The 144,179-nt window shown below is 41.9% G+C and overlaps 1 protein-coding gene across 1 annotated transcript; it reads left to right on the forward strand.

Moving 5' to 3' along the window:
* Positions 1–1,090: 1,090 nt before the first annotated feature.
* Positions 1,091–114,237, forward strand: LOC310636653 (heparan sulfate glucosamine 3-O-sulfotransferase 3A1-like; the record flags this gene model as incomplete). Its single annotated transcript, XM_083356642.1, has 2 exons — positions 1,091–1,488; positions 113,619–114,237. The coding sequence occupies 2 exons, from the start codon at positions 1,091–1,093 to the stop codon at positions 114,235–114,237; spliced, it is 1,017 nt and encodes a 338-aa protein (XP_083212768.1).
* Between the last annotated feature and the right edge of the window lie 29,942 nt (positions 114,238–144,179).

The raw sequence follows: 144,179 nt of genomic DNA on the forward strand, positions 1-144,179 counted from the left end.
ATCCGCCTCTCTCTCTTTTCTCAAGCTCTTATTGGTTTCTGGGCACGTCGTTAACAACCCGGTGTGTGGTGGGTGGGGGGGGGGGGAGACCGAGTTTGCCATTCGGAGAAGTTTGAGCTCCAATCGAGAGCTCCACGTGTGGCAGCCGCCGGAGCAGCCGGGAAGAGAGGATCCCACCGGGAAGGTGACAGGCGAGCGCTTGGCGAAGAAGGACTTCCCGTCCGCCTGTCCAGCCGTTCGCGCAAGGTGAGGACATCCTCCCGCCGCACTCCTTTGCAGAAGAGCCTCTTTTGGGAGAGCCGGCAGCTTCTGCCGGCTTCCTGGAACCGACCGGCCGTCGAGTCTTTCCATCTGTCTTCCGTCTTTTCCCTTCCACCGAAATCCAGAAAGTCCCGCCAGCCTTGGGGGGACCTTGGTGACGGAGTACCAAGCCTGTGCTCGGTCCCATCCCACCCTGGACTGGCGTTTCAAGAATGCAGAGATCAGCCCGGCAGCCCGGATCTCCGCCTGGCTGGTCCGGAGAAAGGGGGAGATGTGTCAGCTGAAGATCCTCGGCCAGGTACTGAAGTTCCGCGATCCGCCGGCTTCTCCGGATCCAGCAGCTTCTTAACTTCCCAGGATCTCCTCCGCCTGGCTGCGAATTCAGCTAGAGCAGGAGAGCCGCTCGGAAGGCGGCCGCCAATTTTCCCCCCCGCTGAGTTGCGTTAAGCTTCTGGCTAGCTTGGCTTAGTATCCAGGCGGCCAACTCGACCCTGCCGAGACCCTCCTCCCGGGCCCCCGCAGCTGGAGCGCGATGCTCCCGTCGCTGCCAGGCCCTGGCTTAATCCCCGCAAGGCAGCCTTCCCCTCCCCTTTCCCTTCGGCCCTTTTCGCCGTCGGAGCAGAAGCCCGCGGCTTGCCGCCGGAGCGCCGGAATGAGGCGCCCGTGAACTCCCCCGGTTGGGAGGAAGGGGCCACCCCTGCTCTCCTCGCCATCCTCACGGCGGCGGCTCCGGCTCCAGATCGCCCGTCCATGGGGCTGTCCGCTCCCCGCCGAGCGCAAAGCGGCTGAGAGGAGGGGGCGATGGCCCCGGCGCGGGGGCCCGCCTAGCATGGCCCGGGGAGGGACGCCCCCCGTCTCTTCCTCTGGCCCCGAGCCCCTGCCCCGCCGCGCCTTGCGGAAGCTGCTGCTGGTGCTGGGCTCCGTGCTCATGTCTCTCTACGCCAGCTATTGCCTAGCCGGGGCAGCGCGCGTCCTCACCCGGGATCCGGCCCCGATTGCCGTCGCTCAAGGCGAAGAGGCGGCTGGCACGCCCCGGGATCCCTTACTGCAAGCCCAGCCGGGGGGAGAAGGCGACAAGCGGCTGCCGCAAGCGGTGATCATCGGCGTGAAGAAGGGCGGCACCCGAGCGCTGCTCGAGTTTCTGCGGGTGCATCCGGACGTGAGGGCGGCCGGCGCCGAGCCCCACTTCTTCGATCGCAACTACGGCCGGGGACTCGCCTGGTACCGGTACGTACGTGGCTCCGGCTGCTCGCGAATGGCGCCAGCAGGGCAGGGCTCCCGGCCTCCTTGGGTGTGCCGGGCGCGGCACGAAGGGCGCCCGGGCTTCCCTTCCTCTCCTTCCCTGGGTGGTTGGGATAGCTTGGAAAACTCGCTGGGAAACCAGCGGCGGCCTCCCTTTTGCTTTTCCCAGTTGCCCAGCTCTAAATTTAGAGCTTCGTTGACAGCCAGCCTCACACATCCATCCAGTAGAGAGAAGAAGCCAGGATACGCATCTGGGAGGGATTCTCTTCAGCTCTGTCCGATGAATATCCACACTAAACTTGTGCATCCCGGGCATTGTTGGCTTCTTGGTAGGCGAAACCGAGCAGGCTGAGAGGGAACCAAGGGGTGAAGTGATGGGAAGTGCGATCGTTTCTGAGCACGTGCAAAGTTTATCTTTGGTCTCGTTCGGAAATGTAGGTATGTGTTCCTGCGTTGAAATAAGCTTGGTATTCAGGGAGAAATGGGCATCTGGATCTCTAAATATCTTGGGTTTGGGTATATGTCTTTGGGATTCTTACAGGGTGTATTCTCAAGTAATCCAGTAGAAAACTACCTTTTACAACTCGGTCCTAGCAAATTCCACTCCCTCGTATTTTACATACTCACCACCTCCTTTTTCCTTCTAGGGTTATTAAGTCTGTAATCCTTTCTTTCCTATAGTGCCAGGGCAGCCTCTGCATTGGGATGATCTCTTATCTCTTATTCTTATCAAGTGGATAAGAAATCATCCCAATCATTAAGGTCCACCTTGATTTCTAACCCCTCCCCACAAAAAAACCCCACACATATAACTTCATTACTTCTTCCCTTAAATTCAACTCCCTCAGTTCTCTTTGTCCTCTTGTCCTCTGCCCCCCCCCTTAAGCAGTAGCCCTCCCCCTAGCGCTGTAATGTCCTGGGACCCATTCTTAAACTCACCTTCATCTTCCTATCTAGCAACCTCCTTTATAAAATATTAGAAGAGGAAATTCTCTGCAACATTTATCCCAAACCCTCATGTCAAGCCTGCTATTTGGTCCATGATATTCTACAGGAAGAGAAAGAAGCTGTAGGCAGAGTTTATTTATTTTATTCTGTTGAATGAATTAAGAGGTAAGAGCATGTTTAGAACTTGCTTTCTCCAACCCCAACTACCACCCTCATCCCTGTCTGTGAACTCTTCAACCCATGGCTCTTAGTTCATTCTTGTGCCCAGTATGGCATTCCCTGCACACACAAACACACACATGCCACTCCAAATATCTTCCAAAACTAGTTCTTGATATTAGGGCTACCAAACCTGGGCTATAATAATCTAATCATGAGATGGTATATATACAGTATATATACAGTATATATATATATATATATATATATATCTATATATATATATATATATATATATATATATATATATATATATATATATATATATATATATATATATATATATATATATACAGTATATATATATATATATATATATATATATATATATATATATATATATATATATATATATATATATATAGTATATGTATATAAATCTACCTATGTATCTGTCTGTCTGTCTGTCTATCTATCTATCTATCTATCTATCTATCTATCTATCTATCATCTATCTATCTATCTATATCTTGCCCTTTACTGGAGATTTGGACTTTGGGGCACAGAGCTGGTAGCACTAATAAAAAAAGCCCGTGGCTCCACAAACTCCTTGAACAAACTGTATAGATTCCAATATATAAGTTTTACCAGCTGAAGTGGTCCAACTGGTTTCAGATTGTCAGCTTGGCTCTTTCACCTACTCTGATCATCTTGTATAAATACTGCAGACAAATTAAATTGACCTGCAGACTTGTCCATTCCAGTAAATAAATCCTTAAGTAAACTACATTCCTTCCATGAATCTACTTTCCCTGCCCCCACAAGCCATCAACCCTGTTCATATCTGACTTTTTTCAGCATCAGCATTGGAAGTAACCTTGCACTGTATCTGTCCCAAAGTGCCTTCATCCTTATCTTCAGAGGTAAAGAAGAGGTGTGTGAGCATGAACAACAAAAAGAATTAATCAAGGTCTCCATTGGGATGAGAAGGGAACAGGCAGAAAAAGAGATAGGTACTAAACAAATATTTCAGTGCAGGAAGTTTTCACCAACAATTTAGTGAGTGCCTGTATGAAATGACTTAGTACTTGGGAGGAGATTGAAGAGAGATGCTTTTAATTTGGATGTGTATTCTAATGAACCAATATTTGTCCATATATGTTTACATTTTGAGAGGCAGGCAATATAGAAATCTGATTTTACATCATCAGCACCTAGATTCACATCGCTCAAATTACCCATAGTTTGCTCAATTAGACCAATTTCTGAATCATGCAGTCAGCTAAAATGTGCATTGCATTTCATGAGCTATGTGACTTTTCAACCTTTTCGCCCATTGTACCACTTTTAGGATATGGCAATATCCAAGTACCACCAGCCGCCTAGCAAGGTGTCAAAAACCTGATGACAAAAAAAAAAAAGGAAAAAAGTGATGAAGTACAGGTAGTCCTCAACTTACAACAGTTTGCTTAGTGACTGTTCAAAATTACAATGGCACTGAAAAAAGTGCCCCCCAAGCCACAGCTGAGCAAGACACCTGCCTGCCCGCCTGGCAGCGCTCTTCCTCCTGTCCGAGGTTTTCATTGTTGTGAGCATTTCTGTTGAGGATTGGCAGCGGGGGTGGGGTGGGGGGGGTGTTTGGTTATTATCTCCCCGTCTGCTGGGTGGCTGCAGCAGGTTTTGGTCACTTCAAATGACCCTGGGACACTGTAACCATCATAAATATGAATCAGTTGCCAAGCATCTGAATGTAAATCACAAGACCCTGGAGATGCTGCAACATTCCAGCTGATCGGTGCTTCTTCTGGGCTCAGCAGAAGCGCCAGGATCAGCGCCGAGCTCCAGCTGGAGCCTGGCGCTGATCCTGGCACTTCCACTGAGCCCTGACAGCTCCGAAGAAGCGCTGATCTTGGGGCTTTCGGTGAGCCCTGACAGCCCTGCAGCTCCAGCCATCTCTCGCTCAGGCTTGTGCAGTGCTGCCACCAGTTCAGCTCATCCCCCGCTGCTACCACTTTTTTAGGATGGTCATGTACCACCTGCCAGGTGCCAATGTACCACAGGTGGTGCCCGTACCACTTTGAAAAGCCCTGCTCTGCAAGAAAGATACTGTTGTTAGTGACTCCTTCCTTCCTTCCTTCCTTCCTTCCTTCCTTCCTTCCTTCCTTCCTTCCTTCCTTCCTTCCTTCCTATTAGTGGAATAGAAAAGTTTTATATGATTTGACTTTTACTCCTAGATTTAAAAATCCTAAGTAAGGCTTGCTGATTTTTAAAAACCGTAAGTGTAAAAATTAATTTATCATTTCAAGTATATGTGCCTGATCTCCCTCACCCCCTCCCCTGCTTTGGACAACATTTGGACAGATGGTAAGAAATTAGTGCAATTAAACGCCTTTCTTCTCTTGTAAATATTTCAGCAGTGCTATTTGCTCTCTTAAGATACTCAGAGTAACAGTAAAATAAACATTTGCAGAAAATTTCTGCTACTTTCCAAACTATCTAAGGATTGTAAAGTCCAGTTTAGAGAATTTAATTGAAATCAGTAAAATTTAAATTAATCAATTGTCTCAGTAAAAACCAAACACTATTAACTTTCCTTGGGTTGGGACATATGGTTTTCAATCAATAATTGATACTGGAGTCAGATGTTCATTTTACGAAGAGCCAGATGTCTTTAAGAGCCTAGGAAATTGTTTATAAAGAGTCTGTCTATTGGTCTAGTTAACTCAGTCCTGGCTCCTCTTCTTTAACTAAAAAGAGTCCAGCTAACAATTTTCCCAGTCTTCTATGGAAAGCTCTCTCTCTCTCTCTCTCTCTCTCTCTCTCTCTCTCTCTCTCTCTCTCTCTCTCTCTCTCTCTCTCTCTCTCTCTCTCTCTCTCTCTCTCTCTCACACACACACACACACACACACAAAATTATATCTGAACAAATGTATGTGTGTGAAACTTGGGAATTCCTGTGTGTAAAAGACTTGCTTTATCACTCTCCAGTAGTTCTTCCTTATTTCAATTTCTATTCACTCAAGTGTCAATATTTTGTGTCTGAATAAAAGTATTATAATTGGGAATGGGTGTTTGTAGGGTACAATTGCAGAAGTGTTGCAATCCCACTGGGGGGAAAAAATGATGGATAGCCCTGTCTCCATTTCCTATTTCTCATTAAGATTGTTCAGACAGAACTTCGCTCTGCAAGCTGAAGCAGCAACTTATGAGCACTCCATTCCACTTTACTCCACAGGTTGTCCTCGTAGGCATCCACATTGTGTTCCTGTGTACCCACAGTGGTGTTAGTTTTCAGCAGCTTTCCTGCAGCTGAGCTGATCAATGTCTGGCTCCAACTCCTGAGCTGCAAAGACTAATGTTAATTCCTAAAGTGGCAGCAGGTGCTTTCTCATTTGCTACATCCTTACTCCTTAACTCTTCCTGTTCTGGGCCAAAGTCAGAGCACCTTGCTGTTTGCAATCACTATGCTAGGGCTGGCTTTGTGTTCAAGAAAATAGGATACAGGGAAAAGGCTGCAATCCACCTTTTACACTGCCCTGTTAGTCGACTCGCAAAAGCCAGGACTGCACTTGGGAAGTACAATCATAGAATCATGGGGCTAGAAGGGACAATTATGGGGCTGTAAGGGACAACAAAGCTAGGTAATCCAACCCCTTGCAATTTGCAGAAAAGAATGACCTAGGATTGGTAGACAGTCCCAGTGTTTTGCTAATGTTCCTGCCAATGTTTTTCCTTGTATTAAAATCTGGATAACTATAACTTAAGGCCATTATCTATATGCATTGTCTAGTATAGACACTGACAAGGTAAATTTTGATAGGAATGATCTGGTGGTGATCTGTAGTTACCCTAAACTTGCTATTGTGGTGTGTGTGTATGTGTGTTGAAAAGATTCTTGTCCTAAATGTCAATTGCCTTGTACTTCCTAGTAATTACATGTTAGGAAAGCTGGCATAATATAGTACAGAAGAGTTAACAGCCTTGCTGACAGAGAGTTGTATTCTCAAATTCTGGGAGTTCTAGTTTCAACATCTGGAACCACATCTAGATGGTCCTGGGCTAGAACAGACTGGCATAGTATCTAGGTTGCTAGACTTGCCTGGGAACGGACACACACATTTTCCATCCCTATTCTGAGGGCAGAGAGTAGTGTAAACTAGGCACATGTTTATGCTGAGCCAAAAGAGAATGCTTTGAATCAATATTTTGATAGTAGTAGAAAATGTTTTCCCCCCGGGGTTTTTTTTAAATAGGCACAAGTGATTTGAATACTACTTTAAAAAAATTACTAACAGCGTGAGAGCTTGATTAATTTGCCTTGTCCTTAGGAACATCACCATGCAGCTTAAACATATTACCTGCAAATTATTAGACTGCTTTCCTGGTCCCTGATAATTGATTCAAAACACTGTGATTAAATGAAATCTTACACACAAAGAACTCTGACTTACCATGACTAAGCAACTGGTTTTTCACTCAGGGGCTCCTCCTATAAGGGGGAGTGGCTAAACAAACTGTGTTAGAAGTACTTTCCAAGGTTTGCTTAACATCTTCTGGCTTGTTCTTCTCCTAACAAGCTTGTTAGGAAGTAACACTGCAGTCTTTCTTCTTTTGATGGCATGCTAAACAAACCACAAAAGGAGCTTCTTGGGAGAAGCCAAGTGGAAACAATGGAGGTGTTCACAGCAGGCGGAAATGTTGGCTTAGTAACATACGTGAATACAGCCAATAATGAATAATGCCAAGTAGTCTGGATGTACTCATTCTCCCATCACCTGCACAGCATTATCCTTTGTAGTGTTTTATAGAATTGTATGAACATAATAGCTCAAAATGTTTTCTTGATTTTGTTTTTGAACATTTTGGGGGAAAGATTTGGATAACAGTCTCCCTCTCTGACGGCTGATATTTTTGTTGTGCTCTGATCTGGCTCACATATCATGGTAAGACATAAGGTAGTTGATTTGATATTGGCTTAGTGTAGTGTATGAATACAACTAATACAAATGTGTTCAGTAAACCATGGTTAACCAATTCACAATTCATTTTGAGCCAGCCACAGTGAGCAAACCCTAGTTTACCATTTGGCATGTAATATAAACTCAGACAATTGTGTTTATTAATGCAGTAATCCTTTAATTAAAGAAATCACTGTGTCACAGTGTAATGCAATCTCAGCAAATGCATTCTTTCTGATATAGCTTATTTTGACAAAATACTTAAAGCTACTTTGATTCACAGGTTCACAATGATGGGTTTACCAGAGCAGATCGAGGATTACTTTAGAGCTGAAGTGTTAATGCTGGCTGCCAATTTAAATCCATACTCTGCTTGGGAGGAAAAGTGATGACTTCTAGGAAAAACATATTCATGCTTTCAGTGTTTCTGGAGATATTAACCACATCTCCATCACTGTCTACACTGGAGCTGCCAGCAAACTGATTACAGGGTGTATGTCCCAGTTTTCTGCTTTGCTTCCACTCTACACCCAGGTACATAACCAACAACAACCTTAGTACTCCCACTCCGAGAGCACAGAAGCCTCTCTTAAAACATTCATACCTCTTATTTGTTCTGTTTTTAGCAAAACATTAATACTGGAAAGGCTGGCCAATAAGTTTTGAGATCCATGTAACTCAGCAGGGAGGATACTTGGACAGGATACCCCATAGCCCATTGATGAAAATGTTGTTTTGACAAGAAACCATGGTGGGATGGACTAGCAAATCTGCCATAAATGTCCCTGATAAAAGCAATCCCTGGTGGTTCTCTGGACTCAGAACGGAAGATGTAGAACTCTGACTCCACCCAGGAAGAACATCCCCATGTTCTCTTTAAAAATCACACTGGAGAATAAAGAGAGACGGTTCCCAAATCTTCAGCACACCTTGCAAAGTCCAAAGAGCAGGAGCCTAATTACTGTACCACGTTAGATATCCTAGGACATGGGTGTCAAACTCGCCGCATTACGTGATGTGTCGCAACGTATTGTGACTTTTTTTTTTGCATTGCCGGAGCTGGGGTGGGCATGGTCTCTGTATGATGCAACCAGCCCGTGGGCCAGCAGTTTGACACCCCTGTCCTAGGACTTTCATCTGTCTTCCCCAATACATAGCCATAGAATCCAGGAGCATAGCAAAGGAGCACTAATTGGAAGGGATTGCTCATGTTTTATATGCATGGACCTGACTCTTTGAGGAAAGGAGTCAATACTCAACTTCCTGGGTATACAAAAATATAAATATTCTCTCATTGAGACCAAGTGATATCCAAATAGTTCTCTTGGGAACAACACAGAAACAGTAGCCATTGCTGTTTTCAGGGATTTTTTTTTCAATTGCCTAATCTATTCTACACTTCTGGGATTAAATCTGATGGTTTTGCTTGTTTTTGAGATAAGTCATGACCATCTAAATGCTTCCACCTGCTGCAACTTGCTCCCATACTGACCCCACTTAGGTCTACTTACACATGCCAAATGTGCCCTGCCCAGCAGCGCATGTGCCCATTCCCAGATCCATTTTGTGACACTGAAAACCTGGAATATATGTGCCATGGACCTGTTGTATAGGTCAGCTGCATTCTTCCTAGGAACACTGGAAAAGAAAGTGATACAGTACGTCATTCTACTTCAGCCCTTCCTCCCCCCATCAGATTATTCCATCATGGTCATGAGATGGGCCTCCGTCCTGGCTTACATAGAAAATATACAACATGGGACCGAACTCAGTAGAAGAATTTCCCAGAAGTTGTGAATGCTCCAACATTGGAAATTTTTAAGAGACTGGACAACCATTTATCTGAAATGGTATAGGGTTTCCTGCCTGAGCAGGGGTTAGACTAGAAGATCTCCAAGCTCCCTTCCAACTGCATTATTATTATTATTATTATTATTATTATTATTATTATTATTATTATTATTATTATTATTATTATTATTATTATTATTATTAAAAAGTCTGTGAATGGAATTTACAACAAAAATAAAAGATCATGAGGTAACAGCTAGATTGCACATGTGCAATTGGTTATCATGGAATGGAAGACCAAAAGAATTGAGCCAATGTTCAGGCCTCAATCCCCATTACAAGACACTGAGAAAGCATGGCTGCAGAAATAAAGAGATGGAAAATACTTCTTTTGGAAAGATCTTTCTCTCGTTCCACCTCTGAGAGATTTCCTAGCTCTTGAAACAATAAAAAAAAATCTGAGCCCTCTTTCTGCCATTCCACTGGCATAGTGTTCCTCTACTGACTCCTCACTTAGTAGTTCTCCTGAAAAGGACTGTTCTTTCCATTTTCTGCAGCTGGGGTTCCAGCAAGTCTTCAGTCATGACCAATCCGGTCATTGATTTAAACAAACCAATTTCAGAATGGGAGAGTTTTTTTTAAAAAAAATAATAATATTAAGGCTTTTGGGTATAGACGTTACCTGAGAAGATAACTTTAATCAAGTCCAATCAAATATTTTTAATGGGCTCCATTTTTCATTCCTCAGGAAAAAAAAAAGAAAAAGCCACAGTGAGGAAATAAACAAGAAAGCCATAGGGTAATTGCCTTATTTGCAATTTGCAGATGCTTCTCCCACGTGCTTCTGTCATTTGAAGTTAATAAAGTTGTATCCTCTGGCAAGTTAATATGAAAATAGCTTGTTGGCTCAGCAAGCAATTTGTCTTTGTTGCATGGCAAAAATGTTTTGTTTCCCATCAAGCAGACAGGGGTAAAACAAAAGGGCTCCCGAGCTGAAATCAGTATACATTTAGCAATGAAAGGTCCATGTTATCATCAGAAATCTTTCACATTAGAGGGTCAGGACAGGAATATTTAGGTTGCAGTTGTATGATTACCAGCTATGGGAATCAAACTTGGTGGAATGTATGTCCAAGTGAAAACGGGTGACAATTGTTTTTCCCCTTAGAAATATATCCAATTTGTATTTACCATATGATAAGTCAACCCAAAACATGTGCATGCTGAAATGTATTTTTCAGAATTCTTCGTGTTTCATAAATATATAGAATAATGCGAGTATTGAAAAAGGTCCTTAGTGAACTTGAGTAATTATATTAAAGTATGCACACGAACACATTTCATTAGATGGAAAACTCAGAAAAAGTGCACACAGTGAAGTGTGGATTAAGAAAAAAATGTGTGCAAAAATGTATATAAATGTCCTTCTCCAATACCAATGTAAACAAATGTAGCCCAAACTGGATTTTAGAAATTGGGCAATATTTGGGAAACAAGAGAATGATAGTGAGCATACTGAGAAATAATCACTATTAGTTTTCTTTTTTTCATATTCAGTTTTCTCTAAACTTTTGTTATAGAATGTACAATGATGGAGGCAAGAATAAAGTAAATTATGGGGAGCAGTGTATCTTCTTTCTCTGAAGTTGGTATCTTGGGTCCAATGGGACTTCACAATTGGACTATTAAATTCAATCTGATTGCCAGGGCTTTTTTTTCTCATAGAACGCTCAAAACGGAGTTCCGGCACCTTTTTGGGATGGAACCTTGTAGGGTAGGCAAGGCGGGTTTCAGATATATAAGCCCTGGTGATTTCAGATATAATCACCTAGCTAAAAGAAGGTTCCTGCAGTGAAAAATGGGAGAATGGCATATGACTGGATGTCAATTTAAGTCCTTTTAATCCTACAGAGGCTGTGATATATAGATGGTTTTTAGAGAATAAAACCTTTTTACTCCTGAAACCTGAGACTGTCTGTGGAAGGATATTTTCTTAACTGTGCAGTTATCCTATTTTACACGCTTTGAAAGAGGATCAAAAAATGAAACATTTAAAGGTCTGAGGTTTTTCACGTGTATTTTTAAGTATTTTTTCTAGACTTGGAAAATTAACACCTGAATCTGGAGACCCTGCATGGACATAATTTTTGGCGGCTATCCAGTGAAATCGCTTATCTTGTGATCCTAAAGAAACATAGCATATAGAGTATTTCATTGCCATCAGAGGAAATACTTTTGTACAGTGTGCAGCCTCAGAAATGTGCCAGCGGAGAATGCAGAAGCAAATACACATTTAGTAAATAATAATTTTTGAAGTTTTCACAATTTTTTGATAAATGTATTTATCTTGAAAAAAACATTTCAATGTGTGGGCAGTTTCACTGTACCCATCGTACAATAAAAGGAAACTCAGACAATAAGCCTGCTGTTAAGAGTACATACCTCCATTCTTTTTTTAACATAGGCTATAAGAGCTTATCTTGAGAGAAGATGTTTTGTGACAATGTGATATAATTCATTACACATCAGGAATGTACATACTTCATATGGCTCCTTTTCAGGTTGTAGTACAAGAGGAACAAAATGTGAAGGCTGGCTTTTGGCTGTATTTGAAAGTGCATTGGGAATTGTGTTTTTCAAGAGCATTGATTTCTTGATTAAACATTCGTTTATTCATCATTCAGGTTTCTTTTTTAAGTTCTGCTTTTGATCATGATCTTGTTGGTTGGTTGTTGGTACAAATATAGTGAGAGCCAATTAGTTGAAGTAGTTAAGATATAGGCTAGAAAGCATGAGACTGTGAGTTCAGAGTTCCACGAAAGCCAGCTGGGTGACTATCTCTCTCTCTCTCAGCCCTAGGAAGAAGACAGGGCAAACTACTTCTATAAATCTTGCCATGAAAACTGCAATAACTCATCCATGAAGTCACCAGAGTCAGGAATGGGTCATAGAAAAAAACTGCCCATGGTAGGTTCTCTGACACCTGAGACCTAGCTAAAAGATTGGCAAAATTTGGCTTGATTATTTCAACGATGTTGTAACCTGCCCCTAGCTTAGCTTGTCTACAGATTGGATATTGATCTCAGTGGGGACGGTATTTGTTACATGTAAACAGGTGTCTCTATGGAATAAGCACCTATCATGTCCGATGGGGTATGGATCACTGTGATGCCACTTGTCTTCTAAAATGCTGTTCCTGAAACCTCGGTATGAGAACATACATCTGCTAATGTTTTATCAATTAGATTCCTGGGAATTGGAGAGTCAGCTATTTTTTTATAGGATTATTTTTCAGGGACCTAGTGTGCAAGAACGTACCTCTCTTCAGCAACACAATGACTGGAATGTGAAGAAATATATGAAAAAAAACTATTATGATTTGAGCTTCATGATTTCTTCTTGGGTTTTTTTTTTTTGAATAAGTAGATAAGTTGGGAGACTACCATTTCAGCGGGTGTGAATCTGAGATGGACATGTCCTTAGTAAATTCTGGATTGACCTTGATGGGATTATAAAGAGGTTGAATGAAATAAGCAGTTCTACTCTACATTTAGCAAAATTAGCTAATCTATTTGACAAAAAAAAAATAACAATCAGAACCAGCCACGCATCAAAGCCTTTGCTTAGCAGAATTCATGAAAGAACTCAGAATTCTGATGCTGGGAAATTCTAGACACACAGGTGTATCCAGAGTTAAACTGCAAGCTTTGTTGAATGCCCATACACAAAATGTAGTGTTTGCTAATCAACCTGGATCAGTTTGAAAGGATTTAAACAAATCCAGAGTGGACACACATATCGGTGGCCATCAGTCATGTTGATTATGTATTCTTCAGTATCAGAGGCAGCGTCCTCCACCGTGTTAGTCTGTAGACATTATTTATTTATTTAATTAGTTTTCTATACCGCCCTATTCCCAAAGGACTCAGGGCAGTTTACAGGGCAGGAAAACAGTTCTGAAATTCTGTCCTGTGTATGAGCTTCTTGCAGGGTTCATTCTGACCATCTGGAGAACCGTTCATTCTTTTTTCTTTTTTCTTTTGCTTAGTGCTGAAATATCAGCTTTAGACATGGAGCACTTCATCATCAACTATCAACCTATTTTTTAAAAGACTTTTTTCTCTCTCAAAATACAATTCTTTCCTTTTTTTTTTAGAAAAATATATCTTGTGGATAATTGAGTTTCTGCATGCTCTTGAGTTGTGTGTACAGTATATATATGCCTTCTATCCATTTTCCTTATAGATAGGCCTTTAATAATTGAGCCCAAAACTTCTGTGGCTAAGTGAGACATTTGTTAAATGAATTTTGCCCCATTTTATGACCTTTCTTGCCACAGTTAAATGAATCAGTACAGCTGTTAAATTAATGACATGGTTTGTTAAGTGAATCTGGTTTCACATGACTCTGGGACACTGCAACTGTCGTAAATATGAGTCGCCAAGTTCTGAATTTTGATCACATGACCATGGGGATGCTGCAATGTTGTAAGTGTGAAAAACGGTCATAAGTTACTTTTTTTCAGTGCCATTGTAACTTTTGATGGTCACTAAATGAACTGTTGTAAGTCAAGGATTACCTGTATTTGCCTTCATCTGTTCCTGGAGCTTGTACCTTTTGGTAGATGATCAGAGTTTGTCTTCCAGTTCCCCAGTGTAGCTGCTATAGTAACATCTATTTATAGTAACAACTACTATGGTGCTGGAGAAGACTCCTGCGAGTCCCTTGGACTGCAAGGCGATCAAACCGGTCAGTCCTAGAGGAGATCAACCCTGACTGCTCTTTAGAAGGCCAGATCCTGAAGCTAAAACTCAAATACTTTGGCCACCTAATGAGAAGGAAGGACTCACTGGAGAAGAGCCTAATGCTGGGAAAGATTGAGGGCAATAGAAGAAGGGGACAATGAGGTGGCTAGATGGAGTCACTGAAGCAGTAGGTGTGAGCTTAAATGGACTCCAGAAGATGGTAGAGGACAGGAAGGCCTGGAGGAACGTTGTCCATAGGGTCGCGATGGGTCGGACACGACTTCGCAACTAACAACAACAACTGGGAAGAACATCTGCTTACAAGGTTGCCAGTATGTTACAATGTTACTTCCACAACTTAGAGGGGCTTTTAAATTCAAAGAGGCATAGCAGCTTAGCGACTAGGAAGTGACTGGAAATTTCAGTGCACTTCTTACATTGGTTACACAGTACTCAATCTTCCTTTGTATAACACTCAAAGTTTTATCTTTGGTTTCTGCAAATCTGCACACTCACAAATACATAGTTTGGAAACATGGAGGAAGCAATTAGCAATTTGTTGCATGCCCCTTAGTTATGGGGTAGGATTTCTGTTACTTAACCATTGATGATATCTCCCAAGGTTACATCCCAAGCTAGGATGACTATTTTTTTTGCTGTTGATTAGATGAAAGAGAAAGATAATGAATACCAGGAGAACTTGAGTGTTGACTACATTTTGAGGTTCACGAGATGACTGTAGATCAATTTCAAACTTCTTTTTGAAGGTTTTAGGGAATGGAAATTCAGGTTTTCTGGAGGAAATCTTAATTTATCAATATTTTTCAAGTGTCTTCTGCAATACATTTTGAGGATTGGAATTACAAAATGTGGGGTTTTCCCCCCTTCTTCAAAATATAAACACTGTTATGTTTGGAGTAATTTGATATTTTTAACAGTACAAAGGAAAGAAAATATCAGAATTATAACTTCCATGATAAAAGCTAGAAATACCTCTTAAACAAAAATGTTAAATGTGGAGGAGATCAACCCCATTTTCTTTGGTATACTTTTTGGAATGATGATGATAATAATGATGAATTAAATGTATTATGGCTGCTCCCTCCAATAGACTCTTGGCAGCAAATTCAATTACATAATTCAAACAGTTAAAAACATAATAGAAAATGTGACAGTCCGCATGAACAACAACAGTGACAATAAAACATAACAGGAGCCTCACAAACATACTAACTGCAGGCTTGTGAAGAGAGACAGCTTTTAAGGACTTTCTGGAATACCAGGAAATTAGGGCCCTTATGTATCTCGTGGGACAGGATGCTGTTCCAGAGGTTGAGGGGGGGGGGCAGCAACAGAGAAGGCCCATTTCCTCTGTCCTGCAAGATGACAATGTTTAATTGAAGGAACCTGAAGCACACCCACTCTGCCCCAACATACTCTAGCTAGCCGACCTAAACTTCTGGCTTATTGTCTGTGTGTCTTTCCAAACTCTCTGATAGTCAGCACAAAAGACCCATTTGTAATGAGGCTCAGCACAATTAAACTATACTGATGTAGTCTGTGCATATTTATGTTAAAATATATTAGCAGAACCCCGTGTTAGGAATATGCAGTTAGAAGACAGCAGAGTCTTTAACATCAGCCTCTAGTTCGCTTTTCCGTTTAATTAACAGAAGAAGACAACAGCGACCCCTACAGTTTTAAGCAGATTAGGAACGATAGCTAGTACAATAAGGAAAGATGAAGTAAGTTTTCTTTTAAGAAAAGGAAAAAGAAAAGGAAAAAAAAGCCCAGGAAGATCTCCATGTTGCTTTTTCAATGGAAGATTATAGTAACACCGGGGCAAAGACTAAGTCAATATGATTAAACTCTTTTCAGCAGCAACAACTGTAGTAAAATTGCTGCCATTCCAGCAACTCTGCCTATGAGTCAATTAAAGCCTCTTTATTTGCTTACGGATCAGGATAAGAAATGTAACATGTTGACTCAAGGGGGAAAAAAAGTCTCTGGTCCCTCTTAAAATAAGGCAGATCACTTACAAATACACTTCTTTAAATCCCTGACTTGTGATTTAGGAGCTGCAGCACCTCTAAGGACAGTTCCACGTGGACTGAATATTAGAGGGAATGTGAAGGCCTGCAGCAGCTTTCTTGGTTTCATGGCTGTGAGTTCCCAGATTCACAAGGGAGTTGGCCAGAGGGAAAGGGGGAGGGAGGCCATTCACAATGGCCTCATTGATTAAAAAAAATTGAGGAACCGCTTAAGGAGTCTGTTGAGCAGACAGAGTTCAGTAGCAGGTGAAGCCTTCCCCAACCCTTTCTGTACATGTAGTGTGACTTGGTATAAAACCTGGAGGGGGAAAGAATGAGAAAATCTTACTCAGGTTGTGTTAAAGTGCATGAGAACAACACAGTACTCTGGTGCTGGTGGGTAGAGGAATTGTCTCAAGAAAGCACATTAGAGCAAAAGGAATTGCTTTGTTTCTGTTCCTTTGTTGAACCAGCCATGGACTGGCTTGCTTACTAGAATTCCACGATCCTGTCAGTCAAACCATAATGTCTATTTTGCATACAGGTATGTACATTTTGCCTTTCTTTTTTTAAAGCTGCCACTATTTACTAAAGCAACAAATGCCTCCAGCTTAAAGGCAATGTGAACAGTTGAAAAATGGTTGGGTGCACTGCTTTCATCTGAAACTCTGTGTGGGATTAATGATTGCATTTCTTGAGGTGTTGAACCTGGGAATTTTGCGCTATAAATACCAATTTGTCCACTCATAAAACTGGGATGGAAAGAATATGAAGAAAATATGAAAAATGGTTGCAGGAATTGTATGTGTGTCTAGTCTAATGAAGAGGACTAGGGGTGACATGATAGCAGGGCTCCAATATTTGAGGGGCTCCTACCAAGAAGAGAGGGTCAACCTATTTTCCAAAGCACGAGAAAGGAAGAAAAGAAGCAATGGTTGGAAACTAACTAAGGTAGGGGTCTTCAAACTTGGCCCTTTTATGACTTGTGGACTTCAACTACCAGAATTCTCCAGCCAGGAGAGGAGGCTGAACTAAGGAGAGGAGCAACCTAGAACTAAAGAGAAATTTCCCGACAGTGAAAATAATAAATGAGTGGAAGAGCTTGCTCCTCAGAAGTTGTGGGTGTTCCATTACTGGAAGCTTTGAAAAAGAGACTGGACAGCCATTTGAAATGGCATAGGTCTCCTGTTTGAGCAAGGGATTGGTCTAGAGCAGACATATCAAACACAAGGCCCGGGGGCCAGATCCGGCCCGTGAAGTGGTTTCATGTGGCCCGTGAAGCTATCCTGGAAACAGTAAGGGAACGGCCCCCACTGCCTTGGCCCTGGCCCAGAGACCCTCCTTCTGCCAGAGACCCTTAGATCTGTCCCACTCCTGCCCAGGCCCCCATAGGCACCCTTGATGCGAATGAGGTAGAGCTGGCCACGCCCACCCAGTAGGCCGTACACACTCTAGCCACGCCCACCCAGTAGGCCACACCCACCCTGGCCGTACCCACCCGGCCCTCTGAGGGCAACCGCAATGCTGATGCGGCCCTCAATGAAATTGAGTTTGACACCCCTGGTCTAGAAGATTTCCAAGGTCTCTTCCAACTCTGTCATTGTATTTTGTTGTTATTCTGAATCTAAGCCAAAGTAAAGTTCTTGGTTTCTTAAAAGGACTGGGAGGGAAGCCTATTCCAGCAGCTGGAGGCAGCTGTGGAATATTGTTTCCTGTGTGTGCGCCCCCCATCCATGATACTTCAAGCTCTTACTTAGGTGGAAAATTGAGATGGGACTTAAAATTTTGGACATTGTTATTGGTCATACATACTGTATGTATGTATGTATGTATTTATTTATTTATTTATTTATTTATTTATTTATTTATTTATTTATTTGGATTTATATACCGCCCTTTCCCGCAGGACTCAGGGCGGTTTACAGGGTATTTAAAACAGGAAATACAAAAGTTAAAAACAATTAAAAATAATTACAATAGTCCCTGAAAAAGTAAAAAAAAAACCAGTTAAAATTAAAATTAAAATTCTCAGCCTGTAGCTGGCAGGATTTGGCAGGAATCATATCCTGAAGACCACAATTATAGGCATTACTGCTTTGGGTGAAACAATAGTAATGTGAGATAGTATTTGATGTGCCTCAGAAGGAAATGATAATGTGCGTTGCATTATTAAGAAAGGGATGTGGTTGGTTCATTTGCACATGGATTGCATTGAGTGGAAGGGAGACTAAGTGGTCCACATTGTAATCTTAATACTTGAGAAAGTTAATATGATGCTCTCAGGATGCTTTGGATCAATTTCCATGAATTCTGGGTAGTAAGGCTTATGACATTCAATCTGGTGAGACCAGACTGGTGTGACTGCCTTAAGGAATCTTTGAATGTTTATCATCATCTAATTATTCTCCTTATCCTCTTGATACAAATCAGAAACTGGTTTTGAACTTGTGTACTTACTATCCTAATAGTCTTATCATACTTTTTATGCTCCAGATTCAGTTGAAATTCTGCATTCAGTCAAATCTTGGATTTTCCACTCAGACTGACTTTTTAAAAAAATCCATTTGCTTGGATAGATGATTTTTTTTATCCACTCATTTTTCCTCCAGGGAGTATAATTAGCTTCCCTTAAATTAATTTATTTAAAATATGCTCAATAAATATTTTAAACAATTGGTTTAATCCAAGAGGACTTTTTATGTTTTTCCCATTTGTATTATTTTCCCCCCCAATTTGCTCTGTTTGTGTGTGTGCGTGTGTGTGTGTAAAATACAAACAGAAAATCTGTGTGCAAAGCTTCTTGTGCTTGATCTAAATATCTTTACATCCAAATATCCCTGCACAGAATTTGTGCAGATGCAGTAGCTGAATTCTGGGAAATGGTATTAGAAATGCTGCTTTCTCCCAACTGAGTTTATGCTAGTATCTTCCAGAAGAGGATCTGCTTATGCACCTGAGATGCCTTCCTTCAGCCAGATGGTGAACTCTTTGCCAATAGCCCTGATTTCAAACCACAGCATCCTTTAAAAGCAGCTGTCGGCTCCTTGATGAGCTTTTGAACTGTGACCTGTGTTTGCAGGGGTCGGGCTTTTCACAGACCGGCGGCTGAGATGGTAGTATCCTTCAAATCAGACTGTAACCAGGACTTGCTGCAGCTGCAAGGTAACTGTGAGGGAATAATTCTGAGACTGCTACATAATACATCTTTAGAAGTCACTTAATTAGTTTATGGCAGGAATGAAAGGAGGTCCCAGCTCAGATGAATGTGACATCTGGGAATAAAATGGAGAAGGTAACAGGAGGTCAGATTCCAGTACAAAACATTAGTGTTCAGTCTTTGGGGGCCTTTGAATATCTGGGTGTCTTATCATGTATTTACACATATAATTTATTTATAGTATAATAGTGGTTTTTGTTACAGCACAGAATAGGGTGAATTATTTTTCTATCATGACGTCAGAAATCTGGTAATTGTTCCAATTTCAGATGAAAGTAAAAAAAATCAGCTTTTTACAGTAGGAAACCTCAAGATATTTTAAACTGACTCTCACATCACTGTTGGTTCTCAGTATCAACAAGACTAGTGTAAAAGAAGACCGGATCGAAATCCTAAGGTGCTTTTTCAAGAGGCAACTGGCCTTTCTTGTTTTTCTTCGAAGACATTTCGCTTCACTCTCCAAGAAGCTTCTTCAGCTCTGACTGGATGGCAGGGAATGGAAGGATTTATATTCTTTGTAGACAGCTTGTCACTTGCATTCTTTTAGAGAGTCGTTGAGGCCAGTTGGAGGTTTATATGTGTCCCCAAGGTCACCTGAGCAGTGCAAATGGGTGTGGAGCCTTCCTGGAACTGCTGAAAGGACTGTGTTATGGAGCTGTGCTTTCTGCAGGACATTTTCTGCCCTGTGTCCCTTCACTGTTGAACACAGGCACAGGCTGTTTGGGATGTGTCTGTGTTGTCTGCATCTCAAACTGAAGTTCCTGTAATCTGCAATTTTTCTGGAAATCTGTTCATTCTCCTGCACCATTTGAAGGGTGTTCATCCCAAAGTGCATGGCTAAATTCCTCAACAACCAGTCATCAGCCGTTCAAAGTTACAATGGTACTGAACAAGGATACTTATGAGCAGTCTTCATATTTATGACAGTTGCAGTATTCCTGCAGTCACATGTTTGCCTTTTGTGACCTTGAGTGCTAACTTCCAACAAGCAAAGGGAAGCTGACAGGAGATTGTAAATAATGGCCACGTGATGTCTTTGCTCAATGACTACATTAATTTGCTCAACAACCATAATCAGGAGTCCCAGAACTGCTGTCATTAAGTAGCATGGTCATGTGTAGTTAGAGTAGTATTGCATTGCTTGAAATTCCAGTCCCAGTTACCAATGTTAAGTGAGGACTTCCTTTATTGCTAATTCCATATTGACTAACCAATTAGATAGTCAATATTGCATAAGCTACTGAGTCTTAACATATTGTTAGTGCACCCATCACTCACTTTTTTGTTCTATGTGGAATAAACATTCCTTGGCCAATAAAGGGAAGCTTTCTAGTTTGCTGATGGGTTTAGAGCTCCATAATCAAGATATTATCTGGCATCTCCTTCTTCATTTCACATTAGTTAACCTAGAATTTCCATGGCTGTCATCTCTTCTTTTCCTTTGCCCGTTTGTTTATTTCCATATCATTTCTGACTCATAAGAAGGGGTTCCCCTGAGGCCATTAGTATTTTTACAACTTGAAAAACCATATATGAACTTCTACATTTGAGAGGTGGCTGCCTTGCAGACATGGATCAATGTTAAAAGCCATGAGCTTGGCTGGAAAATCCTGTCCTTATCATGTGAGAACAGGACTTGGTTGACTGGGACCTTAGTGACCCTTGGTGCTGCCATCTCCACAGTAATCCCTACTCCGAAGATAGGTTTTTGGGACTTGTCATTCTGCCCGGTGAAGTTCAGTGCCATCTAGTGCACATGCTTGGGGGGCTGGGGGGAGAGATAAAAATAAAAAATCCAGCACACTGTAAATCCTGCTAGAGTTTACAAGTCAATCTGAGATAAAAAAGCAAAAACAAAACCCACTTCTGAATAAATAAATGCTGGTGCTCTTCAATTATGAAGGTGCTATTTAGAGATAAATAAACCTTGGGGTAGTTGCTTTATGTATTCAAAATCTGTTTGGAATTGACTCACTAAGCATTTGAATATTTTGGAAAACTGTGCAATTGTATGGGGTTGTGCTGTTCAAAATAAGGAAGTTTCAGTTTCTTCTCTTCAGTTGGTCTCTTATCCAGAAACCTACATGTCATCATTACAACACACATACTGTATAAAAAATCAGAATACGATATGCTTTGCAATCTGACCTGAAATAAACAATGTTAAAAGTCTTCTAACTAATGTATCACCAATCTGAAAAATTCTGACCTGCGTGAATTGTTATTCTGTACCATTTTGTTTTATTTCAAGTAAAATAAAATAAAATGTACACTTGGGCCATTCAAATGAACATTGTACAAGTAAACCATAGTTGGGGGAAAGCACTTCATTAAAAAAAAACCCCTCCTCTTTTGGCATTGTTGTAAATCAGGGGGAGAGCGTTCTCTGTGGGTGCACCGGACTTATGGAACCATCTTCCGGTAGAGCTCCGGATGGCGCCCGACCTCCGCTCCTTCCGGCGCGACCTTAAAACCCATCTCTTTAAGGAAGCGGGCCTGGCCTGATGGGATGGGGTGGGTTTGTTATTATGACTTTAATTTTAAATTTGTACTATTTGTACTATGGGCATTGTTTAATCATGTTTTAATAATTTTAACTTTTGTATCTGTCTTTTACGTATTGCCCTGTTAACCGCCCTGAGTCTCTTGAGAGAAGGGCGGTATATAAATTAAATAAATAAATAAATAATACTGTACATTCTTATCACAAGGAATTCTGAAAGTATGTGCACATATTTCATGTTTATTGCATTTAAAGCTCTAAAATTCCCCAGAAATAGTTACAGTGGGCATCATAACAGAACAAGGGGGAAAGTGGGACCATACAAATCCACCCCATTGAATTCAGCCTTATCTATGCTGTCAATGCGTTTCCAGTATTTCTGCCATAGGAAACCTCCTAACTAGCCTACCTGAAGTTGCCAGGGATCTCATCTGGGACCTTCAATACAGAAATCATTTACACTCAGGTAGCCCTTGACTTACAATCATTTGTTTAATGACCATTCAAAGTTACAATGGCACTGAAAAAAGTGACTTATGACTGTTTTTACACACTTATGGTCATTGCAGCATCCCTGAGGTCACATGTTCAAATGTCAGACAAAACTGGCAACTGGCTCATATTTATGACACTGGCTTGCAACGTCCCAGGGTCCTATGCAGTGGTGGGATTCAGCCAGTTCGCACCACTTTGGCAGAACCGGTAGCTATTTTTTTTGTTGTCCAGGCCCAGAATGGACTTCCGGAAGCAGCATCCACACAGAAAACTTGTTCACGTATTTGAATCCCACCCCTGACCCTATGATCACCCTTTGCAACCTTCTGACAAGCAAAGGAGGTCAGATTCAGTTAACAATTGTGTTACTAACCTATCCACTGCAGTGATTCACAACTATGGCAAGAAAAATAATAAAATGGGATAAAACTCACTTAACACATGTCTTGCTTAGCAACAGAAATGTTGGGTTCAATTGTGGTTGTAACTTGAGGGACTACCTGTATTTGCAGAGGCCTTCACATACTAAGAGGGTGTGAGCAAAAGGACGTTTATATGTTTTTAGGAGTATAGCTGTCAGAGAACCATCAAGCAATAAGGAACAATAAACTAATCTCTTCCCAGTGTTCCCTTCCTCGTAACCATGGGAGGGAAAAGAGCCTCCAGGCCTGTGTGCATCCCATACTTGCATAAAAGAAAAAGAAGTTGAACCTGTAGAGTTTGTGGAGTTTAACTACTCTAGTTGAATGACTGAATTATAGTCCATTATTTCACAAATTGCACCAGCAGGTAGCAACATCGAAATCTTGAGAGGCATTAGAGTAATTGAAATACCCTTATCTCTTTGCCACACACTGTAAAAGCTCGGTTCTTAAGATTCAGCCACTTTAATAACAGTTTTACAAAGTGGTATCATTCTCTTGTGAAATGCTCACTCTGGAAGTCCCAGAGTCAGTTGGCAATTGCAACATAATTGGGACAAGGGAAACTATGATACCACCGATGGAACGCGTCATAGACCTTCCAGCAATCAAGGAACTGCTCCTTCCTTCACCTTTTTTATATCAGAGACATTTTTTTATTGTGACCATTAGTATCAAATTTATCCACACACCCACACCCTGGGTCTTTTTGAAGTTTTCTGTGCTTCTACACAGCTCCCTAAGGGTGATTTGGGAGTTGCTCTTTAAATGGAACTCCCTGTGGGTAAAGATCCACAGCCCTCACAAGGTCTGGCTTGTCAAAAGTAAAATAAAATAGTGCCTGCAGGCAACATTTGCAGCAGTTGTAAGGACTGGGGTGGGTTTTTTGTTTTGTTTTGTTTTGGTTTTTTTGCTTGCATTCATCATCCCTGTGCCAGTATATCTGTTTTTGAAAATGAGCAGAGGAGGGGGATGTCATTTTGACTTTTCACTTCAGGCATGGTGCTGTTTAAGGCCAGCACTGAGTCTTTCTACTCTGATAAAGCTCCTGGGCTTTAACTACTCATTTTCACGTTTCAAGGGAAAGCCCACACGGAATCTGAAAAATTACAGTACCTCAAGCACGTTTTCGTAAAAAATAAAAGGTAGAGGGAATAGCAATAGCACTTAGCAATAGCACTTCGACTTATATACCACTTCACAGTGCTTTACAGCCCTCTCTGAGCAGTTTACAGAGTCAGTATGTTGCCCCCAACAATCTGGGTCTTCATTTTACTGACCTCGGAAAGATAGAAGGTTGAGTCAGCCTTGAGCCGGTGAGAATCGAACTTCCAAACTGCTGGCAGCCAGCAGTCAGCAGAAGTAGCCTGCAGTACTGCATTCTAACCACTGGGCCAACATGGCTCATAGTAAGTCGTTGTGACTTTGCAAACATTGTTGGCATTATTTGTAAGGCTACCAGAGCAGGCAGTCTGAAAAATCTTTGCTGACATCTAATGATTTTTCCAGCCTAGATTTTGCTAAAGAATTCTTGCTATCACTTCTTTTATCCTTCAGAATTCCTGATAATGAATATAATAATTTAAGAGAATATTTCTTCTATTTTGTGTTGCTAAGGAAAATGCTATAGATTTAAGGGTGAGACCATAGGCTTTGCAGGTAGAATCACTAAGAATTATGTTTGGCAGTGTCTGCATCTGTCCCAAATATAATCTGCACTGAAAATCTCCAGGTTTTTCAAGAATCAATAATACTGTCCTGTGGTCTTGCTCAATATAAGGGAGTTTGCTATGCACACAATGACTGTTTGTGAGTGATTTAGGTTGCACTCTAAATCCACACTTGAATAAACAGTTTAGGTATTTTGGAGTTCTGTGGAACTGTTCAGATGTTATGTATAAGAAGGATAAAGGAACATAAATTATTAGGATGCAAGCTCCTTCTCCTAACAACTCTGCCACTTCTTTCTCATGCTTTGTTGTAAGATTCAAAAGGACCTCTCACCATTCATACAGTTGGACACCGGCACAGGAACTTCACTTGTTCTCTGGTTTCCATTAGGCTTCTGAGTGCAATTCAAGTTGATGGTTTAAAATCCTATATAACGTAGGACCAGGTTACTTGTGGGACTGCCTCTCTTTAATGGTTTATGCCCATTCCATCAGATTGGGCAGTGTTGGCATGTTCCAGGTCCCCTCAGTGAAGCAGCATTGCTTAGTTGGTCCTTGTCATGTTTGTCATGTTTTGTGGAACAGTCTCAACCCTGAGATATAGATGACCCTAATCCTGATAGCCTTCCAGAAGATCATGGAAATATAGCTATTTACTTAGACTGTGGTGCTAATGGAGCTCAGATGTGAATCCCGGTGTATCTTGTTAGTGCAATTTCTTGCATAAGGGCCCTACATTTGGTACTTGTTATGCTAGGCATTGTGATTTAGTTTTTATCTTTTTGCCATCAAGCGTGACTTTTAGAGAGTGGTGGCCATAATAAATAAATAGAATAGTATAGAATAACAGAGTCAGAAGGGTCATCTAGTCCAACCCCTGACCCAAGGAGGCAACCTACACCATTTTTGACAGATGGCAGTCTAGTTTCTTCTTGAAAGCTTCCAGTGATGAAGCTCCCCCAACTTCTGAAGGTAATCTGTTCCACTGGTTGATTGTTCTCACTGTCAGAAAATGCATTCAAGTAAATCAGACAGGAGTCTTCTGCAGGTTTACAATATATGTTACGTGTATTTCTGGGGAAAAATATTCTAAAATGTGTTTGTGTATGTGTGTGTTTGTGTGTGTGATAAGTGCAAGGGTAATAGGAGTCAGACTATATAGTTCAAATACTTTCAGCATCTGAGGAACTTATGCTCCATCTTAATATGTGGAGTCAATTTGGAAAGTTTAGGAGACTCCTAGATTAATTGAGCTGAACTGCCCTCATAGGTATTGATTTTGGAAGGACACTATGGGTGAGCAGGTGGAGATTTAGTAGTGAATCCTTGGAAAGAGAGAAAGAAAGAAAAAAAAGGAGAAGAGATATAATCCCAGTATTTTGGTTACATCCCAGCTCAGATAAGGCTATCCATTTCCATGAACCGAACACTGTAATTGCCACAAGTATTCTCTTTCCCTCTCTTTCCCTTCTTTGCTTAAAGTATGTCCTTGTTCTAAGACTGCAAAAGGGCAGTTGGGATCTAGCCCAGTGCTAGCCAAATTTCAGTCCTTACCTTCTGAACTAGGGAAATTGTGAAAAGAGTGGCATGGGACAGAATACCAAAGCAGGTAGAATAACAGAATAACAAGAGTTGGAAGGGACCTTGGAAGTCTTCTAGTCCAATGCCAGCTCAGGCAGGAAACCCTGTGCCATTTCAGACAAATAGTTGACCAATCTTTTCTTTAAAACTTCCAGTGTTGAAACATTCACAACTTCTGGGAGGCAGGTTGTTCCTCTGATTAATTTTTCTAACTGTCAGGAAATTTCTCTTTAGTTCTTAGTCAGCGGTGGGATTCAGATATGTGAACAACCGGTTTTCTGTGTGGATGCTGCTTCTGGAAGTCCATTCTGGGCCTGGGCAACAAAAAATTAGCTACCGGTTCTGCCGAACTGGTACGAACCGGCTGAATCCCACCATTGTTCTTTGTTCTTAATTCCTCTTCCTCACAGAGCCGAGAGCTAGGAATTAGCCTGAGGAATGCTCGATGAACTTCAGGATGCCATCAATGACCATTTGAGAGAGTTGAAGGCTCATGGCCTTTGATGACACATGACTGCGATGGCAAGAAAATTGAACAGCCAGAGATCTTGCAGCTAAATCTGTACCCACGTAGTTCTTTTTTTTTCACAGAAGGACAGAGAACTCTTCATTAATCTGAGCTGAATTTTTAAGAAGGAATGCTTGCTTGTGTTTTTAAGATGTTTTATTTCTTTGTCCTGCTGATGTTTTTCTGTGTCTGGTTTTAGGGACTGAGGTGGAGTTCATAATTGATTTGGATTGATCAGAAATACTGATTTAGATTTCTCTAACAGAGAAATGGGTGCAGCAAGCTGCAGGTATACTGTATAACTAACTGGCTGTAGGAATGTTTGTGTGTTTACTCATGGCTTGTACTTAATTGTGAGGGCCCAGAATGTAGAAGAAGTTTACTAGAGAGAAATAAGCTTAGAAAAGAAAAACAAACAAACATCACCAAAGAAAATCCTACTTCTCAAGGGACAATATAACCGAAATATTTATAGCTCACACCATTGGATACTAATAGATATTGCAGTAATCCAGAAACTCTATTGAGCACTGGGGGAACATGTTTGGTCAAAAGAGCCATTGGCCCAAAGGAGGAGATGTGACTGGGGTCAGAGGCTGCTTGACAAAATATAGTAATATTGAGCATTGTTCACATTCCTATGGGATCAATTACATAGCAGTTGCAGGATGCAGGTCAATTTTCATCCAGGACCATTAATCTGCTTCCATTCCCACTGCCATTTAAGATGGGTGTTTTAAAAAACCCCAGCCCAGAGGATTGGCATACCCAGATCACCATTGCCATTACTGCTTGCCAGCACTGGCCAAACTGGAGCAGCCATCATTGCTGCAGTCCTTGGCAACATCAAAGACCGTCAGTTCTGCTATCTCAAAGCTGCTTTCCTAAACTCTCACTACATCCTCTCTGGCTATGTTAGCTAATATCTAATGACAAGATTTACAAGACGTGAAGGTATTTGCCTTCACAACTAATCACTGCTTTCAGGGCTTGTGCTATAAAGCTGAATGTTCAGCCTACTTACTTTATTGCAAACATCATGCCCAGTGTGATAGTTCCTGAGCCAATACCTTTGGGAAGAAGTTGACAGAGTAATTTGGGACTATGGAGAGTGGCAGTGTGCCCCTTTGTGACCTGCATCTCCAGAGATGTTTGTCATTAGGTGCCTCCCTGACTCTCCTGAGCAGTTGAGTAATGGCCCATTATCCCCTTTAATCCTTACAATAACAGAGTCAAAATGTCAATGGGGTCTCTCTTACACAGACCATTGAGCAGGGGGAGGTAGCAAACAACAATCCATATGACTTTAGTGTTTGAAAAGCCTAAGGAAAGTGAGAGCTACCAGCTGTCCTGGGACAAGTATTGGGCAGATCAAGTATGTATATTGTAACCCAGACGTAGATTTAAGGAAATCAGTGCAGCAATGAAGATGCTGGCTTGGACTTGAATGGCTCTAATCAGCCTTCTCTAAACTGGTGCACTTCCGATAGGGTGGGCCCACAGTGGACACAATTGTAGTATCAACATATCTGGAAGCTGTCATGTTAGGGAAGGCTAAATTTCAGATGCTGTTCTTTATATGAGGTACTAAAGCCATAGATGTTTTTCCACTGCCCCAAATACTCTCTGGACTTAGTCTAGTTTCACTATTGGCCCTACCATTTTTCCTTCTGGTCTGGTGGTGGAATGATTCTTGCACACTTCTGAAAACTGAACAGGTGCAGTTACATCTCAGATCTGCCTATCACAATTTATCAGGATAATTCCTTGCTGCAAGATAAATTACTAGTAAAGTAGAAATCCTGAGCATGCTGCTACAGTGGAGACTACCTTCTGTTTAGATCGATTTCAGACATTAAATTTATTTAGTTCTGATCTGATATTTACTTTGTGGAGTTGGCTGTAACTGAATTTGAATTCAGTTAGTTCTGAAGCTTGGGAAATCAAATTCTGAAAAGGGCTCAGAAATACTGCCTTCTGCTCTAGGATTAAAAGATAAATAGCAAGTAATGGATGCGTGGCTGAAATTTTCTAGTTACCCTTATGATGCAGTTTCTTGTATACACCTCACTTCAATTAGCTCCAAAATTTAGCTGTATGTTCCAAGTGACCATGCACCATATTTGTCTTGAAAGCTTCCTGTACAGGAGTTGGTGACATGCATGGGCAACCTATGGCCCCAAACAACTATTTTTTTGTGGTTGCAATCTTTTGGTTAAAAAAAAATTAGAACTGTGGTTCTGAAGTGGAAAAAACAAAGGATGCAATTTTAGATCCCCCTCTCCCCCAAATACCAACAACAGAGAAAAATCCATGCCATGTCCCCAGGTGTGATAGAGGCTTCACCAAAACCTATCAACTTGAACTTCATTCTTTATTATAGATGTCTCATTTTGTATTTGTCATTCTAGCATCTTAACCAGCCCCAAATATCTCTTGGAACCTGGGCCAAAAGGAAGAGGATGTAGCTTTACAGCAGAATTGCCCAACAATCTTTCTGAGATACAGGATGGCTGAGTTCACAAAATATTCTATGCCTTAAACCTGAATTTATATCTAAGTTCATTCAATGTAATGTAACGGCTTGATTATAAAACATACTATGGCAATTGTTGGTCCACAAAACCAAAAGGATCTCTTAGCTCGGACTATTGCAGGAGTTCTAAGATTTTGGACCATAACCCCCTAAAACGATACATGAATTTGTGCAATAGCCACCTCCCTAAATAAAACTAATTAATGCATTAGGATTAAAGCTGGCAAGAAATAAATGTGCCATTACTTAATAATTACAATTGAATGTGCATTACATGTTAAAATGATGTCTTAAATATATACACAATTTTAATTTGCATATTGCAGCGGTACTCAAATTTACAATATCACAGTCAATCACTATAGATTTGCAAGACAAAATGGGAAGCAAATTCCAGATTGAGTACTGATGGACCATTTGCTTGCAAAACAAGAGTGCTGTCAAAACTCAGTCCTGGTTTGTTTGTTTTTCCCCCTGACTAAACCTGCAGCCCAGCCTGCATAGAGTGCAAAGCAAAGTCCAGAGTGAGTTTTGCCAGTGCTTCTTTTTTATTTGTGGAAGTCCAATCAATTGTGATTTTTTTAAAAAGTGATTGCCCTCTAAGTTGACAGAATTTGAGAACCTCTGCCAATTGTTATGGGTAGACTTACCCTTATGCTATCTACAATTTTGATCAGCAAAAAAAGGAATATTGGACCAACCCCATTTGTGCAGTGTGGCCCAATCTCAGAAGATATCCTATATAGAGAGGAGTGTGAGCCAGTAACTTTCCAGTTGTTACTGAACTACAACTCCTAGCCTCCCCATCCAATAGCCCACTGGAACTTGTAGTTTGCCAATAGCTGCTGGAAGTTGTAGTTTGCCAATACAAAGAGGGGGAAAGGATCTTTCTCTCCTACTATATTAGAACTTGAGAGGACAACAATTTTTTTGGAGTTTCAATCTGAAGATTGATAGTGCACAATTTAACATAGGACAGTTGCAAAAGGCTGATTGTCAGTATACGTGTGCATGTGGTGGACTTATCTAGAACGTAAAACTCTCCTTTGAACAATTTTCATGAATGAGCTAGCTAGGCAGCTCTCCAATCAGAAAAGATTACTGGCTTGCTTTTTAAATATAGATAATGGCTTTTTTTAAACAACAACAACAACAACAACAACAGTCTAGTGATGTTTCCTGTACTCAGTCCTCTCATTAGTAACTTTGAAGCCATTGTACAGCTGAAGGAATGCAAGTGGGAAGGAGCTTTATCCTGGTATTCCTAATCTGTTAGCAGAACTTCAATCTGACAGGTTTCACAATTTCATGAGTTCAAATGCCCCAAGTTAGAAGAAGCCTTGCCAGTTGCCAAAGCAACTGATGATGAGTTCATTGAGTATTGCGGATGGGATGGCTCACAAACCTGCCTCTCCTGTGGCCCCACTTTATAAGGGCCCTTGGGATACCTGTTTTCATGTAATGTCTGCTCTGCAGCTTCTATATGGATTTCACTAGATCTTCTACCTAGGATAAAGCAGGAAGTGTGTGCCTCACATCACTCAGCTGTTACACTGTGCAGCAATTTCAGGGCTTTCTCTCTTTTTCTCTCCCTACACTGCTTGGTGGAGCAGTGGGCTAATGCCTCCTTCAGTAACACCAGCTGCCTGCAATTAGTGCAGGTTCGCATCCCACCAGGCTCAAGGTTGACTCAGCCTTCCATCCTTCCGAGGTAGGTAAAATGAGGACCCAGATTGTTGGGGGCAATAAGCTGACTTTGTAATAATGCCGCTTGAGGTGTGTGTGAAAGCCCTAACAAGCAGGAATATACATAGAATGGCTACTGCTAAGCTTGTAAGCCGCCCTGAGTCTTTGGAGAAGGGCGGGATATAAATGGAATTAAAATTAAATTAAATTAAATTACACACTGCAGCGATCTGACCATTGATGTCCTAATTGCAAACATTAGAAGCTATATGGCAGGCAAACTAATTGCCCAGTTTCTGACTCATATCCATATGGCCTTCTTCCTCTGCATCTGTGCAATATAGTAGCTTTAATCTTGGCCAGTTTGGAGGTAGAGGTGAGAACATTAACAATCCACTTATTCCTGCTTTTCTATTAAAAAAAAAATCATTGGCTTTTTCTACCTTTCAGCTCTGTGAAGGAGCTGAGCGGTTGCTAATTGTGACAAACAAACAAATAAATAAATCCAGTCAAATATGAAAAAGGAAGCGTACTGCTTTGCTTATCAAATATATCCACCTATCTAAGATCACATAGTCCTACATCTCTGTCTGTTGTAGGTAGGCAAGCCAGGATAAAACTGAGAAATGGCTTTGTGTTGATGTGTGAAAAAATTCTCCAGCTTGGTTCAGGAATGCCTTGATATGGCAGCAAGATCACAAGCAGATGTTTCATGCTGATGTTGAAAGTGAAAGCTTTGGGGCTTAATAAGAAAAGGTTCACGTTGAACACGGAGTATAGATTGCAGTCATAGTCTCATTCAAAGAAATTATTAGATGAAATAGCATGCCTATCTTAACTGTAAAGATAAATATTTATCTGAGTTGAATACAGCTAGTCTCAAGAATAAGAGTGCTGATGAGCTTAAGAACAACAACAAAAAAGAGTTATCAAGGGCTGCAGTTATTCCCTAATATAGGGAATATAAATCCTTACAAAGAACATAAGTTCATAATTATGATAAATGTGATAAATGATAAATATGATAAAATACTTTCAAAAATGGCTGCTCAAGACTTGAGGACCTATAATGAAATTTGAAGGAGTTATGTTAAATTCATCATTTGTTGATATTTTCTGTTATAAGTTAATGGTGATGATATTTAAGAAGCTTTAAAAAACCCTGTGAAATTCAGAAAAAAAAATGCATTACACTTTGGGCAAAAATCTGAGGAAAAAAAATGCAATGATTTAATTACCCATCTGGAGAAGGGAGGACCACTGACAGAAGATGAAACTTTGCAATAATACACTGTTGCCCTTACTGTTTGTGTGATTTCTCAATGTAGCACTCCTGTGATGAGAATACATTAGGAGAATTGTGTAATGTTATAAAAATGCACAACTTAGCCTAATTACTAGAATAGTTGTAAAGAATTTTAGCAAGAACTGTAAGAGAGCAGAAATTGGCCAACAGAAGGCTATGAGCAGTTCTTGTGAATTATTTATTTATTTATTTATATTTGTATTTAAATTTATATACCGCCCTATTCCCGTAGGACTCAGGGCGGTTCACAGGGAAAATTAAAAGTTAAAATACATCATATACAATTAAAAACGATTAAAACTAAGATTAAATTAATCCCTGAACTTAACTAAAACCCCATTAATTAAAAATTAAAACCCCTCAGTCTAGGCCAGACAACTCAAAAAACCAAGTTTTCAAGTCCCTACGAAATGAGCGAAGGTCGGGGGCGGTCCTAAGCTCCATGGGAAGCTGGTTCCAAAGGGCCGGCACGCCCACAGAGAACGCCCTTCCCCTGGGGATAACCTGCCGGCATTCCTTAACCGGCGGTACCCTAAGAAGGCGCTCCCTGTGGGAGTGCACAGGACAATGGGAAGTTGATGCCAGCAGCAGGTGTTCCCTTAGATAATCCAGACCCAAGCCATTTAGAGCTTTATAGGTCATTGCCAGCACCTTGAATCTCACCCGGAGGGCAACCGGAAGCCAATGCAGCTCACGGAGAAGAGGTGTTACATGGAAGTATCGGGAAACTCCCATAACAACTCATGCAGCTGCATTCTGCACCAGCTGAAGCCTCCGAGTGGTCCTCAAGGGCAGCCCCATGTAGAGAGCGTTGCAGTAGTCTAGCCGGGAGGTCACAAGCACATGGGTGACTGTGCGTAGGGCATCTTGGTCCAGATAGGGCCGCAACTGGCGCACCAGACGAAGCTGGGCAAAAGCCCCCCCCCAAGTTGCGAGCCCTATCGACGGGCGGTAACACCTAACTCCCCCATCATTAGTGGTGGAACAACCTGGTTTATCCGAGATGCCGATATGCACAGCCACTCAGTCTTGGCAGGATTGAGTCGAAGCCTGTTTCTCCCCATCCAAACCTGGACCACTTCCAGGCAACGGGACATCACATCGAGGGCATCACTGGGTTGGTTCAGGGTGGAAAGAAAAAGTTGGGTATCATCAGCATACTGATGATACCCCACCCTGAAACCACGAATGAGCTCGCCCAGCAGTTTCATGTAGATGTTGAACAGGAGGGGAGAGAGGACCGACCCCTGAGGGACTCCACAAATGAGAAACCTCGGGGCGGACCTCTGCCTTCCCATCAACACCGACTGCGAGCGGCCCAGGAGGTAGGAGGAGAACCACCGTAAAACGGTGCCTCCCACTCCCAACCCACTGAGACGCCGCAGTAGGATACCATGGTCGATGGTATCAAAAGCCGCTGAGAGATCTAAAAGGACTAGGACAGAGGAACATCCCCTGTCCCGAGCCCGCCAGAGATCATTCATCAGTGCGACCAATGCCGTCTCCGTGCTGTACCCGGTCCTGAAGCCCGATTGGTACGGGTCCAGATAATCAGTTTCCTTCCTGAATCAGTATAGGCATGGACTGAAAGCAAGATGTGAAGTAAATTCCAAAGAGGATATTAACACCTTGGAGCCAAGTCTTTCTGGTCTTGAGAATCAATTGCTCTTGGAAAAGCTAGTCATACATCTCTCATGGTGCTCAATCCTTCAGTCTGGGTAGCCACTAACATAGGGAAGCTACTAGGCCAGCAATCACCAAAGTTTCCAGCTTTGTAGACTGGGCAGGGGGAAGAGGGAGGGAGAGAGAGTGGTTACACGTGAAAGCAGGTGAGCGTGCGTGTGCATGTGCTGACCCGCTGCTTCTGTGGTCCGGTTCCAAATGGGCCAAGGCCTGGTAGTAGGCCAGGACCTGCGGGTTGGGAATCCCTATATTAGGCTATTCTTCTGGGTTTCCTTTTTCTTCTAATTGGCTTGGCTCAGCTCCATTATTTGCTGTCTCTCAGTTTGGACCAATACACACACAGATGAATTTCTGACAAAAAGCTGAGGAAACCAAAGGCAAGGTGAGGGATAGAAGGCATAATCATGCATAACAGCTCAAATAACCATATGTTTGGTCAGCTGGACACGGTACATTAGGGATTACCACCCACCTGCCCCCATCCCTGAATTGTTAATAGAAGTTAATAGCTAATTTACATTGTCCTCTGAACATGGCATATTCTTACTTTCAGCCATATTAGAAAGCTGTGGGGAAAATGGTTTGAATCAGCATCGCAGGAACACAATAATCATGCCATTTCTGTTTATTGCATTGGAAATGTACATGCATCACACTGGTTTGGTCATGTAAATCGCCCCAGAACATTTGAATATTTGTACCAATTTGTTATTACTTCTTTCTGTTTGATTCCGGCATAGACTCACAAACTGCATCTAATTTAAATGGAGGACTGCATGAAAAGATTATGTCATATAATGAAATTTATTTTCCATAGCTTTGATTGCCAATGGATACCTTATTATTCTTATTCCCATTTCAATTTTATTCTTACTGTTCTTGTTTTTTTCATTATTATTATTTTGCTATTTCTGTTGCAATATTTGTCCCTTTTAGAAAAGAAATAGTAGCAGTAGGAACTGTAAACAAGGAGAGTTGGAACTGGGGTCTTAAGTGTACCATGTTTTTTTTTCCCTCTGTGTTTGGCTCCTTTTTTCCCCCCTTAGTACTTTTCCATCAGTGCAAAAGATTTGAACTTCTGTCCATAAATCTTAAGATCGTGCCCATGGGGAGTTATGGGAGGATGAAATGAGGAGGAAGTAGAAGTCAAAGAAAGTTTTGAGTATCTTAAGGTCTCACATCAGGATTGGGTTTCTTTTCAGGCTGCCTTTCACACTGGACATTTTTATAGAGCCATTCAATCCCAGGATGTAAGAGAGATGACAGGAGGCAGGGCAGGGCTATAATGTCAGGAATTGGATCAAATTCCTCTTTTTTCCCTCCTCCTGGGTCTCTTTGCACAGCCGTGCTTGGTGACACGATACCTTGCGTCTGACCAAATACATTCCGTTGTCCTAAATGGGCAAAAGATTTTTTGAGTCCTGCTGTGTTTCTGGAGAACATTTCCTGCACCTTCTAAGGAGATAAAAATGGATGACCACTTTGGTCAGACTATGGCTAATTCTCTTCTGGTTAGGTCATGCTCATTTGGAATAGGATACTTCATTCTATCATTCTCTTTACTTAACTGTTTTCAGAGTCATTCCTGGATATATCCCTGTGCCCTTCTTCTTCAGCAAGTTTGCTGTCAGTGGCAGCTAGATCGAATTCCAAAAGAAGCCTGTGTTCCATTCTTTTTTGACTAGAGCTGGGCTTCTCCTACAAAAGAAATATGTGTCTGTGATTATGATTACCACTATGTTTATAGTGGTATAAGACAGCTCCTGGAAGGAAGAAATAATTTATCTTGATACATGAAACTTTGCTCTTCCTCTCCCTTGAGTATCTGTATGCTCTTAACCTCCTAATTACAACCATTTGAACTGAAAAATGAGTCAAACTATGCATTTAAAATTATTGAAAATTGATTACATTTGTTATTGCAATGCTATGGTATATATGTGGTGCTTCCTGCCTCAAACAAGTTTTCAGTGATGTCATTCTCTCTTTGTTCATTCTATCCTTTTTCCTCCTCTACAACTCACAATCCTTTTTAATTGGTAGAACTACAGTAGGCACGATACAGCAATGTATTGTAGTGTGATATAGTGTAAGCATCGGTTTAGCCACAAATAGCTAAAATATAAGTCATGTTTGAAATGGTTTTGGAAAGCATGGTTACCTTTTGCATTTCTATGTGGCTAATCTTGGTTAAGTGTGTTTTCTAAGATGTGAATTAATTAAAATTGTGTTGATTGATAAATTTATCAGGGTTTACTGAAAAACTTTGTATAAACAGCTAAATGGAATGTAGAGGTCAAATATAATTGGCAGAGATCTGGAAGATTAGTTAAGAGCTTGTGATTGACAGTGGGAGCCCTGATAAGGCTGTATGAGGTTCCACGTTGGCTCCAGGGACATATCAATGGCATTAAACCAAAATGCTGCTCAAATATATCACCAGCTCGACTTTAATGAGCATTTTTGTATGACTACATCTGGATCATATTTTTGTTAATACTTCCCTCACCTTATAACCAAATCTAGCTGGCCCTGAAATTATGACATCAGCCCTTTTATTACACAGCTGTCGATTAGATGGATGGTTAAAATCTAAAACCAAGGTACAAAATCACAAGAGCAGGGAACTGTATGCAATCACAGAAACACTAATGGTAGAGAATGGGAAGCAGTCATCCTTGCCATCTTGCATACCTCTCCGTTGAAAGGACATATAAGCATTGAAACAGAGGGAGAAAAATAGACATTTCGCTGGTGGTAGTAAAGTGAGCAAAGTGGTTGTGGCCTTCATTCATTAAAACATAATTGTCATTCTTGGACAGGAAAAGGGATTCTACATCATCGTATTTCTTCATCTTCAAACAACAAAGTTCAAATAACAAAAACTGAAGCCAAATGCCCAGACATTATGAAACCAGAATGCTACCAATAGGTTTTTTTTTTCAAAGCTGCCTTTAAAATAAAATTATAAAAACTATGCAATCTATGTAGAAGGCAAATTGCTGTAAAAATGTCAATTGATATCAAAAGTAAACCAAACTCTAATCCTGCAACTGCAGACACTTTTTGAAAGGCATCTAAGGAAATAGTGGGAGATAGTTTCAGCCTTAATTTGCTATTTAAGAATACTCCTTGCTCATTTGTGAGCTTCTTGATCTTTTGTGGGTTATGAAAAATGGAAGCTATATTATCCACAGACCCAATAAATTGACTGCATGGTTACTTTAAGCCTATTAACAATTCAAGGAATCATCTATGCAATCCCAGCTTGATTCTATGGGGCCCTCTTTTTGACATCTACTGTTAAGTGGCTAAGTAGCTCTGCCTGCTGTGATGTTGTGACAAATCCAGATTTCCCTTCCCTGAGACTGTACTGCTAAACAAAGAGCATGCTCAGAAGAAAACTTAGCTGAATCTCCATTCCAGGCTAATATTCCTACTGTATAGTTTAAACCACAGGTGTCAAACTCGATCGCATCACGTGATGTATCGTGACATATCACAACGTTTTTTTGCCTTTGTGGAGCTGGGATGAGTGTGGCCTGCTCATAACACATCTGGCCTGTTGGCTGCCAATTTAACATTCCTGGTTTAAACAAATAAGATAGGAAACACCAGGAAATTGCTTGATTAGATTATTTAAGATGTTAATGATCAGTCTGATATTATCTTCTTCAGATTTGCTCCTATACTTTTAAAAATCATGTTTAGTGAATTTAGCTTTGCTTTCAAGCTGTTGAAGATGAGTAAAGGCTGCTGTGAAGTCTTGGGGAAACTCTTTGTAAAAATCATGAGTTTAAGAGTTCTGGTTAGATTTAGTTATCAAGATCTTTATTCCTGTCTTATTTGAAATAGCTGCTAGCTCTTATTTATGAGTCCTCTTTTCTGGATTCTTTAATAAAGATACAAAATAGGAAATTAGACTTATGTTGTCTAACCAGAGAGTGGTTTCACCAATGTGCTGTATATACCACAGAGAGATGGTATACATGAAACTCGAGAAAAAGGACCTGGCCTTCCCTTGAAATTCAACTCTTGTGCCTGGATTCTCACATGTTTTCATTGAGATTTAGTAATTTTGGTATATGGTATAAGCAGTGGCCTCATGTATATTTTGTATATTTCTACTTTGTACAATCAGAGATGTAGATGATACTGGGTCTGGGAATGGGACTACCTACCTTCTTTATTCTGTTATTCTATTCTGTTACCTTACAAGATTGTTTTAAGATTGCTGAGTTCAGTCAAGAACATACAGTATGTACTGTATATAATGCGAAATATAAATTCCTTCCTTGTAGTGGTGAGGCAATGGCTGGGCTTCTGGATTGTACCAAAAATTTAATACTTAATTTAATATTTAATTTAAATACTAAAACTGGTAATAGGTGTGAAAAATTCAGGAAGGAATAGACGGGGTTATGAGAATAAAGGGAGTACATCCATTTGTGAAAGGGAAAAAATAGGCAGGTTTGAGAGAAAGCATAGAGGGAACAGGAAAGTCTTTGTGGAAGGATTAGCTATGTTTTGTTTTGTTTAAAAGTGGTCCTTAAAGCCAGGTGGAAGAGAGGAACACTAAGGATCTAGTTGAGAGACATGGTTTCCAAAGGTAGAAAAGGTGAAGAGACAATGGGCAGGTGGTAAAGAAATAAAAAGGCAAGGAGCCAGTTGGCTGGTAACACAATTCACACTCTGTACAACAGCCAGTCCTCAGCCAGTTTTACAGACTGTCTTTAGAAGGAGCATATATCTTTACCTGGCTTTTACTGTATTTTAGATTTACTTGAAATGTTCTCTTTTGACTGTGCTATGTTATCTGGCAGAAATAATTACTGGGGTAAACAATACCTACTTTTATTCCCCGATAGCTTTATGTCAACAAAAATGCCTCTTTGTGTTTTCCAAGTCAGGAAGTCCTTGACTTTTATCACTCCTCTTTGTCAATGCCTTTTGTGCTTCTAATGTTGGAACACTATGTTTCCAGAATCCTAGTCACCAAGACTTCGCCTTTCAACAAGATTTGTAGTTGAATATATATTAAGATAGCTTTTTTCACATTTAGCATTAAATGCTTCTTGCCTCTGTTCGACAGCAGAATGCTTGTGCAGCCATGCAGATTTGGCATGCTGGTTTCATGGCTATTTCTGGGTTACCCAGGCAATCCACCTATTATACAGAAAGCTGATTCATATTGAGCTGGTAACTTACGTATGCGCAAAACTTTTTTCATTTAAATGTATTGCAGAGATATCAGCAGGAGTCATGGGCTTGCTGCTATCAAATGCCAACCTTACTATGATTCCGTCTTTCCCAACTTGTAAATTCCTCACTCCTGTGGTGCGGGCTTTAATTTCTCATTATTATTGCTTTAGAAATACCGATATTTACTGTACGCTGCTCATTTGCTACTAAAACTAGAAGCATTAGAGCAACAACTGCCAATTACCTTCCAGGCAGGGCAGCACACAAATCCTTCCATTAGCTTCTCTGAAGTCAAGGTTCAGAGCAAAGCTCTAAATGGGCTGTAATCGAAGAATACAGCAGGGGTGGATAGCTATTCACAGCCTCCAGGTTGATGGCTGCTGTCTGAAGCCTGGGAATTAAAGTTGTCATGCTCAAAGCTTGTGTCCCAGTGATTGTGTCCTGACAGAAATGCATAACTGCCTCCTTTAGGAAGAGAGAAGAGGTTCAGATCAAAGGGTGTGCATTTCTAAACTATATTCTAATCAATATATGGCCAGATCTCTGGAACAACATCTTTGCTTAAAAAGTGTGTCCCACAGGCTCGTAAGTACCACTGACCAAAATGTCCCACCCCACCCAATCCTTCACACAACCCCTTATCTGTAGGATTTGTAAGAATAATAAATTGATTTGTAAGAATAGTAAAGGCAGAATGCAAATAAATAAATAATGAGGAATCTGATATCCGATTGTCCTTTTTTTTAAAAAAAGTCTTTTATGATTTTTTTTAAAAAAATATGTTTTCTGGCATAAACTATAGTTAGCTACACTGTCACACCTTCAGCTATAAATCATGATTTACAGAGCCCAGTGAGTAGATTCACTGAACATTGTCATCTGAAGTTAAGCCAATCATGTAAAGTATCCCTTCTCCAGACCTGATAGGAGGCAGAACAATTATTCCAATAGTAAAGGAGCAGTGTGTTGTGGTTAGGCATTTCTACAGCCTCCCACACTACCATGGTATTGAAAACAGTCGTAGATGTGGGATAAATACATGCTGTTCGTTACCTCCCAGGGCTGTGCTAGGGCTCTGTGGCTCTGCCTAGCATTATCACTGCAGAGTGCCTAATTGTTCATTAGATTGGCCTATTGAAGTAGAGCACACCTGCTGGGGATGAGTAAATCCAGCTCTATTTGTAGACACAGTACCCTAAATAAGCTAGCAAAGCTTAGGTAAATAGATGCCAAAATGGTAAATAAGCCTCTTAACTCCAGTGGCTGTTTGCTGGTGGAACAAAAACACAGGGTAATTCGAAAAACAAAGTCTGTGCCTCAAGCTCTCCTGGGGAAAAGAGCAGCGGGCTTGATAGCATCTCTGGATTGATGCTCTGGTAGAAAAGAGAGAGGCTGACTCAGAGAAGCAGATGGCTGGGCCAAAGAAGGATTCAGTAATGCAGAATGGCAAGAAAAGTCTGCTGCCTGTATCATACGTAACATTAAGCCATGCGGTAGTTTGTTTGTCTTTGTCTTGGCATTGTGTACAAATATTGTACACAATATTGTTAATAATGGGTTGTCTAGCCTGGGCTTGCTGACTTCTCTCACTTCATTTTGAGAGAAACAATATCTTACATTTATCCCCATTTCCAGCAGAATTTCCATCAACAGGCATTTTTCAGCTTCACCCAGAGGGTTTGGGACCCATACCTCGATTCCAATGCTCTGAACCACAGAGATTGCCAGTGGAAGGAGGATGTTCAAGCTAGGATACTAACATAAAACTTGGTCCTGGGAACCACTACAAAGCTAAATGCATAATATAACCTGATATATAGACCCCCAATATCTAGGATGCTCCAGTAGAGCATACTACTGCAGCTATTAAAAATTAACTTCAGACTTTCCTGTTCTCATAATATTAACTGTGTTCTGCAACTTAAGTCCTCCTGCCAGAACCAAAAGATTGGACCCAAAAGTTTAAGATCTGTCGTTTGCAGGAAGGTGAGTATGGCTTCAGGTGTTGGTTTGCCCATTGCTGTCATTGAAGGCACAAATGTGCTAATGTTGCTTCCCAACCTTTGCAAATGGTAGACTGGGTTTCCCAGTGCTTGAGGCATGGTTGCCAGGCAATTGCAGATGCTCCTGAAATAACATTGCAAATGTTCCTGAGATAACATGAGGTGCTTTGAACAAACAAAAGTGATAGGTTAGGATGCCAAGCGAATTCATTCACACAATTACATTCAATCATCTAGCAATTTCTGTGGAAGATGAATTACTACAGTGGGGGAAGGACTTGCATCATCAAAACTTCTTCAATTATCCTTTCACACTTATATTGAATATGTAGTTTGAGCTCATCTGATGTAATCCAATTTTGATGAAACATGGTGTGGTTCCTTTGCACAGGGCCCAGTGGCAAAGAACCTGATAACCTACATTCGTTGATTTTTGCTGGATAGATGAATAAGGATGAATCCTCTGCCCTATCATATAAAAATGTTTGTTGTTTCAAAGTATTTTGCTTGGTGACTAAAAAATGTTATTGTTCCAAAGTATTTTGCTTCTCTGACCTCAAGTTAACTTGAGGCTACTGGATTTAGATCTTCTTGAACAGCAGTGATGTATTCCTAAAATGAGAAAATAGTCGTGTGAAAAGAACTGGCTTCCATACTCTATTTTTTTTTTGAGAGCAGAGAGCTTTTTTTGCCTCTGTCTGAAAAACAAACTGTACTCCTTAACTGAACATTAGAAACCAACATGCAGAGTTGACTTACAAGTCATGCTTGGAGAACATGAAGGTGCTAAGGAGCCTTTTTTGTGTGCGTGTAAGAGAAATGTCCCCTTAAGGGTGAGCCTTCCCAGAAAGGCCTGGTGCTTTCATTCATTATGCACATCTCTTTCCCCTGGCCTTCATTACTCACCTGCTATCTTATGTCATTAAGATATCAAGTTCATTTAGGTACATCCACATTGGCAGTTTAATTATGTCTGAGCATCGGTCTGTATTTTATTCATGGGCTAACCCATGGTGGTTGTCAGACATCAGGCTCAGGAGATAAAGGCAGAGTGGCTGCAGAATGCTAATGCCCTGTTAGGTCCTCTCTGCCAAGTCACGTCCTAGTTATTATTGCCCACCTGATTATTTCATTCATTAACACCACATACATCAGCTCTCCTTGCCCTGGATTATTGTGTACATTCATCTTCCGATAAACAATTACATGACAAGGTTGAGACAGGAGGGACAGGGAGAAAGAATGCCCTGATGGGATTTGCCTGCTTTGGGTCAGGGATAAAGTGCTGAGCACAGAATACCCTGCCACAATTGGTTCATTAATCAAATGAGGGACTGTGCGGCATCACATGCACCATGGGTTCCTAAATAATGCACTTGGCCAGGTTTTATTGTGTTGGGCTGGTGGCTTAGTTGAGATGGAAGGGAGGATATTTGCAGTTTGTTGACACTTGGAACAGGGGAGGAGATCCCAGCAGCAAACTTTGCAAAATATTCCCCTATGGGGGAAAAAAGGACACAATTTCCTGCAATTCTATCCCCCTTCCCCCCCACATAATTGGAGAGAGAATTCTTTAAGAAAAGAGCAAATTTACTTCACATCAACCAATTTGTTTTGATTTTTGTTTTTTAAAAATCTAGGTTTTAAGGAAGTCATATTTTCTAAGTTTTAAGGAATCCATGTCTGTCTGTCTGTCTGTCTGTCTGTCATCCATCCATCCATCCATCCATCCATCCATCCATCCATCTATCTATCTATCTATCTATCTATCTATCTATCTATCTATCTATCTATCTATCTATCCTTAATGGAGGAAAATGTATGTAGCTCTTCCGTGTCACCTGTGATTTGGGATGAGTGAATCTAACCATTTCAATTCATTCACATTCTCATTTTATCAGCAACCAAGTTCTGCTTAGTCTAGTTACCACACCAGTTTAGATCATTCCAAAAATTCATATGCATTTTTGTGAATGCTTGTAACATATGCACTCAGCATCCAGCAAGTAGTCAGCAAGTAGTATCCCCAATGCATTTTTGTGTTCATGCTACTCTTAATGAGTGCATTTTTAATTCAAACATTTGTGTAATATGTGCAATTACATGTGCAGTTGAGAAATGCACTGGTGTCATTTGTGTGGCTTTGCACTGCAGCATTCTGAAAACACAGGATTCCATGAGTCTGTATATTCTAGTCCTTCTTTTCATTCAGTACTATATGTGTGCTTGTTTCAAAGCCTCTGCCCTTTTGGGTTTAAGGTGTCCCTTTGCATGGCTTAAATAAATAAATAAATAAATATACAGACACAAACATGGCATACAAAGGTGAAATAACAGGAACAGAGGTATGAAGAATGACTTCAGGAATATGAATGGGCCTGATATTTGTAGCCCAAATTCAGAAGCTGTAGTATAAATAAAGAATGTTTTCCCCTTTACAATAGTAGAATGTATAGTATACAAGAGTCTATAAAGAAGTCATATTTGAGAATAATGATATTCTCTAAGGGGGTCTCATGTGCTATAAATATGTTTGAGACTGAGGGAACCAATGACAAATATCTGGCAATAAACAGTGCAGTTAAAATTATATTTTGGAGGAGAAGGAAGAAGAGGAAGAAAACTTAGTTTTGGGTGGTCTAAACAGTCAGAGGAGCCGCAAAGCAAATGCTTTGAATCACTTTTAAAAAATAAAAATGGATGAAAGATGACTAATAATAATCTGTGGCTTCCATGCCATCTTCATAGAACCATAGAGGAAACCCAAGCCCTATCCAGAACCTCTTGGCACAGTACATAAGAGAAATATGGCAGGATCACCACACACTTTTGAAACTTTTACTTCTGTAAAAATTCATTCACTGGGAAAACATGACACTTGGCTCTATTTTTTCCTCTCCCTTTTTAAATGTGGATTTAGGTACATTGATAGAGATTCGGATTAATTTTGCATCTGGAGGTAGTCTCTTTGTCTCACCCCCTATGAAAAATAAATGAAGTTATTCAAACTTTATAGCAATAGCAATAATACTTACGGTAAACTTATTATATATCACGCCATAGTGCTTTACAGCCCTCTCTGAGTGGTTTGCAGAGTCAGCCTATTGCCCCCAACAATCTGGGTCCTCATTTTATTGACCTCAAAAGGATGGAAGGCTGAGTCAACCTTGAGCTGGGGATATTCAAACTGCCAAACTGTTAAGAGCCAGCACTCAGCAGAATTAGCCTGCAGTACTGCATTCTAACCATTGCGTCTCCAGGACTCTTTATCAGCATTATGTGTGTGAGAAAAAAAAGCCCTGCTATTACTGTTGTTATTATTATTATTGTTATTACACAGTCAGCCAGATGTTCAGACTGGCTTTGGCATTTTTGTCTACCTATTGAATACTTACCAAGGACTTGAGATAGACAGATCTGGATGTTTGATGGTGTTACAGATATCATCCACAGGATGGAAGCTGTTCCAAGTAAAGTTGCCTTTTGCAGTTGACTGCTGGTGAATTTGTCAATGCCAATGGTGTTCAAGTGGTGCTCCAGTTGTTTTGGGATTGCACTCAAGGCGCCTATTACTATTGGTACTATCCTTGCTTGTCTTTGCCACAGTCCTTCTATTTCTATTTGTAGGTCTTTGTATTTTGTTATCTTCTCCAGTTCTTTCTCGTCTCTTCTGCTGTCTCCAGGCACTGCCACGTCCACTATCCAGTCTTTTTTGTCTTTCTTATCGACAATTGTTAATTCCGGGGTGTTATGTTGCAGGTGCTTGTCTGTTTGAATTCTGAAGTCCCAGAGCAATTTAACTTTTTCATTTTCTATGACTTTCTCTATTTTATGGTCCCATCAGTTCTTGCTTGCAGGCAAATGATATTTTTTGATAATAATAATAATAATAATTAATAATAATAATAATAATAATAATAATAATAATAATAATAATAATAATTGCACAGTCAGCCAGATGTTCAGACTGGATTTTATGATCCCACCAGTTCTTGCTTACTGGCAAATGATATTTCTTGCAGATCTTCCAATGCACCATTGTTGCTACTTTGTCATGCCGCTGCTTGTAGTCAGTCTGTGTGATCTTCTTGCAGCAGCTTACCAGGTGGTCCAATGTTTCTTCAGCTTCTTGGCATAGGCGGCACTTACTGTCTGTTGCTGTCTTCTCAATTTTGACTTTGAATGTATTTGTCCTTAAGGCTTGCTCTTGTGCAGCCAGAATTAGTCCTTTGGTCTCTTTCTTCAACTTTCCTGCACTTAGCCATTGCCAGGTCTTGTTATTATCTGCTTTCCCAGCTATTTTTTTTAATGTACTAGCCATGTAGTGCTTTGTCTTCCCATGCCTCTATTCTGTTCTTCATTTGGTCTTTCTTGTAGGCCACTTTGGTCTCTCCAGTAGCCAGTAAGCCTTCCTGATATATTAATTTCAGTGCATCTTCATCATTGTCCTTCAGATATTCTTCCAAAGCCATTTTTTCTTCTTCAACCATCTAATGCACTTGCAGCATTCCACATCCACCTATTTGCCTTGGTAGATAGAGTCTATCAATGTCACTGCGTGGATGAAGGGCATGATTCATTGTCATTGTTTTTTCCTATCCATTGTTTTTAGTATTGCTTGAGTCCAGTCCACTATTCCAGCTGTGTATCTAATGACTGGAATTGCCCAGGTGTTGATAGCCTTCACGATATTTCCTCCATTGAGTTTGGACTTTAAGATCTTCTTCACTCTTTTGATGTATTCACCTCTAATCCTTTTCTTGACTTTAATGTGCTTGATGTTGTCAGCTTAAAGGATACCCAAGTATTTGTAGTAATCTTCCTTATCCAGACTTTTAATGTTATTTTTGTGGAGCATCTTTATTCCTTCAGTTTTCACTATTTTTCCTTGTTTGAGAGTAAGTGTGGCTCATTTGTCCATGCCAAACTCCATTGCAATATCTTGGCTATATATACGGACAGTGTTCAGCAGTGATTCTATTTCAGATGATGTTTTTCCATACAGCTTCAGATCATCCATGTAAAGGAAGTGGGATAGTCTGGCAGATGTTTTTGATGTTTGATAGCCATGTCCTGAGTTATTCAGTATTGTTGACAGAGGAAACAGTGCAGTAACAAATAGTGGTGGTGATAATGAATCTCCTTGAAATATTCCTCTCTTGATATTAACCTCTCCCAGTCTTTCACCATTGACATTATTATTATTGATCATCACACAGTCAGCCCAATGTTCAGATTGGATTTGGCATTTTTGTCTACCTATTGAGTCCTTACCAAGGACCTGGGCTAGGCAGATGTGGATGTTTGATGGTATTACAGATATTGTTGCAGGATGGAAGCATTTCCTAGTAAGGCGACAGTAACAAATAGTAGTAGTGATAATGAATCTCCTTGAAATATTCCTCTCTTGATATTAACCTCTCTCAGTCTTTCACCATTGACATCATCATCATCATCATCATCATCATCAATAATAATAATAATAATAATAATAATAATAATAATAATAATAATAATAATAACAATAATAACAATAATAATATTATATTGTGCTGGCATCTTTCCTCTACAATACTGCATTCTTTGAAGAATCTTATTTAAATTTCTCCAAAGCCTGGTTAGAAATCATCATTTGGATCCTTTCAGGACACATTGAAGAATTCTTTGTGAGCCACTTGGTGCTTGAGATCAGTGTTACATTTACCTCTGTGGAAGATGTCTCCAAATTCCAGGAAGGCCCCAGTTGTCTTTATCACCCGGAGGAAAAAAATCGAAGGAAAAGCTTCAATTACTTGCATGAAAAATGAGTTGCCTAAGAGGAGGCCCCTCCACCAGCCAGCGGGGCTTGTTTTTAAAACTGAATTATAGAGGCAATTCTGTCCCCTCAGCCTCCACCCAACCCCACCTCATTCCTTTGCAGAGACAAATGCATTAATTTTTCTCAAAATAGACAAGAAGAAAACAGAGGGAAAATAAGATAATAAGAGTTTCTGAAGTGATTTATATGCCTTGGTGAAAAATAATGCAGACTAGAATGGCCAACGTTTTTAGTACCTTTTGGGGGGGGCAGGGAGGGATAAAGAAAGGGAAACATGAAAAGCCTCCAGCTACCTAAATAACATTGTTGTTCTGCACATAGTTTATCTTTGTAATGCACTCCCCCTTCCCCTGTAATCTTTGGGCAAGTACACTTATTGCAGGCATGCAATAGACATGTGTGTGTGTGTTCATCAATTAGCATTCTTTGCTTTGCAGCTCAACACATTAAGCAGAAGGTGGAAGAAGACAGTGAAACAATCACTGCATGAGATAAGATCCCTTTGACACGAAGGGTGGTTAATAATAAAAGGATAAAATAACAATATATAGAAGAACTGGGCACCTTCAGGCCAACATAACATAGTTAGACATGGCTTCCCATCAGCTCAGATCAAACACCCACTGAAAAAGGAGAGGAAACCATCAGCCCTGATTTCTGGGGATTCTGGATAATGGCAGGGCAACAGCAGACAAGGGCTGTTGGTTTTGTTTTGTTTTTTTTGTTTTTAACTCATGTCCCTTTTAGGACTTGCAGTCAAGGGAACTTAAACAAGTTCTCTCTTGTTGCACTTATGGGATGCAGAATAATTTCAAGTAAGGCAGTCTCTAATCTAATCTGTGCTGCACCATATAGAACTTTATAAATAATAAGCAGTACTTGGAATTATTCTAGCAACTGGTGTAGCTGTGAGAGTGAGGTAATACAAAACAAACAGATAGCAGATTGGACTCCTTTCAGAACAAAGCAGAGATTGAGATTTTCCTTCCCATACAAAAGATAGAATCTATTATGTAGCACTAACCCTCAACCCTAACTCTTACTCGAACCTTGCTCAGGGAAGAGTAGAGTAACCATAAAATGGTGCCTATAAATCCCAGCTTCTCCAAGAGAGATACCTACTGCCTCTTTGAAACTCCACCTTCAAGAGGGATTGACTACCTTTGTAATCTACCTACATGCCCACTCCTTGATTCTAGTCACCTGAAAAAGCAAGATTGAGTATGGATCACATCAGCCTCCAGGCATTTCATTACTCTGGTTCTCCCAAAGGGGACCATAAACAAAACTGCCAACCAGTATCCGCTAGTGAAAAAAACTTCAAAGGAACTCTCTTTTCTAGCCTTTTAGTTCTATCCTTATAGAACCAGAAATTTACTATGTTCTATCCTTATAGAACCAGAAATTTACTATGTTCTATCCTTATAGAACCAGAAATTTACTATGTTCTATCCTTACAGAACCAGAAATTTACTATGTTCTATCCTTACAGAACCAGAAATTTACTATGTTCTATCCTTACAGAACCAGAAATTTACTATGTTCTATCCTTATAGAACCAGAAATTTACTATGTCCAGGTGAATGGCAACCTGTCTATCAAATCATCAACAATCCTCTGGAGCCTTAAGATGCCTAGAACAAACCATCTTAACAAGTTTACCCTTGCAGAAGTTCAAGATGCATACAATCTGCAGATTTCCTTTGGAGAGAGATAGGCAGCTATATAAATTTGATTAATAAATAAAATAAATAAATCTACAACCTGACCAAAAATGTGAACTGACAATAGGAAAGGACTGTGGTCATTGTCTTTCATTTAAATATGACTCAGAAGTGTGCTGCAGCTGCCAAAAAAGTCAACACAGTGCTAGGCTGCATTAACAGAGGGATAGAATCAAGATCACAGAAGTGTTAATACCACTTTACAATGCCTTGGTAAGGCCACACTTGAAATACTGCATCCAGTTTTGGTCACCACGATGTAAAAAAAGATGTTGAGACTCTAGAAAGAGTACAGAGAAGAGCAACAAAGATGATTAGGGGACTGGAGGCTAAAACATATAGGGAACGGTTGCTGGAATTGGGTATGTGTAGTTTAATGAAGAGAAGAACTAGGGGTGACATGATAGCAGTGTTCCAATATCTCAGGGGTTGCCACAAAGAAGAAGGAATCAAGCTATTCTCCAAAGCACCTGAAAGCAGGACAAGAAGTAACAGATGGAAACTAACCAAGGAGAGAAGCAACCTAGAACTAAGGAGAAACTTCCTGACAGTTAGAACAATTAATCAGTGGAACAATCTGCCTCCAGAAGCTGTTAATGCTCCAACACTGGAAGTTTTTAAGAAGAGACTGGACAGCCATTTGCCTGAAATGGTATAGGGTTTCCTGCCTGAGCAGGGGGTTGGACTAGATGACCTCCAAGGTCCCTTCCATTATCATCATCATCATTGTTTTCAAATTTAATCTCCTGTAAACTAAAGACCAGAGCAGCTAGATGACTGCATATGTATTGGAAGTTGGAACTGATATTACCTAAGATACATCATGGTGACTGGTAAATTCACACAAACACTTAAGACATGAAGATTGAAATTCCTCGGTACCAAAAGAATGGGAAATTCCAATAGGAGCTTTGCAATGTTTTTTCTTCCAATAGCCCAGTTGCACATATAGACGGTTGCAAACAATCATCTCTAGTGCAATGGTACTAGTCACTTTCAAAGGCTCAGAAATGAGCATAGCAATCCCCCCCTCTCCATTTTTGACATTGCAAAAATCTGGGATAACTTTCCTATCTTTGCCAAACTAGATTTCAGTAATACAGGACTGTGCATTCATCCAAAACTGGATGGATGTGGTTCTTCTGTACAGACCTGGAATTTACCAGCACAACCTGCCTGATAGGCACCCAATAATCTGTTTAGTCCATTGGTGGGAACTACTGGGTTAGAAAAAGGAATCTGCAACAAGCTACTTGTCCCCTTGTCTAATGATCTCTTCTGTTTCCCTTCCTCTATCAGCCACTGTCTCAATGAAAGCTATAATTTCTTTGCCTCCAGCACTCTTCTCCTCTCCTCTCCTCTCCTCTCCTCTCCTCTCCTCTCCTCTCCTCTCCTCTCCTCTCCTCTCCTCTCCTCTCCTCTCCTCTCTGGCATCTTGGTAAGTTTCTGTTATATCTCTTTGCTCTATTAACTCTATAGGCTGCAGTGTATCCAACCTAACCTGACACTCACACTATCCCTTCCAGCTGTGCTTTATTATGGGAGCCTTTTATGCCTCCCTTTTTGCACTTCTTCCACCTACAGTATATGATTTTTTGCTTTGTTTTTCTTTTGAAGAAGCGGGGGGGGGGGGCTTTCCGAGAGAGATATTTCAATTTACAGATGTAGCACCTGCATAGATTACCTAAAATCATAATAATAACCCCTCCACCCCAAAAATGAAAACTTGTTGAGTTTGATTTTTTCGTATTCATTTAATTTTCATTATTGAAAAATTAATGTAGCACATTCAATGTGACAATTGCTAATTGGTTTGGGTAATAAATGTTTTTAAATAGCTATGCTTAAACAATCACATTATTTTAATGAGTAAATAAAAGGGGGTTTCAAATTATTACAAATGGGAATTAAAAAAAATCTTTCCTTGAGAATTTGGCACACAAATTAGTGTGATGGGAAGAGGCTGAGATCAACCAAATGGAGGTTGAATGTGTAGGACTTTGGATTTAGACACTGGAGGAAAGAACTAGTATGTTTACAAATATACACATAAATATTCTTTATGTGCCATTGGCTGCAGTATTGTACTTCCTGCTCCCATTTTCTGGTTACCCCCCTCAGCACAAAAACACACTTGAGCCTAAACTTCTTTTATTCACAGTAGCAGAAGGCAAATAATCTGGGCCCAGTGGGTATATCTGAAATTAAACTAAATAAATCTCAAATTATGAGCACATTTCCAGGGACTGAAAGGTTTGTACAGCCGTTAATGGATGAGCTGGAATTTGAAGTTTTAAGAGGTAAATGTCAAGAGGAAAAATAGTTATATGTTTGGAAATGCTGAGTCTCAAGGATGCAGAAATGTACTGATTAGAATATAAAATAAAAAGCTTCATTTATTTTTTTTCCCCTGACGCTACTATATAGAGAACAAAAATGACACTTGAGTTTAGGAAATAAACCAAAGCTCTCCTGGGTTGAATTATGAGTTTATCACTGATTTAATTCAATTAAAAAAAACCTTAATGCTTTGGGCTTGACATGATACAGCCTCTAGAAAAGAAAATACAGAGAGATGATATGGAGATATTCAAATTAGCGGAGGGGAGGAATCATGGACATTCTGGACTGTGGTTAAGATGACCCTCATGTCATAGGAATGTACTTATGGGTTTTTCCTTGCACAAACCAGGGCTTGTCCTATACAGCTGCTCCTCGACTTTTGATCACAATCGACCCCAACATTTCTTTTAAGTGAGAGAGTTGTTAATTGAGTTTTGCTCCATTTTACGACCTGTCTTGCTACAGTTGTTTTTTATATATAAAGTTTTATTGATTTTTTAATATTTACATATACATGTATTTGTGAAGCAATACAGTGGTTGGCTAGTCAAAATAACAAAGAACAAGTTGTAAATAGTTCAGGTTGCATCAACAGGGATTCCCTCTCTGATTCCCTTAGTTATCACATAGTCAAGTTAATACATTTCTAGTTGTAACCTAGTCAATTAACAAAATTTTCAATATATTTTTACTAATACATATCAATATCCTGTTTTTAAATTTTATCTAATTGCAATAGAATATTCTAAAGTTGCCTATAATATACGAAATAAAGCTTAATTTTTGGGTAACCCACAATTCCCTATTTCAATAAAAAATAATTTTCTTGTCTACAAAGCTTACATTGTTCATTACAAAACATTCTTATGTTTTACCATTAAAGTCTTAACAAATCACCAATTATTAGAAAGATATTTTTTGTCTTAACCGTTCAACAATTATTAAAATACTATCTTTTGTATATAAAATTCTAGATTCTCTAATATAGTTCAAAAGTATCTTCTAGAACAGAGGTGTCAAACTGCTGGCCCGCGGGCTGGAGCGTCATGGAGAAACTGCACCCATCCCATTGCCAGCAATGGAAAAAAGTTCCGACACATCGCACGACGTCATGTGACATCACGAGTTTGACATGTCTGTTCTAGAAGCTTAATTTTGTTTTCCTTTAAAGATCTAGATACCGTATATACTTGAGTATAAGCCGAATTTTTCAGCCCACTTTTTGGGCTGAAAAAATCCACTTCGGCTTATACTCCAGTCAACAAAAAAAAAGAACTTACCGAGGACTTGCGCGCGGCCGAGCTACTTTGCCTGATGCTGCTGGGGTCGCCCGGGTGCCTCTGCTCGCCCTCAGCAGCACCTGGCCCGGAATCACATGCGAAACAAGCCCGGCAGAGGAGCCGGAGCGGCGAGCAGAGGCGCCCGGCCCAGATCCTGCAAGGCCCGGCCGAGACACGCCCCCAGCAGCGGAGCTGCTCCGGCTCCTCTGCCGGGCTTGTTTTGCATGTGAGCTACTTTGCCTGATGCTGAGAAGACCCGCTTGGGCACTCGGGTTGCTGTCAGTCTCCGCAGGCCCTTCTCGTTTCCAGGAACGTCAAGCGCGCTTGGCTCTCCACCCCCACGGCAGGGCAGGGCAGGGCAGAGACTTGCTCGCCCTTCTGACGGCCCTGAAGAGAAACGAAGGGCTTGCAAACTCCCCGCGAGAAGCTGGGCGAAGTGCGCGGCTGGGCGAGTGTGTGCCTGCGCGCGTATTTACGAAAGAAACGCTCCGAGAGTTCTTCTTTCTCCGCCCCCTTGGGGGGAACTCTAGCGACTGCTGTAGCCGCGCTTCTCTTCTCGGCTCCAAAAATAGGGATTTCTACTCTCTCTCTCTCTCTCTCTCTCCCCTCCCCACCCCGCATTCTCCTGCCTCTTCGATTGCGACAATAAAAGGGCGAAGGGTGTGCTGGTTTCTTCCTCCCCCCCTCCCCTCCCCTCCCCAATTGTCAGGTGAGGCAGCTGGAGGTCTGGCCGGGAGATTGTAGCAGTTTTGAAACGCCGCGGCTTGAAACGCCCGATCAGCTGATTTTCGGGTGGAAGAGCCGCGGCTTGCATCTGTTTGCATCTGCCTGAATTAGACCGAAACGGCCTGAATTTGACCAGAGTTGCTTTGTAATGGCTGGAGGAACTGCAGAGGAGGTCTTGCTGGGAGATTGTGGCCGTTTTGAAACGCCGCGGCTTGAAACGCCCGATCAGCTGATTTTCGGGGCGGAAAGAGCCACGGCTTGAATCTGCTTGTATTTGTTTGAACTTAACCAGAAACGGCTCGTAATGGCTGGAGGAACTGCGGAGGGAGTGAATGCTCTTCTTTCTCCGCCCCCTTGGGGGGAACTCTAGCGACTGCTGTAGCCACGCTTCTCTTCTCGGCTCCGAAAATAGGGATTTCTACTCTCTCTCTCTCTCTCCCCTCCCCACCCCGCATTCTCCTGCCTCTTCGATTGCGACAATAAAAGGGCGAAGGGTGCGCTGGTTTCTTCCTCCCCCCCTCCCCTCCCCTCCCCGATTGTCAGGTGAGGCAGCTGGAAGTTTGGCCGGGAGATTGTAGCCGTTTTGAAACGCCGCGGCTTGAAACGCCCGATCAGCTGATTTTCGGGGCGGAAAGAGCCACGGCTTGAATCTGCTTGTATTTGTTTGAACTTAACCAGAAACGGCTCGTAATGGCTGGAGGAACTGCGGAGGGAGTGAATGCTCCAGCCTGGAATATTTGGAAAGGCTGGGGGAACCGGATGAACTGCAGCTTAAGCGACTGTTGCCGGAGGAGCCATGGCTTGAAACGCCCCAGTTTTGGGGCAGCGTTTGCTTGTTCCCTCCCTCCCTCCCTCCCTCCCCTTTCCCTCCTCTCTAAATCCTTCCTTCCTTCCTTCCTTCCTTCCTTCCTTCCTCCCTCCCTCCCTCCCTCCCCTTTCCCTCCTCTCTAAATCCTTCCTTCCTTCCTTCCTTCCTTCCTTCCTTCCTTCCTTCCTTCCTTCCTTCCTTCCTTCCTTCTTTCCTTCCTTCCCCAGCCCTAATCCGGAAAGTGGAAGGAAAGAAGAGTAAAGGCTGGACGGAGGAGGAGGGGAAGTTTAAAAAGGGGGCGCCGTTCCCTTTAAAAAGCCGCCCGCCACGCCGCGCTCCCTCGCAGCACTCGCGGCGGCTGGCTTCTTGGCTCCCGGTCTCCCCCAGGCTTCCCGGCTGTGATTGGCGAGCGAGCCTCCCGAGCTCCGGCGGCCGTGACATCAGCAGAAGCGGAGCAAGCAAAAGCGAAGGGGGAAGGAAGTTCACCAGCAGCACCTCGAGCCCGCTCCGAGCGCTGGCGGATGCGGAGCCGAAAGAGAAGCAGCATCTCTGCGCGCCCGGGCTGCTGGGGTGAAGTTGCAGCCGCCGCACCAACCAGCCGAGGAGAAGCAAGAGAAGGAAGTTGCCGCCGCTGCCCAGGCTGGGTTTCCTTGAAGGCTGCTGTTTGCACCCGGGAAGGAAAGTGCAGGAAAAAGGGCAAAGTGGCGAGCTAGCCCGGCATTCAACGTTTCTTCGCCGCTGCCATCCCCGAGAAGGCGAAGGGCTCCTATTTACAGCCACCCATCCGAGAGAAAAGCGGATGTCGGTGCTTCGTCGGCCTTGATCCGGGACGCAGCCTGACCTCCCCTCGTCCCGGGAGACTCTCGCTTCCCCCCACCCCCCACCCCCCACCCTCCCTACATCCCGAGCCTTCCAGATCTTCGCCTGCCTACTCGCGAGCAGGCATGTTTTCCAGCCAATCCGGGCCTGGGAGCAGGGCGCCGGCGGCACGTCCACTTTCCCCGCACTCTCCGTTCAGACGGCGCCCTTTGAGCCTGGAGTGATGCGGACGTCGGAAAAGGGCGCCGGGCGAAAGCAGCGAAGCGGGATCGCCGCGTGCCCCCCACTCCTCCTCCTCCTCCTCCTCTTCTTCTTCTTCCTCCTCCTGGTCGGCTTGACACCCCCATTTCGGCTGCTTCGCAAACTGCTTCCTCCACCCCACCCCACCCCACCTCACCCCTCCCCGCAAAAGATGCCGGGGTCGACAGCGTTTTTTCTACCCGGAACAAGCAAACACGCAGGCAACCCTGCACTATTCAGCTCAGTGAAGTCACGCTTGAAACGGCTTGAAACGCCCGATCAGCTGATTTTCGGGGCGGAAAGCGTGCGGTGTTGTTGTGTTTTTTTTCCTCCCCCCGAAAGTGAACGGCAGCTTTCCGTACTAGTGTATTGGCATGTCAAGACACCAGCACAAAGACCAAGGTACAAGCAGCTCTCCTTCAGTCATTATTGAAACATTTGATCAGCCCAACTTCTTCTTCTTCTTATTATTATTATTAAATCTGTTTTTTAACCAAGCGTGACTTCACTGAGCTGAATAGTGCAGGGTTGCCTGCGTGTTTGCTTGTTCCGGGTAGAAAAAACGCTGTCGACCCCGGCATCTTTTGCGGGGAGGGGTGAGGTGGGGTGGGGTGGGGTGGAGGAAGCAGTTTGCGAAGCAGCCGAAATGGGGGTGTCAAGCCGACCAGGAGGAGGAAGAAGAAGAAGAGGAGGAGGAGGAGGAGGAGTGGGGGGCACGCGGCGATCCCGCTTCGCTGCTTTCGCCCGGCGCCCTTTTCCGACGTCCGCATCACTCCAGGCTCAAAGGGCGCCGTCTGAACGGAGAGTGCGGGGAAAGTGGACGTGCCGCCGGCGCCCTGCTCCCAGGCCCGGATTGGCTGGAAAACATGCCTGCTCGCGAGTAGGCAGGCGAAGATCTGGAAGGCTCGGGATGTAGGGAGGGTGGGGGGTGGGGGGTGGGGGGAAGCGAGAGTCTCCCGGGACGAGGGGAGGTCAGGCTGCGTCCCGGATCAAGGCCGACGAAGCACCGACATCCGCTTTTCTCTCGGATGGGTGGCTGTAAATAGGAGCCCTTCGCCTTCTCGGGGATGGCAGCGGCGAAGAAACGTTGAATGCCGGGCTAGCTCGCCACTTTGCCCTTTTTCCTGCACTTTCCTTCCCGGGTGCAAACAGCAGCCTTCAAGGAAACCCAGCCTGGGCAGCGGCGGCGACTTCCTTCTCTTGCTTCTCCTCGGCTGGTTGGTGCGGCGGCTGCAACTTCACCCCAGCAGCCCGGGCGCGCAGAGATGCTGCTTCTCTTTCGGCTCCGCGTCCGCCAGCGCTCGGAGCGGGCTCGAGGTGCTGCTGGTGAACTTCCTTCCCCCTTCGCTTTTGCTTGCTCCGCTTCTGCTGATGTCACGGCCGCCGGAGCTCGGGAGGCTCGCTCGCCAATCACAGCCGGGAAGCCTGGGGGAGACCGGGAGCCAAGAAGCCAGCCGCCGCGAGTGCTGCGAGGGAGCGCGGCGTGGCGGGCGGCTTTTTAAAGGGAACGGCGCCCCCTTTTTAAACTTCCCCTCCTCCTCCGCCCAGCCTTTACTCTTCTTTCCTTCCACTTTCCGGATTAGGGCTGGGGAAGGAAGGAAGGAAGGAAGGAAGGAAGGAAGGAAGGAAGGAAGGAAGGAAGGAAGGATTTAGAGAGGAGGGAAAGGGGAGGGAGGGAGGGAGGGAGGGAGGAAGGAAGGAAGGAAGGAAGGAAGGAAGGAAGGAAGGAAGGAAGGATTTAGAGAGGAGGGAAAGGGGAGGGAGGGAGGGAGGGAGGGAACAAGCAAATGCTGCCCCAAAACTGGGGCGTTTCAAGCCATGGCTCCTCCGGCAACAGTCGCTTAAGCTGCAGTTCATCCGGTTCTCCCAGCCTTTCCAAATATTCCAGGCTGGAGCATTCACTCCCTCCGCAGTTCCTCCAGCCATTACGAGCTGTTTCTGGTTAAGTTCAAACAAATACAAGCAGATTCAAGCCGTGGCTCTTTCCGCCCCGAAAATCAGCTGATCGGGCGTTTCAAGCCGCGGCGTTTCAAAACGGCCACAATCTCCCAGGAAGACCTCCTCTGCAGTTCCTCCAGCCATTACAAAGCAACTCTGGTCAAATTCAGGCCGTTTCGGTCTAATTCAGGCAGATGCAAACAGATGCAAGCCGCGGCTCTTCCACCCGAAAATCAGCTGATCAGGCGTTTCAAGCCGCGGCGTTTCAAAACTGCTACAATCTCCCGGCCAGACCTCCAGCTGCCTCACCTGACAATCGGGGAGGGGAGGGGAGGGGGGGAGGAAGAAACCAGCGCACCCTTCGCCCTTTTATTGTCGCAATCGAAGAGGCAGGAGAATGCGGGGTGGGGAGGGGAGAGAGAGAGAGAGAGAGAGAGTAGAAATCCCTATTTTTGGAGCCGAGAAGAGAAGCGCGGCTACAGCAGTCGCTAGAGTTCCCCCCAAGGGGGCGGAGAAAGAAGAACTCTCGGAGCGTTTCTTTCGTAAATACGCGCGCAGGCACACACTCGCCCAGCCGCGCGCTTCGCCCAGCTTCTCGCGGGGAGTTTGCAAGCCCTTCGTTTCTCTTCAGGGCCGTCAGAAGGGCGAGCAAGTCTCTGCCCTGCCCTGCCCTGCCGTGGGGGTGGAGAGCCAAGCGCGCTTGACGTTCCTGGAAACGAGAAGGGCCTGCGGAGACTGACAGCAACCCGAGTGCCCAAGCGGGTCTTCTCAGCATCAGGCAAAGTAGCTCACATGCAAAACAAGCCCGGCAGAGGAGCCGGAGCAGCTCCGCTGCTGGGGGCGTGTCTCGGCCGGGCCTTGCAGGATCTGGGCCGGGTGCCTCTGCTCGCCGCTCCGGCTCCTCTGCCGGGCTTGTTTCGCGTGCGAGCTACTTTGCCGGCCGCTGCTGAGGGAAGATCTCTGGAGAGGAGCATAAGGTGAGCTGCTGCATTTCCCAGCCTCGGCTTATACTCGAGTCACCAACTTTTTCCATTTTTTGGGGGTAAAATTGGGGGTCTCGGCTTATATTCGAGTCGGCTTATACTCAAGTATATACGGTATATATAATCCCCTTAGTCCATCAAAAGAGATATTTTAAGCTCTGTCCTTACAAATCCCAAGAGAGAGACAAATCTAATTTTTTAAATCTAACTCTCGCCTTCCTTTTGTACCAATCAGGCTTCCATCTTAGTGCCTTTAAATTCTTAAATGTGTCTCCCTTTCTTCCTCCACCTCCTATTTGGATCCGAGGAGACCATCCAAAAGACAGTTTTGCAAAACAGGTGTCCCCTTTATAGTAATTGAAATATTGCTTTAATAGCTCAGTTTTTAATGTTTGATGTAATATAATTGTCATTAATTGTCTTTTTCTTCACCCATTTCCATGTGGCTTAGGTAGAAAGTAGTAGCTGATGTTGTTATCGTTTGATTAGCTGAATCCTCAACGTACTTTATTTGAAGGCCTTTGATATCTTCGCTCTTAATATTACTTTCATCGGGTATTGTTGTTTTTTGAGTTGTAAGTTTTGTAGTTGGAATTAGAGTTTGGATTTCAAGATTCTCTGTAGGCTGCATTTGTTGCTTTTTGAAGTCTCCTATTTTGATGTTAGTTTCCAATTCTACTTTTTGATTTTGGGTTGTCAGTTCATCATTTAAGGTCAAAGTTTGATTTGGTGGCTTTGAGTTGTCAGGTTTATCATGCAGTTTGGCTTTAATTTGCTCAGTTATTGCCAAGATTGTGTTCAATATCAGTTTGTAATTAAGTGGTGGGATATAGTCATCCATTTCATTGGTGTTTACAGCTAAGTCTTCCATGGAGGCTATTTTAATAGGAGTCAATAATTTTCCACCTCCAATGTTCCTAAAAGTTGTTTTCAGTGCCAGGTGTTCCCATACTTATCTTTAAAGATAGTGCCAAGGACAGCTCTGTTATTCAGTCAGCTCTCACAATAGGCATAAGGTTTACTTACTATTCCAAGTTTAGCCAAAAAAAGTTCTTTTTCCCCCAAATTAATATAAAGCTTTTGTATAATTAGTCCATTCTTTTTTCCTCAATTCACATCTTAAACAGAAAATAGGGTAGTAGATCCCCACCAAAAATAGAAGCTTTTTAATTAGAAGGAAGATTGCATAATTTCTTTGCTTAATCAATTTTTTTTCTTCAATGCTTTAAGGCTTGAAATGTTAATCTCTAAGTATACAAATGCCATTTTTTCAAAAAACGGGGAGGAAATTTTCAGAAAAGTCCCACAGGAAGGTAAAAGGGGGTAAGAAAGGTAAGGTCTCACCTAGATCCTCCAGATTGCTTCGTTGTGCTAGATGGCCAAAGGAGCTGCTCCAGATTCAAGCGGAGGGCTGCCACCCTTCAACAATCACAGGGAGGGCCTCCTTGCGGTGGTCTCCCCTCCAGGGTGACTTTGACTGTTTTCAGGGTCCTCCAATGGAGAAGGATCGGACGGCAGGGAGAGAGCTCTTCCTGCACGTCCGAAAGCGCTGCGCGCGCAAACCAAAAACCTTCTTGCCACAGTTGTTAAGTGAATCACTGTAGGTGTTTAGTAATACAGTTGTAAAGTGAATCTGATTTCTCCATTGAACTTTGCTTGTCAAACTTGATAAAAGGTGATGACATGACCCTGGGGCATTGCAACCGTCATAAATATGAACCAGTTGCCAAGCTGGTTTTGCTCCTGCTACCACGTGCAATCGTTGTAAAGTGTGAAAAACAGTCATAAGTCACTTTTTTCATTGATGTTGTAACTTTGAATGATCACTAAACAAATGGTTGTAAGTCAAGGACTACCTGTACATAAGAAGACCATTCCACTGAGCACACTGAGAATTCAGTGAGCAAAGGAGTGGGTCTCACTCAAAAGTAAGTTCCTTTTTGTTTAGTGAAGCTTTATTCTGGAAAATAGTAGATGCACACAGTCTTATATAGAAACAAATCCCATGAAGACAGAAGAACTATTTTCCAGGAACAAAGTAGACATCCACAGTAGACATCATCCCACAGATTGTTCTCACAGATCTCACTAACAAAAGGCATTATTAACCAAAGATGTTTAGCTTGTGGGATCTGGCAGGGTGAGAGCTGTGAACCATAAACCCAAAGCTCTAGCTGTGTCCCTGCATAACAGATACAGTGCCCTTGCTGACCTTAACAGAGACATTAAGGAAACAGGTCAAGGTAATTGTGATAACTCAAAAAGGCAGGGGACCATGGTCCGAGATGAGCTTGTTTCTGACAGGGAGAAGTGTGAATCAGGTATTACACATCAGTCATGCAAGAAAAGAAAGGTACCCAAAAAGAGAAGACACCTTCTGGTTGGTGACTCAATTATAAGGGATGTTAATTTAGGAAAGGATACAGAGGTTTCAAAAAAGGTCAGGTGTCTTCCAGGTGCTACTGCCAGTAGGGACAAGAAGCGTATTTTCAAAATAGTTAACAATGCCAGCAAAGACTGTGATGTGGATGCCATTGTACATCTTGGCACTAATGATCTGTCCCAAAATGATGTACTCTCTGTGCAGAATGATTTCCAGAGCTTGGGGCAGGAACTCAGCAGAACAGGCTGTAGGCTCACATTTTCAGAGGTCTTACCAGTGTATAAGGAGCAAAATGGAAAAGGCCAGTGTATAGCAGAATTTAATATGTGGCTAAAGGAGTGGTGTAAAGGAGAAGGCTTTGGTTATATTAGTCACGATGTCTGTAGCTGGTCCAATGAAAAAATGTACAAAAGAGATGGTCTGCATCCATCCAAGAAAGGGACTGAGTTACTTGGCAATAAATTCACAGCTTTTCTAAAGGAATATTTAAACTAAACAACGGGGACAGTGAGTTAATTGATACAGAACATCCTGTCCCTGGCAATCTAAGAAAATAGGGAAACTTAGGCACCACACAAGTTATGTAGCAAGTAAACACAGGGTCAGTCATAAAGGACTCAAATGTCTGTACACCAATGCGCAGAGTATGAACAGTAAGCAGGGTGAACTAGAAATTCAGGTAAATGAGGGCGGATATGATATTGTTGCCATTACAGAAACATGGTGGGACGAAACCCACAAATGGAATACACAGCTAGAGGGATTTAAATTATTTAAAAGAAATAGACTAAACAAAAGAGGAGGTGGAGTTGCTCTATATATAAGAAATAACTTTATCTCTACAGAAATAGAGCACAACAATGACAAAAACTGTAAACTTGAATGTATTTGGGTCAATATAAAAGGGGGGAAAATGACATTGCCATAGGTGTATACTATAGGCCGCCCAACCAAACAGAGGAAATAGATGAACTTTTTGCTAGTCAGTTAACTAAGGTATGTAGGAAGCGCATCACAATAGTAATGGGGGACTTTAATTACCCTGATATCAACTGGGAGACAAATTCTGCACCAAGTGGAAGATCTAATAGATTCCTGACAAACCTAGCAGACAACTTTCTCTCCCAAAAAGTAGAGAAGGGAACTAGGGGATTAGCCATATTGGATTTAATTCTCATTAACAGAGATGAAATGATAGAAAGTGTCAAAGCCACAGGAACCTTGGGGAGAAGTGATCATGCAATATTGGAATTCAACTTTATGGAAGCACAAGCAATAGAATACAGCCAAACTAGAATCTTGGACTTTAAAAGAGCTAATTTCAATAAACCTAGAGAGAGCTTGGGAAGAATTCCATGGATGAGAATCCTAAAGGGGAAAACAACTCAAGAAGCTTGGGAAATTTTGAAAAGTGAGATAATAAAGGCCCAGTCTAGCACAATACCAACAAAGAAGAAAAATAACAGCTTTCAAAAGAAACCAACATGGCTGCATAAAGAACTCTCTGATAAACTGAAAGATAAAAAGGACAAGTATAAGAAGTGGAAAGAGGGGCACATAACTAAGACAGAATATCAGCAAATAGCCCGTGCCTGCAAAGATGAAGTGAGGGAAGCTAAGGCTCAAAATGAACTAAGGCTTGCGACCAAAGTCAAAAATAACAAAAAAAGCTTCTTTCAACATATAAGAAACAAGAAAAAAGTTAAGGAAATGATTGGTCCATTAGTGGGGGAAAGTGGCAAGAAGGTGACAAGTATCAGGGAGAAAGCAGAACTATTTAACTCGTTTTTTGCATCTGTCTTTACACAAAGGGAAAAACAGTCCAACCTACCAAAACCAGTGCCATAAAAAACAGAATAGAAACGCAAGTTAAGATAGGCAAAAAAATGGTAAGTGAGCACCTGTCCAGCCTAGACGAGTTCAAATCACCAGGACCAGATGGATTACACCCCGAGGTTCTCAAGGAACTGGCAGACGTGATCTCAGAACCACTGAACTATATTTTTCAAAGATCCTGGAGCACTGGGGAACTACCAGAGGACTGGAAGAGAGCTGATGTAGTTCCCATATTCAAAAAATGAAAAAAAAAAAATAGATACAGAAAACTACAGACCTATCAGCCTGACCTCAATACCTGGGAAGATTCTGGAAAAGATAATCAAACAACAAATCAGCAAACACCTTGATGTGAACAAAGTTATCACTAAAAGCCAACATAGGTTTGTCAAAAACAGATTGTGCCATACAAACCTTATTGCATTCTTTGACCAAGTGACAAAACTAGTGGACCAGAGGAATGCTGTAGATATAATTTACTTGGACTTCAGTAAGGCATTTGATAAAGTAGATCACAACCTACTACTTGATAAGATAGAAAAATGTGGGTTAGATAGCATCACCACCAGATGGATTCGTAGCTGGCTGACAGGCCATACTCAGCGTGTAGTCCTCAATGGAACTGCATCTACATGGAAGGAAGTGTGCAGTGGGATGCCCTAGGGCTCTGTTCTGGGCCCAGTGCTCTTCAACATCTTCATCAACAATTTGGATGAGGGGATAGATGGGGAACTCATCAAATTTGCAGATGACACCAAGCTGGCAGGAATAGCCAATACTGCAGAAGATAGGCTTAAGATACAGGAGGATCTGGACAGACTCGAACACTGGGCACTATCTAACAAAATGAAATTCAATTGTCAAAAAGGAAGATTCTGCATTTAGGCAGGAAAAATCAAATGCACAGGTATAGTATAGGTGGTACCTTGCTCGATAGTAGTAACTGTGAGAGGGATCTCAGAGTCCTAGTGGACAATCACTTAAATATGAGCCAGCAGTGTGCTGCAGCTGCCAAAAAAGCCAACACAGTGCTAGGCTGCATTAACAGAGGGATAGAATCAAGATCACGTGAAGTACTAATACCACTTTACAATGCCTTGGTAAGGCCACACCTGAAATACTGCATCCAGTTTTGGTCACCACGATGTAAAAAAGATGTTGAGACTCTAGAAAGAGTACAGAGAAGAGCAACAAAGATGATTGGGGGACTGGAGGCTAAAACATATAAGGAACAGTTGCTGGAATTGGGTATGTGTAGTTTAATGAAGAGAAGGGTGAGGGGTGACATGATAGCAGTGTTCCAATATCTCAGGGGCTGCCACAAAGAAGAGGGAGTCAAGTTATTCTCCAGAGCACCTGAGAGCAGGACAAGAAGCAATGGATGGAAACTAGTCAAGGAGAGAAGCAACCTAGAACTAAGGAGAAATTTCCTGACAGATAGAACAATTAACCAGTGGAACAATCTGCCTCCAGAAGTGGTGAATGCTCCAACACTGGAAGTTTTTAAGAAGAGACTGGACAGCCATTTGTCTGAAATGGTATAGGGTTTCCTGCCTTAGCAGGGGGTTGGACTAGATGACCTCCAAGGTTCCTTCCAACTACTTCTTCTTCTTCTTCTTCTTCTTCTTCTTCTTCTTCTTCTTCTTCTTCTTCTTCTTCTTCTTCTTCTTCTTCTTCTTATTATTATTATTATTATTATTATTATTATTATTATTATTATTATTATTATTATTATTATTATTATTATTATTATTTAGAGTGGAGCTACTGGACTACAATTCATCATTAGAGAACCAGTTTCATGTAGCAGTTAAGATACCATTTCAGAAAATCTTATCAAAAAAACTGCAGATGTTTATCTCCAGAAATCAACGTTGACTCAAAGGAACCAAAAATATAAACTAAATAAAAGAATAAAATAAAAGAATAAAATAAAATAAATAAATAATAAATAAAATAATAAAATAAAATAAAATAAATAAATAAGAAAAGAAAGGAAAAGAAAAGAAAAGAAAAGAAGAAAAGAGAGAGACAGTACCAAACTAGTTTTGTTTTAACTAAAAGAAAATAAATATGGCTGAATGCCAGTAATGTGTTTCCTAAACCAAGAGAAGTAGCAAGGCTGTATATGACTTTTATTCCAAGCTATTTTTTATTTGATCCTCCTCTCCTCTCCTCTCCCCTCCTCTGTCATCTTGGTCAGTTTCTGTAGCAAAGTAGTCCTCTTCTTATAATTAGTTTGTTTAGTGACCTTTCAAAGTTACAATGGTTTGAAAAAAGTGAGTTATGACTGGTTTTTCACACTTAGGACAGTTGCACCATCCCCACAGTCACGCAATCAAAATTCTGATGCTTGATAGCTGACTCATATTTTTGATGGTTGCGTTATCCTGCAGTCATGTCATCACCTTTTGCAACCTTCTGACAAGTAAAGTCAATGGGGTTCAAGATTCACTTAACCACCATGTTACTAACTTAACAACCACACAATTCATTTAATAACGGTGGCAAGAAAAGTCATAAAATGGGGCAAAACTCACTTAACAGCTGTCTCACTTAGCAACAGAAATTTGGGGCTCAATTGTGGTCATAAATTGAGGACATCTGTATATGACTTTTATTCCAAGTCATTTTTTTATTTGCTCCTCCTCTCCTCTCCTCTCCTCTCCTCTCCTCTCCTCTCCTCTCCTCTCCTCTCCTCTCCTCTCCTCTCCTCTCCTCTCCTCTTTCCCCCTCCCTTCCCTCCACAGCATTTACAGCAAAAACTACGTATTTGGTGACATAGTATAAATCCAGCATTTTGTCTTTTTGTCTGGAAGTCTTACCTAAAAATATAAGTTGTGGCATTTGGGTAATCAAGCCATCATGCCTTTTTCAACACTTGTCTTCCTTTCTCCTCCATAGATGCCCATCTGTCCTCTTCTTTGCAGCCCCAACTTTGTAATGCGAATGCTCCTGACACATCCGATCACAGAAACAGTTACTCAAGTGCTGATTCCTAAAGCTTGTTGAATAGGAAACTGTCTGATTGAACAGACCAACTTCCTAAATGGACATAATTAAAACCTAAGGAGATTTTTTTCACAAATTCATGGGTTTTCAGAAGCTAAAATTTGCATATTAATAAGAGCCTGTTCAAACTGATTGGTTTAATGTGTTTGGAGCAAGTATAATTAAATGTCATGGGAGATATATTATAAAGTAATGAAGCTGGAAGTAATTTATCAGAAATTGAGCCAAGACAAAGGCATTTCACATAATAAACTATATTTGAACCAATAATAATAATAATAATAATAATAATAATAATAATAATTTAATAATATTAATAATATTTGCATTTGTATACCGCCCTTTCCCTGAGGACTCAGGGCGGTTTACAGGGAATTAAAATCGAAACATACAAAAGTTAAAACCAATTAAAAAAGCATTAAATTCACCCTGTAGATTAAAACCCCAGTTAAAATTTTCTCCTCAGCCTGGGCCTGAGAGCTCAAAGAGCCAGGTCTTCAGGCCCCGGCGGAATGATCGGAGGTCGGGGGCAGTCCTCAGCTCCACCGGCAGCTGGTTCCAGAGGGCAGGCGCTCCCACCGAGAAGGCCCTATCCCTGGGTGTCACCCGCCGGCAATCTCTCACCGGCGGAACCCTGAGCAGACCCTCCCTGTGGGAGCGCACTGGGCGAAGGGCATTTGATGCCGGCAGCAGGTGTTCCCTCAAATAACCCGGACCCAGGCCATGTAATAATAATAATAATAATAATAATAATAATAATAATAATAACAACAACAACAACAACAACAACAACAACAATAACAATAATTTGAGTGTTCAGTTGACTGAATTTCATGTTTTATGAATAAAAGTTTTATAATAATAATAATAATTTGCTTAATCTATACTCGGACATGCATTTTTATTACATTGCCAAATAAACAATGGCACGATGATGTTGCTTTTATCATCTCCAGGACAGTTATTTTTTTTAAAAGTATTATTTTCTCAAGAATAAAAGTTTCAATTCATCAACCGTAGAAGGAAGATGGCACCAATCATATTTGATACCACAGTGTATTGTTCCCTTATTGCTCTCTCCTTGTGCACTTTAGAAGCAGTTCAGTCCCCAAATGTTCCTGAGGTTTAATGAAAACTTCCAAACTGAGATTTGTTGGTGTTGACAATGCTTTCCCCTTGTAATATCTGTCGGGTAGTTCAGTCTGTTCTTCCTTTGTCTTGTTCTGTTTTAGTTTTTTAAAAATAATAATACAAGGACATAGAGGAATGTTTTGACATTCTGTATTATTATTTATTAGAAGTAATTTGTGCTTTCAATTCAGCAAGTTGGATCCAGGTTTTATTTTGCCAGTGAGGGCACCAGATGTGATCTTTGCCAGTTTCTTCTACCTTTATGATCCCCAGGACCTTTTCTTCTGGAAGGATCTACAACATTGTGTTGAAGTTTCCTTAAAGACAAAGAGGATTGCACAAGAAGGAACACACACAGGCATGCATGCACAAACATGCATGCACACACACACACAGATACACACACACACTTTTCATTTTGACAGGGTTCCTTTGCTGGATCAGAAGCCTTATAGGGCAAAGTAAGGTTTTCTATTTGTAGGAAGCTTTGTGTAACCAACAAAATCTTCACAAAATCATTTACAGATAAAACATCTTAAGAACTAAGCTCCACTTTTCTTTTTAAGCTACACTAGGCATATCATTACCCCAAACTTTTTTTCTCACCAAATTTTCCAGCAGAAATCAAGGGCTAATTTTCCATAATTTCTAAAACTCTATGTTTCACTTTTTTATATAGTGTATCTTATACATTGATCCTCATATTTCTTTCCAAATAAACTGCTTTCAACTTGGAATCCAGCCATTAGCTGGCTCAATCATTGGATCTAATCCCTTGTTTTATTTATGTTTTATTTTCATTTTTAAAATGTATCTAAAAATTTAAAAAAATGGCTTATGCACGATCATCTTATTCTTAGAGAGAGGTGAGAAACATTGCAAAATGTTTGTTGGTCTAGGCGTTGTACTGATACCAGAACAGGTGCATCTGTTCACCCAAAGGAACAGATGGAGTGATTTTCTACATTGTACAAGAGGATGTTTGCTTGCATAATTGGATTTGCACTTCCTTCCCCAACAAACTCCTAAAATCCTCTCCAAAGGGGGTTTATCCAGAGCATATTTGGATAGCACAGGGGAAGACTTGAAAAAGCACAGAGAATCTCTTCCCAACACATTACTCATGGGAATATTTCTGCCAGTGGAAATATATTGCTGATCTTCCTCTTTTCCTTTAAATGCAGGCTCACCAACATACCCATCAAATAAAATGAATTTATGTGAGGAAGTGGGAAGCACCGTATCCATGCCAATCACCTCTAATTCTTCAAAAAAGTATACACAGTTAACATTTCCAAAAATCCTCATAATTAAACTTCTCCCAAGTATGGAAAGCACATCAAACAAGTAAACATGGGCATAGCCAAGAAACAAGAATAAATTAGGAAGTTAATTAGCCTTAAAATCTCTCCCCCCACCAAAAACAAACAAAGAAAATCCTAAACAGCTTCTCTAAAACCAAAATATCAGACTTGTCCAACTGCTATGTTTTGATCAGTCTCCAAAAGCATCAGGAAAAAAATGCCTAGTGTTAAGACAAACTCATGAAAGCATCTAAGTTGTTACCAATTTTTTTGTTAATATTATTTATATAGTCACATTATTTATTTATTATTTATTATTTATTAATTTAATTTGTATACCGCCCTTCTCCCGAAGGACTCAGGGCGGTGAACAGGGCAATACATAAAAACAAGATACAAAAATTAAAAATTATTAAAAAGTAATTAAACAGTGCCCATAATAAATTAATACAGATTAAAAATTGAAATCCATTTATAAAATCCCACCCCGTCCCATCAGGCCAGGCCAGCTTGTTTAAAGAGATGGGTTTTAAGATCGCGCCGGAAGGAGCGGAGATCGGGCGCCATCCGGAGCTCGACCGGAAGATGGTTCTATAAATTCGGTGCACCCACAGAGAACGCCCTCCCCCTGGGGGCCACCAGTCGGCATTCTTTGACCGGTGGCACCCTGAGGAGGCCCTCTCTGTGGGAGCGTACTGGGCGGAGGGAAGTTGACACCGGCCGCAGGTGCTCCCCAAGGTATTCCGGACCCATGCCATGTAACATAAAAGATGTTACAACAAAATAGCATTCAAGTAGCCTCATCTCTTTTTATTCTTTCCCTTTTTTCCTCTTCTTTTTTCCTCCAACCAGTAACTATTACTTAAACATTTTTATATTCTGCTTGAAACTTCTTTGATTATTGCTCATTTCTATTTGAGTAATTTTCATTATTATGTATTAAGCAATTCCTCTTTTTTTTCAAAACCCAAATTATTTTGGCTTGTCTGTGTTTCCCTTATGTTGATTTTGTACCCAGAAAAGCAACCAAAACCCTTGATTACTTTCATTAACTGAAATGAACGGTTTGTGGTGCATAATTGTTAGAGCTACATTGTCTGCATAGCATTTCAGATTGTGTTCCTCTCTTTGAATTTTGATCCTAATTATCAGCTTGATTTGTTGTTTTCATTTTGGACCTTACTGGGTCATAATATTTAAGGGAATAACAAACAATAAATAACAGAGTAGGGACCTTGTCTTTTCCCTTTGCTTATTGAATTGCAGAGAGTATTCCATACTCTTTGCTCTTTGCCCTTGGTATCTATTCTCCACCCAGGTTTTTTATTTTTCTCTAGGATTAATTTTGTTTAAGACTGGCTGTAAGAAAAGTCCATTCCAAATTATCAAAAGCTTTTTCCACTTCCAGGAAGATTTACATCTACTTTCCATTTTCTTAATAATGATGGATTCTTGTGGATTTATAATAAAACTGTGGTTTATTTATAGAATATCACCAGTCTGATTCATGTGTATAATTTAGGGCACAAACGTCCTCATTTCTTCATCTAATATTGTTGTGAATATCTTCAGTAAAGGAATTGGTCTATATGACTGTTTTCTTCAGCTCATTCACTTCCTTGTATGTTGTCATCATAGAGGACCCATCTCACATCTTTGTTATTGTTTTCATTGTAATTTCCAAGAAGGCGTTATGATTATATATATTTTTTTGCAAAACCTGTGTATAATAATGCATGTTTTTCTTGCAAGTTTTCCTGTCTTTGGAGATACCCAGCTGGGTTTCTTGGGGCCTGCTTTTCACCAGTGATTGCTGCTCATAGAATAGAATAGAATAATAGAATAGAATATCTTTATTGTTAGTTTGAATGTATACTTATCGGCATACATTAAAAATGAAATTAAAATGAAATTTCATTGCATACAGCTCTCAAAGGGTCACCACCTCCAATATACACTACATAAAGACGACAAAAATAAATAAATGCAGAGTTATGCACATACCCACATATAGTAGACAACAGTCTACTTCAGGTTATGTATAGGTGTGCATGGCAAGAAAAATAAATCATCCAGTTAGATTTAGAATGAAGGGCTCCCTTTGAATCCCTGTTCTGGCAGAAGGCAGTTCTTTAAATCCACACTTTGTCCACAAGGATGGTTCTGTGCTTTCTCTGCCCTCCCTGCTTTCAAATGGCATTCCTCTCAAACTTAGACTGTCACTACCCTATTAAGATTCAAGAAAGCCATTAAAACTTGGCTTTTCCAAGTCTTTGGCAGGCCAATATGACTTGAGTTCCCTCCTTCAGTAAGAGCCTTGGTGGAGCAGTGGGCTAATGCCTCCCTAAGTAACACCAGCTGCCTGCAATTAGTGCAGGTTCGCATCCCACCAGGCTCAAGGTTGACTCAGCCTTCCATCCTTCCGAGGTAGGTAAAATGAGGACCCAGATTGTTGGGGGCAATTAAGCTGACTTTGTAATAATGCCGCTTCGGGGTGTGTGTGTGAAAGCCCTAATAAGCAGGCATATACATAGGATGAAGGCTACTGCTAAGCTTGTAAGCCGCCCTGAGTCTTTGGAGAAGGGCGGGATATAAATGGAATTAAAAAAAATAAAAATAAAAAAAGACTATTGGTTAACATTGGCTTGGCTTTGTTACTGTAGTTGGGAGGATAAGCGGCTTAGAGTTAGTCAAGCTGGAAGCAGCATACAATCATAAATAAATAAATAAGTGCCAAAATACATTAAAAAGCTAGTGCAAACTTAAAAAGAAAATTCTCAAACTCAGTGAACTGCTTCTTATAGTTCTAGAGTCTAGACAAATAAGAAAGGCCAAAATCTCTGACCCTTCCTGTAAAAGAAACATGACCAGATGTACTTGTTAGCTACTCCCTTGCTCCTCCCTTTTACCACCCCGACCCCTGCCACACACACACACACACACACACACAAAGCATACAGCCACAATGTTGTAAGGTCAGGTAATTTGCTAGCCTGAAACAGGAGCTCATTAAAGTTGTAGGACAAACAATGAGGCAGCACTTTTGTCCCATTTTGTTTTCTTGTTGCACCTCCTCAGCACAGGAACGAAGAGAAGACTGCAGGAAAAACTGCCTAGCACAGGAGCTAATACTTCTGGCAGCGGGAAGCGCTTTCTTTGCAATCAAGTCCTGACTGAAACAAACAGAGTGGACAGTCCCTAGAGATGTTTCAGAACGAAAGGTTGTTGTGTGTCAATTTTCATTAAGAAGAGTCAGAGTTGAGGGGAGAAGAGCCCAACTTAGATTAATTTAAGTAGGGCTCACCTGGGAATTGAGAAATCTCTTCTAATTTGGGAGCTGCAAGGGCAGCACTAAGTAAGCATTCTGTGATGGCCATTGCTTTATTTACAAGAACTTTCCATCACCACCAGGGATGAGCAAGGTAATCTTGAGTACCTATCAGATTGTTGCATCTTAAGGACTGAAGTTAGTCTAAGCAGATTTTTAGTGAATGTTTAGGATTAATCTAGGCTGGGGAATTCCGTTTAATTTATTCAGTTTAGATGCTTATGACTCCAAATGATTCTGAGGGGCTCATAGTCTAACACTCCCCCCCCAAAAAAAACCAACAACCACAGTACAATTCAAAAAACAACCCCCCCAAAAAAACAAATAAGGTAAGAAACAGAATAACAAATAAGCAAAAAACACCAGATGCCAACCACTATGTTCAGACTGTCCCATCATATTTCTACATATTTTGCTACCTTATCTGACTTCTTCTTTTTGAATGAAGTATATAATGACCTATACAAATTGTGACTATTTGTAAAGTTTGCTTAGAATAGCAAAATGTTCTAGAAAGGTCCATTTGTGGTGTTGTCACCAATTCAAAATTTATCTTCCTCCTCACTGAGTATAAAGATAATCTAAAATCATTGCCAAGGAAGACAGTTCTTGCTCAATATAGAAGCATGTAGGGCATATCAGAGACTTGACCTGATTCTGGCAATTTACAGCCCAGAATGAGGTTTCACTGGAGGTTTTCAAGAAGAGGTTAGCAATCATTTGTCTGGAATTGACAAACTTGAACAATGGGCCCTATCAAACAAAATGAGTTTCAATGTGCAGAAAAGCAAAGTTTTACATTTAGGCAGGAAAAATCAAAGGTACAAGTACAGATTGGGCAAGACCTGGCTTACAAACAGCAACTGTGAGAGGGACCTTGGAGTCCTAGTGGACAATCACTTGTCTATGAACCAGCAGTGTGCAGCAGCCTCCAAAAAAGCTAATACAGTCCTGGTTTGTATAAACAGAAGCATAAAATCAAGATCACACAAAGTATTAGTACTGCTTTATAAAACCTTAGTAAGACCACGCCTGGAATACTGCAGCCAATTTTGGGCACCATATCACAAAAAAGATGTTGAAACCTTGGAAAAAATTCAGAGAAGAGCAACTAAGATGATCAAAGGCCTGGAGACTAAAACATAATGAAGAACAGCTGCGGGACTTGGGTTTGGCTAGTCTAATGAAAAGAAGAAAAAGGGGAGACATGATAGAAATATTCCAGTATTTGAGGGGCTACCACAGAGAAGAGGAGGTCAAACTATTCTCCAAAGCACCAGAGGGAAAGATGAGAAACAATGGTTGGAAACTGATCAAAGAGAGAAGCAACCTGGAATTAAGGAGAAACTTCCTGACAGTGAGGACAATTAACCAGTATAACAGCTTGCCTCCATCACTGGACATTTTTAAGAAGAGACTAGACAGTCACTTGTCTGAGATGGTATAGGTTCTGCTGCCTAAGCAGGGGGCTGGACTAGAAGACCTCCAAGGTCCCTTCCAGATTCTATTCTATTCTATTCTATTCTATTCTATTCTATTCTATTCTATTCTATTCTATTCTATTCTATTCTATTCTACTCTACTCTACTCTACTCTACTCTACTCTACTCTACTCTACTCTACTCTACTCTATTCTATTCTATTCTATTCTATTCTATTCTATTCTATTCTATTCTATTCTATTCTATTAACTTCTTAGGCAAGAAAAACCAAAAGTACACATATAGACTGGGTGAAACCAAACTTAATATCAGTAACTGTGAGAGGGATCTTAGAGTGGACAATCAATTAAATATGAGCCAACAATGTGCTGTGGCAGCCAAAAAAGCCAATTCAACCTAATTTGCATTAACAGGGATTCAAACAAGATCATGTGAGGTACTAATACCACTCTATAAAGCCTTAGTAAGACCACATCTAGAATACTGCAACCAGTTTTGGTCTGCACACTATAAAAAAGATTGAGACTCTAGAAAAAAGTGCAGAGAAGAGCAACAAAGATGATTAGGGGACTGGAGGCTAAAACATATGAAGAACTGCTAAAGAAACTGGGCATGGCTAGTGTAGTGAAGAGAAGGACCAGGGGAGACATGATAGCAGTCTTCCAATATTTGAGGGGCTGTCACAGAGAGGAGGGGATCAGCTGTTTTCCAAAGCACTTGTAGGCCAGAGAAGGATTGATGGGCAGAAACTGTTCAAGGAGAGATTCAACCTAGAAATAAGGAGAAATTTCTGACAGTGAGAACAATCAGCCAGGAACAGTTTGCCTTCAAATGTTGTAGGAGTTTCATCACTGGAAGCTTTCAAGAAGAGACTGGACTGCCATCTGTCAGAAATGGTGCAGGGTCTCCTGCTAGGGCAGGAGGTTGGACTAGATGACCTACACCCCTCTTCCAACTTTATTATATTCTGATACATAAAGGAATAGTATAAGGTCTCCTGTTTGAGCAGAAGATTGAACTAGAAGACCTCCAAGATTCCTTCTAACCCTGTTATTCTACGTTCTGTCTCCTGGATAGTTGAGATAATCTGGTGAAGTTCTTCAGTTGAGCCAGATGAGTAGTATTCTAAAGCATTTGGAGATAGGATCCAAAAGCAGTAGCTGCTTTAAAGTAACTACAAGCCGCCTTTTGGGCAACATACCTCAAATCATTAGAAGTAAAGAACCAGTATCTGCTTTGGGCCTTACAGAACTATATAGTGAAGTAAAGTTCCTAAACTGCTAATGTCTATGCAGACAAAGGGGTGGAGTTGTATGGCTTAGAGGGAGCCCAACTCCCCTCTACTTTTGAGTATGTGAAAGGCCAGTATAAAGTTATTGCAGCAACCGTCTTGCTCTTGTTAATATTTATTCCTATTAGGGATCAGCTCAGAGCAGAAAATCATTCAGGAGGAAGGTGAGTGTCTAAGCTAAGTGTACAATACTGACTGCAGAAATAGAAATTGGAAAGAGTTAAAGACTTTTGAGTATTCAGATTGTATAAACTGTAATGATTTCCTTGTGTTTTTTTTAAAAAGAAAATCAATGAGGTGCACAGCTAATAGCATCAAAGGGATCCCTCTTGTCAATAACACTTAAGAAACTGACAGCCTCCAGGAGAGTTGCAGATGTGCTTTTCGGAATCTCTTCCATCTGAGATATTCATAGGTAGGACATTCTATACAAGGATTTTGCTACTCTGCTTCTTCCCTAACCAGAGTTAATTCCCTAATTACACCCCTCCGCCCCAAAAAAGGATTAGATAAGCCCTTTTAATATAGACCTTCTTAGGCCTGGAGCTCTCATCTCACATGGTACTCTACAAATAAATGTCTTCTTGCATCGATAATTTATCAGGACAATTGGGAGAAGGCTTGCATTTTGCAATTAGCTGTGATCTGTGTTGATTTCACACTTTGCCCTATGGTCCAGCTGGTCCTTTTGACTCAACACCTCCGAAGGCCAACTGGCAGCATTTCAGAAGCTAAAAACATCACATTTATTAAACAAGAAACAGCAAAGGAAGGCCTTCTTCTTCTTCTTCTTCTTCTTCTTCTTCTTCTTCTTCTTCTTCTTCTTCTTCTTCTTCTTCTTCTTCTTCTTCTTCTTCTTCTTCTTCTCCTCCTCCTCCTCCTCCTTCTCCTTCTTCTTCTTCTCCTCCTCCTCTTCCTTCTTCTTCTTCGTCCTCCCCGTTCTTCTCCTTTTCCTTCTTCTTCTTCTTCCTCCTCCTCCTCCTTCTTCTTCTCCTCCTCCTCCTCCTCCTCCTCCTTCTCCTTCTTCTTCTTCTCCTCCTCCTCTTCCTTCTTCTTCTTCCTCCTCCCCGTTCTTCTCCTTTTCCTTCTTCCTCCTCCTCCTCCTCCTCCTCCTCCTCCTCCTCCTCCTCCTCCTCCTCCTACTCCTCCTCCTCCTCCTTCTTCTTCTTCTTCTTCTTCTTCTTCTTCTTCTTCTTCTTCTTCTTCTTCTTCTTCTTCTTCTTCTTCTTCTTCTTCTTCTTCTTCTGCTTCTGCTTCTGCTTCTGCTTCTTCTTCTTCTGCTTCTTCCCTATTCATATCATAAAGTATCAGTTGCCTTCAGCTTATATAGACAGGTGACATAATTTTGTGCAAAGAAAAGATAGGAGGAGTTCTGATTTGCTCAGAAATATATTGGAATTGATGCCAGGTTAATAGGGAAGGGAAAGCAGATAGTCATATCTAGCTTTATTTTTGATACCCTTATACACTATATCGTTAGTGATTGTAGAGCAGCAAGCTCACATTTGAACAGGGTATGTTACTGAAGTTGTCATGATTTGAAAACCAGTATGAATTTGCTCAGCTCAAGTTATTTGATTGTCTTACAAACAGAGGATCATTTCCCCCCAAAAATTCCATTCTTGTTTAGAAAGTAAAGCAGTATCCTGTACATGCCCAGTCAGTGACCAGACTGACCAAGCTATTTTATAGAAGCACATATTTAAAAGACAAACTTCATCTTTATCCCTTACTTCAGTGTCTGGTAATATATTACCAATATACTCAAATTGAACACAATAGGGAACAAACAGCTTCCATACAAAATGAGCCTACGTATGTATCTAAAGAGAAAGACCAATGAAATTGTGTCACTTTTAGAAGAAAACAACAACCGAAAGCAAAGTCCCTACTATCTACCCTAGCCCACCCCAATGAAGCCCCTCTGAAACTGAACAATCGCTTTCATAGCCTCCCCTTGGAAGACAATATGCAGACACCCACAAAAGAGTATTCATCAACAGTTTATAAAAAAGAGGCACAATCCAGCATTCCTGAAATAGGAAGAAAAATATCCCAGACTTCCCTAAGAAAAAAAAGGTGAATATTGATGATAGCAGATTCAGTTCTTAGGGGAACAGAAACTGTAGTCTGCAGACCAGGCAATCAATCTAAGGGAGGTGTATTGTCTCAATCAAAGATGTAACTGAGTACCTTACTGAAATAATCAACCCCACAGATTACTACCCCTTTCTTCTCCTACACATGGGGACCAATGACACAACAATGAATCTGAAAACAATAACAAGACATTATGAACAGCTAGGGAAGAAAGTTAAAGAATTAGGAGCACAAGTGATGTTTTCATCTATACTTCCAATATCCAATGAGGGAGCAAAGGATTTTAGAAACAAACTACTGGCTTAAAAATTGATGTCATCAACAGAACTTTATCTTCCTAGACCATGGTTTGCACTTACCTACATGAAGGGCTACTGCCAAGGGATGGACTGTACTTCACAAGAACTAGACAGAATATAGTCCAAAAACAACTGGCTCATCTTATCAAAAGGGCTTTAAACTAAAATTGAGGGGAAAGCGGGGCCAATTTTCATGACCTTTAGAATCTAATTCCAAGCAAAAATGACTATATAACCAATCAGATAAGGAGGTAGGGAGTAAAGAGAAAGAAGAAATATAAAAGAAAAACATAATGAAGTAGAGAGTGATGGGAAGGATGGAAATCCCAGTTACAAAATAGGAGATATAAGAAACATATCCCAAACCCATGAAGGATTCAAATGCCTATACGCTAATGCTCAAAGTTGAGGGAACAAACGGTGAACTTGAAGTATTAGTACATGAAGGCAGATATGATGTAGTTGCCATTACTGAAACTTGGTGGGATGAAATTCATGACCGGAATGTACTGATGGAAGGATACAAACTATTCAAAAGAAACATATCTAACAAAAGAGGAGGTAGAGTTGCATTATATATAAAAGATCACTACATCTCTACAGAAATACACAAAACCAAAGATGAAAACCTCCTAGAATCCATATGGGTTAATATAAAAGGGGAAAAAAAGAATGACCCTGCTATAGGCATATACTATAAGCCATCCAATCAAGCAGAAGAAATAAATGAACTCTTTTTCTAATCAATTAACAAATGTGTGTAGGAAACATACCACAGTAGTAATGAGAGACTTTAACTACCCTGATATCAACTGGGAGACAAACTCTGCAACAAAGGGGAAATCAAACAGATTCCTAACCAACTTAGCTGACAACTTTGTCATCCAAAAGTTACAGAAGGGAACTGGAGGAAAAGCTATACTGGACCTAATTCTTACTGATTGAGAAGTTTACGTTTTACGTTTACGTTTTATTTAATTTGTATACCGCCCTTCTCCCTAGGGACTCAGGGCGGTTCACAGGGCATATAAATAACAATACAATACAATACAAAAGTTAAAACAAAGATTAAATCAGTGCCCAATTAAAAAACAATAATGCAATTCTAAAACAACAATTTAAAACCCAGCTCCCCCGTCAGGCCAGACCGGCTAATTCAAATAAATGGGTCTTCAGGCCACGACGGAAAGTTCGGAGGTCTGATGCCATCCGGAGCTCCACCGGCAGTTGGTTCCACAAAGCCGGGGCACCCACAGAGAAGGCTCTCCCCCTGGGGGCTGCCAGTCGGCATTCCCTGACCGGAGGCACCCTGAGGAGGCCCTCTCTGTGGGAACGCACAGGGCGGAGGGGAGTTGAAGCCGGCAGCAGGTGGTCCCCGAGGTAACCCGGACCCATGCCATGTAGGGACTTAAAGATCATAACCAAGACCTTGAACCTCACCCGGAAGACAACTGGCAACCAATGCAGCTCGCGGAGCAAAGGTGTAACATGGGAGTACCGGGAAACTCCCAAGACAACTCTCGCGGCCGCATTCTGTACCAGTTGGAGCCTCCGAGTGGTCTTCAAGGGAAGCCCCATGTAGAGAGCATTACAGTAGTCAAGGCGAGAGGTCACGAGCGCATGAGTGACCGTGCACAGGGCATCCCGGTCCAGATAGGGCCGCAACTGGCGCACCAGGCGAACCTGGGCGAAAGCCCCCCTAGTCACGGCCACTACATGATCTTCCAGGGTAAGCCGTGAATCTAGGAGGACTCCCAAGTTGCGAGCCCTATCCACGGGGGGTAAGAGCTCACCCCCCATAGAAAGAGATGGAACATTTTGAATGTCCCGGGATGCCGGAATGCACAGCCACTCAGTCTTGTCAGGGTTGAGTTGAAGTCTGTTCCTCCCCATCCAGACCCGAACCGCCTCCAGGCAACGGGACATCACAGCGAGGGCATCACTGGGGTGGTTTGGGGTCGAAAAGAAAAGTTGGGTATCATCGGCATATTGATGATACCCAACTCCAAAACCACGAATGATCTCACCCAGCGGTTTCATGTAGATGTTGAACAGGAGAGGCGAGAGAACCGACCCCTGAGGAACTCCACAAACGAGAGACCTAGGGGCCGATCTCTGCCCCCCTGCCAACACCGACTGCGAACGTCCCAGGAGATAGGAGGAGAACCACCGAAGAACTGTGCCTCCCACTCCCAATCCCCTGAGACGCCGCAGCAAGATACCATGGTCGATGGTATCGAAAGCCGCCGAGAGGTCTAATAGGACTAGGACAGAGGAATATCCCCTATCCCGAGCCCTCCAGAGATCATTCACCAGAGCGACCAATGCCGTCTCCATGCTGTACCCGGGCCTGAAACCCGATTGGTAGGGGTCCAAATAATCCGCTTCATCCAGGACCAGAGGGAGCTGATGCGCCACCACACTCTCAACAACCTTCGCAAGAAAGCAAAGGTTGGAGACTGGACGAAAGTTGTTCAATACAGCTGGGTCCAAGGCAGGCTTCTTGAGGAGAGGTCTCACCACCGCCTCCTTCAAGACGGTGGGGAAATAACCCTCACTCAAAGAAGCAGATATAACCGCCTGGAGCCAGCCTCGTGTCCTCTCCCTAGCTGCATAAACCAGCCAGGAAGGGCACGGGTCCAACAAACATGTGGAGGAGCTCAGCCTCCCCATAATCCTGTCCACTTCATCAGGGGTCACAGAATCAAACTCTTCCCAGATAACATTGACAAGACCGCTTGTGTCCTGATCGCCAGACTCTGCCCAGTTGGAGTCCAAACCGGTCCGAATCCGAGCGATTTTATCCGACAGATGTTGACTAAATTCCTCGGCACGACCCTGCAAGGGATCCTCCCTCACCTCCTGATTAAGAAGTGAGCGAGTCACCCTAAACAGGGCGGCCGGGCGATTATCTGCGGACGCGATGAGGGTAGAGAAGTAGTTACACCTCGCCACCTTCATCGCTGCGAGATAAGACCTAATATAGGTTCTTAACCGCAACCGGTCGGGTTCGGATCGGCTCGACCTCCAACAGCTCTCTAGGCCCCGTTTCCGATGCTTCATCTCCCGGAGCTCCGCGGAAAACCATGGAGCTCGCTGGGATCTGCGCCGGGTCAGGGGCCGCAAGGGTACAACCCGGTCAAGTGCCTCAGTGGCTGCCCTTTCCCAGGTTTCCACTAAGGCATCCGCCGAGCTGTGAGCAATGGAGGCAGGTGGGGACCCCAGCGCCGCTTGGAATCTATCAGGATCCATTAAGCGTCTGGGGCGGTACCATCTGATTGGCTCCGTATCCCCACGGCGGGGGGTGGCAAGACGGAAGACCAGCCGCAGGAGATGATGATCGGTCCATGACAGGGGCATAATAAATGGAGAGCCCCCACCAAGATCATCCAACCACCGTCTAGATAAAAAAATCAGGTCAAGGGTGTGGCCTCCCTCATGAGTTGGTTCAGAAATTACTTGCGTCAGGTCCATGGCCGTCATGGAAGCCATGAACTCCCGAGCTAGCTCAGATGAGCCTCCCAGGGATGGTAGATTGAAGTCTCCCAAAACTATAAGTTTGGGAAACTCAACCACCAACCCTGAGAGGATATCAAGCAGCTCAGGCAGGGCTGCCGCTGTACGACTAGGCGAAATGTACACCAGCAGCAAGCCCAACTGCGCCCCAGAACCAAATCTCACAAAGAGAGACTCACACCCGACTATCTGAGAAACGGTGGTCTCCCGCGGACATAAGGTCTCCCTAATAGTAACCGCCACTCCCCCACCCCTACCTTGAACTCGTGGCCGGTGCAGCACCCGGAAGCCTGGTGGGCAGAGGTCAACCAAAGGGACCCCACACTCTGGGCCCAACCAGGTCTCCGTGATGCAGGCCAGGTCCGCATGCTCACCCTCAACTAAATCCCTAACGAGGGGAGCTTTGTTAACCACGGACCTGGCATTCAGATACACCAGCCGGAGCTCAGGAGGCTGCACATCCTCGCTCCCGGAACCTCGGGGAAGAAGCAGAGGGTCGGAGCGCCTCACCGCTTGCAAGTAGCGGAGATGGCCCTCCCGGTAGCGATACGGCCCCCTGTCTATCCGCCTGCTGCCATTCCCCGTCGTGGGAATTGGTAATCCCACGACCCGCTCGTGAGCTCCGGAGACAGCGACACCCTGTTCTCCCGCCGCGCGGTCGGACCCAAGTCTGGCCTGAACCATGGTTGATTGGCCACCCCCCAAGGCCAGACAACCCTTATCACCCACCCCTCTCCCTAACCCTATAAAAAATTTAGATAAAAAAATGATCAGAGGCCTTCTATTAACTTTATATTGACGGCCCCTGCCCCTGCCCAGCCATCTCTCAGGGTCCCAAAACTCGGGCCCGTCATCGAGGTTGAAAGTGTTTAAGGAGGCGGGTCGCACCCAGGAGAGGGGGGCTCCCCTGAGGGCATACAAATCCGTGCTAGTATATTTTCGCATAAGTCTAGCAAGTCCAGGAAAGGCGTCCCATTAGTGGGAGGATCGAAGCATAAAGACAGATATCTAGGTCCCCACCCAACTTCACTGCCACTCAGTTGGGTGCCCCCAGAGACAGGCCACCCCCGCCCTCTCACGACGGGTTGCAACTCTGCTCCTGGAGGTGGGCCAGATATCCTCTGGGTAGGCAACCCCATAGAGCTCCCACCTCCATGGGGCCGCAGATGGAAAAAGTCAAGCCACTCTCCCACCGTGGCCGATACCCAGGTGTGTCCCAAAATCCAAGGGGAGAGGGGGAGGGTAGGCAGAAAAGATGATAAATATGTATGTCCATATGTCCGAGGCAAAAAGGGCAGGCAGGCCAGGATAGTGAAGATGGTCCAAATCGCCAACATCGCTGCGAAAGCAGTCCAAAGGCGGTGCGGGAACCACGTCATCTTAGCACCATTATGATGATCCGCGGTCATCTTCTCCGCCACTGAATGGACTGAAGACGCCGTCGCCGCCAAGATGACTAACAATCGCCCTTTCCACCGTCGAAACGGCCCGAGGGCGACATTGCCGCTAAAAAACAGCCCAAGGCGAGCTAGGGCAACGTGGGAATCCCACTGCTGGCGAGAGGGCCAAAAGCCGAAAAAGCGCGAAGCCAGCCACCGGCAAACGGGCACACAGTCCAAGAAACGCCGGTGCAGCCGTAAGCAGTCCAAAAGCTGGCCCCCGAAACGTCTCATCAGCTGTTGGGCTGCTAAAGACGGCCAGAACACACCATCTTTGCCGTCGCCGCCGAACACGTATTGCCGCTGCTGCCGCCGAGCGCGGGCCGCCGTCGGCGCCAGGCGCGGCCCAGAGACCACCGCAACCAGCGCCGGAGACGCCGCCCACGCCATCGCCGCCATTGCCGCCATCACCGTCATTGCCGCCATTACCACCATCATCGTCGCCCGAAATCACCGCCGCCCGAGCAGATTCACCGGCGTCCACCCTGACAACCGGGGCCAGTCCGGGAGCGCCTAGGCGGCCCAAAACGGCCCAAAGTGCAGGAAAAAACGCCGGCGTCGGCCACGAGCAGCCGCAGACAAACCGGGAAGGAACAGCTGACAAGAAAGAAAACAGCCGGCGTCGGCCCCAAGCAGCCGCAAATGGTCCGGAAAGGCGGCAGCAGAGAAAACAGCCGGAGGACAGCAAGAAGCAGCCGAAAAACAGCAGGGCCAGCGGGCGGCCCCAAGCAGCCACAAATGGTCCGGAAAGGCGGCAGCAGAGAGAACAGCCGGCGGACAGCAGGAAGCAGCCGAAAAACAGCAGGACCAGCGGACGGGCAGCTCAGCAGATGAAGTAAGTCACTGCCAGCTTCGTTGACCTCCTAATTGTCTCGCTGCCTAATTCCCCAACCCCTCAATCCCCATACTCAAAAAGCCCAAAGGCTCATGAGGGGCTCCCAAGAGACGCCTAACAGCTGGTGCTCGCGGAGCTCAGCCGAGCACGTCTGCCATCTTGGGTGGGGTTACCTTTGTGTAAGCTAGAAGTGATAGAGGGAGTTGAAGTTGCCGGAACTTTGGGTGAGAGTGACAATGTCATATTGGAATTCAATATAATGCAAACACAAGCAATAGAATATAATCCAACCAGTGTCTTATCTTAAACTTTAAAAGAGTTGATTTTAACAATCCCGAGAGAGTCTATGAAAAATTCTCTGGATAAAAATCCAAAAGGGGAAAACAACTCAAGAAGTCCAACACAATACCACTGAAAAAGAAAAACAAGAAATCCAAGAAGAAACCAGCATGGTTGCACAAAGATCACTTTGATAAACTAAAAGACAAAAAGGATAAATACAAAAAATGGAAAGAGGGACATATAATTAAGGCTGATTATCAGCAGATAGCCAGAATCTGCAAAGATGAAGTCATGAAAGCAAAGGCTCAGAATGAAGAAAGACTTGCAACAAAAGCCAGAGATAATAATAATAAAAAGTTTCTTTCAACATATAACAACAACAACAACATCAACAAAGGTCAAGGAAACAATTGATCCACTAAAGAGAGAAGATGGCAAGGACGTAACAGGCAGTAGAGAGAAAACAGAACTGCTTTACTCAGAGCTTGTAGGTTGATTTCTCAAAGTTTCATTTCTAGGCTAGGTAATATCTTCAGGGGAGTTTAGAGGATGTCATTGTCAATGTTCTTCTGTTTATAAGGGCTTCATGTAGTCAGTAGGTCTTGTGAAGGATCAGGTGTGGGTGTCAAGTGAGGGTCTTATAATGAGTCTTGTGATGGGTGAAGTGTGAGTCATCAGTGAGAGTCTAGTGATGGGTCTTGTGATGGGAAGGTTACATCAGGTCAGGATCATTGAGAGGTGAAGTGCTGGTTGTGGGGGTTTGCGTGGGTTGGTTGAGAGTCGGGGCTATCTCTGGCTGGCTGTGTGCTTGATTTGGATTCTGAGGGGATTGTAGGCTGGTTGTAGGTAAATGTGTCTGTTGAAAGAATTGGTTGTGGAGTGCCAGGCTTCAATGAACTCACGAACGTGGCAGTGGGTAGCGTGGCCGATGATTTTAGGGTTGCTCCAATCAAACTGGTGCTGTTTGGTGTCGTTGTGTGTAGAGATTAAGGATTTGGGATTGTGGCATTTGATTACCAGCCGGTGTTTTTGGATTCTGGTTTTTAATTGGCATGTTGTTTGTTCCACATAAAATTGGTTGCAATTGTTACAGTTGATTTTGTAGATTACATTGTTTCTTTAATCCTTCAGTATCTTGGTTCTGTATAAATCCTGGTGGAGTGTGGCTGTGTGTTTGTGGGCTATTGCTATTATACTAATCCAGGCCACGTAGATAAAATAAAGTTGGGAGGTTCTAAAGAGAATCTCAACATTTGATCACCATATTTTATATTATGCATAGTATCTGTGCTGATTCTAACAACAAGGCTTGGATTTTTATGCTTTGTTCTGGCCTTATATCTTTTCATCTTGTTTTGGTATGTAACTTGCTCATTGAGGGGGGAAAAAAGGCTTGTTTTCTGGTCTTGACAGAAATCATGATTTTTAGCCAGCTAGTGGATTCTAAGAAGTGTCATCTGTTGCTTGTAATCCACATTCCTCAGTCTTTTAATGTCTCCCTTTTGAGCCATTTGTGTAGCCAAATAGAAGAATGCATATAGAAGGCACATAGAATAAAAGGATATTATACACCAAAACAATGTGTACCGAGAAAATAAGGTATAGCTATTGTATAAAAAAAATATAGGCCTAGGTTTTATATTAGCGCTAGGTTTTGTTACTCAGTTATGAAAGAGATATACTTCATGTTAATTGTGGCATACACATTTATATCGCAAGACAAGCAGTAGTGCTAGGGAAAGGACTATGTCATAGCCATTTGTTAAAGAAATTTTCAAGATTGAAGTATTTTCACAAAGCTATCGGCTCCTAAATTTGCATTAGCAACCATCACAAACTATATTCCCACTTTCCCTAATGTAGCAATCTTAATGTCCTGCCAAAAAGTTGTATATATAATTTCCCTTGGTAATTTCCTTCCTCTGCAGCTTTTTTTTTTGCAACGAATAGTAGACCACTTAGCTGTTTCTGCTCAATTCATTTACTAAATCATATACTTTTTCAGATGAGATAAAATTTGCTTTGATATATTGTGATAATATTATGATTTACATACAGTGCCAATCCTTTCCAGTGATTGAGTAGGCTGCATCTACCTAAAGGATGGGCAATTTGAGCAACTAACTTCTTTGTGGAGATGAACTTTAAAGTATACAAGGACTAATAATATTTCCAGCAGAAATGAGGCTAATGAAATCTGCAGCATTTCTCCAGCAGTGGAGGAACATTCTCCTATAACTGGAGAACTGTCCAAATCTGTAAATCACCTAAATTAAATACTGAACCATACCTAATTGTGGTATAGGTGATGATAAATTGGTCTGATGATGAATAAAATAGTGATGGCTTGATAATAATGACATAAATATTACCCCAGTTTCCTCCACCTTTTCCAGTGCAAAAATCTAAAGTTTTCAGGTTTCTTTAAGAAATTTCCTTCCCATCCTTATCATCTCTGGTAAAAGTCAGAAATTCATAAAACACAATGACCGCTAAGACATTATCATTATCTTATACTAAAGCCAGCAAACTATCCTGAACTTCATTGGAATCAAGATTTATTTATTATCTATCAAAATTTAAAGCCAGCCATCTCCCTCACAGATGGATTCTATGCAGTAAAATAGGAAAAACATAAAAACACTATATAAACTTTCAAAGAGGCAAGCAATGTTTAAAAAAAAAGTTAAAAGATGGTGGGAGGAGGATTTTTAAGGCAGTAGCCAGGCCCATGAATGTGTGCTCTTCTCTTCACCTGACACAAGGCAACTGAGCCATGTTTTTACACCTTTCCAGAAGGCCACTGAGGGTCTGCCTCACATCTGGGAGAGAGGAATCTTCCATAGGGCAGGGGCAATGGCAGAGAAGGCTCTCTTCCTACACCCCACCAGTCCGAGTTCTTTAGCTGACAAGGGTCTTCAGCATATGTTCCTTACCTGATCAGGTGGGAAGGGCTGATGTAAAGGTATGAAGACGGTTCTGTAGGTAACCTGGCCCCATGCCATGTATGGCCTTAAAGGTCATAACTAACACCTTGAACTGGACCTGGAAGCAGACTAGTACCGAGTGCAGCTGAGGTGTCACATACACCATTCTTTTAGCACCCGAATTGCCCATGTGGCCTCATTCTGTACCAGATAGTTTTCAAGGGTATCCCCATGTCAAGCCATATGGAGGCTCCATGCAGATTTATTTATTTATTTATTTATTTATTTATTTATTTATTTATTTATTTATTTATTTATTTATTTATTAAAGTTTTATTAATTTTATACTATTTACATTCAAATATTTGTGAAGCAATACGGAGGTTGGGTAATCAAAAGTGAACAATATCAAATAATAGGTTATTTGTACATAGTTCAGGTTACATCAACAAAAATTCCCTCTCCACTTCCCTTTAATTATAACAGAGTCAAATTAATCAAATTAATACGTTTCTAATTGTGACCTAGTCATTAAAAGAATTTTCAATATATTTTCACTAATACATATCAATATTCTGTTTTTTAGGTTTTACCTAAATGCAATGAAGTAATCTAAAGTAGCCTATACTAAATGAGAGAAAGCTTAGTTTTGGGTGAACCACATTTCCCTCTTTCAACAAAAAGTAATTATCCTGTCTACAAAACTTACATTATTCATTTCAAAACATTCTTATTTTTACCAATATAATCTACGGTATTTATTATCTTAGCAATTTACCACTTATATCAAAATATCATATTATATCTTTCCAAATTCTATGATATATATCAATTCTAATAACTTTCTTTTAAAAATTAAATATAAGATGAGTTTCCATCTATATCATTACAACTAATATATTCTATAAGTCGTCTTAACCATACACCAATTGTTAACATACTATCTTTTGATATATCATTCCAAATTCTATAATATAGTTCAAAATTATATTCTAAAAGCTTAATTTTGTTTTCCCTTACAGATCTAAAACCTAAATGTAAAATCACTTATATTTTTAAGAGATTTCCCTTAATCCATTAAAAGGTATTTTTATACTCTATCTTTAGGAATCAAAAAAAAGTTCAGTTTTTAAAATCTAACTTTTACCTTCCTTTTGTGCCAATCAGGCTTCCCTTTTAGCATCTTTAAATTCTCAAATGTATCTCCCTTTCTTCCTATACCCCTTATTTGAATCCAGGGAGAGTATCCAAATGTCAGTTTTGCAAAAAAAAGTGTTCCCTTTGTAACCATTGGAGTTTTGCTTTAATAATTCAGTTTTTGATGATTGAAGAAATATAGTTGTCATTAAATCAGTCGAGTCTTTTTCTTCTTCCAATTCCATCTGGATTACGTAGAAAGTAGTAGCTGGTGTTATGGTTGTCATTTGATTAGTTGAATTCTCAATATAGTATATTTGAAGGCCTTTAGTGTCTTCACTCTTAATATTGCTTTCTTCAGGTGCTATTGCTTTTTGAGTTGTAAGTTTTGTTGTTGACATTGAAATTTGGACTTTAAGGTTCTCTGTAGGTTGCATTTGTTGTTCTTTGAAATCTCCTATTTTAGTGTTAGTTTCCACTTCTTCTATTTGCTTTTGGATTGTTATTTCATCATTTAAGGTCAGAATTTGATTTGGTGGCTTTAAGTTGTCAGATTTTTCTTGTAGTTTGGCTTTAATTTGCTCTGTCATTGCCAAGATCATGTCCAGTATCAGTTTATAATCAAGTGGTGGGATATATTCATCCATTTCGTCGTTGTTTGCAGCTAAATCTTCCATGGAGGCTATTTTAATAAGAGTCAAAGATTATCCACCTCCAAAAGAGTTGTTTTCGGTGCCAGGTGTTCCCACACTTATCTTTAAAAGTAATGTCAAGTACAGCTCTGTTATTCAGTCAGCTCTCACAACAGGAAAAAGATTTACTTGCTGTACCAGGTTTTGCCACAAGATGGCAACAATAGCATATAGAATGCAATGTAAAATTTTACTTTTTTTCCAAATTAATATAAAACTTTTGTAGCATTAGTCCATTTTTTCCCCTTAATACACAGCTTAGAGAGAAAAAAGGGTAGTAGATCCCCACTAAAAATAGGAGCTTTTTAGTAAATACAGATAAAATTGCTTAATTTCTTTGCTGAATTATTTAATTTCTTTTTAAGGCTTTAAGGCTTTAAAATTTGTTCCCGAAGTAAATATTCGCCATTTTTTCAAAGAATGGGGAAGGCAATTTTCAGAAAAGTCCCACAGAAAAATGGTTAAGGGAATAAGAAAGATAAAATCTCACCCAGGTCCTCCGGATTGCTTCTTAGTGCTAGGTAGTGCTTTTGGCTTTTGGCAGGGAATGGCTTAATGATCAGCCATTTTATGGCCGGTCTCTTCTTTGGGCCAAAGGAGCTGTCCCAGATTCAAGCAGAGGGCTGCTGCCCTTCTGCTATCACAGGGAAGGCCTTATCATGGTAGTCGCCCCTTTCAGGGTCCTCCAAAAAAGAAAATGGATGGCAGGGAGTGGACCCTTCCTGCACTCTGGAAGCGCTGCACGCGCAAACCGGAAGCCCCATGCAGATTTATTTTTGGATACCCTGTGATTGAGAAATATATCTATCTTTCCAGCTCTTTATTTAGGGGTAGGGATTGGGTCATTAATCAGTTGTTATGCATACTGATAAGCTAATAACATTAAGAAGCAACAGAGCTCCTTTATTCTGCATACTAATCCATATCTCCGTTTCAAGAGAAAGTTGTAGCTTCATTGGTTTTGCAAACCGCTCCAGTTAATAAACTTGAGTGTTTTGTTTTCTTACCTATCAGATTTGTATACTACCATATTTATAAATTTTACCTGTGAAAATCATAGTGCTAGACAAATAATTTCAAATCTTAGTGAAACATTGAGTGTGTCATAGTTTTATATCTATCTGTATTTTCTCTTCCATATAAAACATAAAACTTTAGTTGACACAATCCAGCTTGTATTTGTTGGCTCATGTGGCAAAGTTGTGAGGATGACTTTGGGATGGTGGACTGGTAATAGGAAATTTGAGGAGTTTATTGGCTTTCCCCCAGATGCTTTGCAGTTTTAGTTCAATATTAAAATTCAAAACTGAGAGTGAAAGACTGCTTCCCCCAAATAAAGTAGCTGCAGAAGAGTCAGTAAGATTTCTTAAAGGGTCAGGAGTCAGGAGGTAATGGTGACAAAGAAGACCATTGTGAATGACCTGCAAATAACACTGTAGGAGCATAATCAGCCATTTATAATCACCGGTGCCAAGATGGGTGGGTGGGGAATCAATTTGCTGATGGCATAACTACAACCTAATTTGGAAGGTTTGTTAGAAAAAAGGATGTTGACTAGTGCAAGAAACTAAACAGTCGGTTATTAACAGATCAAAGCAATTGAGCTTCTAGTTCTGCCCTTGAGCAATTACTCTCTTATAGCCTTGTCGATTTTATTCTAAATAAAGTTTTCCTGTGATTGAATTACAGGAAATACATAGGCATGGGAGCTATCCTCTATATTGCATGGAATATAATCACATCTGCTGATGGGAAGGGGCAGAAATCTGGAGAGGGAATGTGGATACAATGAACTTCTGGCTCTCAGAAAAGAAACTAGTTTCCTGGAGATCATGATAGCTGACCTATATATATATATATATCTTGATGGAATTCTTTTGTGATGTTGGTGTGCTTTCCAGAGTAAGGAAGGATAGAAAGTGATTCATAAAGGCATATAGGAAAATTGATTTGTGATGGTCACTTTGACTCTCCAGTGATTTATTTGTCTGTTGAAGAGTGCTAATAATAAATAGGCTGATAGATTGTACATTGGGATAGCTAATTGTGTTGTCCTGAATTTAAAATGAAGGTTTCAGGATAAGATGCTAAACATCCAGGGATATTCAAGGTTGATTTCTCTTAAATGTTTCCATATTCGATATGCAAAAGAGAAGAGGTTTCAATTCACGAGTAGGCATCAAGAGATGAGATATAGACTTGCTAGTTCATGGAGGATGTTCACAAGAGGAATAATCTTTGCTTGAGCCCAAGTGTGACCTAAGTGCTACTGCTTAAAAATCATTAGAACATACAACAATAGTTCAAATAACTTCTAAAAAAACCTGAGTGAAGTTGGGGAGCATCTTTCAGCTCAACCCATCTCTAAGGGAGGGGGCTGTAAATATTCACAGTTCACAGAGATTATAACAAAAAAAGTGTATAGTACAATAATATTGCTTAGCCTGGTGCCTAACACTACTGCATAAGTGTTCCTATACAGTGCTAGTGGCCTCTTGGCCAGATTAAATTTACTGGAATGTCCCACAGAATACAAGTTATGATGGACAAACTATAACTAACATCTGGAGAAAAATGTATTTTAAAAGATTTAAATAAAATTTAAAAAATAAAACATTCTTGTAACTCATGATGAAAAAACTGAGAATGAGCTTTGAATGAATAAAATCACCAGGAAGGCAATAATAGGCGGTTTTAAAATAAGTGGCTCTGGTTATGTTTACAAATATTTGGTAAATGTTACAGTACATGGGTCATACCTGTTTAGAAAATATTAACATCGTAACCTTGGAAGGGAATGCTAATGTCCTAACTTTGGAAGCTATTCCCATAGTCTTCTTCCTAGTCTTCATCCACCTAATCTCCAGAGGAAAGTGGATCAGAAACATTCCTTCCAGATGAAATGTACAGGATGAGCAGACTCTGCTTGCAGAAGACAGTTCCAAAGGTGAAGTCACAAAATCCCCAACACTTTGAGTGGTATAAGAAAGCCTGCTAAGAACCAATGTAGCCCCTGCAAACAGTTGTAATTCTGCAGCAGTTCCCTTCAGCAGCCAGCTGAATTTGCACCTCCTGCAACTTTCAAATTTTCTTCAGAAGCAGCCCCAAGTAGATCTCTTTGCAGTAAACCAAATGTGTGGGCATAAGAACATGAGCAACCAATCCCAGAGCTTGCTATTCCACAAAAGGTTTCCTCTGGGGCACCAGTAAAAAAATTGTAACTGTCCATAAACTCTACTTAATCTCAATCAGGACACTCTTAATATTTTTTATGGTTTTAAGCCCTGGTGCATTCAGGCAAACACCATACACATCTGTGGAACTTCTGTTTTATATCTGCTGATTTTTTTTTAATAATGCTGTATATACTGCTCTTTATTAGGATAGATTTATGACATTTTCACATGAAAATATCAGCATTTGGAGCATCTCAACTTTCTAAAATTGACACAGTGATTCTTTGGTTTCTTTTGTTTAGAAAGTAAAGGCCAAGCTGATAGACTCTGTAATGCTAGAAGCCCAGAAATTTGTTTGCAGTTCAAAATTGTTTATTTGCTGTGAACGTCCTGATTGTGATGCACTTCTTCACTAGAAAGGTCACCTTTGGAATAATAGCAGCTGGTTGAGTTTCAAAGCAGCACAACTAAGCTACAGCACAGTATTCCTGCTTTATTAAAGTTAATGGGGAAAAAATCACATTATGCTTGGCTTTCAGATTTCACCCTCTCAGTACAAGTGTGGCAATGTCGTTGACCTAAAGAGGAACTAGCAGGGTACTTAGTATTCTTGGGCGCTAACACTGCCTTGTCTTCAAAACAGTATTTTAAAAGCTTCATCAACCTTTACATGTTTTTATAATGTTTTTCATAATAAAGCATGAAGGGAGTCACTGCTGCAGCAGCTGTCTCCTGATGTTAAACCCCCAGTAGGTGGAGTCTCAGGAATGTTGTTGTTGTTAGTTGCGAAGTCGTGTCCGACCCATCGCGACCCTATGGACAATGTTCCTCCAGGCTTTCCTGTCCTCTACCATCTTCTGCAGTCCATTTAAGCTCACGCCTACTGCTTCAGTGACTCCATCCAGCCACCTCATTCTCTGTCGTCCCCTTCTTCTATTGCCCTCGATCTTTCCCAGCATTAGGCTCTTCTCCAGTGAGTCCTTCCTTCTCATTAGGTGGCCAAAGTATTTGAGTTTTAGCTTCAGGATCTGGCCTTCTAAAGAGCAGTCAGGGTTGATCTCCTCTAGGACTGACCAGTTTGATCGCCTTGCAGTCCAAGGGACTCCCAGGAGTCTTCTCCAGCACCAGAGTTCAAAGGCCTCAATTCTTTTGCGCTCAGCCTTTCTTATGGTCCAACTTTCACTGCCATACATTGCAACTGGAAAGACCATAGCCTTGACTACACGCACTTTTGTTGACAGGGTGATGTCTCTGCTTTTTAGTGTGCTGTCTAGATTTGCCATGGCTTTCCTCCCCAGGAGCAAGCGTCTTTTAATTTCTTGACTACAGTCCCCATCTGCAGTGATCTTGGAGCCCAGGAAAATAAAATCTGTCACTACCTCCATTTCTTCCCCATCTATTTGCCAGGAATTGAGAGGGCCGGATGCCATGATCTTGGTTTTCTTAATGTTTAGTTTCAACCCAACTTTTGCACTCTCCTTCTTCACTCGCAACAAGAGGCTCTTCAGTTCCTCTTCACTTTCTGCCATTAGAGTGGTATCATCTGCATATCTTAGGTTGTTGATATTTCTTCCAGCAATCTTAATTCCAACTTTTGACTCCTCTAGCCCTGCCTTTCTCATGATGTGCTCTGCATATAAGTTAAATAGGCAAGGCGGCAGTATACAGCCTTGCCGGAAACCTTTCCCAATTTGGAACCAATCAGTGGTTCCGTGTCCAGTTCTCACTGTTGCTTCTTGGCCTGCATATAGGTTTCTCAAGAGACAAATAAGATGTTCTGGTACTCCCATCTCTTTAAGAACTTGCCACAGTTTGTTATGATCCACACAATCAAAGGCTTTAGCATAGTCAATGAAGCAGAAGTAGATGTTTTTCTGGAACTCTCTAGCTTTCTCCATGATCCAGCGTATGTTAGCTATTTGATCTCTAGTTCCTCTGCCTCTTCGAAATCCTGCCTGTACTTCTGGTAGTTCTCGATCCACATACTGCTGGAGTCTAGCTTGTAGGATTTTAAGCATAACTTTACTAGCATGAGAAATGAGTGCAATGGTGCGATAGTTTGAACATTCTTTGGCACTGCCTTTCTTTGGAATTGGAATGTAAACTGATCTTTTCCAATCCTGTGGCCACTGTTGAGTTTTCCAAATTTGCTGGCAAATTGAGTGTAGCACTTTTACTGCATCCTCTTTTAAGATTTTGAATAGCTCAGCTGGAATACTGTCACCTCCACTAGCTTTGTTGTTGCTCAGCTTTTCTAAGGCCCACTTCACTTCACATTCTAGGATGTCTGGCTCGAGGTCAGTGACCACCTCATTGTGATTATCAGGGACGTTAAGCTCATTCTTGTATAGTTCTTCTGTGTAATTTTGCCATCTCTTCTTAATCTCTTCTGCCTCTGTTAGGTCCCTGCCATTTTGGTCCTTTATCATGCCCATTTTTGCATTGAACGTTCCCTTCATCTCTCCAATTTTCTTGAAAAGATCTCTGGTCCTCCCTATTCTATTGTTTTCTTCTATTTCTTTGCACTGTTCATTTAAGAAGGCATTCTTATCTCTTCTAGCTATTCTCTGGAATTCTGCATTCAATTGGGCGTATCTTTCTTTTTCTCCCTTGCCTTTTGCTTCCCTCCTTTCCTCAGCTATTTGCAAAGCTTCCTCAGACAGCCATTTTGCTTTCTTGCATTTCTTTTTCTTTGGGATGGTTTTGGTTGCTACCTCTTGTACAATGTTGCGAACCTCTGTCCATAGTTCTTCAGGCACCCTGTCTATCAGATCTAATTCCTTAAATCTATTTGTCACCTCTACTGTATATTCAACGGGGATATGATTTAATTCATACCTGACTGGCCTGGTGCTTTTCCCTACTTTATTCAGTTTAAGCCTAAACTTTGCAAGAAGAAGCTCATGGTCTGAGCCACAGTCAGCTCCTGGTCTTGTTTTTACTGACTGTATAGAGCTTCTCCATCTTTGGCTGCAGAGCATATAGTCAATCTGATTTCTGTGTTGACCGTCTGGTGATGTCCATGTGTAGAGCTGTCTCTTGGGTTGTTGGAAAAAAGTGTTTGCTATGACCATCGTATTCTCTTGACAAAATTCTATCAGCCTGTGCCCTGCTTCATTTTGTACTCCAAGGCCAAACTTGTCTGTTATTCCAGTTATCTTTTGGCTTCCTACTTTAGCATTCCAATCCCCCATGATGATAAGGACATCATTTTTTGGTGTTAGTTCTATAAGGTGCTGTAGGGCTTCATAGAACCGGTCAATTTCATCCTCTTCAGCACCGGTGGTTGGGGCATAGACTTGGACTACTGTGATATTGAATGGTTTGCCTTGGATTCGAACTGAGATCATTCTGTCATTTTGAGGATTGTATCCCAGTATTGCTTTTCCTACTCTTTTATTGACTATGAAGGCTACTCCATTTCTTCTGAGGGATTCTTGCCCGCAGTAGTATACCTGATGGTCATCTGAATTAAATTCACCCATTCCTGTCCATTTTAGTTCGCTGATACCTAAGATGTCGATGTTCAGTCTTGTCATCTCTTGTTTGACCACGTCCAGCTTGCCTTGATTCATGGATCTTACATTCCAGGTTCCTATGGAGAAAAAATCTTTACAGCATCGGACTTAAATTAGGCCGGCTTTTGAAGATGGCGGACGTGTCAGGCTGAGCTCCGTGAGCTCCGGCTATGGGGGCGTCCTTTTGGAGTCCCTCAGGGGGTCTTTTTGGGCCCGCTGAGTAGGGGATGTGGATTTTGATCCACGAAATGAATTACGAGGCAAATGAGGAGGCAGTTCGGCTGTTGGCCTGTTCCATCTGCGCGTCGCTTTTCCCTCGCCTGTTTGTCTCCCGCGGCGTTGCTGGGTTCGGCTTTTTCGGCTAGCCGGTCCCTGCTGCCCTGGTGTCTCCGGACCTCTCCTAGGAGGCTGCGGTCGGCAGCGGGGGCGTTTACATCTGTCCTGGGCTGCCTGGGCTGTCGGGTCGGCGCTGCTGCTTCGGACGACTTTCGGCCGTTTTCGGCGGCGTTCTCGGCGTCCCTGGAGCTCGCGGCGTCTTCAGAGCCCCAGCTGATCGGCGCTTCCGTGAGAGGGGAGGAGAGCCTGTATGAGAAGCTTGCAGATTATTCTGGCGGCAGCGGCAGCGGCAGCAGCAGCAGTGGCAATGGCGGCGGCGGCGGTGGAGACATTTTATTGTTGGACCTGCTTGTGCTGTTTGTTGGCGGCTGCGGCGTCTTCGGGCCGTTTGGCGGCGGAGAAGACAGCTGCTTGTTATTTTACTGATAGGGCTGCCCTTTGTGCGGGTTCTGAGTTATTGCTGACGATGGAAGTGGCGATGGCGGCGGCGTCCTCGGGCTGCTTTGGGCGGTGGAGAGGACGACCATGGCGACAGCGATTCGTTGGTTTTTGGCTGCTTGAGATGATGGCAGCAGCAACGACTTTTGTGACAACGATGGCGATACAACGGACTGCCAACTTATTTATTCACTTATTTATTATCTTATTTATTAACTTTCCATTTGCCTCCTTCTTTCCCCTTTGGACTGGGACGGACCTGGGTACAGGCCACAGTGGGAGAGTGGCCTGTTTTACATCGGCAGCCCCATAGAGGTGGGAGCTCTGTGGGTGCTGCCCCACCCAGGGTGGGCATTTTGGACCATCCCCGGAGGCAGACTCGCGTCCCGTTGTGAGAGGACGGGTTGTGGTATGCCTCTGGGAGCATCCAATCAAGTGGCAGTGGTTGGTGGATGGCCCAAATGTCCCACTCCTTTCCTTTGATCCTCCTGTTGGTTTCAATCATTGGACTGCCCTCTCTGGACTTGCTGACTGGATGCATCAATATTCCGACACGGACTTGCTCGCCCTCAGGGGTGCCCCCCTCTCCTGGGTGCGTCCCGCCTTCTTTTCTTTCCCTAATCTCGATGAGGGGCCCAATTGTTGGGACCCTGAGAGATGGCCGGGAAAGGCCAGGGGCTCTCGATATAAACCTAATAAGAGGCCCCTGGTTAATTTTTTAGCTAAATTTTTTAGGGGGTTGGGGAGGGGGGTGGGGGGTAGTGGTTGTCTGGCGGTGGGGGGTAGCCAAACAACTTTGTTGCAGGCCAGGCCTGGGTCTGACGGCGTTCGGGGGGAGCGGGTTGTGGTTACATCTGGGGCTCTTGAGCGGGTCGTGGGACTACCAATTCCCACGACGGGGAAAGGCAGCAGGCGGATAGACAGGGGGCCATATCGTTACCGGGAGGGCCGTCTCCGCTGTCTTCAAGCGGTGAGGCGCTCCGACCCTCTGGTTCTTCCCCGAGGTCCCGGGAGCGGGGATGTGCAGCCTCCTGAGCTCCGGCTGGTGTACCTGAATGCCAGGTCCGTGGTTAATAAAGCTCCCCTCGTTAGGGATTTAGTTGAGGGTGAGCATGCGGACCTGGCTTGCATCACGGAGACTTGGTTGGGCCCAGAGGGTGGGGTCCCTTTGGTTGACCTCTGCCCACCAGGTTTCCGGGTGCTACACCGGCCACGAGCTCAAGGTAGGGGTGGGGGAGTGGCGGTTACCATTAGGGAGACCTTATGTCCGCGGGAGGCCACCGTTTCTCAGATAGTCGGGTGTGAGTCTCTCTTCATGAGATTTGGTCCTGGGGCGCAGTTGGGCTTGCTGCTGGTGTACATTTCGCCTAGTCTCACAGCGGCAGCCCTGCCCGAGCTGCTCGATATCCTCTCGGGTTTGGTGGTTGAGTTTCCCAAACTTATAGTTTTGGGAGACTTCAATCTACCATCCCTGGGAGGTTCATCTGAGCTAGCTCGGGAGTTCATGGCTTCCATGGCGGCCATGGACCTGACGCAAGTAATTTCAGAGCCAACTCATGAGGGAGGCCACACCCTTGACCTGATTTTTTTATCTAGACGGTGGTTGGATGATCTAGGTGGGGGCTCTCCATTTATTATGCCCCTGTCATGGACCGATCATCATCTCCTGCGGCTGGTCTTCCGCTTTGCCACCCCCCGCCGTGGGGGTACGGAGCCAATTAGATGGTACCGCCCCAGACGCTTAATGGATCCTGATAGATTCCAAGCGGCGCTGGGGTCCCCACCTGCCTCCACTGCTCACAGCTCGGCTGATGCCTTAGTGGAAGCCTGGGGAAGGGCAGCCACTGAGGCACTTGACCGGGTTGTACCCTTGCGGCCCCTGACCCGGCGCAGATCCCAGCGAGCTCCATGGTTTTCCGCGGAGCTCCGGGAGATGAAGCGCCGGAAACGGGGCCTAGAGAGCTGCTGGAGGTCTAGCCGATCCGAACCCGACCGGTTGCGGTTAAGAACCTATATTAGGTCTTATCTCGCAGCGATGAGGGTGGCGAGGTGTAATTACTTCTCCACCCTCATCGCGTCCGCAGATAATCGCCCGGCCGCCTTGTTTAGGGTGACTCGCTCACTTCTCAATCAGGAGGTGAGGGAGGATCCCTTGCAAGGTCGTGCCGAGGAATTTAGTCATCATCTGTCGGATAAAATCGCTCGGATTCGGACCGGTTTGGACTCCAGCTGGGCAGAGTCAGGCGATCAGGACACGGGCGGTCTTGTCAATGTTATCTGGGAAGAGTTTGATTCTGTGACCCCTGATGAAGTGGACAGGATTATGGGGAGGCTGAGCTCCTCCACATGTTTGTTGGACCCGTGCCCTTCCTGGCTGGTTTATGCAGCTAGGGAGAGGACACGAGGCTGGCTCCAGGCGGTTATATCTGCTTCTTTGAGTGAGGGTTATTTCCCCACCGTCTTGAAGGAGGCGGTGGTGAGACCTCTCCTCAAGAAGCCTGCCCTGGACCCAGCCGTTTTGAACAACTTTCGTCCAGTCTCCAACCTTCGCTTTCTTGCGAAGGTTGTTGAGAGAGTGGTGGCGCATCAGCTCCCTCTGGTCCTGGATGAAGCGGATTATCTGGACCCCTACCAATCGGGTTTCAGGCCCGGGTACAGCACGGAGACGGCATTGGTCGCTCTGGTGAATGATCTCTGGAGGGCGCGGGATAGGGGACATTCCTCTGTCCTAGTCCTATTAGACCTCTCAGCGGCTTTCAATACCATCGACCATGGTATCTTGCTGCGGCGTCTCAGGGGATTGGGAGTGGGAGGCACGGTTCTTCAGTGGTTCTCCTCCTATCTCCTGGGACGCTCGGAGTCGGTGTTGGCAGGGGGGCAGAGATCGGCCCCTAGGTCTCTCGTTTGTGGAGTTCCTCAGGGGTCGGTTCTCTCGCCTCTCCTGTTCAACATCTATATGAAACCGCTGGGTGAGATCATTCGTGGTTTTGGAGTTGGGTATCATCAGTATGCCGATGATACCCAACTTTTCTTTTCGACCCCAAACCACCCCAGTGATGCCCTCGCCGTGATGTCCCGTTGCCTGGAGGCGGTTCGGGTCTGGATGGGGAGGAACAGACTTCAGCTCAACCCTGACAAGACTGAGTGGCTGTGCATTCCGGCATCCCGGGACATTCCAAATGTTCCATCTCTTTCTATGGGGGGTGAGCTCTTACCCCCCGTGGATAGGGCTCGCAACTTGGGAGTCCTTCTAGATTCACGGCTTACTTTGGAAGAGCATATAGTGGCCGTGACTAGGGGGGCTTTCGCCCAGGTTCGCCTGGTGCGCCAGTTGCGGCCCTATCTGAACCGGGATGCCCTGTGTACAGTCACTCATGCGCTCGTGACCTCTCGCCTTGACTACTGTAATGCTCTCTACATGGGGCTTCCCTTGAAGACCACTCGGAGGCTCCAACTGGTACAGAATGCGGCCGCGAGAGTTGTCTTGGGAGTTTCCCGGTACTCCCATGTTACACCTTTGCTCCGCGAGCTGCATTGGTTACCAGTTGTCTTTCGGGTGAGGTTCAAGGTGTTGGTTACGATCTTTAAGGCCCTACATGGCATGGGTCCGGGTTACCTCAGGGACCACCTGCTGCCGGCATCGACTCCCCTCCGCCCTGTGCGTTCCCACAGAGAGGGCCTCCTCAGGGTGCCGCCAGTCAGGGAATGTCGACTGGTGGCCCCCAGGGGGAGGGCCTTCTCTGTGGGGGCTCCGGCTTTATGGAATCAATTGCCGGTGGAGCTCCGGATGGCACCAGACCTTCGAACTTTCCGTCGGGGCCTGAAGACCCATCTGTTCGAATTAGCTGGTCTGGCCTGATGGGGGATTATGGGCTTTTAATTGTTTTTAATCTGTACTTCTGTTTTTAATTGGGCATGGATTTAATTCTTTTTAATTTTTGTATAGTGTTTCTTATGTATGCCCTGTGAACCGCCCTGAGTCCCACCAAGGAGAAGGGCGGTATATAAATCAAATAAACTATAACTATAACTAACTATAACTTTCCTTTCACCACCAGACATATCCACAGCTGAGCGTCCTTTCGGCTTTGGCCCAGTCGCTTCATTCTTTCTGGCGCTACTAGTACTTGCCCTCTGCTCTTCCCCAGTAGCATATTGGATGTCTTCTGACCTGAGGGGCTCATCTTCCAGCGTCATATTGTTTTGTCTTTTGGTACTGTCCATAGGGTTTTCATGGCAAAGATACTGGAGTGGGTTGCCATTTCCTTCTCCAGTGGATCACGTTTTGTCAGAACTCTCTGCCATGACCTGTCCGTCTTGGGTGGCCCTGCACGGCATAGCTCATAGCTTCATTGAATTACGCAAGCCCCTTCGCCACAACAAGGCATTAATCCATGAAGGGGCTCAGGAATGTAGTGTAGCTCAATTCTGCTGTCCTCCTCATATTCCAGAGATCCATTTGCAAAGTGGGTCTTATGAGTCTATGGATGTCCAGTCTGATCAAGGGTGAATAAGTAAGGAGAGGTGGTTTTTCGTTACATGCTGTTCCATGTTTTTGGTTACATACTATTCCATCACCTTGATACGCTAGAACATTGGGCTCAGTTTCTATCTTTGATCATGACTTTTGTACCTTCTCCAGAAGAGAGGGATTATTTTACCCATTCTTGACTCTCTTTCTTCAGAGATTGAGGGGACAGATGCAGATAACCCAGAGAAACATTTACAGATAAATAATGTTGAGAACTTGTGTCTTGTGATAGCCTTACTGCATAATTTCCTTGCTTGCCATCCTAGGCGTCCAATTCATCCTTCTGAACTTTCTTTGTGAAGGGAAGATGCATTAGGAAAGCTTTTCATTTTGCTTCACTACAGGTGATATTCTAGAATTGTAGAGACTGTGCATTCTAAAGATTGGTTTCTTTCTGCACGTGAATAAGAATTTCTGCTGTTCTAGGCAATGGGCAAAACTGTCCATACATTCCAGTATTGTGCAACAGGTTTGCTTCTGTTGCACTGAGTATGCTAATCAGAGATCTCTAGCAGCTCATAGCACCCTTTCTTCTTCCTTTTCCAGCCTGCCTGCATAGCTTTGCCTCTACCTTATTTTGTAATTTAAAAAGGGCTTAGAATAAGCATCAGGTTACTTATTGGTGAGGTAAAAGGAGAAGCAAGATCGCAGAGTAGAAAAAGGGAGTGCTTCTGTGATAAGATGCAGCTTGACAGACAGAGCATAGAAACAGATGCCACAAGCTACAGATGTAATGGGATATATAAATATTGAGACCTGCTTAAATAAATGGAGGCATCCTCTCCCATAAAAATATCTGCTACAGCCTCAACCACATCAGTGGATTTTCAGCATCAGTGGTTAGATCTGTTTGATTTTAGAATCTGAAAAAGATGTTTTGCTTAGGGATTTTAATCAGTCAAGTTTTATTTTCCAGAACAAGTATTTGAGATACTCATTCAAGTCTGTGTGACTGAACAGAAAATCACGATGAAGCTATACAGGCAGTCCACCCTATGCTCCCTCTGATGTCTCTCAAGGGAAACAAAAATATCTTCCTTTCTCTGTTACATCTTTACCAAAAGAATGTTAACCACATGGCTCCAGGAGCTGTGTCACTATAATGGGCGCCAAGGTTGGAAAATAACACCTCCAAATGTCTTATTTCTCATTTTCTTCAGATTGCCAGCCAAAAAAACCTGTGTGATGTAAAAAAAAGATCTGAATTGGACTCCAGCTAGCTGTCCACAGGAGAGAAGACTAGAGTCACACTTCTTATTTGTCTTAAGTTTTGTTAGAATATTTGACTACTGTTTGTTCAAATAAGATTTTCATGTGTTAGTAAGCATGTTCACATTTCTGCAAGTCATGGAATAATGGGAAGTTGCAAAAAGGCAGATTCCCACTGAATATTGAGGGTGGGAAGCCCACTTCCATTGCTATTTTCTGAAACAGGGTAATGTGGCCGCACATAACTGTCTTCCTTGGGCATTTAGGGCTAGGCTGAACCATTTGCCTTTCAACAGCAGATTTCTAAGGAAAATAAAAATTTCCTTCTGAAGTGACCATTCAGATACTTGATGCCACCCTATTGTTCCACTTTCAGAAGAAAATTTTACTCTTTCTACTAAAGTAGAATTTGTCTAAATACTACAAGAAGGTACTTTAATATGACGGAGGAGTTTCCTCAGAACTAAAGGCTAACACAGCACCAAAAAGCAATGATGATTCCTAAGGTAACACTACTCATGTTTACCCCGGAGTAAAGTATTTATTTTATTTATTTAAAATATTTATATAGCCACCTATCCTCTAATCACCTCTGGACAGCTGTATCAATATTTTAAATAAATAAAAAAGTTAATAAATTAGGAGTAAGTCCTATTGAATTAGGCAGTGCATATTTCTGAGTAGAGAAGTAGATGGATTACTACTGTTAGAATACAGTTCAATGTAGCTATCTGTAAAACATTTCTTCTTGTTGCCTGATTTTTTTTCTTTTTGGCAGAACATTGAGCAGTCGGTTCAGGCAAACCCTTCCATTTTTAAATAATAGCAAGGACATTATTTTTTCTGACAGGCATAGTTGATGTGACGTAAAGACTGATTCTGATTCAGCTAAGCATGTGTGCTCAAAACCTTGAACAAACACAAAGATAGTTTCATTAGAAAAGAGGGGAAAGCATTACTCACTGATATGTCAAGAATAAATTGGGCACTTCACTGCAATTATGTTTTTCATTCAGAAAAAAAACAACTTAAATTGCTTTCTTCCCAACATTTTGCACTATTCTTAAATTCACTCGATGCCCTCAAATAGATGTTTTATTGGCAAAATAGAGATGAGAGGGATAAAGCTGGATTTGATTATCACTCTTTCTTCCCATTTAAGCTAACAAGCTACCATGATCGCTCATCAAACTGTCCCAAGACATTTGAAGCCAACCCATAAGCATCCTCACTTTTGCCAAACTCAGATTACTGAAAACATGCCAAGGTCATCATGAACCAATCAATGTTTCTTTCAGCTAATAAATTGGAGACACAAGGAATGGCATTCAATCAGTGCCCTCTCCCCTGAGTATCAGAGGTGTCAGCCTGGCAAACTCATTGTCTCACTTCTACTCCACACAAAATGGAAAGAAACAAAAAATTACTAACACCCAGACTCATCCAGACTAAACCTATTCATGTTGTGGTCATTTGTCTGATTGCCTTCTAATAACAAGCCACCAAATCACAGGAACTGAGACTGAGCAACTCCTCAAGGTGAGAGTCCTGAAACTGCAAAGACACATTTATTATTATTATTATTATTATTATTATTATTATTATTATTATTATTATTATTATTATTATTATTATTAATAATAATAATAATAATAATAATAATAATAATAATAATAATAATAATAATAATAATAATAATAATAGTTTCCATCCATTGCTTCTTGTCCTGCTTTCAGGTGCTTTGGAGAATAGCTTGACTCCCTCTTCTTTGTGGCAGCCCCTGAGATATTGGAACACTGCTATCATGTCACCCCTCACCCTTCTCTTTGTTTAACTACACATACCCAATTCCAGCAACCGTTCCCTATATGTTTTAGCCTCCAGTCCCCCAGTCATCTTTGTTGCTCTTCTCCGTACCCTTTCTAGAGTCTCAACATCTTTTTTACACCGTGGTAACCAAAACTGGATGCAGTATTCCAGTTGTGGCCTTACCAAAGCATTGTAAAGTGGTATTAGTACTTCACTTGATCTTGATTCTATCCCTCTGTTAATGCAGCCTAGCACTGTGTTGGCTTTTTTGGCAGCTGCAGCACACTGCTGGCTCATATTGAAGTGATTGTCCACTAGGACTCCAAGATTGCATTTACCTGTCCCAGAGAACAATGATAGGACCACGTGTTGACATGTTTGCAACTTGGCACTTTTCTCAGTATCTGCAAGCATGGCTGCATCTTGCAACAATTGGGAGGTGCTTAGGAGAAAAGAGAGATACATTCCATACAAATAGGACACTGAAGCTCAGAAGGTAGGTTGACTTCAGCTTAGGAGCTGGGGTGAGGAAAACACTCTCATTAGTTGGAATTCAGATTGACCTCAAGTTCCACAGAACTGCAGTATTGGCATTGCTCAAATAAATCTTAGTGGAGCGAAGAAAACTACTAGGCTTTATGTGATCAAGGGAGCTTCGGAGCCAGTTTCAGACTTCAAGCAGATTCCTTACGCTGCGCAGTTTTATTGCTGATAATAAATAAAAGATTGAGCTAAAGACTTGCTGACAATAGGTAAATCTTATAAGATGCCTTGCATAAAAGAGGCAAGTACATAAGGTGGCAGTTTATTCATTTCTTTAAAAAAATGGGGCCAAGACTTGCATTTTTCTTTTTATGGTTCTTTAAATTTAAGTCAGAGTTGAATGGGACAAATAGGATTTTTTTTGTTTGTTTAGGAGAATGTCCTAGAGCAGCCTTTCAAATAAACAACATCTTCCTGTAGCTTAGGACAGATGCCATCATCTGTTTCACTTTACACAATTTCTTGTATGAGCCCATTTCTTAGTATCATTCATTAGTTTATGTAGTTGGTGTAAGACGAGGCAAGCATCATGGTGGCTTCCAGAAGTTTTAGATCAAGCTCCTCCTTCCCCAAGGATGCTGGACTCTCTATCCCACAGCAAAGATTATTGGGGAAAGGGGAGAATTATACAAAGAATGTCAAAATCTCTCCCAACCTGCACACATTTCAAAATATAGACCAACTCCCCATTTTTCTGCAATAGCCATATTGGCTAGGAAATTTTAGAAGTTGAAATCCATGCACAGAAGTGTAGCCAGGTTGGAGAAGACTATATTAAATGATGTCTACCCATGGTCCATTTTGCACTTCTAGCAATCATTCTGAAAAATTAGTTCAAATCAATTCTTTATTCTGATCTTTGACAAACTATTTTGAATAATAGGAGTCCCTCTGCACACCTTTACCCCTGCATTTTGTTGTTGTTGTTGTTGTTGTTTTGTTATTCAGTGCCCCCTGGAAGAACTCTAATGGAATGCCAACTGAATCCATGCCAGTCACTGGAACTAACACAGGGACCAGTTTGCAAATACAAATGTAAATTCAAGCCCTTGTTTGCATTTTACTCTGACCTGAGGGGGAAAAAAATGCTGTTAAAGAACTACTGTTAAACAGTACCCAGCAAGTGAGAGATCTAAATGGATTACAAAGTCGCTCAATATGTGAAACCTCCCTGACTAAAAAACCACAGGCATTTTGTGGAGTTGCGAGGAAGCCTAAAGAAACAGGCAGAATTCATGACCTGCAACTTCTTCCAGGGGATGGAAAAACACTGGAGTGACTTCTTGCTTGTTGGATGCTCCAGCAAAGACATCCACATTGACCTTAATAGGGGAGGAGATATATGAACAAAGAGGTCAGAGGGAGTCATTTCTGCATTAAGGCAGTGTTCTTGTGTACACCCTTCCATTTTATTTCTGCCATTTTCTTTCAGGGTAAACATGGGGCAACTCCAGATATAAATGCTTTCTTTTTACAGCCCTGTTTGCAAAATTGGATATGACTTTTGAAATCAATGCTTCGCAAAGCAGAGATTCGGTTTTCCAAAGAAGCAGTGATATTTAATTTTACTTGTTCGGCGTGCGACAGTTGATTGCATCAAAACAATTTCCAAACAGTTCATTCACTACCTCACTCAATCCCCCACCCCCCAGAGAGATTTATTGGAATCACCAACCTCTGTTTTTAATGGTTGGTTTCATACTGCTTCTTGAAGTGTTGAATAGATTAAGATTGGGCACTAATTTCCCTCAGTCATCATTTTAAGGCACTGTTCCTGTGCACACACTCCCATTATATTTCTTCTGGAACTTTCAGCAAAATGTGCTTAGAATGTCATAGTGGATTGTGGCCATTGACAACAGATGTGGTCAGTTCCTACAGGGTGGCAAACTGACTTTAGTGAGACTTAAAAGCTAACTATGTTGTCATAAGAAACCTTTTCCTGGAGACAATTTCCTGATTTAGGTCTTATTGCTTTTGGAACTTTGACTTTGGGCTAGATCCTTGCTGTGCATTTTGGGATTCATCATAGCAATTGCCACATTTGCCCCAGCCTAGCCAAAAATTATCATATCAAGTTCTGTTTCTTTTCCCAAATAGAATGATGGTTGTCTTAATGCACAGTAGACTGTTTGTATGAAATTTTCAAACAGGAAGACACAATGTCATTAAATACCAGAGGTGAAAAGGCTGCAAAATTTATTATACAGAAAAGGACTTTCACACCGCTCCCAATTAATCCCAAATCTTATGGAATGGAAACATTTTTTCTTTCATAAATTGTTTGAGTGCAGATACGGATCTGGTTCAAGTTTATTCTGGAAAGCAAATGGTGCCTTTCAAAAAGAACAATTGGCTGGTTATTCTAGGCTTCATCTAAATCCCTCTCAAAGTATTTCCTTTTTTCCTTCTCTTTTTTATTTGTGAATATTTTTATTTTGCTTTTACTGTCAATCAACTTACCAGCTGCCAGTGTTGGAAAAAGGTTCATGAATACATGAATACTAATACTTAATAACAAATTAATACCAATATTGCTAATTATAATTAATAGAGCAAATATGTAGTAAGTAACAGATTGTAGTTGGAATGTTTCCTAATATTAGTTGGCATACTCAGGAAACTCTGGATCAGGGTTATAATTGTAAATTCCATAACTTAGGTTTGTTTACTTTGATTCAGAAATTTCCCTGTGGAGGGAAAGTGCCTTTTTTAAAATGATCCTTTAAAATAATGATTTGGGATTCATCTGAAGAGGATCCTTGCTTGCTAATAAGACCAATGCTAGGATACCATTGCCTTGGCATTGCCTTCCTGATTTTTTTTCCAATTAGTTTTATTAAATGTTACAGTTGTACAGATCAAATGTAGTACAAGCTTCAACAAATATAAAATAGAAAGGAAAAAATATAGTGCAGAATAGAAAAAAGAAAGAAAAAGAACAATGTAAATGAAAAAATAGAGAAGAACAGAAAAGATTACAATATAACAAAAAATAAATATTACCCCTTCATCTCAAAAGGAATTCTCAGATCCTTAAACCCATATCACTCAGTCTGGCATGATAAAGAAAATGTCAATTTCATGATTGTAGAATAAAGTTAACTATTTTAACCCTGATCAAATAAACCCACTTTATATTCCCTTTTTTTGTTTTTACAATTTTGATCTTTAATCTATTCAAATAATGTCCTAAATCTTTATGTCTATTCTTTTCACTAAGTCTTTCAAAACTTTAACAGATGTCCTTTGTTTACCATTACAGGAAAATTATCCAAGTCACTTCCTTTTAATTATTAAAATATCAGCCTGTTTCATTTGTATATCCAGTATTTCATTTATTTTCCCAGATTATTCTTGTAGCCTATCATTTTAAACCCAGGTCTAAATCTTTTTCCATCTTATCCATTAGAACCTGTTCCTCTCCTGCAATATCATTTACACAGAGTCATTCTATGATGGGAGATATTCTTGAAATTAACATCTGAGGTCATTGTTTATACTTATACATAAATACACAATTTAGTACATTTGATGTTAAGATAGTTTGCTCCAAGTCAATTTAACAAGTCAAATAGGTGCTCTTTTTCTTTAATTCTAATCTTTACTCCCTTTTATCTCCCTCTTGTCCATCTTTAAAATCCCATCTCTTTTTTTTCTTAAAAATAAAAAGACAGCCATTTTCCCATGGGAAGAATTTATTCCATTAATTTGAAATCCCATTTCAAGTCAATCTACATCCTTAGTACATTTATAACTTTTCAAAAAATAACACACTAATTACCCTTTTTGTTGTTTATTACCCAACTTTGCTATATCCTTTAAGTTACACTTAAAAATTCTTTTGTTAAGGATTGAAGGAGACTCACCCAGTGAATGCCATCAGCCTTGTCATTCCAAAGGTTGCTAATGTTTAAAACCAATAAAAAAGTCATTCAAAAAGTAATTAAGAAATGAGGCCTAGCCACCCTTTATGTCCACACAACCCACATTACTATTCTAAGCATACATGAAATTCCTCAGCCCCAGCCACCCAATTTACCAGCCAACCATAAAACTGTCAATTCTTGTAGTCTGTTCATGAGGAGAGCTGTTTGGAATACCTGTGGGCAATCCCACAATCTCTCCTTTGTCTGGAGAGATTTTGACATCCAGGATCTGTCCTCTGGTCAGTGTTCTCCCCTATAATAATGTCCCTGCTTTTTTATGGGTATCTAGCTCACCATGTCCTTATAGGTAGTCTGAGAGCCCTTCCCTTTTTTCTTAATGATGTCATAAGTTGTAGTGACCATAATAACTGTAGGCTGACCCAATATGGATTTCTTCATTTCAAAGGTTTTCCACCCAAATGTCTGTAGAGTACAGTAAAAAGCAAGATGGAGACTGCAATGGTTTAATAGAAGCTTCAGTAGTCTTTTTCATCTGTGTGTTTGTGTGGCACATGAAAAAACAGATAGAACTTTCATTTCACCAATGCATTTGTGAACTTGACTTTCTTTTTTAATCATACACTTTAAACATCCCTGCTTCCCTGAGACCTCAAATCTTGTTTCATTTGCCTTGTTACAGTCAATTCAATGCATGGAATAAGTAGTATGCAAGGCATGCAAGACTATCCAGGTTGCATGATTTATCTTCTGATTTTCCTGGGTTTTCCTTAATAATGTTGTTGCACCATTAGCCCCTTCCAAAAGGGAGGTAACAGGAATACAAGTGTGGCCTTGGTAAGGCCACACTTGGAATACTGCATCCAGTTTTGGTCACCACAATGTAAAAAAGATGTTGAGACTCTAGAAAGAGTACAGAGAAGAGCAACAAAGATGATTCGGGGACTGGAGGCTAAAACATATAAAGAATAGTTGCTGGAATTGGGTATGTCTAGTTTAATGAAGAGAAGGACAAGGGGCAACATGATAGAAGTGTTCTAAAGAGCCTTGGTGGAGCAGTGGGCTAATGCCTCCCTAAGTAACACCAGCTGCCTGCAATTAGTGCAGGTTCGCATCCCACCAGGCTCAAGGTTGACTCAGCCTTCCATCCTTCTGAGGTAGGTAAAATGAGGACCCAGATTGTTGGGGGCAATAAGCTGACTTTGTAATAATGCCGCTTGGGGGGGGCAAAAGCCCTAATAAGCAGGCATATACATAGAATGAAGGCTATTGCTAAGCACATTGATTTGTGCTTAGATTGCAAGCCGCCCTGAGTCTTCGGAGAAGGGCAGGATATAAATGGGATTAAAAATAAATAAATAAAATAATAATATCTCAGGGGTTGCCATGAAGAAGAGGGAGTCAAGCTATTCTCCAAAGCAGGACAAGAAGCAACAGATGGAAACTAATCAAAAACAGAAGCAACCTAGAACTAAGGATAAATTTCCTGACAGAACAATTAACCAGTGGAACAACCTGTCTCCAGAAGCTATGAATGTTCCAGCACTGGAAGTTTTTAAAAGGACACTGGATAGCCATTTGTCTGAAATAGTATAGGCATGGGTGTCAAAGTTGCGACATCACGTGACGTGTCATGACTTTTTTCCCATTGCTGGCAATGGGGTGGGCATGGTTTTGGCCTATGGGCCAGCAGTTTGACACCCCTGGTATAGGGTTTCCTGCCTGAGCAGGGGGTTGGACTAGATGGCCTCCTAGGTCCCTTCCAACTTTTTTTTATTTATTATTATTATTATTATTATTATTATTATTATTATTATTATTATTATTATTATCAAAATAAAGAGCTTACTTAGGTAGAAATAATTTGTAAAGGTGAAGGAGAAGCTCAGTGAGGTGGACATCAATGAGAAGATCTCCCCTTCTTCTATCTTGACTTGGCAGAGCCCCAATCTGATCAGTTCTTAGATTTTTTTTTCCTTATCCATGAAGTTGAAATGAGAATACAGTTTCAAATGAGATCACTGAATGAAATAATGTGACATCTGTGACATTTGTTTATGTTTAAACAAGGATAGAATTGCACTGTAATTATATATGTCTGTGGTTCTATGTGGTTTTGTCTGCATGTCTATGGAAATGCACACACACACACATGCACAGAGAAATGTAGAATTCTCTAATGCTTAGTTTATATGCAACCAGCCATCATAATATTGTGGGAGTCATCTTCAGATATTTGCCCAGACAGCCATCTGTCTGTCTATTTAGCAACTGAAAATTCCTTTGATTTCTTCTCCTAAATAGACAGTATAAACTTGGCATTGGTGTGTGTTACTTGAAATGTACAATACTCACAAATGAACAAATTCTGGAGGCAGCAAAGCCTGTAAAGTAATCACAGAGGCACCAGGAAACCATGATCCAAGGTGAATTGCTGCTTTCATCAGACCTGCCCACCTCCGCCCCCTTTTTCTTCCTTTTTAGAGTGTTGTGGACTCACACTGTTGGTGGGAACATGTTTTCATTTTATTTCCTCCTGCCCACATATGCAAAAAAACAAACAAACCCACAACCCTGATAACTCTGCATTAACAAACAGCTTTTGTATTTAACACACTGTCATCTGAACAGCAAAACATCTCCTGATAAACCACACCTAACTAACTACATGATGTCTGGCTTTGTTGCTTTCTGTAGAGTTCTGTTGTGTACACTTTCCTGGCAGAAAATGGGAGCTGGAAGAACCAAAAATATTTTTTTAGTCAAAGAATACCTAGGAATAATGTCACACATGTCATAACTCAGTCTAATAACCATACCATTCAATTGTTGCCTTGATTCTATAAAGCTGTAGCTGACTGAACTATATATGTCAAGAAAAAAGGGGCTGTGGAAGAATCTTACTTCATTGTCCTCCAGTGAGATGTATACTCTGGAAATGAACTCTCTCTGCCTTGTGGATGCCCTGCTCCTCTTTGCATTCCATAGGACAACCAAAGCCAGCCATACTAGCCCGCCAAATCCCTGGAACCTTTTAAGATGGATTACAAAGAACAATAGTCACTGCAAGTCTAAATCGCAGTGAAACTGGTATGACAAGAGAACAGATCTAAACTTTCTCACTTTCGGAATGCCATCCTCCTTTCCAGTGGACAAAAGCAAATCCAGAGCATGACCTGACACATAAAAGAAATAAAACAAACCCTTATTCTGTCACTGACTAGCTGTCTTTTCTCTAGAGGGTGGTTATAAGAAATACAAAAAGACACAGTTGTCTTCTGCAAAAAGTTTATTTTTGAAGTGTGAAGAGCTATGACAGCCCCAGGATGCCAGGTGTTACCCATATTGTGATCTGAAGGTATACCTGTTCTTAATTAGATTCTAAAATTGGATGGATGAATTTGCTTAACTTTCTTTAACAGACTTTTTTTTTGAAGTAAATTAATAAATGCATTCAAAAAAAATCTGAAATATTTTTATAAGTGCCAAGCTACCCAAAAACATTTGCAGAGTTTAGGATTTTGTATTTTGCTTTAGTTCCTTAGAGTACCTGGAAATAATTATTATGACAAATGTTTACAAACTTATTGAGGTAAATATTTCAAATTGTCTACCAGATTAATATAAATATTAAAAGATAGTTAAAATACTTATGAAACTTTGCGGAAGAAGCTGGAAAGAACCAAAATTACTAAAATAAGAGTCATTCAAAGACTGCTACATATTTTGAGTGATATATTTAAGCTTTTAAAGTTCAAAGTTCAAACAATTAAACAATTATGTATATAAATTCGCATCAGAACTCTAGAGTTTAAATTTTAGGTTTTTTTTAAACCTCGTCTTTCCACATTAATAGATATTTGGCCCCACTCATCTCCCTCATTACCAACATTTACTGCAGCTTAACATGTAGCTATCACCTACATGTTATGGATTTCTACTTTTCAATGCACCTACAGCAACCTAGTTGACATCAATTCATCCTTTTTTACATACTTTCTTACATAGCTCTTTCCTTCATAAGGAAACCTACAGCTTAATTTCCCTGAATGCATTCCTCCATCCCTCATGGCCAAGCCACCTTCATTCAGATCTATTGCCTGATACCCCCACAACTTATTTATTTTTCTTTCATTAATTTCTTGACTTTCTAACTTATTCTTATAATAATCCAGGCCACAATCTTCAGTATGATGTGGTGGATACCAGATGAGTCCATTATTATTGACTTCCAGAGAAATGTGAAAACTGAAGAATGATTGTGTTCCAGTTCATGTATTGGCTGTGACTGAAGGTGCTTCTTGAAATGTGAATTTATACACTTTCTCTGCTCCTATTTCCTATCTGGATATGAGTCAGTATAGAATGTCTTTGGATTGATAGTGACAGGCCATCTGCAGGTAGTCCATAAGTAACATCTTTTTAATCAACAGAACTGTAGAAATTAATATCTGAAAGTATGGTTTATACATGCTGTTTATTTTGCTTCTACAAATGAGATCTCAGCTCTTGGAACTTGGCAACTTGAACAGAGAACTGAGTTTCATTCTGTAGGCTGCAACTTCTACCAGACTCTCTCTCTGTGTGTGTGTGTCTGTGTCTGTGTGTCTGTGCCTGTGCCTGTGCCTGTGTGTGTGTGTGTGTTGGAGTTTACTCTGGCACATACTTAATGGCAAAAAACCAACCTCTGAGAATTATGGCTAGGTTAAGATTAAGGCAACTAAAGATCAGAATAAACAACCACTTTATGTCCATTTGTGAGTGCATTCAGAAATGGGTCTGCTGCACCAGTATGCTATGATATGGCACTCTTTGTTCAGTGTGCCCAAGGGTATCAACGGGAAAGCTAAATCTGTGCTGTTTACAAGCTTGCCTACTGCTGCTCTTTTCTTCATAAACTGAAAAAGTCTATAATTTTCCATTCAGTAAATCACCATCAGCCACTGCAAAACAACAAATAAAATCTCCCCAGCATGATAAAGGTGTAAGGTTAAGAGGAGGTACCATATTGTATGCAGCTGTGTGTATATGCTATAGCTATCTTGCTGAATGCAGGTCCTTGGGTAATACCCATTCCAGAACTAAACTACCGTATACATACTGTATGCCCTGGATAACAAATCCATAATCAATAGGGAAGATACATAAATTTGCTATTTCCATGAAGCCCATCCTTGTAGAATGAAGATGATCAAGTCATCATCAATATCTTTTAGTGCTAGTGTCAGTGCCACAAGTTCTTTGGATGTGACTGATGGACCAACTCAAGGCTTTTACTGATTCTCTTTCAGCCCTATAAAGTCATTCAGATCAGGGAATAGATTTCACAAGAAAATTAGTACTATACTTTATTGAGAAGGCCATGGTAACAAAATTTTACAAGTGATTGTATTTCCTTCTCCTTTCCTCTTTTACCCTAGGGACTCAGGAGGATAGCTAGCTTGAGTCTGTTTCTAATACTTTCTCTGTGTTTTCGGCCCAAAGCATGCTTATGCACCTGTTTAATGGATTCTAGATAGTGTTTCCAAGGTCATCTCCATGGCTTCCCACACACTCATGTAGAAGCTTCAGATGCCTGCTGGCCTCACATCTAACTATTTAAAGAACACTTAGTGCTTAATTCACGGTCAAAGTTTATACAATTATATTATATAGTGAAAGCTGTATATAATGTAATTAAGTATAAATCCATTCATTATACAAGTATTTCACTATATTGCTTGAAAGTAGCACCTGTAAGACAGACTTTTGTCAAATAGGGGATGATTTTCAGTATGGGAAACATTGGTCTAGTTTTCAATTGCAAGCATTAATATTCTAAGTTGACTCTTAAAACAGCCAAGTGAACATGGATTTTAATGCTGAATACTAAATTAATGGATACAGCCAAAAAGGTACACCTCTTTATTTTTATTTTTAATTCCATTTATATCCCGCCCTTCTCCGAAGACTCAGGGCGGCTTACAAGCTTAGCAGTAGCCTTCATTCTATGTATATGCCTGCTTATTAGGGCTTTCACACACACCCCCCAAGCGGCATTATTACAAAGTCAGCTTAATTGCCCCCAACAATCTGGGTCCTCATTTTACCTACCTCGGAAGGATGGAAGGCTGAGTCAACCTTGAGCCTGGTGGGACTTGAACCTGCACTAATTGCAGGCAGCTGGTGTTACTTAGGGAGGCATTAGCCCACTGCTCCACCAAGGCTCTTTTTAACTCCTCTTTAACTCCTCTTTAGAGGAGTTGTCTTCCTTAAATAAGTAATTAAGCCAATGCATCCTCCACTGGCCTACAAACATTATAACAACAAACATCCATTTATTTGGGCAAATGGCATTTCAAAATTGCTCTGGCCAAAATATTTCTGTAGCCCTGATAGTTTGCAATGGCATTTTTCCCCCAGTTAAATCCAGATGCCACTAGTCCATGCAGTCTTATGTTTATGAAAGATGCCTAGGTCATTAGTCAATCTCTCCAGGGTTGTGGCACAACACTCCTAGTGGCTCCCAAAAATATACAATCAGTGGTTTCAGTCTGCCAACAAACTGAATATTCAAACTGGAAAAGGTCATTGTGCTGCCAAAATGCCAGCTCAAAGGTTCAATTTTCCAAGTAAATCCACTCATGAACATAACCATACTTTGGCATTACTTGGTAAATGGTTGTTATTCATAAGAGTACATAATGTTCGACGTGCCTGTATCTGATCTTACTGTCAATTTTTCTGGGGAAATCTAATTTGGAGGAGCTAAATTATCATGGACCTTTTTTTGGTGAGCTTTATTTTTAATAGGTGACAGTTGTAGATCTTTCTCTTAAACAAATGGTCCTGCCAATGCTTAGCCTCATGACTTAGGAAATCAAAGCTGATTTGATGAGATAAAGGCATTGCCTACATAATTATATATTAGATTGAAGTAGTTTTGAAATGTGCTGGGACCTTTTGATAAAGTGCTATATAACTGAGTGGTAAATATAGGAAAATAATAGCTCACAAGACTCTTGAGCTAGAATAATTTTCATATGCACTTTTCTCCAAAGATCATTTAAATGTTTTAAAACTCCTTCCTCCTGGTCTCCCAAATTTTTAAACTAGCCAATGTGATGTAGAAGTGACTAGAGTGCTGAATTTGGATGTAATTCTCAATTTCCCATTCAATTAGAGAAGTCATTCAGTGTTTCTGATCCTGGCCTAATCTACGTAGATGCCAATTGGTCTGCCATTTACCAATATTTCCATGTTACAGAACAAATGGGAATTCTAGTAAATGGAGTTCCAACTTTCCATGAATTATTTGGTCTGATACAATATTTGTTGATAAGATATTGTATCACTCACTAACTTTGCTTGATCTCAAAAATCTAAGTGGAATCAAACCTTAGAGACCATCCGAATGTACAACTTTAAGAGTTGATCTCAACACAAAAGACATCTTATTCATTAAAAATAAAAAACCCTGGTGCTCAAATGTTTAGAATTTTTCCCCATAACTGAAATCCCATATATGAGTTCCATTATTTTCTATGATTGAGCTGAAGATAGGCAAGTACAAATATGCAGCTCTGCAAATTCTCTCTTCTGTTTTCCATTAGGGAATTGATGCCAAGAACTCTCGATGGCCAGATCACCATGGAGAAGACGCCCAGCTACTTTGTCACTAAGGAAGCACCAGCTCGGATCTCCTCTATGTCAAAGGACACCAAGCTCATTGTGGTGGTGAGGGACCCGGTCACCCGAGCCATTTCTGACTACACACAAACCCTTTCCAAGAAGCCAGACATCCCATCCTTTGAGAGCCTGACCTTCAAAAACAGGACTACGGGTTTGATCGATACCTCCTGGAGTGCCATCCAGATTGGCATTTATGCAAAGCATCTGGAAAATTGGCTCCTGTACTTCCCGCTTGGGCAAATCCTTTTTGTCAGTGGGGAGAGACTGATCAGTGATCCAGCAGGCGAGTTGGGCCGTGTCCAGGACTTTCTGGGCCTCAAGAGGATCATCACAGACAAACATTTCTACTTCAACAAAACCAAGGGGTTCCCGTGCCTGAAAAAGGCGGAAGGCAGCAGCAAGCCCCACTGCCTGGGCAAGACGAAAGGACGGACCCACCCCAATATTGACCAGAAAGTAGTACAAAGGCTGCGAGAATTCTATCGGCCGTTCAACATGAAGTTCTACCAGATGACTGGCCATGACTTTGGCTGGGATTAAGGCTGGAAAAATAGTAATTTAATCATATTAAAAGGGAAAAAAAATTATATTTTTGTACATATCAATAGAGATGGAAACCTAATATTTGTCCTAAAGTCTAGTGATTCCAATTAATATTTTTGTTTTAATGCAAACGTATATTTACTTCTTTTGTTATTCAAGATTTATGATATCCAGTTCCACAAATCCAGAAGACTGCCACTTAACTTATGGATAGAACTGTTGACTATGAAACCTCACAGAGACAGAGACGTTTATTTTCAATATGTTATTTTTGGAGTTTTTATAAACTAATTTGATGCCTCAGTCTGTGGATTCTAGTATCAGTGCCCAGATGGTTTGTTTTGTTTTTTGTTTTTAAAATAGCTTTAGTTGGTCATGTTGGTAACCAAATAATCAGGATTGAAAGATATTTTTTCCAATTTGATCTATTCTACTTGGTCAATTCATATGATTTAGACTTCTGCATTGCTAAAGTGGTGAAAAGAGGTTTTCAATGAGTTTCAGGGTAAAAAAAAGTCCCTAAAACATTTCAATTCTTTGTAAACATTACAAAATTATTTATGCACTGGATCCTCATTTGACTTAATAAGGACATTAGAACAGCAGCCTCTGACTGTCACGAAACCAGATTTTATTCAAAGCTGCAGAAACAGCAGATAACATTTTTAGGTCTGCTGAAACATTCTAATTTCCTACTAACTAAGGATGGTTTTCTGTTTGTATTACTAAAGCTAATATACACCCTTGTGATTGGGTCATTAGGCAGTTACTGAAGAGTGATGTGAGGCCTTTTCCAAACATGTGACCCCCCCCCCCAAATCTAGATGTTTTCTCAAAGAAGATCCAATATCCAAACTAATTAAGATAAAATATCTTCATTATAGTTTGAAAGGCATTTCAAAGCATTATTCATCCACCCCCGACTCACCCACCTGTTGTCTCCATAAAGCCTTATATTGGTTCAGATTTCCCTGCCCATAGTTCAGTGACAGATGGGCTGAGTTGATGAGTCAACAGTAGGGGGAAAAAGAAAGCCAAGTCATTTTCCCTGTCATCTCTCCCACTTAAGCTCAAGGGGTCATTGGGTCATCAGTCACTACCTCCAACCAGCCAGGATAGCTTTCTCTCTCAGCTCAGAGTGCCCAACTCTCATATTTTTCTGAAATTGTACCATAGGACACTTGAGTAAATATCTTATAGCTGCCCCAACAAAGAAGGGAGAATATTTTGTTGCATCTCCAACTTTTATGTCTTAGGTATTTTTGAGATCATGATTCATCCCAAATATAGTTATCACCTACTGGAACAAAGACAAAACACTAGCAGCAGCAATGTGTACAAAACCTCTATTATGTTGCTTATTCTGGGCTCAAACTTTCAAGTCCCGTAGAATGTATGCCACACTATAAGCACCACACCACAAGCACTTGTTTAAAATATGGTTCATCCCACTGTTCCCTTCTTCCACCCTCATCCCCCAAGAACTGGAGCAATAAAATTATTCTCAATTAAAATTTACCCCACAAAAGTAATACCATGAATTAGCAATTGGTCTGGCACTTCTATACCAAATCCTAGACAATTGTTTGCTGACATGACAATCTTCAGTAATTACAGATCTAGAATAATTAACTGTCTCATTGTCTCTGTGATTATTTGTACCATTGTACCTTTCCACATAGAATGATGCATTTTTTGATATTTCTGTCAGGTTCATAGTTGCACTTGTAAAAGCCAAACTAGAAGTGACAGTGGCTGATACATGTCTTATTCCATTTCTATCACTTTACTGCTAAAGTAAATGCTGAAGAAACATGCTAAATATTCCCATCTCCAACACCTTATTCCTCACCAATCTATTGCTCCAGACTGTTTTCTTTCACCTCATAGTTGGAACTAAAAAAGCTTAAAAGTTGATGGAAATAACTTGCAGCAAAGTAAAACACAGATTAGTCTATTTGTTTATTTGATTATTGAAGGAACATATACCACATTCTGAAAGCAAATGACCGACAGATATTCCACTTCATCTAGCTTAGCCTTAATTTGTCTTTCTCAAGTGTGTCTCACTTTTGTTAAAAAAAAATGATGTGTATCAAGTGAGCATGTGTAGCTCTCATGCTTGCATAGTATATCCCAACAAAACAATTTAATGTCATGATGAAACACAGGACTTCACTATGTAAGAGTCAGAAATTGTAATTGCAAATGAATCCCCGTTCTCCTTTTAGATGCTGGGGCACAGCAGTTTTGTAATATCTGAATAAATCTTGTGAGTTTATTTCCTCTCTCTAATCTCCTGAGATTTAGATGAAGATTTCCAGATGAAAACATATATTTTTTTCTTGGAGCAATGTTCTTATCTCCTTAGATGACATCGAACTGAAATGTTCTAAAATGGAAGATATATTTTATAAAGTTATGCTATTCAGCTCTTGGAGCAGCAAGAGAATTAGAAGATGTTCTCAAAGCTAATACATTCATTCACTCACCAACATTTATGCCTGAAGGGTCATCTTTATCTAAAACTATATCATAAGACAACTTAAAGATAAGAACTGATTTGTAAATGGCAAAACTATATTGTTGCTTTTTCTGTAGTGGCTAAATCAGGGCTTTGTTCCACTGGATATTGCAATGTCTTTTTTTTCTGAATGTAAGAAAAGCTAAAGGATGCAGCTTTTGAACATTACTCCAAAACTATTACTTTTTACCATAGCAGGATACAGCATATACTCACAAGTTCGTTACTAAATAAAATTCCAAGTCAGGTTGTCAAGAGGCCTGCTGAATGAACTCCGTACTCTTCAGAATAACCGATACAATAAATGCAAATAGATGCAGTATCATTTTACAGCTCCTTTTCAAGAACATATCATATGCAGTTTATTTATTTTAGATAATTATTGCTTTCTCTTTTCTTTCCAGCATTATAGGGTAAACTATCTAAAGCCTGCCAAAAGAGAGATCATTGCCTTTTTTTTAATTGATGGGGCAGGGGGAATTTCTTTCCTTTGTATGTGCTACTTTATTTTATTTCTCTGCATTGTAATCCTCTCATTTCCTCACTTTGATGCTATTTCTGTAAGAGTCAAAATACTTTTTAAATCTAATTTAAGGCCGAAGAAGCACATTTTAATAAAGTTTACGGGTACAAAGAAATGTTGCTGTCTTTGTGGCATAGAAGCAAAGAGGTAGGAAGAAACCTGGTGCACATCAGAACTATTTCATATAAGCTATAGTTTAAATCATTTTTTCTGCCTCTGTCTTTTTATTTATATGAATTTTAAAAAGAAGAAGCCCATGAGTCCATGAGTACCAATGGGTTCAATGGCCAATCCATTCTATACCCAACCTTATTTTAATGTTTGAAGATTAGTATTGTAAGGTCCCAGTCCCTTACTTGAACTTGAGATATCATATCAGTTTAATCAGATAACCCAAGCGGAGACTTCTTGTTCAAGCAGCACTTTGTTTGATCAAATTAAGCTGCTGGTTGTACCAAAAATCTGGAATGCTGGCAGAGTTACTTCCAGAAGTGCCACACCTTAAACAGTTGGTAGCATTGCTTTATAAACTTAGTTAGCCAATGTAAATCAGACAACAGAGTCATTACATCATAAGGAAGACATCAATCATTCCTGTACACTCCCTTATTCCCTCCTTCAGTACATCCCATCCATGTACATGTTTCCCACTCTTGTATGAGATTTCTCTGGTGCAAAAGCTGATTACAAAAAGCAAGAAAGCAACAATTAGACTGAACAATTTCCCTTTGTTCCAGAACCTTTCAGTATAATTTGCAAAAAGAGATAAATGGGAAGTTATCATGATGCAGAACCAACAGCAGTTTGAAACATCACCTTAATTTCTAAAATTGCCTCTAGCTCCTATATCCAGCTGAAATCCGGATGGCCCCCGACCTTCGCTCCTTCCGGCGTGATCTAAAAACCTATCTATTCCAACAAGCCGGCCTGGCCTGATAGATTTGGGGTTTTATTTGTTTTATTGTTGCTTTATTGTATATTTACTTTGCTCTGTACACCGCCCTGAGTCCTCCGGGAGAAGGGCGGTATATAAAACAAACAAATAAATAAATAAATAAAGAGGAGTATTAGAAAAAGGCAATATTAGAAATAAGGAATTTAATATTTGTTTAACATAGACAGCTTTTCTGTTCATAGACTTTCCCATTCTCATTCAGGAACTGGAAAAAAAAGAAACATTTTGAACTCCAAAGACTGAGTTAATCACACAGCTATAGTTCCTAATAACTTTTTTTTAAAAGCGACCTAATAACATCATTTCCTTCTGTAGTGTTGTGCATATATATATTTTAGTTAAAACCTTAAAAAAATGTCCTGTTGCAGTCTTGTCTAATTGTGCCATAAAGATGATGTGTCCTAGGCTCGTGTGTCAATTGGTGTCTAGGATGCAGAGTGAATATGTCTAGGAATAAATAACAGATATACAAATCTAGTGAAACCCAGTGTTGAGGTAAAAGTCTTCATCAGGGTCCAGTCCAAGCCGGGAATAAACCACATGGCGACTGCTTTAGAAAGAAGGTTGCAGTTTATTGAAGAGGAGAGCCAGAGAGAAAGATGGCTCTGGAAGAAAAGAGAGTGAGCACATGTAGTAGAGAGTGGGCTTTTTTTTGGAGTTGTTTCCTGTTCCTGTTTGAGGCTTTGTATTTCCTGTGTCATGTACTTTGACCTGAGTCTGAGTGTGCCCCTTTGGCATCTGTGGGTTAATCCCATTATGTCCTGTCTTAGAGTTTGGGTGGGGTATGTAGATTTTAGGTGTCTTCCTAGGCTTCTAGCTGGAGTCCTCCAACCTTCCTGAATGGATTATTACATCTGCATTTCTACAGAGCTGGTTTCTGTTTGGGGGAGGGAGACTTAGGGCTATTAAGAAAAACTGGGCATGCTTTTCTGCCTCTTTAAGATCCTTTGAGGAAGTATAATACTCTGCCCTTTTAATATTTCCTTCTCTGGGGCGGGGTGACTTCCCACACCAGGAAGCTCTCTATTGTGTCAGAATATCCAGCCAGGCCCTTTTACCTTAATATTATCAGTTGTGACTAGCAGGAGCTCTTGGTGTGTGGGGTGTGTGTGTCTTATATAAAACTTTCTGCTTGCAAAGCATATCCTCTTCTAGGAACCACAGTCCTTGTTGCTCCAGGAAAGCAGATGATCATCCTTCAAAAATGTTCCAATAATCCCACTGAGTGACTTGGCAGCAGGATGTCCAGTTCTCTGTGCAGTCAAATAAAATGAGATGTCTATTTATTTGTATGCATATACACAGGGATTAAATTCTAGGAAAATATACTCCTGGATCTCCAAGTATGATGTTAAAATTGTATCATTTAAATAGAATTTTTACATTTATTCCTAGATCAAGTGATTTTTTTTAATGCTACCCAGAGTTAATTACGCAAGCGCTGCATTCCTCCTAGATAATACATGACCAGATTCTAACTGACAGATTTTGCACTATATTCCATTAATACAAAATGCATTTTAAATTGTCAGGCACCTTTTTTAAAAAACACAGCTGAATGAAATTTGCAGACATATTTTTTATGCTATGGAGTCCAGTGAAGAGATGGAAAAAAACTTATTTTGAGGCATGGAAGAATTAAATAATAGTAATAATTGGGTACTTCTTTCTCCAGACAGCATATATGTTTTATCACTGCTGGAAGTGTATGTTCCCTGATTAAAATTTTCCAAAAAGAGGTAAACACTTTTTATAATAGAGGAAGGAATGTGACTACACATTTTGCTTTGCATTTCAGTTTCTTGAAAAACTAGAGAATAATTAAACAAACAAACAAATACATGTTTGGACTATGGTCACTTTGGACTCCCTGAGGAGAAAACCAATACTTTGTGGGTGTCTAAAAAAGTTGAAATGGAATAAATGTTATACACAAAAATGAAAAGGAAAAATAAAGATAGCAGCTACAGTACACCTATTTGAGTTATTCCAGATGCCAGATATGTTGATAATCACATGATTCACTGTTTCTTACTCTTTATTAATCAAATATATTATTAAGCCATTTACAATGCAGCCCTCCTACTCCCTCCCCTCTTCCCTTCTTTTCTATAGTATTGCTACAAAGAGAGTTTTCTAAATCTCTTTTCTGCCTTCTCATGGTCATCTGGATTTTTGTAGCCCAGATCTAAGAGCCATAAGAAGGACTGAAGTGAAATCACCCTCCATATTTCTTGATTTATCAGAATGAATCATTTGCAGAGTCTATTCTTTCTTACTTTCTTGGTTAACCTTCCTCCCTCCCTCCCTCCCTCCCTCCCTCCCTCCCTCCCTCCCTTCCTTCCTTCCTTCCTTCCTTCCTTCCTTCCTTCCTTCCTTCCTTCCTTCCTTCCTTCCTTCTTTCCTTCCTCCCTCCCTCCCTCCCTCCCTTGCTTCCACACTTCCATGGCAGAAAGCATATTGGCTACATTTGCCATTAAAATCCATATCAAACACACATATTTAAAAACCAACTCTTTGTTTTCAGTGACATATACAGTAGAGCTAATGTATACACATTACATATATGTATACACAAATACATATCCTCATATGGAAAAGAGATGCACATTTGCTTATGCATCTGAAGACAGATACCTTTTAAGCAGTTAAAGCAAGTGGATGTGCTTTCTATTTTGACATAGAATATTGGTTTCCAGGGATGCGCATGTCCGTATCCAGTGGTGGGATTCAAATATGTGAATTTTCTCCCACCTATGTACTAATTGGGTCCAATCCTAACTAACTTCCAAACTCAAAGGTCAGTTGCCATTTGCTAAGTTACCCTACGAGCTCTTATAGAAGCTGTAACCCATCATGCTTTTCCAAGTGGACAAACAGGGAGGAAGAGGTAGTGGTGAGACTCCCTAAATGTTACAAAGTCCTCATATCATTCTAAGAAGCTAGGATCTGCAAGCAGATACCATAGAGGGGCAACAGTTCTCAGACTGCTGCTCCTATCCTAGTCTACATTCTGTGGCATAAAGCTGGAGTCTGACTTACTATGGAAACGTAAGAATTGTAAGTGAAATTGTCGGTGCAGGAAAATATCACTACCATTTGCATTTTCAGCCTGCTAAGGAGACTAACTGTTTGATCATTGGGATCTGGTACAATCCAATGGATGGTATCGACAGGGGTCCCAGTGTGTAAAATAGCAATAGCAATAGAATCTCCATAGACAATAGCAATAGCACTTAAATGTATATACTGCATCACAGTGCTTTGCAGCACTTCTGAGTGGTCTTATAGAGTCAGCATATTGCCACCAATAATCTGGGTTTCATTTTACTGACTTTGGAAGGCTGAAAGGTGGAGTCAACTTGAGCCAGTCAGGATCAAACTCCTGGCAGTCGGCAGAGTCCGCCTGCAATACTGCAATCTAACCATTGCACCATGATTCTAGAAGTGTTATATTAGTCCTGGTCAAAGCCAGACAGCTTGATGTAGTGGTTGAGGCACCAAAGTAGAAAGCGGAAGGCCATGACATCTATCTCACCTTATGCACAAAGCTGGTCTGGGTAACTTTGGGCCTCCCTCTCCCTCTCCTTCTGCCCTAGGAAGAGCAAACTACTCCAAAAAATCTTGCCAAGAAAACTGGAAAGACTAGTCCAGGCAGATATCAAGAATAAAAAAAAACAGGAAGGAAGGAAGGAAGGAAGGAAGGAAGGAAGGAAGGAAGGAAGGAAGGAAGGAAGGAAGGAAGGAAGGAAGGCATTACCATTTTTTTAACAAAAGACTTCATGTTTTTCAACACTGGCAGTGTAGCAGTTTAATGAAATGGAACAATTCTCTACCTTTTTTATTATTTTTAAAGGGAGAAAAGATGTACAACAATCCCAAATGACCTCACAAAAATTATGTGCTTTATAATCCCTGAATCACCCTTCTACCTTTTTATTTCTTTGCAATTTTTCTATCATAAAGCCCCTTCTGTTTCCCTTGGCAGTTCCCTTGCGCCATAAAACTGCAGAGTTGTGATGATGCCTGTGGCTCCTGGCTTGAAAGCCAGGCTCTTAAAGGAGAAAGAAAATGGGAGCACAGTAAAGATTGTTTTGGAGAAAGAGTATGGATGCAATGTTTAATGAGGTCCATAAAAATAGTTGGAGAAATTGCCTAGCATGTGGAGTTGCTATCTGTAGACAAAGTGTTTTGTGACACTTTTAGGGTTTGCTGTTTGATGCATATGCAAGCTAGAGGGCTTCAGACAAGACTACTGGGCCAAGCAGTTTTTCAATGACTTCTGCATCATAAAATTTGTGACAAGAGTTCTGTGTGCAAAATTCTTTGTGTTGGGTAGTCTATAAAATACAGTGCAGTTTGCACAACTGAGAAAAAAGAATTAACTGCATAGCTCTCTCCATTTTTCTCTTTTCTCTTTTATTTGCATTCAGTGCATTAGATTTACATATTGTCTTTCCTCCAGGAGTTCAAAACATTATAAATAGCACTCCATTTTTCCTAGGAGAATACGGGTTGAGAGAAAGTTAGTGGTCCAGCACATCATCACATTTAATGCGCTAACTTTACTTAGATCTCCTCTGCCCTTGCCCATAACAATTCACCAACTATCCATCTCTTTTCTGTTTGTTTGTTTTTTTAGCCATCTCTTTATTTGACAAAATCCTGGAAGTAAGCAACTTGTATGCTATCTAGGTAGTAAACCCTGAAAGAACTGAGCTAGCAGATGAAAGAAAGATGGGCAACAAAGAAACCAATCAAACAATCAATTAGTCAGAGAAACAAAAGCAATGGGCAAGTTGGTAATTTCCTTAGGAAGCCTCATCTGATTTTTAAAATTTCCTCACAGAATTTTTTTCAAATAAAATAATAATGTGATATTTGCTTGCCACCAAATAAAGTGCCAACCTCTCACATTACCTTTCTTTCCAAACTGAGCCATGTAAGCATTCTTAAAAAAATAAAAATGGGGAGTGCATTGCCTTGGAACTGTGTCTCTTTGCTCAGGGGGAAGAAAAGCCAAAGTTAAGCTGGGTGATATAAAGCATCCTGGAAAGCCAAAGGGATCTGAAGAGATATGGGTCTGAATGAAGTAGAAAACATGTTTTGCTTTTTATTAACTCAGAGCAAACATGTCATATTCCCAAAGCTCTGCCAAACCCATTCTGGATGGCCGCGGTTTGGAAGAAACAAATCCTGGATTTTTTTTTCCCTCCAGGTTTGGGCCAAACCTCAGCCAAAGGGGATCTTGGAATTTTTTTATGAGGTGACTGGAGCAAAGATGATCCATATTACACTCTCCTCTGCCTTCAATCTTGCTCCCCCCCTCCTTTCACCACAGCATATCCTACCATCTTGCCTACTCCCTTAACCTTCTCTATTCATTCCCTCTTCTCAGTAATATCTTTTTTAAAAAAAAATCCTGTTCTTTCTTCTCTGACTGTTTGGCCCCATTCAGTATTCAGAACATACTGGTCAGGCTTAAACAAACTCCCGATTCTTTTGTGTAGAGAAGGCTTTGTGGATGGATGGTTTGGCTCAACCAAGACCAACTTTATCAGTTTGAGTCAAAATGAATATGTAGCTTGCTTTTATGTGCTGTTCCCATCATGATCCGCACTTTTTAAAAACATCAATGATAGGTTATAAACCAGAGGTATGCTAAATTTTGAATGCAAAGCATTTTGAGCACAGAATGTTTTTTGAGTTCTGTTCATTCTGAGAATATTTTGAGCTCCCTCATCAGGTCAGAAGTAGGTGTTTTGAATGTGAAATGGAACTTCTGGAATATATCCGAAAGGGCCTGAACTCAAAATGGAGCATTTCAAACTTCAAATGGAGTATCTTAAGCTGAAAAAGTTTCAGTTTCAAAACACTCTGTGCATCACCATTGTCAACATGCCAAATGTATCATTTGGCCTTAAACTAAGCTTAATCATGAATGTTTTCTAAGTTGTAATTGCTGAGCAAGAGTTTGAGAAAGGGCCGAGTAGTGGAAGAGAAAGGTTAATTCACCATACACAATGCAAGCTTATTTCAAGGCTTTGATTTTTATGAGGTGGAGATAAAATGAAGAGCTAAGGAAATGGCTCAAGAAGAAATGGGAGGAAGAGGAAAATATTATACCAGAAAAGCAGGCAAGAGAAGAAAGATAAAAGGAGAAGGAAAAAGAAGAAAAGATGGAGATGAAGCATGAATGGGGAAAAATCAAATGTTAATTTTCTTTGCAGCACCCATTCTTTGAAATATTATTCCTCTAGAAATAAAGCCTACATTACATTTGGTACTACCTTCTAGGCACATGTTGAAAATTGCATTTAAAAGCTCATGAATGCATGCTTAACCTCTCCATTGTTTATTGATATTACTTTATTACTTTGTTTTCCTTGCTTCAAGATATATTGTTTGATAGGCACTATATGCATATTTTAAAGTATATGCTTGCTGTGTTTTGTTGTATAAATATTTCGTTTGTGTGCTGTGCCTACATAAAAGAGAAAGAAAAAATGGGGATGGAAAACTGAAGTGAGAGAGAGCAAGGTAAAAGAAAGGAAGAGGAAGAAATGGAGAGGACAAGAAAAAAAAAGGTGAAATGGTATATTTGTGCCTTTTTTTCTTTTTTCTTTTGCTTGAGTCTCAGCAATTGCTTCCATCTTATTTGGTCCTGAAATTGTATTTACTTCAAAGATCATGACAGCCTAAAGTTTAGAAAAAGGAAGGACAATATATGGCTCACCAATGGCCACTCTATCAAATTGAGTGGAGCCTGCCAGGCTGAACCTCACACCTAAGACATATCAACCCATGAACTTTTTTATAATTAATCAAATAATAAATTGTAAAGAAAGATGTTCACCATCTACTGTCAAAGGTTTCCTGTTATACTGATCCCAAATACAAATTCTGAACAAGATTAGGCAACATGTTTCCACACTAACACTATTGTGTAGTGGGTTCTAGACCGCATGGAAGACGCCAGGCCACAGGGTACAGCATAGCAGCATAGCAGCTCTTTATTGTGGGTGGAACTGAACTGGGGATTTGGGGTTACCTAAGTCCTTATATATACTTGGCCACCTGGCCAATCCATTTGAACCTGGTATTCTCGCCGAAAAATAGCCCAATCTGCATCAGTCCCGGTACAGCGCCACCTGGTGGTATAAGTAACACTGTTGCTATGTTGTAACCCAAAACCATACACAACACCCCTTCCCTTTTAAGAACAAACAATAATGATTCATACAACAACTACACACTAAAATACATTGAGTAACTTAACCATTACACGTCAATTCTACCGTGCCCTTCCGCCCCCTCATGACCTAACATAGTCAGCCAGATAGGCTGGAGGCCTATTTGCCCGTGATGACCGCCTTAGGGTTTCCCCTTTGACTTGGACAACAGGGTCAGTGGATATGGCTTGGTTGGGCTTCTCATGTTGACTCGTCCCCTGGTCAGACCCTGCGACTGGATTGTCCTGAACATCCTGAGGCGGTTGTTGTCTGTGCTGACCCAGTCTCTCCAGGAACACTTCTGGGTACCTGAAGTCCTCCGCCAGTTCAGGTTCTTTCATGTTGGTCTATTGGTTGCGAGGAATGGCCCTCCTGTTGATTTTTTTCCAGTGGCCTTTCAGGAACCCGTCTCCTAACTTGGTCTATGTGTCGTCGGATCTGACGGTCCCCCTCCACCCCTACAATGTAGGACAAGGGCCCTGTTCTGTCAACCACCACGCCAAGAATCCACGCATGTCCTGGCCCATAGTTCCTGGCCCATACCAGTTCACCTGTGTTTAGTTCCCTAGTTGGGTTTGGTTGCACTGTCTCTGCAGCCACCCTGTCGTGGTGTAGCCTGTCCAGCTTGGTGATGAGCCATCTGCCCCAACGCAGTTCTGCTGGGCTCTTCCCTGTTGCTGTGCAAGGTGTGGAATGTTGAGCCACTAGGAACTGAGCCAACCTATGATGCCAGTCCCTGCTGATGATGCACTTCAAAGCGTCTTTTGTTGTTCTCACCATGCGTTCTGCCAATCCATTGGTCAACAGGTGAAAGGGCGCGGATGTGACGTGCCTAATCAAGTTGGCCTTCATGAAATCCTGGAATTCAACAGAGGTGAATTGTGGGCTGTTATCCGAGACCAACACATCAGGAAGGCCATGTGTGGCAAAGAGACCCCTGAGCACTTGGATCGTCCTGGCCGAGGTCATGCTAGTGACTAGTACTACCTCCAACCATTTGGAATGGCTATCTACCACCACTAGGAATAGTTGACCCTAGAATGGACCAGCGCAATCAATGTGGATCCTGGACCATGGAGTGTGTGTTGCCTCCCATTTGTGGACAGGCGCACGTGGCGGTTCAGTCCTGGACCTTTGGCATACATAGCAACTGTGCACCTGTTCCTCTATGGTCTTGTCTAGGCCTGGCCACCACAGGTAACTCCTAGCTAATACCTTCATCCTCACTATACCCGGGTGCCCTTCATGTAATGAATCTAAGACCCTGTCCCTTAGTTTCTCAGGGACGATGACCCTGCTACCCCACAAAAGGCATCCCTTATGGGCAGACAACTCATGCCTCTGAATAAAATATGCCTGAAATTCCGGACCTGGGCTCTTCTCTTGCCACCCAGTGACCACGCATGCCAGGACTCTGCTCAGGACCCTGTCAGCTGTTGTTTCTGTGGCAATTTCTTTTGCATGTAAAGGGCATTCGGGTAAGTCCTGGATAGCCAGTATTTGTTCTGCAGGCGCCGGATCAGGTTCAGCATGTGTTAGAGGTAGCCTACTTAGTACATCAGCGTGACCCATATCCTTTCCTGGTTTATGCACTAGTTTACAGTTGTACGTAGATAGGAATATGGACCACCTGAGCATTCTAGGAGATAGGATTTGGGGGGTTTGCTTGTCTGTCATGAACAACCCTAACAAGGGCTTGTGGTCTGTGAATATGGTGAATTGTCTGCCATACAAGTAATCATAGAATTTTTTTAACTCCAGCCACTATTGCCAAGGCTTCCTTATTGATTTGTGCGTAATTCCTCTCAGCCACTGACAGTGTCCTGGAATAATAGGCAATGGGTTTTTGTTCTCCATTCTCTTCTAAATGACTCAAAACTGCACCCACTCCATAGAGAGAAGCGTCACACGCAATGCAGATGGGCTTTTTCTCTATGAAGTGAGTGACAGTGGAATTACTGGATAGTAGTTCTTTAAGAGCTTGAAAACTCTGTTCATGAACCCTGGTCCAGGTCCAAATAGCTTTCTTTTCTAATAGTCTGTGTAAAGGCTCAGCAATGGCTGCTTTGTGTGGCAAGAATGCATGATAGAAATTCAGCAAGCCCAGAAAAGCTTGCAACTCTGCTTTGTTCTTTGGTGTGGGGGCCATTTTTATTGCCCTTACCTTGGAGTCAGTGGGATGGATTCCCTTGGCATCGATCCTGAACCCCAAAAATTCTGTGGATGCAACCCCAATTTGACATTTGTCCTTCTTAAGTTTGAGTCCTGCAGCACGAAACCTAATTAAAACTGCCTGTAACCTTTCAGCCAGTACTTCTTCTGAATCCCTAGTCATGAGGACATCATCAAAGTAAGGGCATACCCCCAGAATGCCCTTCAGAGTCCTCTCCATCACCCCCTGAAAAATTCCTGGAGCTACAGAGACACCGAACTGTAAACGGTTAACTCACAGAGGAACTTTCAGAGTTAACCGTGAGCATCAGCTGTCTTCCTGGTAACCGGGAGTTGCTGGTACGCCTGCACGAGGTCTAGCTTCACAAAAATGGCGCTGCACTGTAAGGAGGAGAGGATGTGGCTGATCGTCGGAACTGGGTAACCGTGCAGATTGAGGGCCCGGTTTACCGAAGCCTTATAATCCACACAAATTCTCACTTCCCCATTAGCTTTCAGTGGGGTGACAATGGGGGTCTCCCACTCTCCCCCTTCTACTGGTTCTAACACCTCCTGCTCTACTAACTTATCCAATTCGCTCTCAATCTTGTGCTTGAGGGCGAAGGGAACTCTCTGGGGTTTAATTCTCACAGGTAGCACATTTGGGTTCAATTTAAATTTAATGGGGGGGCCCGTTGTACCTGTCTTATTTTCCGTCGAATATGTCTGCAAACGTTTTGCAGACAGATTCGAGGCTTCTGGTCTGGTTGCTATGGATTCCTGAGATCCCTATGCCCAGAGCCTCAAACCAATCTAACCCACTAAACTAGTCCTCTGGCCCTCGTCCACAAGAGCATCCAAGTGCCCAGAGAAGTCTCTAAAACCCACCAAAAGAGTAGTCTCCCCCCTAATTTTTACTGGGGCATGTTGAAAATCGGTTAACTTTAAACTGGTAGGTCTCAGTCGAGGCCACCACTTGCTCTGGCTCCAAACAGTTTTAAACGTCTCATAAGAAATTATTGAGACAGCGGAGCCAGAGTCAAGCTCCATCTTGCAAGGTACACCTTACAAACGGACCTCTAGTTTAATTTTGGGGGTGATTAGCCGGTTGATTCCCATGTGGAAAACGGCCATCTTGGTCTGAAAAAAATTGGTGTTGCTGGGCTGGGGGGCCTTGATATTTGTCAGTGACATGACCATCGTTTACAGTTCATGCAGGCTGTCCCGGGAGCGATTCCGGCAAACAGCTGCGATGTGTCCCATCTTGCTGCATTCCCGACATTTCGCAGCTCGGAATTTGCACACCGCCCTCACATGATTCCCCCCGCAGCCAGCACATTTTGGGGCGTAATCTCTGCAACTGCAGCCGATACATTTGTTGCATTTGCTGGCTGTTGTTAGCTTCCGCTGATTTCCTTGATTGTCACGCCGCGGTTGTCTTTGATGTACAGCATCAATCTCTGCCTCCTCCCTTGCTTCACCACTCTTGCCATTCGCAGATTCCTCGCAATGGACAGCTCTTCCTGGGCTGCTGGGTCAGGAATGATGGGTCATGTGAACTGCTCCTGCAGCGGCCTCGTTAGCCAAGATCTCATCTTGAGCATCTTAGAGAGTGATGTTGGGTCTGGCGTATAGGTGTTGTTGTAGTTTTTTGTCTCAGAGACCACACACCAGGCGATCACGAAGCCATTCTTCTAAGTTGCTGAATTTGCACAGGCGAGCGGCCTCTCTCAGGGCTGCAATGAATTCAGTGGCTGACTCCCCCGGCTGTTGAAAACACTGTATGAACTGGCCTCGCCAAGCCAGCTCCAACATTTGTGGTTTGAAATGTGCATTTAGCTTCTCTGCGAGGTCCTTATACATTACAGTCTCAATCGCTTCTGGCGTGAACAGGCTGACGGCCAGATCATGGATCGCTGGCCTGCTCATGCAGGTCAGCACTGCTGCTTCTTGATTGTCGTCAGTGATTCGGTTGGCCTGTAGGAACCCTTCGACTTGGCTCAGGTGTGAAGCCCATCTCTTGGGATGGTGAATGTCAAATGCCGGAATTTGGCCAAACTGTGCCATGGCGTGTCTGGTCCTGTGGAATCTGCTTTGGTAAAGGAGTTGGGAAAAGATGCCTCTTTCTCCGACCCTTGTGACTTCAGCTCTGAGAGAAGCAGAATCCCATCTTCGTCGCCACTATTGTGTAGTGGGTTCTAGACCGCATGGAAGACGCCAGGCCACAGGGTACAGCATAGCAGCTCTTTATTGTGGGTGGAACTGAACTGGGGATTTGGGGTTACCTGAGTCCTTATATATACTTGGCCAGGAATTCACCTGGCCAATCCATTTGAACCTGGTATTCCCACCGAAAAATAGCCCAATCCTCATCAGTCCCGGTATAGCACGACCTGGTGGTATAAGTAACGCTGTTGCTATGTTGTAACCCAAAACCAAACACTAACACTAACCATAGGTCACCTTTCTTTACCCTGTAATTGTGAGTCAAACTGTGATAGAGAGGAGGTGTTGCAATAAACTGAATGAAGGAAACAAATGACAGGAGAGTGTGTCCTCAAGTTGAAGTATGGAAGAATAGTTAGGATGGGACATGAATTTTATTTCTAAAGAAAGACTACTTAGAATAAATTGGAAACCAGAGCAGAATGTAAATTCATCAGACTAGAAAGGGACATAAAATGCTCTCTTTTTTGTTACACCATGTTCATCTCTCCACTGCAGGTTACCACTGTGTTAATTGTGCATCTAGGGTATTTTTTTGGTGGTCTAGTTACCTGCAGTTGACCAAATAAGAATGTTATCATCATCATCTGTTCAGACTTGAGGAAGGAATCCAAGGAGGCTTTAGCAAGAGCAGCTGTACAACTCTTGTGGAGTTGTTACAGCATATACCCACAAATATGCAAAATTAGAGCAATGCAGGATTATTATTAAATAATATATTGGAGTTAGAAGAATAGGTTTGTCAAAGATAAATGAGACTCAGTTTAAAATACAAATATATATCTGCCATTTTGTGAAGTAGAACACAGAGGTATTGTGTTTCATTGGACTTCTAGAGGACGAAGAGTTTCAAATAGGTATTGTGTCAGTACTTAGTTTAAGGTTGGTAATGAATTATCACCCCTCGAATAATCAAAATTGTGCAGTTGAGACTGAGTGTCAATTGACCAAGTGTCAGTTCTGAACATCCATGTAACATCCTGAAGTGTTGAAGAGAACTGATCCTCCTGTTATTTATTTGATTTATATGGCTCACTCTATTCTATTTAATGATAGATTACAGTTTCAAGCCACTAGCTGGGCAAAGTGTTGAGGAAAATAAATCACAGCTAAACTCATGTGGGAAATGTTCACCACTTCAAACCCTCCATGACAAACAAATTTCCAGTGACTGATCTTCAGTGTAATGCAAACAAGATATTGTGGTAAGTGGGAAGTTGGGTTTGCTGCAAAGCTGAGGTCTGTGTACTCACATGGAACACACACAATTTTTGTGGAAGGAATATAAAGGCCTTCATTGTCCCTTTCAAGCCAGTTGGATACCCAATCATTCCAACTCCCTTGGAAAAATGGGGGCATGGCATCCGCCACTCCCAACTCATTCCAATGACAGTGAAACATTCTCCAGGCTTGCTGTTCTCTCTGTTTAGACTCACTTCACCCTGACATGTGCCGACACAAAACAGCAGTGTCAGAAGGCCATGAAGAAAAGCTTTCATCAGTTGTCACTTCCCATTACACTGGGCATGACATGGAAATGCACTTGCAGTGGCCTTGATGGCTTGGGAGTTCAGTCAGGGCCCTGAAAGGAGACACTCTCACTGCTTACAAGGAAACAAGGTAATTGGCTTTCACCCCACCACCACCACCCCCACATCTCCTTCTTGGTCCATTGATCATTTCCCATTTAATTCATCCTGTTGGCTCCTGGGGAGGTCAAGATTTCTTACCCAAGTTTTCCTGCCTTCTTCCTCTGTTCTGCTGCATAGAGATTTTTCCCAAAGAGGGTTAGGGCCATCTGTGAACCTCAAGTTGATACCTGGGACAGCCCCATCAATGTCACTTCCCATGGGCTCAAGGATGAACTTGCTTCCAAGTTAAATATTATGTAGTTGTATTTTCTATAGAACGTGCTGTATCTGAAGCCCAGTCCACATAACATGAGGAAGAAATCTCCTGGTACTGTTAGAACACTAGTTGACCTCTTATCCCCAGAGCACTTGGCCTAATGTGTTTTGTGTAATGTGGATATTCACCTGAATGAACAGGTAGACTCTATGTCTTTATAGAGGAACTTTGTAGAAATAGAAAATATAAATAATCTTTAGAGTACCTGGCTGGCTATTTTCCCATCTGCATTAAAATATTATAGCTCTTACTACCAACTATTTCCTCATATATACAGTCATGGCCGAAATTGTTGGCACCCTAGAAATTTTTCCAGAAAATCAAGTATTTCTCACAGAAAAGTATTGCAGGAACACATGTTTTGCTATACACAGGTTTATTCCCTTTGTGTGTATTGGAACACAACAAAAAAGGGAGGAAAAAAAGCAAATTGGACATAATATCAAACAAAACTCCAAAAATGGGCTGGACAAAATTATTGGCACCCTTTCAAAATTGTGGATAAATAAGATTGTTTCAAGCATGTGATGCTCCTTTAAACTCACCTGGGGCAAGTGAAAGGTGTGGGCAATATAAAAATCACACCTGAAAGCAGATAAAAAGGAGAGAAGTTCACTTAGTCTTTGCATTGTGTGTCTGTGTGTGCCACACGAAGAATGGACAACAGAAAGAGGAGAAGAGAACTGTCTGAGGATTTTGAGAACCAAAATTGTGGACAAATATCAACAATCTCAAGGTTACAAGTCCATCTCCAGAGATCTAGATTTGCCTTTGTCCACAGTGCGCAACATTATCAAGAAGTTTGCAACCCATGTCACTGTAGCGAATCTCCCTGGTCGTGGACAGAAGAGAAAAATTGATGAAAGGTTGCAACGCAGGATAGTCCGGATGGTGGATAAGCAGCCCCAAACAAGTTCCAAAGGAATGCAAGCTGTCCTGCAGGCTCAGGGAGCATCAGTGTCAGCGTGAACTATCCGTCGACATTTAAATGAAATAAAACGTTATGGCAGGAGACCCAGGAGGACCCCACTGCTGACACAGAGACATAAAAAAGCAAGATTACAGTTTGCCAAAGTGTACTTGAGTAAGCCAAAATCCTTCTGGGAAAACGTCTTGTGGACAGATGAGTCCAAGATAGAGCTTTTTGGTAAAGCACATCATTCTACTGTTTACCGAAAACGAAATGAGGCCTACAAAGAAAAGAACACAGTACCTACAGTGAAATGTGGTGGAGGTTCAATGATGTTTTGGGGTTGTTTTGCTGCCTCTGGCACTGGGTGCCTTGAATGTGTGCAAGGCATCATGAAATCTGAGGATTACCAAAGGATTTTGGGTCGCACTGTAGAGCCCAGTGTCAGAAAGCTGGGTTTGCGTCTGAGATCTTGGGTCTTCCAGCAGGACAATGACCCCAAACATACATCAAAAAGCACCCAGAAATGGATGGCAAGAAAGCGCTGGAGAGTTCTGAAGTGGCCAGCAATGAGTCCAGATCTGAATCCCATTGAACACCTGTGGAGAGATCTTAAAATTGATGTTGGGAAAAGGTACCCTTCCAATAAGAGAGACCTGGAGCAGTTTGCAAAGGAAGAGTGGTCCAAACTTCCGGGTGAGAGGTGTAAGAAGCTTATTGATGGTTATAGGAAGCGACTGATTTCAGTTATTTTTTCCAAAGGGTGTGCAACCAAATATTAAGTTAAGGGTGCCAATAATTTTGTCCAGCCCATTTTTGGAGTTTTGTTTGATATTATGTCCAATTTGCTTTTTTTCCTCCCTTTTTTGGTTGTGTTCCAATACACACAAAGGGAATAAACCTGTGTATAGCAAAACATGTGTTCCTACAATACTTTTCTATGAGAAATACTTGATTTTCTGAAAAAATTTCTAGGGTGCCAACAATTTCGGCCATGACTGTATAAAAATGAGAAAACATGAAGTATAACTTAGTTTCACATTAACAATTTATTGCAGAAGGAATTAGGTGAGGTTAAGGATGAAGAATTGCTTGCATAATCCATACACACCCACATATGAACACAAATAGATACAAACCACAAAATCCACAAAGTAAATCAAAGGTGGACAAAAAAAAGTTCAAGGCACAATTCCTGAAAATTAGTGGTATTGGTTATTGGTCAAGAAGCAGATGAAAACTTCAAACTTTAAACAGATTTTATGATTTTTTTTAAAAAAGCACCAATAAAAAATGAAGAATCTCCCAATATACCCAAAACATTCCATGAAACCCTATCCCTGATATAGATAATCAGAATACAATTTTTATAGACTCAGAAAGCAAATTTTTAGATACACATTCAGTATCTAAATCTTTACATAAACATCAGAAACAGACATTTCCATCTAAAAATTATCACTGCCACAAAAAGTTGACTTTGTTGATTCACATTCACTTTATCAGATTTGCCCATTCTGTTACTGGATCTCTTAGCAAATACGATGCCCTAGAAACAAAGAATGTATTTTTTCCACTTTACGTACATGTACTGGATGCAGTATTCCAAGTGTGGCCTTACCAAGGCATTGTAAAGTGGTATTAATATACTTCACGGATTCAAGTCTTCTTGGCAATATTCATGTGAAGTAGTTTTTGTATTATTTTTTTATTTTAATTCCATTTATATCCCGCCCTTCTCCGAAGACTCAGGGCGGCTTACAAGCTTAGCAGTAGCCTTCATTCTATGTATATGCCTGCTTATTAGGGCTTTCACACACACACCCCAAGCGGCATTATTACAAAGTCAGCTTAATGGCCCCCAACAATCTGGGTCCTCATTTTACCCACCTCAGAAGGATGGAAGGCTGAGTCAACCTTGAGCCTGGTGGGATACGAACCTGCACTAATTGCAGGCATCTGGTGTTACTTAAGGAGGCATTAGCCCACTGTTCCACCAAGGCATTCTTCCTAGGACTGAAGCAAAATATGGCCCAAAGTTACTCAAATGCTTCATTAATTTGACATGGACACAAATATGTGTATGTGTATTTGTTTGTGTATGTATGTGTGTGTGTTTGTGTGTGTGTGTGTGTGTGTTGGAAACCACTGTATTCATAGCATGGCAAGCAATTTGGGTAGCCTGAAACTTAGACATCAGCTACTTTCACTTTGTGGTAATTTTATATTAAGAAAATCTTGCAAGTCTTACATTTCTCCTCCCCTCTTCAAGCTAAGAAACTATGAAAAGTGCTTTCTGAAACACTTGGCTGTGTCTCTTTGCCCTGTTCCTCAAGGTCTTTCCCACGTATCATTACATATAGATATATATTTTAGTTATCAGTCTGCACATGTTCCTCCTGGTTGATTGGATGTAGACAATAGCTTATTGGCCTTCAGAGTAGACAACAGCTTATTGGCCTTCAGAGTAGTCTCTAAATTAGAGACCCTGGCTTGCAAAACATGTCTGGAATAAAACTGGGGTTTGGTTGCACTTATAGCATATTGGTTAAAATGTGTCCCATATGAATCAATTCTGCCCTTACTTTAACAGGGAAGGCTCCATGTAGACCTTGTCTACATAATCTCTTTCTTGCTAAAAAGCATCCTGGGAATGCATCAGTTATCCATAGCTACGGTGAATGGCAGAAATCAGTATATAAGAGCCCATCTGACGACAGCCAAGGCATATTAGGAATATCATGACTTGGAATGTAAAGGGAGTTAATGGTGAAGAGCATGAAATAACAAAGTAAAATGAAAGAGAAAAATATAGATGCCAGGTGTCTGACAAACTAAGAGAAATGGAAAGGACTTAACCCATCTGAATGAAGGGGTCTGAATTCAAGAATACATGCAAGGAAGTGAAGAGTTGGGTTTAATTATGAATGAAACAGCTAAGTATATATTAGCACATATGGTTTGATATCACCTACAATGTTAACAAAAGGTTTATTTATTTATTTATTTATTTATTTATTTATTTATTTATTAAACTTATATACCGTCCTTCTCCCGTAGGACCCAGGGCAGTTCACAAGGCAATTAAAACAACATTACAATGCAATTAATAACAATTAAAATAGATTAAATTTTCCTTAATTAAAATCTAAAACCCCTATAACTCTGATTAAAAACCCAATTACAATAAGTTAAAAATTAAAAAAATCCTCAGTCCTGGTCGGAAAGCTCAAAGAGCCAGGTCTTCAGGTCCCGGCGGAACAAACGAAAATCAGGGGCAGTCCTAAGCTCTACGGGAACTGGTTCCAGAGGGCAGGCGTGCCCACAGAGAAGGCCCTCCCCCTGGGTGTTGCCCGCTGACAATCCTTTGCCGGCAGCACCCTGAGAAGTCCCTCCCTGTGGGAGTGCACAGGATGAAGGGAACTTGATGCCAGCAGCAGGTGTTCCCTCAGATATCCTGGACCCAAGCCATTTAGGGCTTTATACGTATATCACCAGCACCTTGAATCTCACCTGGAGGGCAACCGGAAGCCAATGCAGCTCGCGGAGCAGAGGTGTTATATGGGAGTATCGGGAAGCCCCCATCACAACTCACGCGGCTGCATTCTGCACCAGTTGAAGCCTCCGAGTGGTCCTCAAGGGCAGCCCCACGTAGAGAGCATTGCAGTAGTCTAACAGGGAGGTCACGAGCGCATGAGTGACTGTGCGCAAGGCATCTCGGTCCAGACAGGGCCGCAACTGGCGCACCAGGCGAACCTGGGCAAAAGCCCCCCTGGTCACAGCTCCTATATGATCTTCAAGGCTGAGCCGCGAGTCCAGGAGGACACCCAAGTTGCGAGCCCTATCAACAGGGGGTAACACCTCAACCCCCATCATTAAAGATGAAATAGAATGGTTCACTCAAGATTCCTGTATGCACAGCCACTCAGTCTTGGCAGGATTGAGTCTGAGCCTGTTTCTCCCCATCCAAACTCGAACCGCCTCCTGGCAACGGGACATCACATCGAGGGCATCACTGAGTTGGTTTGGGGTGGAAAGAAAAAGTTGGGTATCATCGGCGTACTGATGATACCCCACCCCAAAACCATGAATGATCTCACCCAGCGGCTTTATATAGATATTGAACAGGAGGGGAGAGAGGACCGAACCCTGAGGAACTCCACAAACAAGAGACCTCGGGGTGGACCTCTGCCCTCCCGTCAACACCGACTGCGAACAGCCCAAGAGATAGGAGGAGAACCACCGCAAAACAGTGCCCCCCACTCCCAACCCCCTGAGACGCCGCAGCAGGATACCATGGTCGATGGTATCAAAAGCCGCTGAGAGATCTAATAGGACTAGGACAGAGGAACAACCCCTGTCCCGAGCCCGCCAGAGATCATTCATCAGCACGACCAATGCCATCTACGTGCTGTACCCGGGCCTGAAACCCGATTGGTACGGGTCAAGATAATCAGTTTCCTCCAGGAACAGAGGAAGCTCATGTGCCAGCACACTCTCAACAACCTTCGCTAAAAAGCAAAGATTGGAGACTGGACGATAGTTATTCAAAATAGCTGGATCCAGGGCAGGCTTCTTGAGAAGGGGTCTCACCACCGCTTCCTTCAAGGCGGCAGGAAAGACACCCTTGCTCAAAGAAGCAGATATCACTGCCTGGAACCAGCCTCGTGTCTCCTCCCGAGCTGAAAAAACCAGCCAGGAAGGGCACGGGTCCAATAAACAGGTGGTAGAGCTCACACTCCCCATAATCCTTTCCATCTCCTCGGGAGTCACAGGATCAAACTCAGTCCAGATAATACTCTCAAGACCGCTCGATTCCTCCCCGTCAGACTCTGCCCAGTCAGAGTCCAAACCAGTCTGAATCTGAGCGATTTTGTCCGCCAGATGCTGGCTAAACTTTTCGGCCTGCCCCTGCAAGGGCTCCTCCCTCACCTCCTGAGAAAGGAGGGAACGAGTTACCGTAAACAGGGCGGCCGGGCGATTATCTGCGGACACGATGAGGGCAGCGAAGTAATTAGACTTCGCCGTCCTCATCACCGCGAGATAAGACCTAGTGAAAGATCTTATTCACAATCGGTCAGATTCAGACTGGCTGGATCTCCAACAGCTCTCCAGACTCCATCTTCGATGTTTCATCTCCCGTAGCTCCACAGAAAACCATGGAGCCCATCGGGATCTGCGCCAGATCAGGGGTTGCAAGGGTACCATCCGGTCAAGTGCCTTGGTGGCAGCCCTCTCCCAAGCCTCCACCAAGGCATCAGCCAGGCTGTGGGTGAGGGAGATAGGTATAGACCCAAGCGCCTTCTGGAACCATTCTGGATCCATTAGGCGCCTGGGGCGGAACCACCTGGTTGGCTCCACAGCCCAGCGGCAAGGGGTAGCGTATCGGAAGACCAGCCGTAGGAGGTGATGATCGGACCATGACAGGGGGACAGTATTTGGCGTACCCCCTCCCAGATCATCAAACCACTGTCTAGATAGGAAAACCAGGTCGAGAGTGTGACCCCCTCCATGGGTCATGCCCTGAATTATCTGGGTCAGGTCCATGGCCGTCTTGGAGGCCATGAACTCCTGAGCTAACTCTGACGGCCCACCCAGGGATGGAAGGTTGAAATCACCCAGAACCATAAGTCTGGGAAATTCCACCACCAGCCCTGAAAGGGTGTCGAGAAGCCCGGACAGGGTTGTTGCAACACAGCTGGGTGCCAGGTATGTCAGCAACAAACTCAGCTGAACCCCAGAGCCAAACTTCAGGAGGAGCAACTCACTCCCACCAATCTGTACGACAGTGGTCTCCCGAGGGTATAAGGTCTCCCGTATAACCACCGCCACACCCCCGCCCCTACCCTGAGCCTGCAGCCGGTGCAGCACGCAGAAACCTGTTGGGGCAGAGCTCAGTCAGAGGGACACCTCCCTCTGAGCCCAACCAGGTTGTTAATGCTCAATACAACTTCCCAAGTAATAGTGTTATTTCAATCAGAAGCTAAAGCAAGTCCCTTAATATTATAGTGATCCAAATCTCTGCAGTAGCCACAAATACAAATTGATCCAAAGTTGACAAGTTCTACGAGAAGTTGAAATATCTTGCCAAAAACTTGCCTTCTGGACACCAGACTCTCTGAGATTCAAATGATCCCAATTCTGCTGGTATTTTGAAAAATGCTGAAACCTGGACTTGCTCAAGGACATGGGGGTTCATGAGAAGTTATTCTTACTACTGAATATTTATTGGTTTTTGTTTTCACAACCTTTGCAGGTTTTTATACTTCTGCTGATATTATTTTTTAAAAAAATAGTTTTTAATGTGTTAGTTGCCCAGAATCACCTCTGGTTTTTGGAATTATTTGTACCAATAACAAGTTGAAATTTGGTTGCTGAATGCAGTAAGAGTGATATATAATGAACTTAAAGGCTGCGTAAGAAGAAACAGTAATCGTAACATGATTCAACACTGAGCAGGCAGCAAAAAAAGCTAGGTCATTTAACACAAGATTTAAATACTGCAATGCTATAATCCTCTAAAATGATAAATGAATTTATCCAGTTGTCATGATTAGTAAAATTAAATAATCAATAAAACTGCTGTGATTGGCAAATGCTTTTGATAGATTTCTACAGCCATTGGCTTAGCCATCTATCAAGACTACTTGATATGTTCCAGGATTTGCTCCCCATGTTACTTATGCAAGTCTACCGTGAGCTTTTCCAGACAAATTGGAAGTGAGCTTCGACAGTGTTTATGTTTTTCTGTGCAACTTTTTTCAATTTTAAGAAGATTCTTAGTTTCTATGACCCACCTAGGAGGGCTTAACACCCACTCTGAGAATCTCTAGTTTACTGTATTTAGAGATAAATGTGCAAGGAATGTTTGTGATAACATTAAAGGCATTGTAGCTGGAGATGTGAATGTGTGTGATTGCAGTCAATGCTTCATTGCTGGTTGAGAAACTCATTGATTTGCAGAGAATGGCAAACAGGAATCATGCTAATGGCAGAATGCATCAGTAACATGATACAGAAAGGACCTGGAGTTTCACATTAATGGTGAAAAACTAGAGAAAATAAATACATCTTCATACCTTGGTAGAATATTTATGGATGGAGAAATGTAAGTCATGCAAATGTTTGTTGAAAAATAGTGGATAGTCTGTTGCTAGGATATGCTTGAAGGGAACAAAAACTACTATGCATAAAAGCCTGCTTCTGCCTACTTTGTCAGAAAGAAGAGAGAACAGAGTATATTAGGTGACACATAAAAGTTAGTTGAATGCAGTGAGAATGGGATACTTAAGTGCTTATTACAAAGAAGAGCTGGAGTCAAGAGTGAATGTTTCTGAGTGAATATGGGTTGAATACAAAACAGAGTAATCAGTATGAAAGAAGATGTGAATTTAGTTAAAGAGAGTGAACAAACGAGGATCATATTGCATACCCATCACTGCTATATCCTTTTAGGGGTAAGCAGTTCTTTTGCAAAGCACAGAAAGGGAGCAAGAAATAGCAAGCCAAAGGTATTAAAGACATGAGATATGAAAAGGAAATACTGTATAGTTAAATCTAGCTTACATCAACAGCATTTACTATATCCCTCTATATTTATCAATTCTTGCAAAATATCTTTGCTTCCATCATATATTCCCCTCTATTCCTTACATTTCTCACCTTTTCTTTTTAAGGATGTCATCCACTCCATCCAATCATGGATTTTCTCTCAATCCATTCCTTCTTTTTTTATTGTCCTCCTTCACCCTCTTGTGCACAACCGGACCTTACTGCAGGGTATTTCTTTCCTATTGGTCACTCACCACCAGTATGTTTCAAACAAGACAAAATGATGGAAGGGGCATCAGAATGGGAGCCCTGTCCTTTTCTAGGAGCATTACAATATCCTTTGCCTCCTCTTGCCTTTTAATTCCTCTCCAAATTTGCTGATTAGGCATCCAAGTCACCAGTATCAACCGGATGCAAGTCGCGAGTCTAGCGACAGTATGCGAGGAGTTTGCAGATGTGTTTGACTCAAGTCTAGGGACTTACAAGGCCCACTGATAACATTTAAACTAGATCCTACTGTAATGCCAGTCAGGATTAAACCTTGTACAGTGCCATTTTCTCTTAAACACAAGATAGATGCTGAATTGGATAAGTTAGTCAAACAGGGGGTACTACAGCCCATATATGGGGGTGAATGGGAAACCCCAATTGTCACACCACTAAAAGCCAATGGAGAGGTCAGGATTTGCAGTGATTACAAGTGCACAATTAATCGTGCACTCAAATAGCATGCATACCCAGTACCAGTAGTAAGCCACATCCTGGCATCACTGCAAGGGGGTATAGTTTTCGCAAAGTTAGATTTGGCTCAGGCCTACCAACAGCTTCCTGTGGACGAGGCCACAACCATGGCACAGACTATTGTAACTCTCAGAGGGGCTTTTAAAGTAAAATGCCTGCAATTCGGGGTTAGTGTAGCCCCTGGCATTTTTCAAAGCATTATGGAGCATACGTTCAAGGGCATTCCGAGGGTCTGCCCCTACTTCAATGATGTGCTCATCACCGGTGAGTCCACTGAGGTGCTTGCAAGGAGGCTCAGAGCCGTCCTTCAACGGCTTCGTGAAGTGGGCTTTAAACTTAAGAAAAACAAGTGTAGCATAGGAGTCCCTTCAACTGAGTTATTGGGTTTCCGTATCGATGCCAATGGCATTCACCCTGCCGACTCCAAGCTGAAAGCCATTCAGATGGCACCCATCCCCGAGACAAAAGGAGAGCTTCAGTCGTTCCTAGACCTCCTAAATTTTTACCATGCATTCCTTCCTAACAAAGCCGCAGTGGCAGAGCCGTTACACCGGCTCTTGGATAAAAGCACTGCTTGGAAATGGACCAAGGTCCATGAAAGCAGCTTTAAGGCATTGAAGGCCCTACTGTCCTCCAGTTCAGTGATCACCCACTTTAAAGAGTCAACGCTGGTATGCCTTGCGTGTGACGCATCCCCATATGGGGTAGAGGCTGTTTTAAGCCATTTGGAGAGTGATGGGACTCAAGTCCCAATTGCTTATTATTTGAGGAGATTGTCCTCCACAGAGTGTAATTATGCACAAATTGATAAAGAGGCATTGGCCATTGTAGCTGGGGTAAAAAAATTCCATAACTACTTGTATGGCAGGGACTTCATGGTCTTCACAGACCATAAACTGCTATTGGGGTTATTCACTACTGACAGACAGACACCCTACATCTTATCCCCTAGAATGTTAAGATGGTCCATCTTTTTATCGGCCTACAGTTTCAGGCTAATTCACAAACCCAGCAAAGATATGAGCCATGCAGATGGCCTCAGCAGGCTTCCATTGCCTCAAATCAAGCCAGATCCTGCTCCAGCGGCCCACATTTTGTCTATTCAGGACTTGCCTGAGTTTCCCTTCCACGCAGGGGATGTGGCTGCAGAAACTGCTGCAGACAAGGTTTTAAGCAGAATGCTATCCTGGATTCACACAGGGTGGCTGGAAAACTGTCCTGGACCTGAGTTCCAGAGCTACTTCACATGTAGACACGAGCTTTCAGATCATAAGGGTTGTATTCTATGGGGGAGCAGGGTCATTGTCTCCACTTCATTGAGGGACAGGGTGCTGCAATCACTTCATGAAGGACATCCAGGCATTGTCCAGATGAAGGCATTGGCATGAAGCTACTTATGGTGGCCAGGGTTAGATAAGGCTACAGAAACTCAAGTACACGGGTGTTACACATGTCAGCAGTCTAGGCCAGAAATGCCACATGTTCCTGTCCATAGATGGGAGGAGACACATACTCCTTGGTCGAGGATTCATATCGACTTCACTGGGCCCTTTCAGGGACAGTTATTTTTTATAGTGGCCACTCTAAATGGCTGGAAGTCATTCCAATTGTGAATATGACTACTGCTAGGACCATCCAGGTGCTTAGGAAACTTTTTGCAATGCATGGGCTGCTGGACGTTGTAGTATCCAATAATGGGTCCCAGTTCACAGCAGCTGAATTTCAAGCCTTCTTGAGGACTAACCTCATTAGGCACGTAACATTGGCTCCATTTCACCCTTCCAGTAATGGACAAGCTGAATGAATGGTGCAGGCAAGCTGAATGAATGGTGCGCACTACAAAGGAGTCACTGAAGTGCATAGTGACTGGGGATTGGCACCACAGACTGGTCGATTTTTTGCTCTGCCAGCATACCACACCTTGCACGACAACTGGCAAAAGCCCAGCAGAGCTTCGCTGGGGAAGGCCACTAATCATGAAACTGGACCAGCTGCACCCAGACCAGGTGGCAGCAGACGCCTCTCGCCCAAGGCCTCCAAGGGGATTGCTAGGGGTGTGGGCCCGGAACTATGGGCATGGGAACATATGGGTGCCAGGCAAAATCGCTAAAGTCTTGGACCCTCTCTCATACCAAGTAAACTTAGATGGCAGGTGAGTCATTCGCTGCCATATTGATCAGCTGAGGAAGCAGTTTCCAGAACGGCCACAAAGCAAGGACCTTGTCCCAGGTCCAATTCAAGGACCTCAAACCAGCAGCCAGGCTGAACAAGTCACATGATCTGAGGACCCCAGCAGTCAGAGCAATGGGGAGGTGGTTGTAGAGGGGCTAAGCCCAGGAGTGCAACATGGGTCCCCTGATGGGGAAAGTCAACCCAAACAATACAACCGCTGTGCGAACTCTGCTCAAACAATAGACTCTGGGGTGGGCCGACCTGGAATGGCCAGTCAGAGAAATTCATAGACTCAATGATCCTGGTCTACCCACCCTGGCAAGCAAGCTGGTAGACCAGGAGTTGCCGGGATCCCCCAGCGACCTACAAGGGTTCATAAACCTCCAGCTTACTTACAGGATTTTGTCCTAAAATAATTGTGCTGTAATGTGTGTGTCACTGAAATTGCTGCTTGCTCAGGAAAGTCTCTGTATTAGTGAATACATTGGAACAATGCTGAACTTGTGCATACTACTATTTTGTATTTTTGTAAAGTCTGTAATTTCTGTACTTATTTCTTTTGTTGCTATAATGTGTGTACATTCTAGGGGGGAGGGGTGTAATGTATTGGGCTTTGTTTTACTGAGTGTACCACATGGGTTTGAATGCTGGAAGGTTGCTTAAGCAGGGAGCTGGCTAACGGCTCCCAGCTATTCAGACAACCCGTCTCCAGAGCCGCCATTGGCTGCCTCTAGGGTGACAATAGGTTGCTTTAAACCTACTGGCTGCCACCTAGAGGCCAGGGTATAAATAGCTGCATTTGCAGCCCTCTTCCCCAGTTCAGTTCCTGCAAGCAAATAAAGAATGTTCCTGACTGAACTCACTCGCCTCGTCTCTTCTCTCAAGCAATGAACCCAGTACACAACACAGACCATGGCAGATGACTATCATTCACAGTGAGACTTCAGAAACTTCCACCTTATCCAAGATGAGTAAAAAAACTCTCTTGAATGACCCAAATTGTGTTAGATTTACACTTTGCACTAGTTTATACTGAGGAGCAGTAC

Source organism: Vipera ursinii, assembly GCF_947247035.1.
Source record: "Vipera ursinii genome assembly, chromosome: 2".
NCBI classification, from domain to species: domain Eukaryota; kingdom Metazoa; phylum Chordata; class Lepidosauria; order Squamata; family Viperidae; genus Vipera; species Vipera ursinii.